Source organism: Indicator indicator, chromosome 9 (assembly GCF_027791375.1).
Source record: "Indicator indicator isolate 239-I01 chromosome 9, UM_Iind_1.1, whole genome shotgun sequence".
NCBI classification, from domain to species: Eukaryota; Metazoa; Chordata; class Aves; order Piciformes; family Indicatoridae; genus Indicator; species Indicator indicator.
Window position 1 is genome coordinate 19,714,981 of NC_072018.1, and position 144,179 is coordinate 19,859,159.

Below are 144,179 nucleotides of genomic sequence, written 5' to 3' on the forward strand. Positions count from 1 at the left end.
AGGCGGTGTCCCCGCAAAGGGCCGCGCTCCTTCAGCTGCTGCCGGTGTCTGGGGCCGCGCGGCCGGCCGGTGCGCAGGCGCCGTGTTTCACGCTCCGCTTCCCGGTCCTCCGCCTCGGCGGGTCACCTCCAGCGCTACTCGCGCCTTCGCCGGTGGCGGTTCCGGCAGGAGCGGGCCCTCACGGTGGGGTTGGGGAGGAACTGCGGCGGGGAAGGGGGCGAGGGCGGTGGATCACCCGGGCGGGGAGGTTGTGGCGTCTGGCGCTGCCCGAGCGCAGCCCGGCGCAGGGCCGCGGGACACCGTCTGTAGCGCCGGACGGGTGAGTTGCCGTCCCTTTCGGCTTTTAGGTGAGGCGGGGGGAAAGCGTTGATAAGGTTGCATGGAGTTGATGGTTCCACCCCGAAGCCCCGCAGTCCGTTTGCTGAGCGATCGGGCTCGGGACCTCCGGCGGTGCCTCGTCCCAGGGCCTGCGCTGCAGGTGCTGCGGCTCCAGGGGCTAGGTGACGGCACAGATTTGCTTCAAAGCGGCAGCCGGTCCTGGCCACTGCAGAAGTTTGTAGTCGTGACAAGGCGACATCTTGCTGTAAGCTTTGAGGGGCAGCGTAACTTATTTCTTCCTGAGATGAGCATCCAACGAGACAGCGGAGAGGTTCAGGAGCAGGCAGTCTTAATGCAGCCGATATTTTATAGTTGTCCATGACACAGATGCTTAGCTTCTTTGGAAGTTATTACGGTCTTAACGTCTCAGTGTGCTATGACGTCTGGTTTATTACCAGCCTTGATCGTTAAATAATGGTTGGACTCGATCTTTTCTAACTGAAACGTTCTATGAAAAACTCTGGTTTTGATTTTTAAAGGCCTGGCAACATTAAACGGGTGATTCTCGGCACCATTGATCATCTAATTTCTTCTTTCTGCCCCTGCCCGTTAAAGAGGCTTTGTGTTGCAAGCCTAGTATTAGGATATATATGCTGGTTTTAACAAACCTTTCTTCTAAAATTTGTACCTTCTGAAGACATTTTAAATATTGGTTGCAGGGGGTATTATATTTCATTATTTGAATTCCCCTCAATGTTAAAGGTTTACCTACCATTAAAGCTACTGAGACTTGAAAAATAATACACTGACAGTTTTAAAGAGTTTTGTGGAAACGGTTGAGGTAGGCCAGAAGATACTGTTGCAATTAAGAAGATACCTGCTGTTCCTCTTAGAATCACTTGTTTGTGTGAGATAAAGGAGAAATTAACTAGAGCAGGGTTCTTTCTGAGAAATACACCAATACTGCAGAAGTTTCTTCTAAAACGTGGAGCTTCACTTCCCCTTTCTTAAAGACTTCTAGAAAAATTCTGGACCTTTCTGAAAAAAATACTCTTCTCACACATTATAATAAGTTTAGGAAGAAGAAAAAAGCTTACAAGTCATATCTTGTATTCATAGTAGTCATGAATTTCTTAGTGAGAAATACATGCCTCATAGCTAAAGTCACTTTTTAAAATTTTTTTTAGAAAATTGCAATAGATAAAGAATAGGCTTAACTGCTGTTGTTGTAATTGTACAGCAACTTGGGAGGAAAACAAGTAGAAGATACTCCTGACAATTCCATGTATAGAGTAAGAGTAAATAGGAATATTGAAAGACTTAAAAGTCTGCCAGCATCTTAAGATGGTGGAAATTGTGGGAAAAGAAAGATCCAATAAAAAAACTAAATTACAACTACAGTAGAAAGCAAACTTCTGGTCTTAACAGTGGTACTTAAGCGGGATGTAGAGCTGCACAGGACTCCTGAACGTGGGGTCAGAATTGTTCAGGTTCTTGTGCTTGAACACAAGGAAAAATAATGATTCTCTGTCTTGGAATGTAGACTTGTAATAAGACACATAGAATGATGTAATAATTGCTTAAAAGAGAGAAAACTATTTAGTCGGGACTGAAAAAAAAGTCATTGTGAATTTGTTTTAATACATGAAAAGCTATGATAATATATGAGGAACTTAGGAAGTCAGTAGGGAAATGTAGACCAGTTATTTTGCAGTTAACATCTATAAGGAAGATCTACAGCTAGTTGAACTGGTTCATATACAATCATCTTCTGTTACATGCCTTTTTAATTTTTTCAGGTGCATCTGATTATCTGCTGGAAATACTTTGAAGCATCAACAATGAACTCAGTGTTAACATTACTGTTTTCTGGAATAGTTGCCTGTTGTACTCACTCTGCTGATGATTTGGTGTCCAGGTTACTTCTCGTGTCCTTTGATGGCTTCCGGGCTGACTACTTGGAAACCTATAAGCTTCCTCATCTTCAGGAGTTCATTGCAGATGGTGTGCTTGTAAAAGAAGTTACAAATGCTTTTATCACCAAGACTTTCCCAAACCATTATACCATAGTGACAGGTTTGTATGAGGAAAGCCATGGCATTGTGGCTAATGACATGTATGATGCAGAAGCCAAGAAAATGTTTTCACAGTTCAATGATTCAGATCCCTTCTGGTGGAATGAGGCAGTTCCAATTTGGGTAACAAATCAACAGCAGGGAAATGGAGCAAGTGCTGCTGCAATGTGGCCTGGTTCTGATGTAAAAATTAATGGCACGACCCCTCAGTTCTTTATGAAGTATAACTTTTCAGTAACCTTTGAGGAGAGAGTGGAGAAAATTGTTGAGTGGCTAAACAGCTCTAACCCAGTTGTCAGTTTTGCTGTCCTATACTGGGAAGAACCAGATGCGAGTGGGCACAAGTATGGACCAGATGACAACGAGAACATGCGCAAAGTATTAGAAGAAGTGGATAAACATGTTGGTTTCCTTATTAGTAAATTGAAGGCATTAAGTCTGTGGGACTCTGTTAATATCATAATAACAAGTGATCATGGGATGGCTTCCTGTTCTGCAGAGAAGATGATAATCCTGGATGATTGCATTGGTCGCAATAACTATACTCTGATAGACAAGAGTCCAGTTGCTGCAGTGCTACCAAAGCAGGGTATGTTTTGGATTTTTTTTGTTGTTTGTTTGGTTGTTTTTTTAAGTCATAGCTTGGAATTAAATCTTGTTTGTCATATTACTGAAAAGTACACACTGTAGTAGATGGTAACATCTTCAGCAAAACTGGTGTGGTTCATGTTGTAGAACTTTGATATAATACGATGAATAAGCTACAGAATGTTTGTTTATTTAGAAATTACTTTTTAGTAATCTGTGGGTGACTTGTCAAATTGCTGTGGGTGGTAAAGATGGTCCTGGTACAGCTTGATGAAAAAGTAGATAGGCATTTAGTATGCCTTGTTCTCATGTTGCTCACTTAGTCTACACAGTTGTAATTCACAGTGAGCACAAAATAAACCTTCATTTTTATTAAGAATACCAGGTTATTGTATAAATTTCCAAGTAAAAATCTAACCCAAACTTTGATCACTTTGCTTCTGTTTCTGTGAATTAAACTAGTTTTCATACTCTGAATTCCATTTTTGCATCTTGGAGTAGTTGTTAATAGGCGTGTCTTAAATTGTGACACTGCCGGTCTGTTTCCAGGACCGTGGCCAGACTGAAGCAATTCTAATGAACAAACTGATTTATACAGTAACAGAAGTTAATACTTATTGCTTTGGATAAAATACTGACTACTGTGGTGTGTGCTTATTTTATCTTGGTTTCTGTTCCTGAATTTTGCTGTGTTCCACTGCAAGCCCAGAGTGTGAGTTGAATTGTAGGTCCAAAATCACAGCTATAAGATGCCTGATTTAAAATGAGAGTGAATTGTGAAATCCACCCTAATATGTGTAGAATTTCATTAGGGACACCAAAGTAAAAAAAAATCCTTTTCTCTGTCCCTATTATAATTGTTTTGGAAAAAGGATCTTAGATTTAATGCCTGATGTTTGCAATAAACAGGACATGATTTCCAGCTATTTCACATGGTGCTGTTTTGGGCTTTTTTCTTGGCAGACAAAAGAGATGTGTATAACTTACTGAAAAATTGCAGCAGTCACATGAAGGTTTATCTCAAAGAAGACATTCCAGATAGATTCCATTATCGCAATAATAACAGAATTCAACCCATAATTCTGGTTGCAGATGAAGGCTGGACAATTGTACAGAACGAGTCACTTCCAAAGTGTAAGTGTGTTTATTTGTGCTCTGGGTGGCTTATGTTGCTAAACATCTGTGGTTGGGCCTAGTTGAGTGGGTGGAGTCCTGGTATTTTGCTTCTTTAGGACCATCTCAGCATTTCCTAGAATGTTCTCAGCCTGAGCCTGGAGTGATTTAACAGATTGGGGTATAGCTAAAACACTTGGTCACATTCAACTAAATAGTCTGAGATCCTCTTTTAAGAGTTATCTTAGTCAAGTTAGCTCGAGATTCCACTAAAGTATAGCTTAACTATTCTATCAAATATATAAAGGGGAGTATAAGTAGAAGAACACAAGACACAACATTTTATGTTACAGTACATATACTAGGAAACAACTGGAAGGGAATAAATAATAACTAAATAATAATAGAAACATGACATTAATGGGCAAAGAAGCCAGAGTTCTTCCTTTTAACAGCATCAAACAGCATGTTTTAAAGATAAAAAACAAACTAAAAGTTACTTCACACAGTGCATTCTTAAACTATGCACTTCCTTCCTGCTAGATGCTGTGAATGTCATATTATATACATATATATATGTATATATGTGCATAGTATTTATATTTCCAGGTGCTTCACATGCAGGTTTTTTTGGGTCAAAGAAGAGGCATATGTAATTTACTGAAGAAATGCAAAAGTCACATGAAAGTAGATCTCAAAGAAGAAATTCCATGGATTTCATTGTTCAGCCTGTAATTCTGGTTGCAGACAAAGGCTGTGTGTGATATAGATACATATATATGTATGTATGTATATGTATGTGCTCAGAAAATGATCAGACAAATTAAATACAAAGGCACCAACATCCAGGAAGCTCCTCAGCAGCCAACAGCTTGAGGCTGGTCTAGCCCTGTCGGGGTACTTCCTAGACTCCTTGTCATGACTGCTGTCAGAGACAGGATGCTGTGTGGTGTAAACCTTCCGGTTTCACTCACTCAGTTTGACTGTTCTTACTATCTGCCCTTTGCATATTTTTCACATTTTCTCTGTAATAGTACAAAAGTCTCCTTTTAATGTAAGATATATCTAAATTTTAATTTTCCCCACAGATTTGCCACAGTCATTGTATAACTGACACTACTTAGCACACGTGCTCTCTTACAGAGGTCTCTTTCTTGTTTATGATTGGATCCAGTTTCATCTACCTAAAAATAGTTCATGAGCGTATTTATAAGTAACAGCATTGTATCAGTTCAAATGGATCACTTTTCTGTTAGCCACAGCTTCCCAGAAGGAGGGAATGGATCTTAAAATCTTAAACCCATGAGGTTTTAGCCTTAACAGCTATTTAGGTGTTTATTGTATTTGTCTTTGTGGACTAAATATAGCAGCACAAAGATTGAAGTGAACCAAAAGGCACACTATTCCTAGCAGCATTGGCTGGCCCCTGCTGCTTCAGTGGTGAAAGATGGGAAACTTCACTGGGGAGGGGACATGGAACATCTCAGTTCAAAACAAGCAAGTAATAGAAGGAAAAAAAAAAGTAACTGAGAAACACCAGACTGCCTGAAAACAGACAAGATGTGGTAGTGTCTTTGTGGTAACAAACATAATGGGGGGAAAACATTAAAAATGAGTATTGGAAATTTACTGAAGTGGTGAGTGTGACCTAATCAATGTAGGAATCTTGGTATTTGACATCAGAAACTTGAACGAAGCCACCAAGGAGACTCCTTAAACTGTTACTAAGAAGCAAACTTGACACCTAAATGCAGTCACTCAAAATATCATGCTGCGTGTATTTTGATATTTTTTTTGGCACCTTGGATGGATTTTTCAGCACATTATTAGGAAATTTGACTGACTGCTTTTTAGGTGTTTGTATTTCACAAAAAATTGGAGTGTGTATTGATTAAAACCTACCAAATGTCTAGCTACTGGTGACCTTGTAGCTGCAAATGTTTTGTTATATACCTGTCACAGTACCTCATCAATCTTTGACTGTTTTTCATTTTTGCCTTTGTGTATCCCTTCATCTGAGGTACCTAATTTGATGAGCATGTTTTGAGGGTTACTTAGTATGCACAAATGAAAGTTGGGGGAGAAGTGCTTGGCTTTTCAGAGGTATTTAAAGTGTCTGCTTTGCAAGGAGGAGATGTCTTTCCAAAGTCTGAGAAGAATAAATTTGCATACCAGTTACTGACTCATTGTGGAATGGCAAGATCCTTTTCAGCTTTGATGTGAGGAGTGGGAAGGGGAAAACTGGAAATGTTGATGACCAAAATTGAGACAAGGGGCAGGTGGAGCCATGGCTGAAGACTAGAATGGAAAAAGACTTCTGGGGGTTGGGGAAGAGAGAAGGAACTCTGGGTTTCTTTGGTGTTTGATCCAACAGCTGCTTTTATGTTCTGTATTAGTAGCCTCTGGTTAAAATGTATGCATTTTGAGGGGGTAGAAGAGAGATAGGGAGGGAGATACTCAATGTGCAAACAAACTGTGATGTATTACTCTCTGCTTTTCTCCAGTAGGTGACCATGGCTATGACAACACTCTCCCAAGCATGCATCCTTTCCTGGCTGCTCATGGGCCTGCTTTTCGTCAAGGATACAAGCAGAGCATGATGAACAATGTTGACATTTACCCCATGATGTGCCACATACTGGGACTGACACCAGAGCCCCACAATGGCACTTACAGTAACTTCAGGTGCTTGCTTGCTGACCAGTGGTGCAAAAATCTTCCAGAAGTTATTGGGATAGTTATGGGGGCTTTTATGATACTGACAACTTTCACCTGCCTTATTATAATCTCAAAGAACAAAGTTGCTCCCCAGAGGCCATTTTCCCGCCTTCAGTTACAATATGATGATGAGAGTCTTTTAATTGGATAGCAGGCAGGGAGCTTCACCTCACCTGCTCTCCAGTGATTTCAGGAAAAGTCTGAACTTGCACTGGATGGCATTCTTTGATGCACTTTAACAACATCTGTATAAATTGCTGTACAGCCAGGTCTTGAATACTTGTATGTGCTACCTGATGAGTAGCCCTGTAAGAGTATTTTTCAGAAAAAAGGTGAGCAGGAGGTAGCTTTCTGCTGGAAGAAGTGCTTAAGAAGATAAAGATGCTTCAGTTTTTCATCCAAGGTTTTGAACACTTTCCAAATTAAATTCCAGCTAATTAACTAGCCAGGACAGCCCAAGTGAATTTTAACATTTGTAAATTATAAATATTTTTGTTTGTATTAAATTTAAATTAATGTTGACTTCTAGTGTTCTTATAACTGTATTGGAAAGATCTTATTATAAGAGCTAGCAGTTAGTGATGTTTGGACAGTATGTTCTGATTTGTTCATGAAGTTGGAGGTGGTGTAGAGAGGATCCAGTACTTCTATTTTGACTCTAGGCCAGCACAATGACAAGGAGCTGGTAGGAAGGAAAATGGAAGTCAGTAAGGAAAGCATTGAGCCATGTCACCTCTCTTTTGAGCAATAAAGCCTGTGGTTCTTCAGTTACAACATGGGGCAGAGAGCTCTGACACTTCTAGATCTGTCTGTGGATGAGATAGTTCCACAATACCTGCACTCTGAGTATGGTACTATTTGCTTATCTCAAGGATGCAAATTAAATCTGAGAATCCTTGGATTAGCCAGTTTTGTGGGCTGTAGTAGTAAAACTACTGCTTCTAAACCCTGTGAAAGGTTTTTAAGGTGTAAATTGCTAAAGATTTTTTTGTAATAAAGATGGTTCTGCCCTGTGTACCAGGTGATAATGTAGAAGGCTGTCATGTGCTAAAAAGCAACAACTGAAAGTTCTGACATGGGGTCACCAAGCAAGGATTCCAAACTGTTTGTTTAAACCCTGGAAATTTAAAGTGGAAAATAAAATTTATTTTTTGAGCTCTGTGATCTGATGTCTTAAGTTGTATAGATAAAGAGTTTCTTGTCAAAACCAGTGCTAATGTGGGGCTAGAGGGCTGAAGCACCACTCCTACAACCCCAGGCTCAAAGAGTTTCTGGGTTGTAAGCACACATTTCTGGCTGATAGAGCTTCTTCTCAACCAGCACTCCCCAGTCCTCCTTCCTCAGGACTGCTCTGTATCCATTCTCCACACAGGGATTGCCCAGACCCAGGTGCAGGGCCTTGCACTTGGTTTTGTTGAACTTCCTAAGGTTGTCATTATCCCACCTATCAAGGTCCCTCTGGATGACACCCTTTCCCTCCAGCATGTCAACCACAACACAGCTTGGTGTCATGGGTGAGCTTGCTGAGGGTGCCTTGATCCCACTTGTCCATGTTGCTGACAAAGATGTCAAAATGCACCTATCCCAGTACTGACCCCTGAGGAGCACCACTCACCCTTTGTCTCCCTTTAGACATCAAGCCCTTGCCCATCATTCTTAGAGTGTGCTTACCAAGCCAGTTTCCTTATACAGTCGCAACATGGGAAACAAGTTGTACTGTATCAGAACTTTGACCTAATCTTAAGCTCTATCACATTTGCCCTTGTTTTTATTAAAGGCACACACTATGCAGAGTACAACAAACAGCTGGGATGCCTATGAGGCCTTAAGACCTTTCTTCCAAAGCCATCCCCCCCCCCACTTCAAGGTTTTTCCCAGAAGTGCTTTTAAATGAAGCAAGCACTCAATGCCTGATGGCATTAGAGCAAAGATTTATTTCAACTGCAGCATGTCCAAACAGGAAGAAACAAAGAAAATGTTTGTCATCTCAATGTATGCTTCACACCTCAATAACAAAAGACAAAATCATGCAAGCTTCTCAGTTTCCAAGCATAATTTATATGTTGTATACAGTGTACTGAAATCCACATCCTAATGCTTGTTTGTACATCATATAAAGTACCAAATACACAGAAACCAAATCCCACATCCCCAGCCAAAAAAGTAGTCTGAAAAAAATTCACATCAGAGATCCAGTGGCATCATATGTGTTTTTGATTTCATGAAGCATAGAATCTAGAGTGGTTTGGGTTGAAGGAACCTTAAAGATCATCTAGCTCCACGCTCTGCCATGGGCAGGGACACCTTCCACTAGATCAGGTTACTCAAAGCTACATCCAACCCAGCTTTGGAAACTTCAAGGTGCAGAATCCAGAGCTTCTACAGGCAAGCTGTTCCAGTGTCCCACCACCCTTGTACTGAAGAAATTCCTACATCTAATCTAAATCTACCTCCCTTCAATTTAAAACCATTGTCCCTCGTTTATCACTATCTCCCTGATAAAGACTACCTCTCTGGCTTTTCTATAGGCCCTCTTCAAGTGCTGAAAGGCCACAATACGATCTCTCTCTAATCTTCTCCAGGTTGAACAACCCCAACTCCCTCAGCCTTTCTTCACTGGAGGTATTCCAGACCCTCTCTGATCATCTTTGTGGCCCTCCTCTGGACACAAACCAACAGCTCCATGTCTTTCTTCCACTGGGGCCCCAGAGCTGAATGCAGTACTCCAGGTGGCGTCTCAAAAAGACTGAAGGGAGAAAATCAGCTATGTCACCTGCACCCCTGGATTACTGAACAACACTGACCAACTATGACCCGTTCTTAAAATCAAGGCTCGCTTTGGCTGATGACAAAACTTCACCTGTCACAATTTAAAAAGTGGGAGTTTAATAAGCACCTCTGAGATTACAATCCAGTTTTTACATCTGCCATAAACACTCCAATGTAATTACTGCACTAATAACTTCTATTAAAGCAGCATGTTGCAAAGTGAGAAACTAACTAGAGCAGCTACGAGTAAGAAGCATAGCATCTTCAACTTCCCTTAACCAAGCTTGCAGATCTTTCTTCAAACACGAAGTTTGTGCTATGATTTAAGTTGCAAATAAGCAAAAAGTGTATTCACTGTATCAATTTGCCATCTGCCACCCACTTTTTGCTATCTGACTCCCCAAGCCCCACTAGAAACTACTGTGAACATCATTAGTGCATTCATCTTTCAGCCTGAAAAGCCCCTGCAGCATTCAGTTTTAGTTGGCATTAGCTGATTCCACTTAAGACATACCTTTAATTGCCAGCTCCACTAAGAACCAGCTTCACAGCATCAGGCACACCTAACCCAGATGTTTTCCTTCAGTGGTTTCTTAAGAAAATGTCAATGTAGGAAAACAAGGCAGTACATAGACCAGTAAGAGAAGAACTGCAGATGAGTCTGATGTAGTTTACACAGGATTTCATACGTATCCCCCAAATTAAGGGGCCAAACTCCAACAGATCTACTGGTTTCCTGCCTTCCTAAAGCAACTATTACTGATAGACTCTGGGCATATACCTTGACTTGACTATTTCATTACCTTCCCTCTCAAGCATTCACTGCACCTAGCTGTGGTCCCTGGAAACCTTCTACATCTGTTTGAAAGTCAAGAGACCAAAAAAATGTCCCTGCCATCAAGGAGGAATCCAACAGATTACTTCTGAGACAGCAAGCACCAGACAAGTGTGAAACATGGCACTGCCGAGTCATCACTGGGGCAGTGAGAAGCAACCTCACTTCTGAACTTGCCTTGAGTTTTGTGCTTCAGTTAGTCAGATCCCTGCTAGGTCTGCCAGGAACCCTCCCAACTGCAGCCTTAATTTGACAAAGCACAGCCATGGCCAGGATGATCCCTTCTTTGCCCTCTGCTGGGCACGGTGGATAAAGAAATAAATAGCATTTACAGAATGAGTACTTGTGTGGATTTTTGAAGAATTTCTTTCTCCTTCAGGCATTGTACTCAGAAACAAAGTGCAGAGGAATACTACCTTATACAGGGAGGGGGAAAACAATTAGCTTTAAAACAGGTCTGACAACTAGACAACTTTTCTCACTTCATAGCGTGTTTTTCATACAACCCCTTAGTCAGCAGCTTCTCAAATACCACTTAAGTGAACTCACCAAAAAAACTCACAACAGCAAAATGATATATTGCCCCCCACAAAAGAGTCAGAGTAATATATAGTTTTACTGACTCAGAATTAAAAATTTTCCCTGACAGAGACGGTCCTCTGGAAGAACAAACTCCAGTCTCATATGATTTTTTCAAATTATAGTGTGCTTTTTCAGATTTAAAAGTACATATGGCTTAAGATTTATAAAGCTGCTCCTTAAACTGCATGGCTAATCCTACTGATCAAATTCTAAGGTCCAGCCAGACATACCAGATAAAACAAGACAGCAAGCCAAAATCACGCTAGAGAAGCATCTCCAGTAATGGATCAGATATTACACTCAATGGCAAGCTTGACAGTCATATGAAATCACCTTGTACCTACATGTTCCTTAACTGATTCAGCTGCTATATTCTGAAAGAACCTTCTTATCAGGGAAATATAAAAGACTCAATTTGGATATACAAATGTCATGCTTATATGTGTCTTTAAGCTGACAGAAAATTCAGTTCAGTGTACAGGAAACACCAGAAAAAGTAAAGACCTGTATCTACCTAAATAAAGAAATAAAAATATATCAAGTAATTTAATACTGGTTGCTAAAAGCAATACCACCTGAAATCATGTTTTGGAGCTACATTTAACACAGAAGCTTAAGGTTATACAGGCCTATCCCTCAATTTAGACACTTAGCAGTGCATGACTTAGCTTAATAATAATGTTGGTTTCTGCAGGATTTAATCCACCAAGCTCTCTGTAGTGGTGATGCATGAAAAGCTTCCTTGGTCAGGAAGGAAAAAAAACTAATTACTTCAGTGACATGTTAGAATCTAAGAGACAAAAAACTTCTCATAACAACGACAAAGTAGGAAATTACATCACCATGTCATAGTTTGTGAAGTGAACCCCAGATGATGTTATTTCCCCTAAAAGTAGCTCAGAGTGAGGTATCCAAGGTCTATTGTCATTACATGTCTACATCTAGAATATTTTCAATCTCTGAAAGATTAAGTGATTGTAGGGTGGAACAAAAACATGCTCTTTCTCCACATACCTAGCATGTAAGAACTCCAGTGTACCAACAGATCAACATCTGCTTTATTATTACTCCACATATTGATGCTGATCAGTGCTGATTTTTTTTAAGCTTATTTTAAGCATGAAACAGGAAACAGTACCAAGTGTTATTAACCTCGAAGCAGTGGCTGGGTAGCTTCACTATGCTGCATTTGCATGGCAGGTGTTTGGGTGAGGATAACATGCTTTATAAAAACTAAAATAAAAACTACAACAAGAGAGATGCCCAGAAAGACTCCTGCAGCAGTAGCATAGTTGTCTACTCCGAAGGCATCAGGAACTTCTTCAGCAAGTATGTCTTTCACAGCGTTGAATGAACCATTGTTTGGTAGTGGGTTAATACCAAGTAGATAGCACAGTAAGGGGTACAAGTCTGTAGCATTCATGGCTTCTTTGGTGGCATTCTTTCTGAAAGCAGGCCCAAATGCCAAGAAAATTGGATGCATTTCTGGTATGATGTTGTCATATCCATGATTACCAGCTAGAAATAAAAGATAGATGAAGGTCAATATTTTGAAGCTGCAAAACAAGTATTAAACCTTTTTACTAAATTAGCATAATGCAGGAAAGGAACAGCTGTCATTTATTCTTGCAGAGGTTTAGAAGATTCATTTTGATCAACAGCACAAATGACAGTACTGTTCATGCCATGCTATGCTACACCCAAGTTTCCTTGATTTTCCTCAAGGAAAGACCCCCAACTTTCCAACTGGACCAGATCAGGAAAAAATAAAATAAAAAAAACAAAACAAAACAAAACAAAACAAACAAAAAAACAAGTAGAGACAGACTGTTTAATTGCTAGTAGCTAACAGGACTTAAGCTCTGACTGCTTTGATGCTTAGTCCAATTTTGTGCACTACTTACTCATCAACAAGGAAAAACTTTAGAGATCTCAGGAATGGGTCTCCAGTGCCCCTTCCTTACAAGAGTATTAAAATAGGCACAAAAAGCTTCGACAACTCAAAAACTTGTTCAGTCATTCAGGTAACACTTCTCAGCTTCATAACCAGCAGCAAAGTCAAAAAGGTTTTTAATTATGAAACATAGAAATCACCATATGACATCTGTGTTTTTCCTCCTAGCTAACTAAAAGTTAATTTACACTTTCCATTCTACTGATAATATATCTCAAAACCCCAACTAGTGGAACTTAAAAACAGTTGGGTTTTTCCCTCCAAATGTATCTTATCCTATAAGGCAGATGAAAATCACTGGTGTACAGGAAAACAGTAGTCAAGACTCTTTCTAGCAACAAAATAGAATTACTGTTAAGTGTAGGCATCCACAAGAGTCAAAGACTTTCAGAATGCATTTTTGTATTTCCAACCCAACCCTTCTCCAGCAAATAAATAGTACATGATAAAATGTTATTCATCCTTTACTCAAGTTCAGTTACAATTACTTTTTTTTTTTTTTACCACTCAGGAAGTGCTTGGCAGTTTGCTAGATCTTGCAAGAAGACCTCAAGGGTGTGGCCACTAAAACACATGAACAATCTTATCTCAGTAAGTTTAATTTTTAGAAATGGTAAGTCCAGTTCCCCATCCCCTAAAAACAGGGTGCTTCCCATCCATCAGGAAATAATGAAAAAAAAAGTTCTAGACTCGGGTCCAGAGTTTTCCCTCCTAGTTACTAAACAAAACAAACACCAAACAAACAAAACTAACACTGTTTGAGACTGGGAGAGAAAGCAAAAAGTGCAACATAAGTTCTCTGACCAGGAAAGCAGCAGAACATTCTAAAGGCAGAATACTTACATTGGAAACCGTCAGACTTATTATATACAATTTCCCATCCTTTATCAGCCACTGCTAAGATTGGCTGGATTCTACTGTTGTGCTTGTAATGGAATCTATCAGGAATCTGCTCCTTTTTATATACAGTCATGTTGGGATGAGCACTGACCAAAGCTTCATAGACTTCATCCAGTTTGCCTTCAAACAAACAAAAATCAAAACTTTAAACATACCACTATGTCTACTGAACTCATCAGTATTCTACATAGAACTGGAAGAAAAGGGCAAAATGCACTCCCTCCCCATAAAGCTGATTGTAGTAAGGGTAAACAGTGAATTACAGCACGAACAGGAGTTACTGAGCATCAGGCATAGTAAGATCATGCCTCAGAGAGATCATGCATCAGACTACAGAGACAATTCTCAAGCAGAAAGTGCCTTGCTCATTTTAGAAAAATCCTTTGTTTCATAGTTATCAGAATTTTCCACTCCCAATTCTTTATTTGCTTATTTCCAGTTTCTGAGCTTTTCTTTCCAGTTAAAGCCACTGAACAGACAGAAGTAAGCGGCCAAGCTCACCCACCCAGCACACAGAGAGGAGGAACCACGACACAGAGATAGTAACTCAAAAGCAAGTTCAAGAATCTACGTTTGAGTAAGTTTCTTCAATCTCTCCCTCCATTTAAGCACAGACTCCTATGGAAGGCCATGCAGTGCATTAACAGACTTCTGTAATATACCAAATAACTCAGCTCCATGACCTATGAAATACTTTGTGTCAGAGACCTGCAGAGGTCAGTTAAAGAGCTGAGTTCATAGCTGGTCTCAGCAAGCCAATTTCAGCACTACAAGGTCTGAAGCACAGCTGAAAGATGTTTACCTTTTCTTTGTGGCCCGCACTGCTGTTTTTATCAGATAAGCAGGATTTAAGCACATCCTGTCATTTTGACTTATTTTGCACTAGGTCTGCCTTCACAGATCACTGTACATCCTTAGTAAGTGTGCTGCAAGTGAGCTGTTTTCTGATTGTCTCTCACAAGAAATGATCACCTCAATGACCACAAGAAGTGCTTAGTTTGAGCTAAGACCTGAAGAAAACCAAGGGTAAAATCTAGTCTAGCACTTACAGCATCGGACTTCTGAATATATTTCAGGGTAAAAAATGTCGGGGCAGGGTGGGAGGGAAGTGCCCAATGTCTTTAATGAAACTGTCTTTATTTCCATCCCCCCTCAGTTTCTAGGACCTGGAATAGAAATTTTGGGGTAAAACTGGAAAAAGATCAATGCTGAGAGACCTGGGGCTTTTTAGTCTAGAGAAGACTGAGAGGGGATTTAATAAATGTTTATAGATATCTGAGGGCTGGGTGTCAAGAGGGAGGGGACAGGCTCTTCTCAGTTGCACCCTGTGAAAGGACAAGGGACAGTGGATATAAACTACAGCACAGGAGGCTCCACCTCAACATGACGAGGAACTTCTTCACTATGAGGGTCACAGAGCACTGGAACAGGCTCTCCAGGGAGGTTGTGGAGTCTCCTTCTCTAGAACTTTCAAGACCCATCTAGATGCATTCCTGTGCAACCTGCACTAGATTCTGCTCTGGCCAGGGGGTTGGACTCGATCTCCAGAGGTCCCTTCCAACCCCTAACATCCTGTTATCCCGTATAATGTTTCTTATCTCAAATTCATAGCTTTATGGAATGGTTTAAGTTGGAAGGGATCTTGTAGATCATCTAGTTCCAAATCCCCTGCCACTGGCAGGGACACCTTCCACTAGATCAGGTCACTCAAGGCCTCATTCAACTTGGACTTGAACACTTCCAGGGAGGTAGCATCCATGACCTGTTCCAGTGTCTCACCACCCTCACTGTAAAGAATTTCTTCCTAATACCCAGTCTATATCTGCCCTCCTCAAGCTTAAAGCCATTCCTTCTCACACTATCACTACAAGCCCTTGTAAAAAGTTCCTTCTTGGCTTCCTTGTAGGTCCCCTTCAGGTATTGAAGGCAGTGGCCTTCCCAGAGCCTTCTCTTCTCCAGGCTGAACAGCCCCAACTCTCTCAGCCTGTTCCCTCTGATTATCTTCATGGTCCTCCTCTGGACCCACTCCAGCAGTTCCATGTCCCTCTTATGCTGGAAGCACCAGAACTGGACCCAGTACTCCAATTGGGGTCTCATGAGAGCACAGTAGAGGGGCAGAATCACCTCCCTCATCCTGCTAGTCATACATCTTTTGATACAGCCCAGGACATGGTTGGCCTCCTGGGCTGCAAGGCTGCAAGCACACATTGCCGGCTCAAGTGGAGTTTTTCATTAACCAACATCCCCCGCTGCTCCTGAGCCACTTCTTGCCCAGCCTATATTTGTGCTTGAGGATTGGCCAGGTGCACCTTGCACTTGGCTTTGTTGAACTTCGTGAGTAATTGGCATAACAAAAAAAAGAATCACTAACCTAACACAGAGTAATGGTCAAGATGAGACAGCAGAGTCCAGACATGACAGAGGTATCAGCAACAAGAACAGACGCCAATCTAAAACTATATTAGTAACAAAACTAAATTTCATCATGCCACCTTTGTATGTGGGATAACAGGAAGAGGACCCCAAACCAGCAAACTATTTCACACTAAATTAATTATTTTAATTAATATATTTCTAGTAAATGCAAGTAACAGGCCAGCATATCGCCTTCTGCGTTACACATACCACCTTCATGAACATGTAATTCATTCTACACACATACTACTATACTAACATAGTAAAACAAAGGCTTTCATTATAAACTGGGTTTGGTTGGAAGCAACCTTTAAAGGCCACCTAGTTCAAAAATCCTGCAGTAATCGGGGTCATCTTTAACTAGATCAGGTTGCTCAGAGCCCCATACAATCTAATCCCGAATGCTTCCAGGGATGGGACATCTACCACCTCTTTCAGCAACCTGTGCCAGTGTTCCACCACCCACATAATAAAAAATTTCTTCCTTTAATCCATCTCTCAGGGAAGAAACATGCATCCAAGCAGTTAAAATAGAAATCACTGCATTTTTAAGTATTCACTTTTTTCTCAATGTCTTACTGAGTTTTATCATTCTTTTGGTTTAATCAAGACAAATGGCATAACTGTTTAAGAATCAGTCTTATGTACTTATGTGTATGTTATTTCATAGCCAAACTGAGAATGAAGCTCATTGTTTTCTAATGAAAATCAGAGCTGGTATCACAGAAAGGACTTCTAGTTGTTCTCAAAACTATTTCTTTTTATTGATAGTACAGTATCTGAACCTCTGGGCAAACCCAGATATTGTTTCTGAAATCCACTGAAATGTCTTTGTATTCTGTCAATGAATTGCTGCAGAGACACTATTTCTTGTCAGCATTTAGCAGACAGGAGAATCAGGTTATGCATCTTCAAGTTCTCACTTCCTGCATTATGGATGTTTCAGCACTAAATTTTCATAACTGCTTTAATTGGTAAAAAGAACATCCTGGTCAACTATGTTTGTCTCCATTAGGGTTGAGCTCCCAAACTTGGCTCTATCACCACAGAATAGAACAGCACCCAGCTACAAGTGCTTCAGTGTGCTCAGTCAGCAAGCAATCTCAGCTTGGACATACCAAAGTCTGGAGTATTCATTAAAAATTAGTAGAAACATTTGTTTACACATTTAAAGGTGCCTTAAGCGTGCAAAATGCCCCCTCTGTTGGGGCATTAAATATAGAGTGATGTCTACTAACGATACAAAATATCACAGAAATCTTCAAAAAAAGACCTTTCAGAAGACCACCTTAACACCTAATTTCCAAATTAGCATCCCCACCCACAAAAAAGGACAGTTTTCCAGATTAATACATTTGCACCAAATAATTACAGCTTTTGATCATCAAAACAAAGAGCAGCACCTCTATATTAGTGTCACTAGACATACACCTGACACTTAAGCAATCCACCAATAACAGCAACTCAATTTCAGATTTGATTCCAACAGTATCACAATACTTGCCCATCATTAGCACAATAAAAACAATATGAACATAACTATTTATTCAGTGTGATTAGAGGGAAAAAAATAAAGCAAACTACAGTAGCTGGCAGCTAATCAAATACCAAACACAGGCTTTCTTTTTATCAAAGTTCCTCATCTGGTTTCTGTTTACTGTTTGAGATAGAAATCTAATTCTTCCACTACGGCTTTAGCATATTGATGAAAGGCAAGATACAGAACACTCAGTTGTTATCTACCTAGAATGTCATTCAGCCTTGCTAACACCATTGCATTATCTCACTTCTCACAAGGACTAAAGGATAATTGGCAACATCAACCACAGATTTGCTAACTTTTCAGAAGGTTAATCCAAGCTTTTGACAGAGCCAGCAATAAGAACAAAGAAGTGATCTTGCAAGTACTCCTTGTTCAAGGCTTAAGTCCTACTGGCATCACTGCTGCTACCACCACTTCAGTTAAGGAATAAAGTCTATAAAGTTTCAATAGTCAAGTATTTTCTACAGAGAATTCTAATGCTACAGCTCCTACCTTCTTTTGGCAAAATGGCTACCACAGGAGAATGGTCAATGACTTCATAGAGCTCTCTATTCACATACTGATCAAGCTCAATGAGCCTTTTCAAGGACGACTGTGACATTCCGTGATCACTTGTGATTATGACATTCACCACATCCCACAGCTTTGCTTTGTTCAGTTCAGACATCAGGTAGCCCAGCTTTTTGTCAACATCACTAATTGCCAGTTTCATAAGTGGGTTTTCTGGACCCAGAAGGTGGCCCATCTCATCAGGCTGTTCCCAGTATAAGAGACCAAGGTTTATGGGTTCTTCTGATGTAAACCAGTCAATAAGCCTAGCAACTCTGTCTTCAAAGGAAACAGATTGATTGTAGGGCATATAATATGTAGGAAAGATTCTATGTATTTTCACATCTGTGCCAGGCCACATTGCTGCTCCAGTTTTATGTCCCGCTCTCTGGTTTGTTACCCATATTGGGCTGGCCTCTTCCCAGAACTTGGAGTTATGGATATTCATTTTGTTCAGTGAGAAAGTTTCATTCAGAATAGGATCATACATCTCATTAGCAACTACTCCGTGGCTTTCTGCATAGAGCCCAGTCACCATTGTATAATGGTTAGGATATGTTTTTGTTATAAAAACATTAGTGACCTGTTTGACATGAACCCCATTCTCCATGGCATAATGAAAATTGGGAGTTGAGACTTTATAGATGTAATCCCATCGGAATCCATCAAAAGATACTAGCAGTACTCTGGGTTGAGTTGGCTGAAGAGATGATGCACTTTGAAGAAGTATTATGAAAACTGCCAGGACTTTCCAATAACAGTTCATGGCTGTTCTGGAAGGTATTTGTCCCTTCTTCTGAGGCAACATGGCATCTGTTGAGCAGAGACAGAAGATTTGTTTTCATTAAGCTGTCTGTCAAAATCTTAACTAAGTTTTAAGAATGAGTAGCTAAAATATTCCTTCTTTATTTACACAGCTTGTCTTACTTATGCTGAGCACTCCCAACAGGAATGAGACCTTTTACCCATCAGTTATAATGATATCACAAATTCAGAGATGGGAATTGATACACTACAATTTGTTGAATGAAAGTCTGCAAAGCAATTTCTTTATTCAGCACCGCTGTCCAACCTCTTCCTTTTTTTATTCCTGCTTGCAGTATACAGGAACTCATGCTCTTGTAATTTGACAAATTTTCAAGTATTTTCTTTCCTCAAAGAAGCTGTCCTGTGAGAAAGCTTCTGCTTGATAAAGGTTGAGATGTAAAGAGGGACAGTTCTCACACTGGGAATTACAAGGTCCATCTCCACCAGAACTTTGTAACCCTCAGTAAAACCTCTGGAACATTACTTCTCTTCTGCACAAACATGGCACAGACAAACTAGCATCACAGGGCAGAACAGCAGGTGGCAGCAGGAAATTGGAACTGGAGGACTCTGTACCTGGACAGCTTCCATGAGGGAGCAGGGGACCAGCTAGAAACCACCACAGCTTCTCAGCCCCAACGCTTGGTATAGAATTATTAAAAGCACCAAATAAAATTTCTAGTGAAGAAACTAGGAAGTAAGGTTTGAATTTGAGATACAGCAGTGGCTCCATTAAAAGGCTTTTCTGCTTAAAAGGTGTCAGATCAAGTTAGACAAAGAACAGGAACATGTCTCCCAACATTTTATCACATCTCTAACCTGATCATAGCTTCCCTACATAACCAAGCTCTTAGTGATCAATTAATTTTGACACTAGCTACTAAAGGTCACTACTAGTTTACAGACAGTTTTACGAACAAGAATGTACACAAGTCACACAAGTCAGCATGCTGTTTAAGTTCTTCTAACTAACCATTTCTGTCTCCAAATGGATTGGAAAGAGGTGGTTGAAAGATTCAATGATACAGTTGTGACCCATTAGAAATACTACATCTTTCAAGCAAGCATCATCTGACCTTTCCAATCAAATACTGCTGCTACCCAAGTGCAAGCAGCATGAAGTATGCAAGACACATGAAACATAATGCAAATCCCGTCCATGAACTGCATGAGATGATGACCACTGCATACTGTACCCCAAGGCACTTGTTGCCTAGATAATTCAATGCTAATTCTGATCATATGACTCAGCCACATTGACTATTCCTAGCTATGACTGCCCCACTTTCCCAGCACCCTTTCCCAACACTTTCTTGCTCAAAACTCAAGTTACCTAGTTCAAAGCAGGACCCCTGCAAGAATCCTCACACAGGATTTTCCTGTTTGTAACTGATCTAAAATTTCATGCTGATGATCCATGCTTCTTGCTCAACAACATCATTTAACCCTAAGACCAGATACAGTTCAGTCCAGTCTTGAACATGGATTGTACTGATATTCCACACAGTTTCTTTTAGGTTCTCAATTTTCAGAAATCCTCTAGAACAAGCCACTGCTGAAATTCAGCTGGAAAACAGCCACTGCATATCAGTAAATCCATATTAATAACCAGAGTATACAAATATCCTCATTAATGTAAAAAATTGTCATGTAACAAGCACTTGTAGTGTAACACTCGCACAATTTGATGCTAGATCTCAACCTGTTTGAGAAAACCGTCAGGAAAGCCACAGCTGAGTTCAAGTGGCCACAACACACCTTCTTGCAAAACCTGAAGATCCTTCATGGTTTTTTCCTTAGGGACCAGTCAGCAATAAGAGTCTTGATATAATGAGAGGTGATGAATATTAAATTTTGAGATATAAATAGTCAAGGTTTAGGCTGAATAGTAGGAAGAGATTCTTTACAGTAAAGGTCATGAGACACTGGAACAGGTTGCCCAGGCAGGCTGCAGATGACCCTCTCTGGAGGTGTTCAAGGCCAGGCTGGATGAAGCCTTGAGCAACCTAGTGGATGGTGACTGGAACTAGATGACTTTGAAGGTCCCTTCCAACCCAAACCATTGTATTATTCTGTAAAGATCTGGATACCACTGCAGCAATGGAACAGGATTTGTCCTTTTGGTAGAGCACAAGATATCACCCATGGGAAGTGCTCCTACTTCAAATCCCCAGCTAAATCTCTTATATACTTACACAGAAAACAGCATAGGCAATGTAGGCAGGTTAGTTAAATTTTACACCAAACTTGCATGTCACCCAAAATTAAAATCCAGGCTTAGAGTCCTGCTAAGATGGAACTGATGCTTCAGAGGCTTAATTCCCTTTCCAGCAAACACCACAGATTCAAAGGCTGCAGGCTCACTTGGTTTCACTTGATGTGTGATTTTTTTCAGCTCAATCTGATGAGGAAAAGGGAACACATGTTGCTACGTCCACCTGAACCCTATCCCCTGGCTGAGTCTTAAATTCCCCTTTCTGGGGAATTACAAGAATCACTGAACAGTAGAGGTTGGAAGGGATCTCTGGCAACCATCTAGTCTCAACCTCCCTGCTAAAGGACGTCTTCGTTGATTAGGTTGTACAAGAACACGTCCAGGTGGGTTATAAAAGTCTCCAGAGAAGGAGACTGAACAATCTCCATGGTCAGCCTGCTCCAGTGCTCCATCAACCTCAAAGTAAGGAAGTTTCTCCCTATGCTTAAGTGTTACATCAAGCTTCTCATCAGCCGACACCATTAAGTCCTTCTCCACAGGGGTGCTCTTCAATCTATTTCCACACAGGCTGCGTTTATGCTTAGGATTGCCTTGACTCATGTGGAGTACCTTGCTCCTGGCCTTCACAAGGTTTGCAAAGGCCTACCCTCTCAAGCCTGACAAGGTCCACTAAAAAAGAGAACAGTGAACTTTAACGGATTATCAAATGGAATTCAGATACTAACACTGCTTAAATATTTTGAATAATTAGGTTATTGTGAAATAATGATTTTATTATTCAACATTTACATGAAAGACATTTTGCTTTGATTGAAAACTGTTATTTGTTCCATTTTTAACTACAGGTTGTATCACATGGGTTGCAAATATTTTGTAATTTCCTATACAGTAAATGGAATTAATGATAGAATCCTAAAAGTGGCACAGACCTCAACAGGCCAACTGGTTGACTTCCATGACCTGAATTAGGATCAATAAAAGTTATTTTATTTTTGAGATACTGTCTCAAATGACAGAAACTACAACGTCACCCGGCAATCTATTCACAACTTCCTTATTACTGAGTGCATTTTCCTGAAGCTGAATTTAAGCTCTTTCAAGTGAAACCAAGTCTTTACTTCTAAATTTTACAATTAATGATGTCAACATCATCTAATCCTTTAATTGCGTATTTCCAATAAATAATAAATGTGTTTTTTTTTTTTTTTCAGAGCCTTCCTATACTGGTCTTCACCAGCTACAACCTGAGCACACCTACTGACCCCTATCGCTCCAGAACCGCTGCACCACAAAGACAGCCTCTAGGTTCCTGAAAGGGCTTTGGTAGGACAAAGGCACCCGAGTGTCCAGTGCAGGGAGGTGCCAGACAGTCCGGAAAGGGCCCGGTTCAGCAGTTAATACTTCAGCACAGCCGAAAGGCAAGGGCAGGCCCCTGCTAAGGAGCCTTCAGCCACAGATGGCACCTCCGTGAGCGGCTTACTGCACCCCGAAAACTGACTACGTGAAGCCAAACCCGGACTCACGGAGGTGCCGCTCCCACACGCCAGAGACCACCTCGACACCGAGGCCCCACTCGGGCCTAACGAACCATCCACCCACAGGGCCCTGAGACCCTCTGCTGTCCCAGCTCTCGCAGACGGGTAGGCAGGAGGCGATGCCGCGGGGGCCTCCCCTGTCCCAGTGCCCATTAGGAGCCGCAACCCACCGTTACCTGCCGGCAGCCCCGGAACACAATCGAAGGAAAAGCACCGGGCTGCGGCCGCGGTACCCGCACGTACCGGCCCCGCCCCGTCCCGCCGGGAGTGGGCAGCGGTGCTGTCAGTCACCAGGCGCTGGGGAACGGTCGCCACACAGTGAAGTGGGGTGAGTGGAGGGCCAGCCGCAGGCACGTCGTTGTTACCGGTTGTACACAAGCTGTGCGCAGTAGCTAACGCTTCTCGGGTGCCCCCGGAAAGGGCCCGGGCGAGGAAGCAGCTCCGGGGGATACCAGGCCGCTTCTGCGCTCCAGGCGGCCCGGGCGAGCGGCACGGGGGGGAAAAACCGCCTCGGGGGTGGTTGGCGAGAGCAGGGTCTGGCCGGTAGGACAGGGTCTGAGGACAGGCACGTTGAAAAGGGGTCACTGCGTGACATCGAATCGCGTTAAATAGGCAAGAACTAGGGTGCGGGCTGGGCTAGCTGTGCTTTGACCTGTGGAGGAGCAGAATTCACTTTCTGGTTATCTGCCAGTGTTTCTTAAAAAATACTACTAATAAAAAGATTCAAGTGTTTTTCTGCCTCTGTTTTTTCCAAATTTTTCCCATCGTTTTTCGTAGAATCACAGGTAAGCTAGTACAAGCCCCTGCAAATGAGCAGGGACATCTCAAATAGATGAGGCTGCTCAGAGTCCAGTCCAAACTGACCTGGAATGTTTCCAGGAATAGGGCATCTACCACCTCTCTCAGCAACCTGTGCCAGTATTTCACTAGCCTTATCGTAAAACAATTCTTCCTTATCTCTAGTCTAAATCTGCCATCTTCTAGTTTATTGCCTTTAGACCTGTTGCAACAAGCCGTATTGAAAAGCCTGTACCTGTCTTTCTTACAGGCTCCCCTTGCAGTTACTGAAAGGTTGCTATAAGGTCTTCCCAGAGCCTTTACCAGCTCTCTCAGCCTTTCTTCACAGGAGAGGTGTTCCAGCCTTTTGATAATTTTTATGGCCTCCTCAGGGCCCACTCCAACAGGTCCATATCTTTCTTACGCTGAGGACTCCAGAACTGGACACAATACGACAGATGGAGTCTCACAAGAGCGGAGCAGAGGGACAGAATCACCTCCCTTTCCCATATTGTGATGTTCAAGGCCCATGGCCATGCCCTGTAATGAAAAGGAAAGTCAGTTTATCCCTCACCAGCTCACTAGAAATTGAAATGCTGAAGGGGGCAGAAACCGAAGCTGGTTCCCACCTTTACTAGTGGAGGATCTGTGCTACATAGAGATCCAAAGCCCCTGCCTTTTGTATGCACATAAACTTTACTCCACTTCATAAAGTAGCAGCATAGAAAACTGTTACACTGTTACTCGTGAATAGAAATATATTACTTATTAATCACTTTATATCTGGCACTGCCCAATTTACATGCCTTTCTGATGCAAACAAGCATTACAATGCAAAGAAAACAAAACTTGGGGTTGTTTGAGTTTGTTTTGTTGTGGTTTTAGTTTAGTTTTGTTTTGTTTTGTTTTCCTAAACTATACAGGGTAAAACTGCTTTCTTCCTGATGGCAACCTACTGGAGACTTCACATCTCTGACATAGTACATTATTCATAATTATGTAGCAAAAGGTTCATTCAAGTAAGATTCTATCTCATTTTCTTCCTTTTTTGTGTAAAGTAACACCTTGGCTTCATGTTGGAGGTCACTGAACTGCAAGGGTGTAGTAAGGGACTTGTTAAGCCTGGGAGAGTGGCAAAGTCTGGTCATCACAGTTTTTAAGCAAGGGTGATACCTTCTTCCTCCTCACCCCAGGTCTAAGAATTGTAGTAGGGGTCAAGAGTTTTTAAAATTATTTTCTTAGTATCTTCTTTTTCTGTTAAGAGATATGAGACTGAGACCAATACAAATACATATTGCTACTGTCATTGGTAGAAGCTGTGTGGCGTGGTTTTTGCCTACAGGAAACTGAACTAGACCACACCTCTAGCACAAAGTTCCATCTGATTCCTGTCAGTGACCTACACCAAAAGCTTTGGAGAAAGGGGTAAACCACTAAAATTTGTAGTTGGGTGCCTTCAGCAGCAATGCATTGTCTCATGCTAATAGTTACTGTCATTAGCTAGGGAAAATGATAGTCCCGTTTACTGTGGGTTTAATTCAAACTTTAATTTTGGTCTCTATGGCTCAGATCCGGAGGTCTGGGAAACTACAGCAGTGGCTGGAATTAGTCGCTAGAGGATGCAAGTGTATATGGATTTACAGTACTGTTCTAAATAGGGAACAATACTATATGCCAGTGGTGCAAGAAATGGCTTGGCTGCTTAAAACTGCTATAAAATTAAAACAGAACATGGACAAGGAGATTGCTAATTCCACCAAAATGTTTAATACCATAATAGATTTTCACTGAAGTACAGAGCTAATGTGAATATTTGTACAAAATATGTGGTTAAAAATAGTATTGATTTATAATATATACAGATATGTCACATCTGTGTCAGAAATGCAGACACTTGAATGAGAACGAGTCATGGTTTTAAATCTACAACAACATACATGAAGTATTTCTGCAGCTACAGTAGGTGAACTTGCCAAACTGACACTTAAGGATCCATCAGTCATTACAGATGGCATCTCTTTCAGAAGTTTCTGACAACAACTCTGCTCTAAAATGGATTCAAAACATTTATCTTCAGTAACTGAATAGCAAAGAGAACACATCTGTGTGACACTAATGTAGACACAACTTTCTCTTACTAGATAAATGATCATTTACAAGAATTTGTTAAAACAAGGCTGATTTTCTGGTGTGTAATAATAGAGAAGTTTAATCCTTCTTGCTGGACACTCTCACTCAGGTGAGTGAGGAAGCCCTTGACTCAGGGACAGCAAATGGGCCCTTCTTAATAGAGCTCTGAGTTACATGGATTTAAATTACATGGACTGAAGTCTGTCTTGTAATTCTGAGTATCTTCATTTTTCAGTAACTTTGAGGCTGCTCCCATTTAACTTTCCCAGCCTTACTCAAGCAACCATCTCACAACTGTCCCCATTTTTTGGCTATGCAGCTACTCCATCAACACACAATCCTGTACAAAAAGGATCCATGGATAACTCTCAGTGTAACGGCAGAATGCCTGTGTAGCAACTGAACAAATTGACTAAAGGGGAGAGACAAATTAAGGCTACTTAATGCTTTCTGAGCACCTCTGCAGTGGAGGCATTTGGGATTCTTGCCATTCCATTTTCAGGAGTGCTGCTGCTGTCTGCCTTTAACAGTGCAAGCTTCCCTCCAAGCGAAAGCAAATATACTTGACGCTTCTAATAGACGTGGGAAAGAGATTTTACAACAATTCCTCCCTTGTAATTCTACCCTGAATGTCACAGACTACATGTATTTAAAAAAACAGCACAGCTCACTTTAGGAAAAAAAAAATACCCTAATATATCCTCCTTTTAAGAGGAGCCCAGGATATTTGAAAGCTGCTGTAACCTTCCCCCCCCCCCCCCCCGCCCCCCCCCCCCCCGCCCCCCAATGATGTGGTAAACTACAAAAAGCAGGGTTTGGGTTTTAATTATTCAAGAGCATTGCATGAAGATGAGTATAGCTGAGAGTCAGTCTGGGACTTTAATCCATACCTGGTTTTGCTTTTTGGTAAAAGAGAACTAAATGTGATTTCTTAGACAGAGAGGAACCAGGGAAATGCAAAAGTTTAAATTCATACACCTATGTAAAAAAGTGTCTTAAGCGGCTCAATATTTAGTTCTAAAACGTTTACAGTTAAAGAAGGAACAAAGAAAAATTAGTGAAGGTTACAATCTGGAAGCACTGTAACTTTAATTAGCATATCCACAATCACATGCTTGAATACTCTTTGCCATAGAAAGCTTGTTCCAGCTCCCCAGGTCCATGACAGACACTGCTTTTCCTCCAAGCAAGCTGTTCTAGCAAGTCTGTAAGACCACCAAAGCACCTTCAGGCTTCATCATTGGGCAGTAAAATACTGAAGGACAATTCAACCCCTGTGAACTGCTGAATCCATTATAAGAAATTGGTCTGATCATCAGAGAGTGAGTTGGTAACTACAGACCCAACTGCAGAACTGGAGTCTGCTCTGCACTTGCCAACACGTCCTCCTAAAATTGCTGTTTCTCTTCTTTGATTGCAACTCTTGAGGACAAAAAAAAAAAAAAAAAAAAAAAGAGGCTGTACAAGGAACAGCAATAGCAAGACTGTCATAGAATCACAGAATTGTTTGGTTTGGAAAAGACCTTTAAGATCAAGTCCAACCATTATCTGACTCTGCCAAGTCTGATGATAAACCATGGCCCTCAGCACCACATATTTGTGTCTTTTAAACACCTCCAGGGATGGGGATTCATGCATCTCCCTGGGGAGCCTATCCCAGTGTTTGATAACTATTTCAGAAAAAAACCTGTCTTCTAACATCCTATCTAAATCTCCCCTGGTAGGCCATTTCCTTTCATAAGTTGTTACTAGGGAAAAGAGACCAACACCCATCTCACTACAGCCTCCTTTCAGTGAGTTGTAGAGAGTGGGAAGGTCTCCCCAGACTAAACAATCTCTGCACTTCCCTGGTCCTGCTTGTGAAAGAGGGCAGGATGCTATTGGCCTTCTTGGCCACCTGAGCACGCTGCTGGCTCATGTTCAGCTGGCTGTTGATCACAGCCCCAAGTCTCTCTCTACTGGGCAACTTTCCAGCAACATCATTAATGAAGTATAGAGAGCTTCAGCTGCAAGCAGTTGAGGCTTGAGCAATGGAAGCCTCAGGCTCCTGCTGCAGCTGGGAGAAATACTTTTAACTGCCGTTATTCAGCATCATGCAGGGTTAGGTTGCATGCACCAATGCTTAGTATAAATAAATATTGCCTATTTGTGTGGATAAATTAAGTGTGTCCTGAAGTTACATGCATATAGACACCCCTGTCCTCAGCCAAAGTCCAGTCTGAGATCCTCTGGGACATACAGCTCTCTACCACCCACAACTGGAGCCTTGTAGCTTATTTCCAGGTGCTGTGTTCCACACCGAGCAAGGTGGAAGAGCCACAGTCAGCACCTATGCCATGCAAAATTTCAGTCACGTCATTATCGTAATTGGGAAAGCTCATATGTTGCTTAACAGTGAAGAATAAATCAGGCCTCCTATAGTGCATTTTACTGCTAAAGTACTCTGTAAGAAAATTACTATTCCTATTTTTTCTAATCAAAATACAGAAATTAAGGCCTATCTTTTCAAAAAGAATCAGAGCTTACATTTCCAATCAGAATTCTTAAGGGGATATAATTTTTACAGTCATGATCATCCTTTGAGAAACTAAGTCTTTCATGCCAGTCATCTGGAAAAAAAAAAAAACAACCAAACTTCTTTTGCAAGTGCAGATCTGAGTGATCAAATACAAGAATTTCTCAAGACAGTTAATCACCAAGCTCATCTTCTGTTTTCTAATCCTTTGCAAGATCCAATACAAACTGGTGAAAGAAACTACAAACAAGGAGTTTCAATTTTTCTAATAACTAATGTTAACAGAAGTTCTTCACCAGCCTGGATGGTAACTGGATGCCATGTTCCTTACTCAAGCACTCGTGCCCACTGCATCTACCCATTATTATAAATGCACAGCAAGAACCACATCAATCATCAGGGATGTGCTTTTGCACACCAAGGATTGTGCTGTATTATTTTTTGAGGGCACACCTATCCAAATCCACAGCAACCGAGTGCAAGCTCACAGGACTTTGTGAAGCTGCAGCAGTTTAAAATGGAACATGGCATATCCTGCCAGTAGGAGGACTATTTGTTTCCCTTCATTTCTATTGAAACAGAGTTTGGCCTGTGTCCCACATTCGAGCATGTTCAGTTCTACCAGTAAAGAGAGCAGTGGTTATGTGCCACATTAGGCAGTTTGTTAATACAAGTTTAGCACTTTAAATGTTGCTTTTCCAAATGCCAGCACAAGCAGAACACAAAAATAATGTTTGCTGCATTCATTTTTTTAAACTAAGCTCTGAATTGTACACATGTAAAAGTGATTAATTAGCCAATAGCTTCTTTGTACTCCTATAAAATATGACTAAATAGAGTATTTCAAAAGTAGGTACAACAGAATGGAGACCCTAACATAACCTGTCACAGTGCTGAGACATACCACTGTAATAGAGCCCCTTGCTCTCTACAAAGAGCAGTCTCTTTTTGCAAAAAGCTTTTTTAGCTGTTGCTGAACAGGAGAGAAGGGGGCGAGGATACCAAAATAAAACCAACCCACTCCTCCCACCCAATTTAGGATCAAATAAATGTTAAACAATTTATCCGTGGAGGTGTTTTTAGCATATAAAACACACTACAATGGCTCTGTTTGTAGTTGTCCTGGTAGAGGAAGGGATGCTCTTGTCATGTTCTTTTGCTGAAAAGAGTGTACTTGAGTGTATATGTGTATGTTAGGATGAGTGGAATTTGTACTACCTTGTCTTAATTACAAAAATCAAGGCCACAGAAATTCTTTTATCTTTTGTTCCAAAAAAGCAGATTGCAAAATACCTTTTTTCCATGTGTTATAAATGTTTTCATGCTTTTATCTAGATTTAGGAAGTCATTAAAACTTTCTTGGTTTTGTTTTTTAAATTGAAACTTTCGTATCTGAAGAGGTCAGAAAGGAGAAGCAGACAATGGGCAACCAAAGCAGCAACTGTACTCCCCTGATTTCCTCCTTTAATTTCCAAGTAGCAGCAACAGCAACGTCCACCAAGCAGAGGGCATGAGCCATTGCCACAGGCTCCTGCTCTGGAAAGGAGATTAAAAGGACATTGTCTATGCCACTGCGCATCAGAAGCTGTAATGTAACACAAAGATTTCATTCTTATTTATACTGTTATGACATAAGGGGGTCTGCTTTAGCACTGTGGAAAGTGCAGTCAGAGGGACTGAACTCATAGATGCTACACAAAAGAAAATTCCCACGGAAGTAGGGGCTTTGCCTATGAGTTCCAGAGTTAAATGGGGCAGTTACTCTTCCACATAGTCAGCACCTTTTGAAGGAAGCCTTTCTTCCAGGCCAGCAAAGAACCAGCCTTTAGCAGAATAGCAGTTTCTCTTAAGAGTCACAAATAGAGTTACTTTTACAAGAGGGGCTTTATTTCATAATACCTGAAATGTTTTTCTATGACAACCATTATTTAATCATATAAAGGTGATATACAAGCTCTGACCATAGTTATAATGGGCTGCTTTTCAGTTTTCAGCTTTCTAATTGAGTTTCTATGTCTGTGTATTAAACAACTATCTATGTTCCGCTCTCTCCTGGGTAGTGCTATATAGTTTTTATAAAGACCAAGAGCAGTCATTGAATGGGGAAGGCTTTTAAATCTGTCTGAAAGTACACTTTGAGGAAAGAACATTTAAGGTCTGATTCTTCAGTTTGCAGATTTATGAAATTTGAAGCCAAAATCTGTAGTTCAGAACCAAATCTCTCAAAAGTTTGAGCACTTGGATTCAAGGACTAGATTTGGCTGCCAACAGTTTTGCATGTAAAAAAATCTAGAGTATCCACTTTGACAGGAGGTGATTTCTGGTTGTTTACATCAGTGGAGAACGTGGCCAGCAATTTCTTCTGTACAGCATATATCAGGAAAAAATCTTATGCATTTAAACCTTCCTGTTGACACTGGTCTAAACCCCATGGACATTGGCATTCTCTGTGTTCTCAAAAAAGACAGCGGTGTTACTACTGAAATGTTGTGGGTGGCCTGTGACTGTTTTCAACAGTAACATAAAGTTGTAGTCCTAGTAAGTGGCAATTTATTTATTTTAATCCATTCTAAATGCATCACTTGGGAAATAATTGAAGTGAAACCTCTGAGGAGTTACTTTAAGACAGCTTTGCACAGATCTCATTAGGATACTAAAGCCCCATTGTTTGTGCAGGCTCTGCTGTATTTAACGTGCTTCTATTAGTGTAACAGACACACACGACGATGTCCATAATGCAGTAAAGAGTATCACATTATAGATATATGCTAAATAAAGCACCACATCTTGATAGGAGTATTAGTAGGGGGCAGTGGTGGTCAGAGAATGAACTATAACGAGAATGGTTATGTCCTCATTCTCGGAATGTCCTCACCATGCATGTTGAGAATGGCATCTCCTGTCTTCACAAAGCAAAATGCTTTTCTCCTGGAAGTACTGTAGAGCAAATATTCCAGCAAAGGAGACTTGACTCTGCGGAATCTTGTAAGGGTGCTTCTAACTAAGGGTGGAATGCAACCCTCGCTCAGAAACCAGATCATTAGGTTTTATGACAAAAATCTTGATTACTGAACCTAACCTGACTTTTAGATCCTAGAATGAGCTTCCAAGATTCTACTTATTTTAATTTGTAAAGGATTTTAAACCATGAAATTTGGCTGTGCCATTTCACGGTCACTTTTGGAGTACAGCTGCAGCTAATTAGCTTCAAAATCCTGCCATGTCTTACACATACACTACCTTTTCTGTGGTATTAATTTCAGTGGAACTACTCATGTGCATAAATTAAGTGCATGCTTAAATATATGCAAAATCTGAGCTCAAAGGTCTAGAAAAGATGTTCTCAAAATGACAAGTACGCCTTAAAAAAAAAATCATCATGGCAGGTCTGCCAGACATGGAATCCTCTGTCTGTCTGCTGTCAGCCATGATGAGAGAGCACAGAAAAAATTTTGTAACCCAGTACACATTGCAAGTGAAAGAAACATGCAGGGCAGAGTGAAAAAAGGGGATTCAGTTGCATGCACTCTAATTTCAAGTGTGTAATTATGGTCCTGTTTTCTTTGGCCTAAAAAACGAGAGAAAAAAAAAACAACAAACCAACAACAAAAACCCACCAACTATCCAACCATCCTCTCCTCACCTCCACAAACCCAAACTGCATACAGCTCAAAAAGGGCTTTAAAGCACAGGAAGTAGAGAGGGAAAAGGTCTGAATATTAGAGATGTATGTTTAATTACTAACGGTTTCAGGGCTATTCAACACACCACTAGCAAAGAATTCAACCTGCATCATTGTTAGAACTTATAGCTATAACAGACAGCAATAAATCCCATCTAAAATGAGCAATCAGCTTCTCTTTTTTCCTCAAACTCAGAGAGAAGTACCACTCATACCTTTATGGAAGATAGAATGACAATCCCTATTGATATTCTGGCTCCTTCCTCTTTAGAGAGAAGGACTGAAACACATCAGACTCTCCAGCAAGCTGCTGCCTCTCCCCCTCAGTCCAGAGAGCTCTATTTCACATCTCTGCCACCATTAAGGACCAGGGTACTCTACAGCTGTTGGTGGTGGAAGAGGGCATTTTTCTGCTGTTTCTAAAAATGTTGCAAAGATAGCATTCCTCACAGAAAATTCCAGGGGGATGAAAAGGCCACCAAGCTGCTAGGAAATTATAAATGACACAGATACCCTCCTTAAAAACAAGCAAACAAAAAAAAAAAGGGAAAAAGGGAAAAGACAAAGGTCTGCTGTGGAACTGAGGAGGTCAGAGGAGCAGGCTGCTTTATGAAGGGCAGTAGTAAGTATTCTGGGAGTTTGAATATCAAACCTGCTATCAGACTAATTGCCTGCCCTGAATGATCTCTCTGGTAGTGGTGTTTCAGTATGCAAAGTACAGCTGTGAAAATATTCTCAGACTGAATCCTCTACTCCCTTGGTTTTTTTCAGCCCTGTTTTGTCCTTTCCAGAAAAAAAAATATTAGTTGGTGTGTGATATGGTTACATATATAAAGATCTTTTTCCTAGCCCTTTAATTACATAGGCTTGATTATTGTGAAGGGATTTCAATGAGTTTAATGTCCTGGTACTCAAAAGGCAATGGATGCCTTTCAACAAAACAAAGCAAACAAAAACCAAGAGCTGTGCTGGAGGAGAGAAGTGCTGCTTCTGCCAAGAGGCTCAGTTAGATACAGGAGGTGGCAGACCAGGGCGTCGAGTTTGAATGATTTTTGGCTTTGGAGAATTCTTTGGGTCCTCATCTTCTTCCATGTCACTGTCGCAGACATGCACTACCACACTGGGAGTGGATTCTGTTCCTGCATGCAGCTCATACTTCTCTCCTGTAAGCAGAGAAAAACAGATTAAAAGATGACAGTCTGAATAGCAGTGCAGACCATGACACGTTTGGACTGAAGAATTCTGCTGTGCCTGGGTAGGGTAGGTGCGTGCATGCTGCTCCTAAACACAGGTGAGGGTAAGCACAGCTCAACTGTAGGAGGTGTCACAACAGATTCTGGGGACCCTGTCCCCAGTGGCCATTGCTCTGTAAGGCGTGATAAAATACACCGGTGTCTGTAACAGCGTTTTGTACCAATGTAAGTGGCCAATAACATTGGGGAAAAAAAGTGCAAAGAGGAGAGAGAGAACACAGAAGTTCATGGTTAAGAAGAGGGACTGGAACACAAACTATCAAAAGTTTGGTCTGAAATCACATCACACCTCTTGGGTTGGGGCTATTCTTTTTTCTTGTTTTGTTTCTAGCATGGCTTCCATGCCATTTAAAGTTCACTAGATTCTGCAACTTGTCACCTCCAGACAGACATCAACATTGGTCCGATTGCTTCAGAAATAAAAAATATTTATATATATATATATATATATATACACACATTCCAGACAGAGCATATAGACCTCTTTAGCTTTTCTGTCTCTACAGATGAGATTCCAGAGTACAGTCTATAAATGCTTACTAGCAGGATAAACACTGAAAGAGTACACACAATTCTCTAACTGTATATTCCTTAGTTAGGTCTCCCCCCAGTACTCCTGTGAGAAAGATGAATATAGCTTAGGCCATACCTGCAAAAGTCTACAAACAAACAAAGGAAAATAAGGATCAGACATAGGACTTTCAGTCCTGCATTCAGTTTGTTGGCACAAGGTGTATTTTGGACTGTACTCAGGATGTCAGCATGTTATCCCAAAACTGGAGTCATTTATCTGGTGTGCAACAGCCAATAGAGCAGATTTGCACAAAGCCAGGAGCTAGGTGGTAGTTCCAAAAAGCTAGCACGCTGCTAGCTCAAACAACAGCAGTACAACAAGCATACAGTACAGCAAAGAAATTATGTATGACTGGTTATATGATTTTACATCACATCAGTCTTTGTAAGCATGCTATATCAATTACCTAAGTTATTATACTAAGGTAGCCCTACATTTACATATAAATTCTCCTCCTAGAGGGCTGGGTTTCAGTATTAAAATCACCAAGGTTATGTAGAGGACACCTCAATGGTTTGATCTCTATTTAAATCTGTCTCTGGTTTCTGTCAAGAAGCCATAATGAGGCATTATCTACAAAAGTTGACAGAATCTTACTGTATTTAGATACTGTTCTTAATTACTGTGTCATGTTCTGGTTATTTTAATCTTCAAGGTCACTCAGGCCTTTAGTCTTAAGGCCTTCCATTCTTCTTATCCTGGTTTCAGACCAGTTCGTAATAAGCTTATTCAGCCTAAAAGTTTTTAACTTTTAACTCTATTCTTCTGATGTCAAGTAGATATTGACTATAAAATTGCAAGGAATTAATTTAAGACTGTAAAGTCCCAACTGTGACATTTCTGGCAGGATGACTTGGTCTTTCAGAAGTGACAAACACCTATTCAAAGCACTAAAAACTAGAAACCATTCCAGACAATGCACTGTTCCTCTTTGGAGCACTTACCATTGCTCTAAAACCCACAAGACACAGTTAAATTACAATAGGCTTACAGTGACCATACTCACACCTGATAGCTCAGATTAATTTTTTTTTTGAGTGCTCCAGAACCACTGCATACTGCCTGCAAAATCTTTTGTGATAAGGAAAGTGAGGTCCCAGTAGACCTATCTGACCTGTACTTACAGTGCAGCAGCTCCTAAGTGCCTGCATCACAGGCAGAACCCAGCAGTGCTGTCTTGTACAATGGAAGTATGATGGCAATCCCTACCTTGAAGCATTTGTAGCTTGCTCATGTTACTAATTTGGAGTTTTATTTATTAGCATCTTTGTAGCAGAGTAATTCATGTGAGAAAGGGTTGCAGGTTTGGCCCTGCATTAGCATGGGTGGTTCTGAGACTGTGCTCACATGCTATTTGTGCTGAAAAATTCTTGGTCTAGAGAAGACTGGGTGGCTTGTGACTAGAGGACATGCTGCATTTTTGCCTAAAAAACAGGAGGCAACTAGTGAATAATAGCTGTAAGTCTGGCATCTTGCTGAGAGAAGTATTTTACTGCTGTGATACCATTAATGTTGACATTTAACTGCTCTATTTTTGGCAGCCTTTCCCATGAATCCAAATTGAGCAAAGCATTACAGGTCTTGCTGATAGGCTAATATATAAAAAGAGAAATAGCTTGGTTGTGCTGCATTGAGAAGTTATATGGTTGCTCTTTGCCTATTTCCCCTGCGGGCTTCAGCTAATTTCTCAGCTATGGGCTGACGTCAATGCTGCCAACCAGCACTGAAGGCTACATTGGTCACTGTCAGCTACAAGCAGCTCTGCAGTGTTGTGCACACACAACAGCAAGCTCTTTCCTCACACACCAGCACCATGAAGTACATCAGATTCGCTGCCCTCTTAAAAGGTAGTAATCACAGTTCAAATGCCACACTCTTTCACTGCTTGAATGCTTCCCAGAAGGACTCTCTCTGCTGAAAAAGAACAGTGGAAATAAGTATAGACACAAGGGGAAAATATTCAGATGCCTCTGGCACAAGTAACTGCAACAGCAATTAATGTCACTTTACAAATCAGAATTTGATGCACTCATACATCAGGTTTTTAAGGCACAGAGATGTTTCTTAGCATAAATGAGCTGCAGACTCAGTTCTGTACTCGTGATTATTCACGCCTGCAGAACTGTGGCTCAAACTCCAGAAAACCTGTTTAAGTCTGAGCTAGGAACAGGACAACAGTGATTATGGGACTTTCATACAGCTTTATCTTGTTCCTAAATGTAATTGTTTGTGGAAAATTCTAAGATAGTAAGTATAAAATAAAAATCCAGTAGATGCAGCCAGGTTACCTTCTGCTTTCTTTCTACATTTTTTCCCTTACTCTTAAACAACACCTCTAGCATAAAAACAACATTGAGCTAAACCTGCAGCACTTAAGCTTCTGGAGTAATGGTTGAATCACTACAGTCAAGTTATGTTTACAAGACACAGTTTGTCCCAAGCTAAGAGTAGCAAGTCAAGTCAGCACAGTTAAAGCTGATGAACTTCTGTAGTCAGTGTCACTCAAACACTTGTCCAGTAACCTCATGCTGCCATCCCTGATGCTGCCTGCTTTGCATTCTCAAGCCCTACATTGCTCCACTGCTCCTGCTTCTCCTACCTGCCTGAAGAACTCTTACAGGCTACGTAATCTTACAGGATTCCTGGAGGGAGGTGTCTTTTCTCCTTCAGCTGTCTTTGGGCTCTGGGTCTTGATAGCAAGTTGTTTAAATATCAGGTAAGCTTAGATGACACATAAACTTGCTTAGAAAAACATCACAAAATTTATCAAATATGCCTGAATGTCTAAACTCTGTTTTTAGGATGCAATGCAGGGAAAAATTAAGCTGTGGCACCTTCATCACATAGATTTGTCCAAAAAATGTTCCTAACAAGCCCCTGAAATAGCAGCAACATTCCTCTGGTTCTTTGCTTCACACAATAATAAAAAGATAGGAATTTGAAGTTTCACCAACAATGGGCCAAGCACCTTTGATGTCACTTGGCACCACCTTTTGTGACCACACTGACCACATGCAAATCCAGAGCCTCAGGTGGTGCCAGAAAGATGACCACAAGAACAGCACAAAAGCAACTTATGATATTTCTGAATTAAAAATAATAGTGTGTGATTTTTCTGTCCTTTCTGAATCACTACTATGACCTTTCCTTGATGGAGCATCTCTATGGAGCTATCCATGCCATGTTAAACATGTCATTAGCATCATTGCCTAAGAGTCCAGTGCAGAGCCACAAAGATGATTAAAGGAGTGGAACATCTTCCTTATGACGAAAGACTGAGGGAGCTGGAGCTGTTTAGCTTGGAGAGGAGGAGAGTGAGGGATGACCTCATTAATGTTTATAAATATGTAAAGGGTGAGTGAGTGCCAGGAGGATGGAGACAGACTCTTCTCGGTGATGCCCAATGACAGAGCAAGGGGCAATGGGTGGAAGTTGAGGCATAGGAAGTTCCATGTGAACATGAGGAAGAATTTTTTCACTGTGAGGGTGATGGAACACTGGAACAGGCTGCCCAGGGGCATTCTGGAGTCTCCCTCTCTGGAGATATTCAAGATCTGTCTAGATGCATTCCAGTGTGATTTGGCATAGGTGACCCTGCTGTGGCAGAGGCATAGGACTAGATGATCTTTTGAGGTCCTTTCAGCCCCTAACATTCTGTGATTCTGTGATCACAAACCCACCTTCAACTTAAAATCCTTTTATCCAAGAGCTTTACAAATAATATGGTGCAAATAGCAGGTGGTCCTTTGTAGGGGTGCATGTTTCTGCTGGAAGAGATCCAACCCATCCCATATAATACTTCTACTGGATGGATCTGACATAAACAAAATGGAAGAGCTGCTCTCTGGAAGTCCATTACTGATGTTGCAGGAGAAGGTCACCGCCCTCTCCTGGCCGACAGAGCAAAGCAGAAGGAAAGCTTTTGACAGTCAGCAGCGCTCCTGTACCCTGCCCCTGGTAAGGGGGAGGGAAGAGCAGAGGCAGTCACAGAACAGAGGGCCTGTTTTCCAGAGCTGGAAATGTTGTCTGCCACCCATCTGTCTGCCCCACTTTTAATCCTCTTTGGAAGTCATATGAAGTATTCTGAATTTCCTTAGAATCAGAAAAAACATGAGAGTTTGAAAACACCTGGGCACAAGAAAACTTGCTGTAGGAGACATGGTCTGAAATTCCTGTTTGTGGTGTGTACTGGGCAGGGCCCTGCTTGTCCTTGTTTTTTTCTTCCCGTGCAAGGATGAGCCAAATGCAGGGAGGAGCAGGGGCAAGAACTATGCATCCTCTTCAAGAAGCCCAGCCAGAGCATGGCAGGAACAGCTACATCTTAATTGCTCAGAAACAAAAATGAAACCCTGACCTAATCCCTCCTCTGACCACCAATCATTCGCAGACCAGTAGCCAAGTGGCACAGACTGCTGCAGGGTCTCCTTTGTGTCCCAAGAGAGTACCATGGTAGACCCAAGAAAAATGTATTCTACCTGACCTAGACTTGGCCTGAGGACAATTAGGAGGTGCGAAGCCTGCTGGAATGGGAAATGCAGAGAGAACTGAAAATGGTGTAAATTTGTCTGTATGGGCTGTTGGAGATAGTGCCCAGGCTGCCCTTGTTCTCAAATTGTTCCTGAAATTGTTGAGGTGAGTTCTAATTGATAGAGGGCAAAGACTGCACTGGGGAGCAGGGGAGTAGTTAAGTGCTTAGGACCCTGACCTACATTGTGCGTTATTGTATAGTCCAGAGCTCATTGGTGGAGCCATGGGAGAAAGGCAGTTTGGGTAGTCACTGTGTGGGCAGCAGGCAGGGATTGAGATTGGCAAGGGGTGACCAGGGTGGCACCAAAAATCCTGAGGAAAGGTGCTCTGCAGAGCACAGACTTAGCGAGTGAGAGAGTAGAGAGAGGTCTGTTGAGAAAAAAATTGAGATTAACAGGTTTGAAATAGGTAAGGAGGGAAGAAATATGCAGGTGGAGAGGTAGATAGGGTGGGAGTAGGGATGTCTTCCAGAAAATAAGGGTTTACCCTAATGCCAGGAAGATGGTGATTGTAAACTGCTGCAGAACAAACAGCAGAACACACGCAGCTGCTTTTTCTTCCAGAGGAGCAGCTCTGCTGTACATGCATGGCCTAGATCTGGAGAGTCCCACCCCTCTCCATTACAAACATTTCCCATGTAAAATTATTTCCTGTATTCTTCAATGAGATGAAACTCAGACCTTATAAAACATTATGGAAAAGACATGAGGGCCTAGACTAGAGAAAAGCTTGGTATGTTGCAAGCATTTCTGCAGGACAGAGCTCAGTTCAAGTTAGGCCAGGCAGAGACACAGCCTGGGCTCTGGTAGGCAAAGATCCAAGCCACCGCCCTAGTTCAGTGCAATGCCATTGCATCTTCATTAGTATTTTAAACTACTGGAAGTTCTCTTGGCAGTGAAAGTGGTTTTTGTTAGAGATTAATGATCACACTTCAGAAAATATTGTAGATGGTGGTCAGAACCAGACACAGTCACAACTGCTGGCTCTGACTGGTCTATGGCATTCTCTTCATGCCTCATTTAATGCTCAATTTCTGCATCTGCAGAAAGTGAGAATATACATCAATCAACCAGAAACTTAATTAAACATGTCATGGTCTTCCCTAAGAAGCAAATGCATCCTTACTGATCTCAATTTAATGTCAAAGGACCAAAAGACATCTTCCTTTTGTGCACAGCAAAAAGAAATTTTCTCCACTTGACTGGATGGTCACTGCTGCAGGCACAGGGCTGCAAAAAATACCAAAGCCCCACCTGTCCCAAAACTCACTTGGAAAAAGACAACTCACAGCAAATCTGTTAACTAGCTTCTGGCCTATTCATTTTACTCTAGAGCAAATCTCCCAGCCGTTGCACCCAGGGACAGTTTTAGTCTCTAATTTTGTGGCTATGATGATTATGGCAGCGTATGTGAAAAGAGGTGACCTGTATTCAGGGAATGGGTAAGTAGCATGGGTCTGTGTCCAGGTGGCGTATCTCAACATTCCCAGCGAAGTGGGTCAGTAAAACTCATCTTGTACTGAGAACATAAAAGAAACTGTTCACTATCTACATGCTCAAATGACTTTTCCCGCTCCTGTAATAGATATTAATCCTACTAAGTCAGTGTATTTATTACAGGCAAGATTCCTCACAAGTTAAAGACATAAAATTCTGTCAGTTCTGTAAACAACTGTGCCAGTGAGTATCTTTTGATAGATGATAAGCTACAGTTTCATTTTTAATTGTGTTTTTTGAATGAAAAAGATACCTTAACTTAACTGAGGCCAATAGCATTAGCTGATGCACAGCAGTACTAATGTGTACTGTTTTACTGATGTGATACTGAGAAATGAGTTTTGGTGGGATTTGTTTTTCAATGAAATTCTAAACATAGTAAATGCACAACTGAGGGCTGCAGTGCTATTTTAAAACCGCCACTGCAGTTAACTAAAATTGATCTCTCTAACAAGTGCTAAAAATAGAAAAAAGAGAGCACACAATGACTTTTCATAGTGCTCCCTGCAGGCTCCTTAAATACAGCTGAATATGACCTTCACGCAAAGCTGTCCCAGCGTGTGGGACAATGAGTGATATTTCACATTCCACTGCTCCAGAACAGGAATTGATTTATTACCCTGCTAGCTAGGGAATTCGTTTACATGTTTCCATTTATAACGCTGCTGCATCAAAAGGGAAGAAAGGAGTATTTTGGTTTTATTCTATTCAGCAGTTTAGAAGCAAAGCATGAATTCTGGAAATAATATGCAGTATAGTGCAAAGTGTTACACTTGACAGCCCTTTTCACTGGGTTTCCTGGTTGAAGAGACATAAACCAGAGGAATCTCCGATTATCTGCTGATATATATTTCCCTCCATACGAAAAAGACACAAAATGATCCTACAGACCTTGTGAATAATGAAACATCTCTTCCTGCACCTCACATGCTTCAGCTCTGGGTTACTCTCGTACAGCTACACAAAAGCCCCAGTGATGTCTACAATTGGAAGCTAACCTCAGAACAAGAAAGCAGTATTTCCAGTACGGCTGGGGAGAAAAAAAATTCTCTCATCCCACAAAATTTTAGAAAATAAACTCCGATAATTTTTTAGGAGTGCAACCTCCCAATTGTTATTAGATTGAATGTGAAGTACTTTATTTCTACAAAGGTGAATTACACTTAATTTCTAAATGGTACTACTTAGACCTGAAAATGGAACATTTTCCATTTTGAAAATTTTAAAAGAGAATGATTTAACAGCTTTGGAAGAATAGAAGAAAACTAATTGTAAAGATGACTTCAAAGAGCTATCCTGCTGGATTGGGGAATGGTAGTTGCCTCTCAACAAACTTGTTAGCATGAGAGTTTCTCTCCTCTGGTGGCTATGCAGTGATGCCTAAACTTTTGATGAGCTATTCTGCATCTTGGAAAGCAGTACAGAGCAGAGATGATTTAAAGCAAAAATTCCTCAAGTTCAAGGACAAGCATATATCCAGTCTCCGCGTAAACCATCAGTTGTCTCATCTAAACACAAACCTAAGCACGATAAATTGTGTAAACAAGCTTTGATCTGCTGTTCAATCAAATAGCATTCATGAGCTGCAGACAAGATATGTCTGTGTACATACAGTCAAACTCATTCTTACGCAAAAGAACAGTTGATGTGCATCAACTTAAACCCAAAGCTTTAATGCAACTTACAGGCCTCATACCAATTTCCTCTACAGCTATTCTATACACTGCATTTTCACATGAGGACCACAAGCTTACCTGGTCCTAGCTTTGAAACTGCATAAAGGAGGTCATAGTTGATGACAGGTGTTGCATCATCTATTGGTTGCCACCCTACAGGTGGGGAGGCTGGAGGCGAGATGAGAAACTGTTTTGCAGGCTGTGGTGGTGCCAAATGAAGCTTGTCTCCATCTGTCTCAGAGGTCTGAATCTTTAAAGCATAACAAACACATTGTTTAGTACAGGACGGGTAAATGGAATGTTTACTCAAATCATACACTTCTACCAAATGCCACCCAAGAGGATTTTCAGCATCAGGCTGAGCAGAGAAGGCCTAGAGATGGTGAGAGTCGGAGGAGTGAGGGGGTTGGGGTTGGGGGTACTGTTTTATGAGCACAGCTACAACATTTGTGCCTAACATATATGCTCTCTGAGGATATATACAAAGCTTTGGTATCCACAGCTGCTAGTTCAGAGATTTTTGAGGCTGAGAAGATACTGTTGTGATCTACTGGCCTAAACTCCTGAACCTCCCCCCCCAGACATTAATCAGTAAACCAGTAACTCCTGCACTAAGGCCTTATCAGTAACTTCAGAAAGGTTTCTTAAGGTTTGATTTCTTTAGCTGACGTGATAAAGGAATCTATCACATTCCTTAGTCATTTACAACTAACTGCTCTAATTTTATTTTCATTCAAAATTAACTAGTTTAATTCCTGCTTTTTTCTGGTATATTAAAGAAGTTTCAGTATCAATCATTTTATACTACAGCCATACCTGAGCAATAACTATCAGTCTGGGTCAGGCCCATATAAACATACACTGCTCTAGACACAGTGCTGCCTCCACATACTCATTCCCTGGACACTACTAATAAGCTCTTTTGAGAAAGCATGGAGAGCATAGTGCAGGCTTTGCAGATAATCAGCTTAGATGTGGAGACTGATCACAAGTATGCACATCTCCTTTTTTCTTGTGTTATCCCAAGTTTCCTGTTAACTTCTTTATTGTGCAGTTAGAGTGAAATGATTCTCAAATCTGCCTAGCAGCAGGTTTTGAAACCTTTCAGAAAAAAATTAGAGCAAGATCTAGGAGATTAGGACATATAAAATAGGACTGGAGTAGACTGTCAACACCTAAATCCATCTGTAACATCTTCTGAATTAATCTAAACCACTGGGCATACTGTTTTTTCCACAACTGTAGTTTCCTGAGGTTCTATTTCTGCCTAGGCTCAAAACAGCCCCTATTCTGCTTAGGCTGTAGAGGCTCAAAGTTTAACTGCCTCTTAGGTTTGACTGGTACCTTCAAAGGATCCTGCCCTTAACCTAAGGCCTCTGAAGGACCAATCTGGCAGCTCAAAGCACACTTATATTGCCTCTAAGCATTAGTGAGTATCCACTAAGCCACAGTGGCCACAGCAGCTTATTAAGGTACACTCAGAAGAGAGAGTGGTTGGGCTTTCTGTACCCTGGCTGGTGCCTATTACTTACCCAGGCTGTGAGACAACTGAGTTCTCTCACCCTTGGCCAAGAAGAATTGAAACCCCCATCTGACACTTCCAATAGATGGATATAATCTCCTATTCTTCTCCCTATATCGTCTCCCTTCCACTTGAGTTTACTGAACTTTTAGAAAATTCAAATGTATTCACTAAGAAAAAAGGAAAAGGCAGGAGGATGTCTGACTGTGATTCAGGGTTGTGGTCAAATAAGTAATTCAGCTCTGCTTTTTTAATTAATTCACAATACTTCACCACATTTTTTAAGGTTAGAGAGTTACCCACAGACAACAGCCAATGCTGTACATCAGTTCTAAGCTATGCAACTTCTATGTGTTGAATAAGCAACCTGGGTCTTGAGTGGTCCTTTATATTTACTGCAGACCCACCAGACAGATATAGCTCAGGTAACATAAGGAGGTCTGAGTAATCTCTTAGCAGAGAGATTGGGCACAGGGGAAACCTTTAGTGCTTTTATTCAGTGTTACTGTGCAATACTGCTGTAAAAGCTGCACACTAAGATAGAATTAGATATCGGATTTCATTACCTGTGCAAAATACAACTTTAACTTCTTCCCTCTGAACTGTGTTTCATGCAGCTCTATTCTGGCACGAGCAGCTGATTTGGGACTACTAAAATTTATCCTCACACGCCTGAAGCTTTTAAACAGCTGGAATGTCACGCAGTCGTCATAGGCACGGAACAAGCCTTCAAATTTTTCCTGCAAATGAAAAAGAAATAGTGCTGAAGATTAACTTGGTGCTCTGTCACATAAGTCTGTGTCAAAGGATAATCTGAAACTTGATGACAATTGTTTATCCAGGAGGTTTCAGCCTGTGGCCTTTAGGCATGGGTGTCCATAAGTCTAATAGAGACTCTGTGAAAAGAGTCTAAGGAAAGCACTGGTCTGGCAGTGCTGAACTCTGCACAATATCTGGGGGAAGGAGCCTTCAAATCGAGAACCCAGCTATTGAACTTCTTGTGGAAAAATTGCAACAGTGACTTCAGAAATGAAGCTGAAAAGGGCATATGACTGAAAATACCAGATAACTGTGGTCTCATATGACAAAAAGCAACATTGTGCTGAATACAAAGGAGCGGCAGACAGTCAGGCCTAATGTAACTGAGGGTTACATTCACATCAACACTGCAGAGTCATTTTGTATTGCCTGCTCTGTTTTTCTGGATGTTTTGTCATTCAAATGCTTAGCACAGATAGACACTCATTGCTTGAGAGTTCCTGCAGCAACAGGGGAAAAATTAGGTAACGGAAAACAGTGACCTGCCTTAAATTAGGGGCTTTAAAACATTTAGCTCCCATGTTCAAACTCCCATGTTCAAAAGCACATGACACAAATACAGATATTGTAACCCTGTGAAAGAAAGATCTGAAGTGTACCACATCTATGGACCTAGAGACCAACAGAAATTCAAGGTACATCAGCAGTCTTTGGAGGATCAGACTCTGTAAACTATGCACACACAGAGGACTAGATCCACATAAAATAAAACCGAAGTCCTTAAATCAATTCTGACACTTGCACAGGTCTTTTTACTCATATAAGCATAGATTCATAAAATATTAAGACTGAAAGGGAGCAGTTATAATTTAGTCTAGGTCTTTGTGTTTACTCAGATTTTTGACTGTCATCCAGTGAGTCTCACATAAAGTCCCAGCATTCTAACTACTGCAACCAACACCTCGTTAGAAGATGAAGAATCTTCTAACAAAGAAGCCAGAGCAAAGCCCCTTCTTTATCCTGAAAAAAAACCTCACCATCTGAGATGAGTTGCCACACCATTTCATATACTGAAGGCTATTATGTTAGGTGTTTGTATAATTACAATAACCTGATTTTTACATGTGTTAAAATATAACTTCTCTACTTCTCATCCAGCAAACATTTTCTTAGAGTGCATAACTCGTAGAGGATGCAGAACATGAAACAGAAAATGAACAATACTTCAGCTGTAATCTGTTGATTTTAGAAAAAAGACAAAGAATACAGAACTTCTTAGAAAAATATATCCTGGGGCACAGTGAAGCTGCATCAGGGAGCACAAATAGCACTGTGGCAGTGCTTACTGTCAGTGGTTAAAGAGTTAACCAGGAAAACAAGGAGCACAAAACACTAGTGCACATGTAGCAGATCTCCTTTCATTTGCTGCCAGCTCTGTGGTCTTCTTCCCCATAACTGATATTCCATCTCTGGCACCCTTTCAAAAGAACCTCCCTGTGGTCTATTAAGCTTTCATGATTTTCATTTCATTTTGCCTAGCCTCAGTCCCCTCTTCCTCTCACCGCAGGAGATACTTTGCAGAAGTGGGGGAAAAAAAAGAGACAAGAACTCTGTGGTTTGGTTGAGAGTGAATAAAGGCATTCAGTCATCCCACAAACAGCATGATGTTGATAGCTTTGTACAGATGGGTCTACTCATACCGCCTAACAGTCTCATTGCCAACATTTCACACCTGAATTATGTTGCTTTAACTGCTTTGATTACAAATTTGCAAAATTCTATTTTTCTAAGCAGGTGTCTACATCCAGTGACATTTGTATAAAGGTCAGCCAAAAGCAGCAGTCAGCTCAGTCCTGTCCTGCTTGGAATTTTGATGGTACAGCGACCTAGTCACAATGACCACGGAAAGAGATTTGGAGGAAAGGAGAGAAAGGGACAGGGGATGTGTAAAGTAGGACTTTGTGGCATTCAGAAATGTGCAATACTGTGTATAAGTTAAATAAAACCTAATAGTGACTACCTGATCAAAGCTTATGTCTTTAGGTTACCTGCATTATCTATTGAAGACTTCTTCAATATATATATAAAAAGAATCCCATTAGACAAACTTAAGTAGATATATATGACAGATATGAAGGTATTTATATACATATATATATATATGAGATGTGATTTTTATATACATATGTATATGTATATATATATGTGTGTGTGTGGAGATAGATATAGATAGATAGATAGATAGATAGATAGATAGATAGATAGATAGATAGATAGATAGATAGATAGATAGGATGATGATGAAAATACAACAGAAGTCACATAAGCTAAAAATAAGCAGCAAGATGAACATTTCCAAGTCCCCTGTGGGACCTCTAAGTTTTCCTGCAAGACAGCAATGAAATCCTTCATCATTTTAAAAAATATACTTCACCAACCATGGAAAAAACCATGCATAGACTTGTCTGGATGCTGGGAAGTAAGTATCTCTAATGACTGACTGAGGAAACAGATTCTTCCTGTCTGGACACAGCAGTAATTTCTTGCACAGGTCTGTCCTGTGTGCCTCCCTCTTTGTGCACAGCACACACAACAACCCAGAACCTAGATCCTGGTGAGGGACATAATGCAAAAGAAGAGACAACAAAATTTCAAATATGGGACCAAGAACAGCAAGCAGAAAGAATGTTCTGGATGCATTTCTGAAGATGCACTCTCATTAAGCACAGAAAGGGATGGGAGTTTCTTTAAATAAAGCTGATTAATACTGGACAGCAAATATAGTACTGAGAACATTAAAGTGCCATGGACTTTATTCTGCTTGCTTTTCAATTTGATACTGGTGCAGCTTTAGAGATCCAGCTTTGATTAATGCTCCTAAAAATGCCATGGGTGAGGAGGGAAATCGAGGCCTCTGTTTGAGTGCTATATTAACACAGGGCAGTCTAGCCACAGTGGGGACACATCTACTGCACTGACCAAAACAGAAACTCATTAAAAAGATTATATATCTGACTTTTTTCTACATTTTCAGCTGACAATAACGATGACCTCAGCAGAGGTCATTAATCATCAACTGCAGTTAATGGCCCTCAGCTGCATCTTGAGCCATACCAACTCCTCCAGCTTGATATTAATTCCCAGGAAAAGCCATATGCCATAATTGCTATTGCCTGTGACTTCTAATGTCTGCTTTATCTGGATAAAAGTCTTTCAGAGTCATTCTGATCTATAAGGGAATGTATCATATACGTTTTAAAGACGTAAGCAAATTCTCTCTTTCAAGTTTTGTGGATAAATTATTCAGGATTCATAATCCTCTCAATTCAGGACTTCTAAAATGCTTTTAGGATTCAGTATTTTTTAAAAAACTTTTAAAAAATAAGTATTTACATTTTCAGAATAGTTTGGAAACTCCTGAAAAAAACATAAAGGAACATCCAAAGTTAAACATCAGTTTTACTACTTTTACAAAGTCAAAATACAGAAAATCCTGAGTCTGGGTTTTCATGTGTCTTCATCCATCATATCTCTCTGAGACCCAATTAATGCTCTAGCAAGTGTGAGCAGCCTTGATTTGACCAATACTGCAGGAGTTCTCACTTCTCCCTTGTGGCTCCGTGCCCACTCCTCATCTCACTAAGAACTCATGGGCTCCATGCCCCCTCCCATGCAACACTGGGCATCTCTCCCAAGTCACCTTACATCAGCTCCCATCACCCATCATTCACCACCTCTAGCAGTTTCTAGAGTGTGTGGGGTTTTTGTTTGTTTGGCTTTTGGTTTTGTTTCACTTACAAAAGTAGCACAAAGTAAAAACATATTAATTAAGGCTGCTGATTACTCAAACTTGATGGTTATCGCTTACAACAGCCAATGAGGAGGGCAACCAGAGCACCACCCACAGAAGAAATGAGCACTGAAGTAACAGACACAAGCTAATAACCTTAGAGTGCAAGGGCAAAGCTATGCATCCCTGGACTAAAACCTGTTTTGCTATTCAGCAGGAGCTCATCTAGGAACCAAGATCTTCTCAGTCACACATTAAAAGTGACCAGTAAAATGCATCCATAAGGAGGCAAACAAAATGCTGGATGTATCTGGAAAAGTTTTAACGACATTATATAGAGCACTATTGTACCTCATTAAAAATGCAGAGTTTGCTTCCTGTATCCCAGACAGCTTAAGCAAAATGGGAATAAATTCATGGAATGAAGTGCTTGGCTTATTTAGCAAAACAATGAAAAATAAAAAGAGAAAAGAAGGCTGAGGGGAGACCTTCTCACTCTCTACAACCACCTGAAAGGAGGTTGTACTGAGGTGGGTGCTGGTCCCTTCTCTCTATTAACACGTAATAAGAGGAGAAGAAATGGCCTCGAGTTGCACCAGGGAAGGTTTAGATTGGAGATTACAAGAACCTTCTTCACTGAAAGGGTTCTCAACCACTGGAATAGGCTTCCCAGGGAGGTGGATGAATTCCCATCTTTGAAGATGTTTAAAAGACACAGAGATGTGGTGCTAAGGGACATGGTTTAACACAAGGTTTGTCAAAGTTAGATAATGGTTGGACTCTTAAAGATCTTTTCCAACTGAAACAATCCTATGAGTCTATGAAAGCGTGAGAGAAGATGCGATAATCACCAGCAATTTACCAGAAGTGTATAAAGTGTACTGTATAAAAATTAGAAGACTATGTTGGCATAAAGCAAGTGGAAACAATTGACACAAATAGGTTTATGTTATAAGTTAAAAAAGCTTTCAAACATCAGAGTGTTCAACTTCCAATTACAGGAGCAGTGGCAAATTATTTTTTTAAGATTGAATCTGGTTAGTTCATGTGAAGGACTATGACAAAGTATCAACACAACAAGCATTGTAAAACATGACTGCCTGCATTAGCAAGTGAATTGGGTTCTGACACAGTAAGTCCTTGTGATTTATCTCCAAACATTTCTTTGGCAAATACCAGCACTGGTATTGTGTTCATTCAGGACAAAAGCCAAGGCCTAATTCAGATCAATGGAAGTCTTTCCACAGACATCAGTGAGTTTTGGATTAGAGCCCTAGTACTCAGAACACAAACTACATTTTATTATTCCATGTGTTTACACTCATTATAACCCTTGTTACACATTTGATTTAGGGGATGGCTGTGTTTGAAATCGTTAGTCTAACCCTTTTTCTTAGTGTTTTGCAAGCAAATAAAGCACATATTTTTTCCATTCTAATTTTGCCTGTTCATTTATATAAAAAATAATCCAAGGAACTAACTGTGCACAATAGGGAAACTGAGACATAATTTACAATTATAGAAATTCAAGAAACTATTAAAGAAATAAACTTGTCTCAGAGTTGAATGCTTTCTCTTTCCACATTGCCACACTTGTTCCAACACTGCAGGTCTCTCAAGTGGCACAAGAAGAAAGATGGATTTGGTAGAACATATGGAGCAATGCACTGAGGACTCTAGAAACAGAAACATTCTACCAACAGATTCATCCCCCATTGAGGTAGAACAGAACTAATTTTACTTCTCAGCTTAGTCTCTTCTCAGTGACAGCACTTTCTGAAATTAATGGCATATTTTTGCAGACAATGTCCCCTTTCAGCAGTAGTAACACTCAATGTTTCTAGTTAGTACCAAGGATTGGTGTGCAGAAAGGCTCTTGCTTACACTTGGTCCTATGGAGACCAAAGTCACTGCTAAATCTTGTGTGCCATCCTGTGTGCTAAGGGATCGCCAGAGTCAAGCCTCTCCTTTAATGGCCAGCATCTGAGAAGGACATTTTTGCCTTCGATCCCAATCCATGAGTTCATGAATCCAGTTCCATCTGCTGCTGAGCCTGTTCTGAGACTTCCCTAGTGCCTGCCCACAGCTGTGACAGTGATGTCATTGCCATCAGAAGGGTGGTTTTGATTTTGGATTTTGTGTAAACAACCAACTTCTTTTTCTTTTTCCCATTAAAGTTATGAGGTTTTCTTTTCTGGTACCTAAGGCTCTCTCCGTTATTCCTTTTCTCTTCCTTTTTGGAAGGGAGAGAGATTGACAGAAAGCGTTTGTTATTCTTCTAGTGGCCAGACAAGCCCTAACCACAGACATGTCTTTAGAGCAAAGAGGATGGGCACACTGGTCAGTTCCAGGGACCTGAAGGACTCACTAAACCAACACACATTTGAGAAAAATGTAATAATACAGAAGCCTATAAAATATCATGTGGAAGTAATTTTAGGATGGGGTTATGTCACTGCTATCCGAAGGGTATGTTAATGACCTCGTCTAGATATTGTGTACAACTTTTCTCATCAGGATTACAGAAAATGGAGACAAAATGCAAGAGCAACAGGATACAATTTCAAGTATGATCAAAGAAGTGACAAGCCTTTCAAGGCAGGGTCAGCTCTGGGGGTGATGACTCTGTGTGAGTTGGCAGATTCCACCAGTCCTCCCTGACCGCAGAGAGCTGGCTGTGCAGAGTTGTCCTGTTCTCCATCACAGGAGGTACAGGGAGATGATCTCATCTTGGGAAATGGAAACTAAGGTACAATGTGTGTTCTTGCCACATTTAGGCAAATCAGTAAATGTTGTGAAGGGAATGGGATTAGCTGAATTAAAATAACCCACACTAGGTATTTTGTGAGGTACACAAGAATTCCAGCATACTCTGCTCATGACTTTCTGGTTACCACACTAAAAATCTGTTTCTCACCTTGGAACCCAGTGCAAAGTTCTGCTCATCTCTTCCTGAAGTAAAAGTATTGAGATGGGGTGAGAAGATTTGGGCTTTATTTACTGATACTAAACACAATATTAATTAGCCTCTTCTAAAATTGCACAATTGCCTCAATACAGGAACAAATCAGCCCAGGTTTGCTACCCCAGTTCATGCAGTTTATTTTTCAGTGCTTGGCTTTCTGTCATTTCTGAGGGGTGAGAGCCATTGTAAATTGTGACTTAATGATGAAATGAAACATTCTAAGCCAAAATAAATGTTAAGGTTGGACTTTGAGAGGGACAGGTGAAAAAAAAATGCATTAAATCTTGCTCTCTTTGGTTAAATCAAGATTAATTTGTTTGCATTGTTGAAACCCTGTTAACAGTAAAGGAGATCCTAATAACTTTAAGTTTTACTATGCAAAGAAAACAGATTTTGTATTCCAGATGTGATTCTAAGTGACCTTGTTGCTCTGCTCTGCAGTGAATCAACCCAAAACAGAACACACATAGACCACAAAGCACATCTGCTCACAGCCTTGCCACACATGCTGCCATGTTCCCTTACACACTAGGGCTGTTTTGGAGGCATCTGCATAGAACTTTTAGATTCTGAGGGTGGCATCCAGGTTTTGCCGTTGTTTTGTGCCAAAATCATTCTGACAGCAGAAATATTTGATGTAATGCTTCCTGCTTACAGATTCAGTGTCTTGTTCCAGAGAGATTTTGAGGAAGTGCAACAGACATCACACAATGTGGTACATCATCTCACAAAAAACTCGTGATGACAAAAATAGGCAGTAAACTGGAAGAAGCTTGATAGTTCACCTCACACCAGGACTGAGGCAGTAAGTGACATCCCTCACGACCAGTCTTCCTGCATAAGGATGGTCCACCAAGACACGATAGCACTGCAACGGCAATGCAAACCTCCTGGTGAGCAGAACAAGACAGATTTGCCTCTTGAAAAGTCAGCTGAACCGACAAAATTTATGTTCAGCTTCCATCTCACCAGCACAACAAAAGGTACAAAGATAGTATCTGGCCCAAAAGCTTAATGGAAATGGCATCCATATTTCAGAAGAGCCTGACAAATGTCAGGGGCACAGAATTTTGCTGCGTTGCCTTTTCTGTTTTTAACCAGCTCACATCCCTGTTTACCTCAATGTGACGCACATTCGTCCTGCTTAGCTCCACTGATCTGGAAACCAAAGGCTCCTTCAAGACAAAATAAATTGTTCCTGTGGCAATGCCAAGGAGATGGTTTAACATAGTTTGGAGACTTCTCAATTCAATTTCACACCCAACAACTGAGCTAAAAGAAAAATTCAGACTTTACATCTCTTCTTTATATGAGCACCGCTATTTTAGTGTACCATCACCACCAGCTTTTCTGAGCGTTACATATTTAAAGCACTCCAGTTCCAGATGCCACACTGTAACTCCCTGTAACACTGGGAATGCTCTTTCAATCCAGCTGGCTAAGTCCACATTATATGACTAGATCTATTTGTTTCATATTCAGTGCTAAGGAATGTTCTGTAGACACCATTCATGGTTGATTCTTGTGCTAGCTACAGTTTTGTGCAACATCATTCAATAGTTTATTTTTTGTTGTGTTTCTTTTTTTCTCTTTCTCTTTTGCATCATATTTGGAGTGAAGAAAAAAAAAAAGGCAAGAAGAGGTATGTGTAGGATTTAACAATGCAATTTCTGTTTTCCAAACAGCAGTCTTACATTTTAGCTTGAGAATGATAAAAATAATGCTAATAACAAAGATATGCAGAAAAGATTCAGACTGTCCTGAAAACAGACAAACAAACAAACAAAAAAACACCACTTTTTTGTTTTGTTTTTGTTTAAGAATTCAAGCAATAACTGAGTAGATAATGTAGGTAGTTACCTTCAGGGAGCTCAAATGAATTGAATTTAAGAATGTACATAGTACAACACCAGCTATCGATTTTGTCTTGTTGTTGCAAATGTTTAAGCCCAACAATTAATTGGTAGCACAACGAACAAATTAATGTTTATCCTGTTTCAATAATTCCTAAAGTTCCCATTATCTTAATTTAGCAAATAAAATTAAGGAAGAAAACCAACATTAATTAGTTTTTATCAATAGCTGCTATGTTTATATCAGTAAGTGTGTTCCAATAGATCTCTACATCAAAACGGTTGGTGGTGAAGACTTTCTGATGAGGTGCTGTGGACTGAATGCCCATTAGCAGTTGGAGCTTATTAGGCACATTACTGCAGCACATCTTCTGTATTAATTTAATCTGAAAGGTATCCAGTTCATGAACTGCTCTGTGATGTGCATGAAAAGCACAGTTAATAAAGATTAACAAGAAAGTTGCCTCACAAAAATCCCCAGCTCAGACTGCAGATGCCAATTAGACACAAGCCAGTATCTCTTGTAAGAACAGTTAGCTATCACTTCTGGGAAAAACAAGAAAGCCCCAAAACTGAAGCACTAGGGAGAGTGATATATAAAAGACTGGCAGTCAAACTTGTGAAGGGAACTAGGATTAAGGTTATACATGTGAAAAATACTTAGAGCCACTGCCTAAATTCAGGGACTGTAAGAAAATCTACCTAAACACCCACTTACAGCCACAGTGCCCACTTTTGGATCACCATGGGAGGAGAACCGGTGTTTGCATAACTCATTCAAGAAGCATCTTACTTCTATAAGCACGTATAACCCTGGTCTGAGCATCTAGAAAGCTGAGGTTCTTAGAAATCTATTACCAAGCCTGTTTATGTGTCAGAAGACAGCTCTTGCTGTCAGTGATGCAGAATCAGGACCATCCTGAACACCAGGATGGTAAATGCAAGAACTAATGTAAGAAAGAGAACACTAAAAGCTGAGAAACTCTGTTTGGGTTATACTCTTGGAGCTGTAATGCTGTGAAACAACTGTAAAAATACATCCTATTCATTCCCTGTCTCTGTCAAACCAGTTAAACTAGAAAAATAAACAGGAAAAGGCCATGGGACAGTTAAATAAAATGCTTGCCTTGCCCAAACCCAATTTACTATTTCACCTACAGTGATCAAGATTTTGAACAGTTCAGCTGTTTCTCACCATGGTCATGGGGAATGCGTTTCCCCTTCCTCTCACCCAGCAACTGCAAACTGCACTAACCTGTCTTGTCTGGATTTAGAAAGGACTCTGACAATTTTGGAAGTGAGTATTTAAAGACAAACAGTAGAAGAGTGGAAGATAATCTAATCTCGTGCTCCTCCATAAATGTCATTTAACAGTTGAAGAAAAGTAGAAAGGAAAACTACTGACCCTCCAATACATATCCTCAGAAGATAGTAAAAAAATCTCTGCTGAAATTTACCTTAAAGTACAAAAGGAAATGGTCTACCCAGAGACATAAATGTAGAAGTCAGTTTTCACTCAGGTTGATAAATCTTGCTTTGTACCTCTGCAGTAAAACAGAGAGCCTCTTACTATCCTCTCTTGCCTTTTTCCCTGCCATTGCAGCCCAAAATCAGTGGGCAGAATCAGCAGTACTGTGACCACTGTCTAACACTCTGGTTGTACTATTTTGACTGTTTCTTATCCTTGCCAGTATGTCTCAACCATCTGTCATTTGCTGTCTTACACCTCATTTGCAAATTACTCAAGCAGGTCTGTTGTCTGTATGTATTTGAACAGATCCTAGAAGCTATAGCCTCTAAGACTGGAGTCTCTGTCCAATAACAGTACATATAATCATAACTGCTTTATACTGGAAATGTCCTTTAAAGGTCATCTAGTCCAACTCCCCTGCAGAGAGGAAGCACATCCTCAACTAGATCAGCTGCTCAAAGCCCCATCCATAGATTTATTGAATATTTAAAGGGATGGGTCTTCTACCACCTCTCTGGGCAACCTGGGCCAGTGTTTCACCACCCTCATTGTGAAAATGTTTTCCTTGTATTTAGTCTAAATCTACCCTCTTTTAGTTTAAAATCATCACCCCTGTCCTGTCACAACAGGCTCTGCTAAAAAGACTTGTCTCCATCTTTCCAGTATGTGCCCATTAAGTACTGGAAGGCTGCTATAAGGTCCCCCTGCAGCCTTCTCTTCTCGAAACTGAACAACCCCAACTCCCTCAGCTTGCCCTTGTAGAAGTATTCTAACCCTTGGATCATTTTCGTGGCTCTCCTCTGGACTTGGTCCAACAGGTTCATTTCCTTCTTGTGCTGAGTGCTCCAGAGCTGGACACAGTAGTGCCGGTGAAGTTTCACCAAAGTGGAGCAAAGGACAGTAGTATGCTATCTCCAGTTGAGCAACTGAATGAAGTTTTTAGCAAACCTACATAGACTATGCTTCAAGCTTAATGGTATAAAAAAAAATCAGAAATAAGCACATAAGAAAGAGGTGAAGAGGAAACGAAGAAAAAATAATCCTTGGGCTGGAAAAGAGCAAAGGTGCATAGAGAGGAGGCTTCCTGCTTACAAATGTGACAAACATAGGAATATGGGAAACTCCAGGATCCATTTCAGGTATATTCTGACCTATTCTGTCTCTTGTACATCCAGCTCAGTGTAAGTGATGGAATAGGAACACAGTGGTCACACAACACCTCAGCATAAGTGAATGGATGACACATACAATTTGAACAAATTTTACCTGATGGACTATGTGAGGATTAGGAGGCCTAGAAGTCACATGAAATATGCTGACACCACAGCACAGCTTCCTGCTTTTTGTGCTTGGCTAATACAGCAAACCCCTCTGTGTCTTGCTGAAGAATACAGATCAAGAGAGTTTTCTTAAAACATAACCTGTTGTAGTTCCTAATTTCACCTTAAAATAGAGAAGTGTTCTAAGTGGGCGAAAAATGAATAATGGAAGAGGAAATTAAGAAGGTGACATAAACAACCTTAAAACATATTTCAAAGCCTTTTACATTGAGAGATCCAGATACAAAACATTGTGTTGTTGCAATCTCTTAAGCAAAATTCTTTCCAGAAAAGGCTTTGATGATTCATTAAAGTCTCCTTCTATAGTTTGCCAGTGAAAATCCATCCTCACCAGCAACTCTCTATGTATATTTTCTTTTTAATCTATTTTGCTCTTTCTAGTCCTTTCTAGTCCTTTCAGTATTGGCTGAGCTTGATGCATTTATTTGGGGGAAAAAAATATTACATAGGATATGTAGTTTCCTCACAACAGGAATTAATGGAAAATGGAACAGGAAATGGAAAAACACCAGTGTATGTCTCTGTGTGTGTATATATATTTTAAAAAATATTATAACTACAAGTAACAGTTTGTTCTTCCTAAATTCATATAGCAGAACTTTCATAAACTAAAATTCTTATATTTATACTTTGCACTGAAAGAGGCAACTATAAAAGACCACCAGTATCTCAATCTCCTACATTTATTGATTTGGTAACCTCAGAGGTGCTGGATATAAATTTATCATAATGTTGTTAACACTCTGAAAGGTTTAACTGTGAATTTGATTTTGCATATCATGGCAGGATATGGATGGAAAGCATCTGCATAAACAGAGATAAAATACTATTCCCTCCATGCTGCTTCTGTATTGTCACCGTAACATCCATTTCAGCACTGTCCTACAAAAAATTGAAGATGCTTTCCAGTTTGAATAAACTTCAGTGGAATAAAAATGTACTGGAAATACTTAGAGAGGCTGTTTTCTCCCTCTTCAGAGGTCACAGTCTTCACTATACTCCAGGATCCCAAGCTGCACAGATGCTGAAATACCAAAGAAATGCCAGACACTGGTCTACCTGCCTAATTAAAAAAAAAAAAAACAAACAGCATATTATCGCTTCCAACATATACAGCAGAACTTTAGGTTTTTACAGTACCTAATGAAGTCAAGAATTCAGCATATCACAAAACTGGGCTTGGGTAGGCCAGAAGAAAGGTTTTGGGTGGACTGTTTACATGGCTTCCCAGAATCCAGGAAGGGGTTCCTGAGATGACTCTGTATCAAGTACATAAGGACAGAAAAAGAAGCAATGATTTCTATCCGCATCAACAGCTGCTAGTACTGTCCACAACCAGACAGGACAGGGAGAAGGGAATTTCAGTCTCACTGTGATGTAATTGCTTTATTAGGCAGATGGAAGAAACCCCAGGGTGAAAAAGCAAATATTCCTGACCAAACTGTTCCCATGTCGCTTTTCAAACAACCTGATAGTTTCCAGTTGGCACGGATTTTGTTTAGAAACAAGAATTGGAAAGTAGACTAATCCTATCTTACAGCTAAAAACAGCACTGCCCTTCATCAAAACCATTTTCATCTCCTGATGTGAAAAATATATCAGTAACAGCATGGTACTAAAAAGATACTCGACTGGCATTATGAAACTGATGCCACTCTCTATAGAGCTGGTTGGTAAGAAGACAACAAGCCCAGTGACAGGCAAGAAGAGTAGATTTTATTCTTATGAACAAGGTTTTTTATAAATAAGTAGGACTGGATGGGTTTACACTTCACTAGGTAAAAAGCTGGCTGGCTGGCCATACCCACAGAGTGGTGGTGAATGGAGCTAAATTTAGTCAGTGTCCAGTCACAAGTGGTGTTTCGCAGGGCTTAGTATTTGGCCCAGTTCTCTTTAACCTTCACAAGTGATCTGGATGAGGGGATTAGGTGCACCCTTAGTAAATTTGCAGATGACACTAAAATGAGGGGATTGTTTATCTGCTAGAGGGTAGTAAGGCTCTAAATAGGGACCTGCACAGGTTGAATCAATGGGCTGAGGCCAATGTATGAGGTTCAGCAAGGCCAAGTGCTGGATCCTGCGGCTGGGTCACAACAACTCCATCCAACACTATTGGCTCAGAGCAGAGTGGCTGGAAAACCACCCAGTGGAGAAGGACCCAGGAGTGTTGACTGACATCTGGCTGAATGGAAGCCAGCAGTGTGGCCACAAAAGCAAACAGCATTCTGGCAGGTATGAGCAATAAATAGTGTGGCCAGCAGGACCAGGGAAGTAATTGCTCGTCTCTACTCAGCACTGGTGAGGCCACACCTTGACTACTGTGTTCAGTACAGGTCCTCTCAGTACAAGAAAGACATTGAGGTGATGGAGTGGCTACAGAGAAGAGTAACAAGCCCTGCACATGGTTGAAACTTGGTGATCTTTAAGGTGCCTTTCAAACCAAACCGTCCTATGATTCTATCAAGTTCATTCTACAAGTTCCTCAGCACAGTCCACAGATTCTCTCTAAGGGATACTTAAATTTAAGAAATGCAGTAGATCTCAACTTCCTACACATGAACCTCAAATCTGATGGAAAACATTGAGGAGGTAACGAGCCAGAAGAGACTGAAAGCCACTATAGATAAGTGGTCTCAAAACAGAGTAGTTCAATCTATACCAACCTGCAGCTATTATCAGACACATACTTCATTTCACACACAAGTGCATGCTCCTATTGTCATTTTACCATACTTATACCAGTTAATTAATTATTCCCCAAATAAATTCTCCTTCAAGACTTTTTCTTTAGAAATTTCTTAATGCCCACTGCTCTGCTTCTGCTTCACTATAAAACAATACAAACTGTATGTAATACAGTTAAAGGTTAAGCAAAAATTTTAGCACACACCAAGCCAATGATATTCACAAATACTCTGTGTTTGCTTACTGTGATACAGTATGCACTGAGTAACCATCTGGCTTGGGACTACTACTCTATGCAACGCAAACGCTTTTATTCTGCAGTACTTAGAGACTCCAAGCTCTTCGCTACCCTCAAAAATATCACTGCTATGGGGGTTAAAACAGTGGGCAGGTAGCTTAAATCACTACAGTTTTTCAACAGTTTCAGACAGGTTATCTGCCACAAAAGCAGTAAATAGGTATCTCAACATCTTTCTTCTTTATTCTTTTATTTAAAAATTTCAAATAAAAATGCATCAACTTCCCAAACCTCTAAAACATTCAAATATGCCAATAATTTACTTCTCTCTCACATAAGCAGCATACATACTACTGTTACAGCTCAGCATTTGGCTTTGCTCCCAGCCATCGTGATTAATAAGGATTTTTTTTTAGTTCAACGATTCTCAGATTATGGTTCAAGGACTAGCAGTTGCCTGCAGAAAGCTGGCTGGTCACACAGCCCTGGAATTCCTCTAATATAATCAGCTGTTTCTAAAGATAAAGGTATGACCTTTCACACTTCAGTAGTTTTCTTCTTAGAATCTGTAAACGTAATAGCAACGTCAAATGTAACTTTTAGACCAAAAAATGTGCATCTGAGAAGTCTAACCAGGCTGACAGGACAAACAGCACACCTGCAATATCAAATCTACTTAAACTGACCACATTAGCACAGAACCCAAACTAATAAATTGCCGCTCAACAGAATCAATGCACTCAAGAACACCACAGCAATAACCACAACTTTCAGCTTTCAGTCAGTTTGATGACAATCAGAAAGTATCTGCCTGTTGCAAAGCACTATCCAAGCACCAGGTGGGACTACACTTTTATTGCACAAACCAAGGGTCTGTAACAACTTCAGGAGGTGTAGTAATTCCCAAACTAAAAAACTAGTTATAACAGAAGAGTGTAAGTGGTGTAACAGCACCATCAAAATGGCTGCCACCCTGATCTCTGCAAAGCTCCTTATGTTCTTGCAGCTTTGCCATGTTCTCTCCAGTTGTCTGCACGCACAGCATCAACAAACTGCCTTCCATGCATCCAGAAATTACATGCAGGAAATTTCGTTTTGGACTGCATCCAAACCAGCATGGACAGCAGGTCAAGAGAGGTGATTCCACTCCTTTACTCCACCCTGGTGAGACCATATCTGGAGGACTGTGTCCAGCTCTGGAGTTGTCAGCACAAGAAAGGCATGGACCTGTTGGGAGTGGGTCCAGAGGAAGCCACAAAAGTGGTCACAGACCTGCAACACCTCTCCTATGAGACAAGGCTGAGAGAATTGGGGTTGTTCAACTTGAGAAAGGAAGGATCTAGGGAGACCTTGCTGTGGCCTTTCAAGTACTTTAAAAGGGGGGCTATAAGAGAGATGGGGACAGTCTTTTTAGCAGGGCCTGTAGTGACAGGACAAAGAAAGACAGTTTTAAACTGAAACACAGTAGATTTAGATTAAAGGAAGACTTTTTTTTCCAATGAGGGTGATGAGACACTGGAACAAATTGCCCAGAGACACTGGATGTCCCATCATTTTAAGTGTTCCAGGTCAGGCTAGATGGGCCTTTGAGCAACCTGATCTAGTGAAAGATGTCCTTGCACATGACAGGTAGGTTAATCACTAGATGATGTGGCCACATTCTTTTTAGTGGTGCCCACTGACAGGATGAGGGGCAGCAGACACAAGCTAGAACAAAGGAAGTTCCACCTAAATATAAGAAAAAACTTCTTTCCTGTGAGGGTGAACACTGTGAACACTGGAACAGGCTGCCCAGAGAGATTGTGGAGTCCTTTCCCTGGAGACTTTCAAAACCTGCCTGAATACATTCCTGTGCAAGTTGATCTAGGCTTTAGCAGGGAGGTTGGACCAGAAGAGCTCCAAAGGTCCTTTCTGTGATTCTGTGGTATTTGAAGGTCCCTTCCAACCCAACCCATTCTGTGATTTTCTACATTTGTTTTAATTACAGAAGTATGATACTTTCCACTACTACTCATAGCAATTCAACTAGAATTCAAGACACTTGCATCACACAGCTGTTTAAACATTAGTTTCTTTATACAGTTATGATTTTGATTTCAGCTGTATTCCTTTGTGCTGAATTTCATCCTGTTGCTTAATTAAAGGAAATTCAGCCCTGCCCCACCAGCACAGTGTCATCCACACATTTGCTTTTTTTTGAGGTTTTCCGCTGTGTCATTAATCTCAACCTGGTTCCAGGAAGAAACATGTGAGCTTATCTTCATAAATACCTTTACCATTTGAGAATGAACCACTTCTGGCTTAGGTGTTTTGAACAATTATGTACCCACTTTATAGAAATAATATTTAGACTGTAGATTACTTAAGAAATTACTTTAATCAAAGCATCTCCCTTCCACATCTCCTTTATCTCATTTACCCAGGTGCCATGTCAAACAATGAAGGCACGTTGATTTGACATGATTTGTTCTATACAACACAGGCCTAATTATATCCATAATACTTGTATCCTTATTTCCAAAATTCAAGTAAGATAAAAATATATCATTACCAGGGCTTTCTCCCCTTCCTCCTTTTAAACACAAATGCTATTTCTTTCCATCTCCTATCGTCAGTAGTCTCTCTGTAACTTCTGGTCAACAATAATTTCAAATAGTAGAAAGATTTTTCTAACTATATCCTAAAGCATTCTCTGGTAGATTTTATCAGGTCCTGCACATTTAAATAAGTGTCTTAACAGCTGTATTTTCAGCAGTTTTTCTCTGCTCTAGCCACTACTAGGGTTGGGATTTGTGTACTAATTTAGCTGATTATCTGCCAAGCACTTTACATAACCACATGAAATCAGTCACACCATAACCCTCCCCACACTCGTCATTACGTATGTGTCTTGCTGCTAAGAGATTTGCACGTTGTTCTTCCTCTTACTATTTACCCATCACAAGGCTTTCCCTGTTTGTACTTCAGTCCTCTGTTAATTGAAATTCATTTTGTGATTTTGTACATCTGGTTTTCATTTTATGTATAAATTCTTAAAACTGCTGTAAAGCAAAAGGAGTATCTGATCTAGCCCTTAATATACGTCCCATCTGTCCTTTGCATCAGGACAGATAATCTCCATTATGTATTCAAAAGTGCCTCCTTAACTGCTAATTCTCATGCACTTCTCCATCTCTCAGATAATCTTCTTAGAAGACACTACTTGCCAGGTCCATAACATTGCTGAAAATGGCTTTTTAAAACAATTTTTCTTGTTCACTTGATCTCACTTACTTCAAAATAATTTTCAACAAAAATACTTGCCATTATTAATTTCTTCCTTAACTGGTAAGATAAAAATCAAAAAGCATATACAAATTACCTGCCTCCACTTGATGAAAGAAGTATGTCCAGAACATTCTCATAATTCAATATATTATGTCTTGCTGTATCACTTACTGTTTGGATACTTTCAGCAATTTAGAAATTAACATTATTTATTTCTAGTATCATCTACCACGCTGGTAACAATGGAAAAAAACAAGAGAAAATACCCAGTTCCTTCTAGCATTCCAGATGGATGAAGCATAAAGGAAAGCAGAGAAGGCAGGAATAAGAGATATTAAAAGAGATTAAGTTGTTGGTTTAGAGTTTTTTTTGTAGGGTTTACAAATTTCTTTCTGCCCTGTGCAAAAAAACGTAGCTTAGTTGAGCCACATTCCATCATTTAATTCTTTATAAATCATTTAACAGCAAAAAGTTTCGAAGCAGGACTTGACAGAGGAGCAGCAGCTACCTACAAAGGGATTTTGTTACCTAGAAGAAGAACAGAAGCCTGTGGAAGATGCTTTCAGGAAAGCAGAAAGCTGTCAAGACTAATTTACCTAACGTTTCAATGATAGTTGTTCAATGAAAGTTAACACCGCTTGGTGAAAGCTTTTTTTGACCATCACTGTGTTTTTCTGCCATCTTGTGTCAACTTCTGTTCTCAAAGTCCTTAAGTCATTCCATTATACCATAAGAAGTCATCTGTCTGTTCTCAGCTTGGTCTTCCATTGATTATTCTTGTTTTCATCAATTTTCCCTTCATTGTAAGTTGTCTGTTGCTGTCACTCACTCCATCAGAAGGCCTGCCACAACCCACTTCCCTGCCCAGCCTCCACAAGAGTTTTCTCCAGTCTTGCACTGCAGAGACTCTTCTAATGAGGGAAAAAAGAAGTCCTATCATGATACTGACTTTCCTTCCTCTGAAGCCTTGTGCTCCCCTTTCCTCCTTTCAAACTCCTTTATGAACAGCCAACTGGTTTCCTCCTTAGGTTAAAAACCACAGCTCAGAGGGCTTCAACCAATTACCGGCTCCTTAAAGATACTTGCTTCTCTTATATAGATGTTCCTTCTCAAAGGAGGAAGGCTGTTTATGGGGTGGGGGTTTTGGCTTTGTTTTATTGTTTGTTTGTTTTTAATCAGCACTAGAAAATACAATAATACCCAAAAAACCCAAAAGAAACTAATCACTACCAAACCCCCCAAAACAACTAAAAAGGGTCCACATCAAACCAATAGCCACAGAGACATTCTGGATAACCCAATTTCCCCATACAGCTCCAATTTTTTGACAATGGACGTGTTTGTATTCTTATTGGCTTAGTTACATCAGGCAAGAGAATGCAGCAAAGGATGAAGCTGGCAAACTTGAAAGCAAGGCTATACATCAAATGAAACAATCTTCTTATCTCCTCCCCAAAAGGAATTTCATTTCTTGAGAGGATTAGCAGATATTTTACCACCATTTGTTCATCTGCCTGCACACCAGCCATGTGACCTAGAGAAATAAATGGGCAAATATGATTCCTGCAAGGTTACCGCTTCTCTAGCTATGGCTATAACACAGCAGAACTTATGTCGCATGATTCAGCTGTCTGAATGCTTCCAACTTTTATGGCCAAAGAATCAAGATTACTCACTGCAATATATGAAGCAGACAGATTCTTCCACAAGTCACAAATTGAGCTGAAGAAATTACTGCATACAGCTGCCTGCTGATAGCACTCTGAGCACAAGAGATTCATTGTGCTTTTCAGCACAATGACTGTTATCTCGCAGATAGGACTATCTGGTGCTGCAAAACTGGAGGCTCTTCCATGCTGCAATGCATTTCTCCTCCTAGATATGAAGCCATGCTGCAAATCTCTCTCTAGAGGCTTCACCTGGCCTACCCAGATGCTGCAGGAATCTCATGCAGATACTGAAAGTTTGGGCTAATTCCAAAAAACAAAACAAAACAAAACAAAACAAAACAAAACCCAACCCTGAAAACAGCCAGTAACTAAGCAAAGATCCTTGCTCTCTGGAAAACATCTAGAGCTCAAACAGCATGTGAGACTGAACATCTATAGCACCTTATTATGAAAAAGAAGGATTATTAATCAAACCAGATCTGGTACGGTCCAACCCAGTTTCCCAATCAGAAAACTTACTTCCTGATTCCTTAGTTCTCTATCTGCAAATGAGAATACTTGGAGCTTTTTATTTATAAGACCACTTCCAAGTGTTTCAGCAACTCCAGAAGAACAGAAAAGACTCCACTGCCCTGGAGCTGCTGCAGCACCCAGCTCAGCACAGGCCCATCCAGGTGATTTCCTATTGCAGTTTGCTGTGCAGACATCCTGCAAGGACAGTGGGGCCATGGATGGGGCTTTGAGCAACCTGATCTAATTGGAAGACTTTTTGCTCATCACAAGGGTGGTTAGACTAGGTGACCTTTAAAGGCCTCTTCCAACATAAAGCATTCTATGATTCCATGACTGTGAAACAGTCTCTTTCCACAAACGAAGTTCATTAGGCCAAGGAGAGAAATTTGAAAAAAGAAACCCTGAAATTCTCCCAACAAGTGATGATTTCTGCCACAGGGCTGCTGGCAGTATCCAGAGGAGCAGCAACACTGCTCTCTTTTTCTAGAGCTTTCTTCACTTGAGTCTAATCTTAGAACACTTAAACTTTAAACCTTGAAATGCCTCTGAATGTGCTGCAAAGTGGAGAGCAAAAACCACCAGAACCTAAGCATGCTTTTGCCTTCTAGACTCCAGAAGTTTAGATAGTATGTTAGACTGCTAAACTTCTCAAAGGCAACTGTAGGGCAATGCCTGATCTCCTAGCCATCCATCCCAAACAACCAGTATTAGCAGTCTGCTCACTGGTGCGTTTGAAATGAATAATGAGTTTACAGATTGACAGAGATCCTGTTCCAGTGGGGATTAATCCACCAAAGCAATATGGTCAAAACATTGAAACTATTTCTACTATTTCCCTTTGCTGCTTGGCTCATGTCCACATTGTTTTTTCCCAGCACTGAGATAATGTTCCTGTCTACATTATATTAACATTACTGTCTTCAGATACAAATCCAATCAGTCTGGATCATTAGTATTTCTTCTCTGCTACAGTAGTGCCTCATGGTCGCGATCATACCTTACTGCCTATCAAAACGGTTTGCGTGAACATAATTGAAGAGAGAATATGAAGAATTAATAATACAAGAATATCTTGTTTAGAGTATCTCTGAAACAGTCTCCACTGTGTCAGAGATATCTAGAATTTCTCTTTTAGCAATAAACAAGATATTCATTAATGAATCGCTTGTGTAACAAATATCATTACATAAAATTATCATCTGGAGACACCGGAAGAAGAATTTTAATTATCCAGGTGAACTTCAAAGTAGATGTGCACTTTGATATGGTTGTCTTCTCAAGTTTCTCAATTCCTGATATGCAGTACAGTTAGTAGCATCTTGATTATTTTGACCCAGTTTTTGGATTGTAAAAGAATTCAAAGCAGCAACTGATCAAAACGGAAAGGCATGATGGATGGGTTCATGGATGGTAAACCAACGGTGTCAGTGCTGTGGGCCAGATGCCAGTTTCAGAGCCGCTGTTTGTTGAAAGGATGAACCACTCCAAATGCTGAAACAAGCAAGCTTTGCCTTCAGTACTAAGCAATCACTCTCCTGTTCCAGAGGCCAAATGGAAAAAAAAGAGTATTTCGAAACCTGTCTGCCAGATGCTAAGAGCATAATGTCTACAGAATATAGTCACTTTCATAGGTGGAAAAGGAGCAGTAAGCTAAGCAGCTTACTCCACTCCAAGCCCTTTGCCTCCCTGTCAATGAAGCCAACCAACTTCAGGAGGTATCACTGATACCCTCTGTGAGAACTCCTGCTCTACAGCCCAAACACACACCAAGATCTTCCACTGCAAACCCGGGCAGCTACTGTCCACTCTTCAGCCTAGTGGCTGCAGGCAGCCTTCTAGTACATCCTTCTCCAAAGCCTCACCAGTTCTAACCCTAAATTAGAATAAAGTAAGCTATGCTACAAGCATATCCCAAATCCTAAAACAGGCTTGGGCACTGGAAGCAGCCTCCCACAACTGAGTCAGTTGACAAGTGAAAATTAGCCTGCAGTGAGCTGTGGGTCACTGAGGACAGACTGCTTCACTGCTTCTAGCACCTAAGCCAGACAACTTTGAACTAGACTTCCTGTTCCTAAGCTGCAGTGCAGTCTGCAGTGCGGTCTCCACTGTAAATATACTAAAGTCTTTGCACTCAACATTTTAATTCAGATATTAAAAAAAAAAAAAAATTAAAAGGCAGTTTTAACCAAAGTACAGAAAGTCCAAGTAACATGAAAGAGATCACAGTTCCTGGAATGTTCCTGTAGCCCTTTTGTGCTCTTTTATTCCATGTTTCTGAGCCACACTTTCCAGGTGCTGCAGCTTAAATCAGGCTAATCTAGGTTTTAGCAAAGTCAATGGAAAGCTTCCTGCTTGTTTTATGGAAGCCAACATTTTGGTTTTTCATTACTGCTGTCATATAAATAAGGACACAATAAAACCACTACGACTTTGATTTCTTGGCTAGTCTCATGCTGAACATGGACCAGATACTAAAAAGACAGTTGCTCCAGGTACAAACTCATATCAATGCAAGTGTAATACCTGAATTTAAAAAAAAAAAAAAAAGTTCTTAAGTTAAAAAAAATTAAAATAAAAAAAGGAATAAGCAGATAAACATTTTACTACAAAACACTACAGGAAACATGTCCCAGTGCAGGCAAGACTGCTCACCTGAACAATTCCTCTGAATTATTCACTATTTTATTGCTAATCCAATACAGAACTGCTTAAATTAGGAAGAATCTCCTGCAATATGAAAGCATCTGTACAAAGTACACATTGTATCACCTGGTAACAAACTAACAGGGAAATAAAAATCATAATAATCTCTTGCAAATGAGAGTGAGTTTATTTCCAGGTACTTCCATCAGCTTCAATGTTTGACTAAGAATCAAACAGAACAGGAGGTTGAAATTTGACCTACAGTTTGTAAATCCTTTTCTTTTTTCCTGTCCCATTCTTTCAATTCTAATCAGATTAGAAACTAATGTTTTCTGTCCTTGTCCTTTAAACAGACTGCTGAATATCACGGTGGTACACCCATGAGCTCATTCAGATGATCTGTGGAAAACATACTTAAAATTTCTTTCAAACTTAATTTGCAGTGATTTTCTTGCAGTAAGATGAGAATAAATGCAAAAGATAATTTATTTCAACCATAAGCAATTACACATAATGACAGCAGTTGTCTAATTAAAAGACTATAACCCCAGCATATCAAGACTTAGATTTAAGCACTGGTTTTCAGGTATTCATATGATATGCAAGATGCACTTTTTATGTTCTCTTGTGTTGCAGAGGCACCAAAATACTCACTACAAACTTCTAACCCTTCACAAAAAATTTACACTTGTATACACGACTTGGATCTGAAGAAAAGAAACAGCTACTGGTCAGAAAATATCTAGTATTATCAACATCAATAAATAACATTTACAGCATGGCTAATCTAAAAAGTGACACTGGGCTAAAAGTATCTCGAGAAAATTAACAATGAATGATTTGTTATGAATACGAAACATGCAGAGGCACGGATGTCAGTTATATAACCCATTTCTTGTATCACTGAAGAGTAAACAGCAGCCTATTCTTTCTGCTTATGAAAACACAGTAAAAAGCAGGCACATTTCTCTCCCATATTTCTCTCCCTTAATTAACAGATTTTTTACAACTGCAGAAAAATCTCATCTGCCTCCTTGTTCTGAACTGCTACATACAGATGCCTATTGCTCCCAAAGGCTTTTCTAAGATGCATCTGTAACAAAAGAATTGTAGGTGCATACCTTAACCTCTTGGTTGGCAAAAATCTCCACATCAACTCCACAGGCAACCAGAGTGGAGACATCACAGTCCATGCTACGAGCTGGCATCCCCCCCTTTTGTACACAGAGTTAGGCAACCTCAGAGTAACAGTCAGAAGGAGAAAAATAAAAAATAAATTAAAAAAAGAATCTTCAATTCAGTATTGCAATTGAACAGTCCAAAATTCTGTTTCAGTGCTGACAATAACTGCAAGCCTCTGACACAAGCTCTTTGCACTTAACTGAGTCGCTCCTTGCTTTTCCCTCGTACACCCACCAACTGAGCAGGCACAGCATAGTAACAGCGCTATTCCATCTCTCATGGCAATGACATCACCACAAAGACTGACATAAGCTAAATCTATTTTTTCAACCCTTTTATCTCTAGGCAGCACAGTGGATCAAATTGAACATGATTATGTGCTAAATCTGAACTCGGACTAAATCAATTCAAGCGGCGTTCGCTGGGAACTGAGTCATAGCTGTTGTTTCAGTTGAGTGCTTATGTTGGCAAAAAAAATCGCCTGACTCTGAAAGCTCTGTGCTGAGCGTAAATTAACCCAGCATTTAAAGCTACTCAGCTTAAGGTAATGTTTGGTACTTTATTGTATTTCAAAAATCTACAGCAGAGCACTAATGAAAACAAAACAAGCAAACAAAAAAAGCATTCTGCTTGTAATATCTCTATGTCTTCTTTTGTAGTAAAGCTCGCTAGAAAACCCCACATGCGAGATTAGAGAACATCAAGTTCTATCACCAGGAGTGATCAACATACAGCAAATTTGATCCCAGTACTTAGACATACAGGTTGGACTATGACTCATCTTTAGAAAGATCAGAGGCATGTCTGTGTGTGATGTGGAAGCCAATACCCCTTCAAAGAACAGAACATGAAAATTTCCCTTGAAATTAAAACTTCACATTGGCAGCCTTTATGCCATTTGTCCGTAGGGTTACTCCTTTGCAAACATAAGAGTATGCAGCTGAGTGAAATGGCTTTATGCAAAGTGATCACTTGCTGACTCAGTGGTCTGTTTATTATTTGCAAGTTTATTTTTTGATGATAGAAATAAAATATCTACAAAGTCGAGACTTCTAAAGTTCACAGAAGGGTAGGAACTGAAAGTGACCTCTGGAAAACATCTAGTCCAACCCTCCTGCTAAAGCACAGTAACCCAAAGCAGATCACATCCAGGCAGGTTTGGAATCTCTCCAGAGAAGGAGACTCCACAACCTCTTTGGGCAGCCTGTTCCAGTGCTCCAGCACTCCCAAAGTAAAGTTTCACCTCATGTTCAGATGAAAACTCTTGTGTTCTAGTTCATGCCAGTTGCCTCTTGTCCACCGAAAAGAGTCCAGCCCCAACAGTTTCCCCCCATCCTTTAGATACTGACAAGCACTGGTAAGATCTCCTCTCAGTCTGCTCTCCTCCAGGCTAAAGAACCTCAAGACCTGCAGCACGTATCACAGCATCACAGAATATTAGGGGTTGGAAGGGACCTCAAAAGATCATCTAACGCACCCTCCCACCAGAGTAGGATCACCTAAAGTAGGTCACATAGGAACGCATCCAGGTGGGTTTGGATGCCTCCAGAGAAGGAGATTCCACAACCTCACTGGGCAGCCCATTCTGGTGTTCTGTCACCCTCACAGTGAAAAAGTTTTTCCTTATACTTACATAAAACCTCCTATGCTCCATCTTGCACCCATTGTCCTGTGATTGGACATCACTGAGGAGAGCCTGGCTCTGTCCTCCTGACACTCACCCTTCACGTATTTACAAACATGAGGGAGGTCCCCCCTCAGTCTCCTCTTCTCCAAACTAAACAGCCCCAGCTCCCTCAGCCTTTCCTTATAAGGGAGATGTTCCACTGCCTTCATCATCTTTGTGGCTCTGCACTGGACTCTTTCAAGCAGTTTATCTTTATCCCAGACTTGCATTATTATTTTTCCTCTAACATTTCATTCTTTGATCCATAAACTACTTTTAACTGTTGCTGGCCTAGAGATGACATTTATGGGTAACTCAGATTAACAGGCAGAATTAAAATATTTAACTGTTGATACAAACCTAGCAGCAGCACATAGCTCAGCATAAGACAGTGTTCTGCTTAACTCCATCAAGAGATATTGCAGCTTCTACCATGCCCTGTGATGCCACGCACAGCTTGCTACTGGCATTTCAACCAGTTTGTCTAAATCTATCATGGCCACATATGCTGAACCACTGCCAGTCTGGGCTGCAACTACTATGCCCTTTGTGAAACGCAGAATGTGGAGAATATCTCATGTTCTTTGCACCAAAACTCTGCATTCAGACACCTAAAAGCAGAAGAAGCTTCAGATTAGACTCAGGCCGCTCAGTTTCCCATCTTATTCTTTCACCAACACCACAAATATGGTAAATGCAGGTGTTACCAGAAAACTAAGAAGTTAGTGAATAGTTGTCAAAGAGCTGGAAGGAAACACTGAAAGCAAAGATGAGTCATCTATAGCTGAGCCTTATGAAAGTTTTAGAAGTAATGGACCAATAGGATAAAAAAGCCCATAACAAACATTTGAAAAAAGTAAAGATCATGCTCATCACTAAGGTCTAGAAAGGCATCCAAAAAAGGAAAACAACGGGAAAAAGAGCTTCACTGGATAGCTCCGTAAGAATTTATTTTCTTTTAATATTTTTTTTATTTTTTAAAGTATCCCTTATCAATTCCAATAGCCCATCTCCTTAATCTTCTTATGGTAGGCACATGGCATGTGAACTGACCTGTTCCACTTCATGATTATTCTTGCATTTCTACTATTCACTTCCTTTCTAAACAGGATCACTGCAATTTTTCCATTCCATCTGAGTAAGGCAAGCTTACTGAGATCACAATTCCTTTTGTTTCTCATTTTGTCTTGCCTATTGCTAAGCATAACCTGTTTTTTTTCCTCTTAAAAACCACTCTAGCTGACTTGGGTATTTTAGTGAGCTCTTTACAGAAACAACCTAGTTGGTTTTGATTCACAAAGAAATATTGCCTAACAGAAGAACTGTACAGAGCATTTGAGTACTTCAAATTGCATCTTTCAATGTACGTCATATTCTATTTATTACTATTTGCTTCTCATTTGAAATCAAGACATAACCTTATGTGAGGTTTTGGGCTTTTTTTTTTCAGGGCACTGTACAACTTTTTATAGCCCCATCTAATGTAAAAAAAAAAAAACAACTCATATTATGGGATGATTTAAAATGGATTAATATTGACTGCTTTCTCCAGATTAGATTTGGTTTTCAATCAAATTTAAACTAGTGCAAAACCCTGACCTTCCTTTCGGAAGCAAACTACTACCAGTTTAAACCTTAGGAAGCTCTGCTGTGTCTGCACCTCACAGTAACATCATCCACGTTGTAATCAAAAACTTCAGCCAAATTGAGATGCAAGTGTCACGGTATTTTGCTCACTGGATGAAGCTTCTGTTCATTAACGCTAGTAACAGAGGGATTATTTCTGTAGCAGGTTTGTTTACAGCTGTAAATTGGTGCTGTACAAGTCTCGAACAATAGAAAGAAACCCTGCATCAGTGACCCTTTGATGCTTGAGTGAAACACCATAAACAGATTCATGTTATGTCTGACTCAAACGTTTTGAATTATCTGTATCCTTATTTGATCTCATCCAGCCTACATACAAGTCAAAAGTATTTAAATTGAGCTCCCTTATTTACCTTACGGACTTTTACAAATACAATCCTAATTTTAATCAGAATTATGAAAGATAAATATTTGTTAAACCCATAAAAACTTAGTAATGTAAGAGACAGCCCAGAAAAAGAGACCATTCTTTCATTTCTCTGTCTACAGCAGAAGACAAGAAAGGCCAACAAGATGCATTCTTCAGGAGCAAAATTAGCTCCTTCAAAGAGGTCTTTCACAAAGGTCTGAAAAGAAAGTGGAATACTGAACACCAAGCAGGGTTCAGTTCATCCACAGAATGACCATCCATCTCTTTTTTGTTTTGTTTTGTTTTTCATATGACACTGAGCATTGATTTGTCCAAAAGGATCGAAGAAACAGATAAATTCAGGCAGAGGAACACACCAGACCAGGAGAACATCGGCTGAGAACTGGGAAGAGAGGAGTTATCCTCATCTCTAGTTATACTGCCATTTACACCCTGCATATGTTGAAGGGAAAAAGGCTGGTATTTTCAGGACACATTTCAGAGAGATGTCTGAAGATAAGGGAGATGTGAAAGCAAATGCAATAAAATACATTACTTGATGCTGTGAGCTAGCATCAGGATGCTAGATGAATTCACTGTTACCCAGAAATAATATTCCCATTCTTAATTCCCAAAGAGAATGACCATCAAATGTTACTCTGTTAAATTATGCCCCTTTTAACAATGCTGTGAGGAATTTACCTGTTAATGTATACTCTTGTTAATAGATGAAAAAGCCTGTGATTCCATCAAGGTCCATTAGCAAAATCTCCAGGAAGGAAAAACAGCTGAAACGAATCTGTTAGGCCAGAGGAATTCTGTCTGAACCAACTTAGCCTTTCCTAGGTTGTAAATTGCTACCATCATAAATTTGCAGAGGTTATGGAACACAGCAACATCAAAAGTATGAAATAGAGCGTACAGAGGATCTTTAAACCCTCCAAAGATAATAGATTAAATACACAATAAAGTATCTTCTAGATGGAAAACGTAACTGCATTTACAATAAGTAAGAAAAACCGAACTATCTAGCAGCTACAAAACAACTCATTTTTCTAAGTTGAGTTTGACACCCAAGCTAAAGTTTCTACAAATTTTTAATTGGCAACAATTGTGGCAAAAAACGGTCTCAATTCACTCCTCTTAACAATTAACCCTTCCTACAGTCTGAAAATTTTTTAAAGCACAGAATTTTGTCCAGAATAAAAGAGAGAACAAAAGTTTAATTACACTTAGAATAACCCTAAATAATTAAGTTAATCAGACAAGCAGAAACTCTAGGGCTTGGAAAATCCCTGAACTATTCCTCAGATGGCCTTAGTTTTTGGAAAAGTAACTTTTCTGTAATAACTTTGTGTTAGTCACACTTGCAGATATCAGAATCTGATGGCTCAGGAGTCAGGAAACAAATCATAAACATTATGAATGATTTCTCCCTCCTTCAATAAGGATAATACCAAGCAACTCAAACACCCACAGATGATAATGTGAGACTACTTCAGTGACTGAATAAACGACTGTGTCATTTAGGCAACATCATTTTGCTGTCTCATTTAGCTATATGCAAGTTCTAACTCTGAGTCAGAATTGTTCAGTTACTTTTAACACAGCAGTATCATTCATGGTCCTCAGCTTCCAAGTACATGCAAGGAGGTGTGAGGGGGTGGAAATCAATGCACGTGTCTTCTGTCTACTGGAAATAGTTACAAATCCTTCTTTGTGCCAGGTCCATACAGCATAAGAACAGTTATGGTTCCTGCCTATAGAACCCTCTCTTGTAAAATGAGCTGCCATAGTTCAGAAGTCAGGACATCCTCGATTCAGGTGGCCAACAGATGACCACCTATAGAATATCTAACATGCACATGAATCCCTGATAACAGAAGAGGATCACAATCCTGCAGTGCTAGCTAAATTTATTTGGCAGTCTATCTACACAATATCATAGCTAAACTGCATAGGTTTCAGTTTTAAATTAAGAGACCTAAACATAGATTTACACATCCCAGTATATACATTGCCACTCTAGGTGACAGATTTGGGACTTGATTTCATTGTTTCAGCATGGACAGCTAGTGTAATGGGAGATGCCTTAGGATTTCCAAGACACATGCACAGGGTTGACAAATTTGATAAGGGACTTCTGGAAGACCCTTGTCTTCTGAACCATCTGCCAGAGGCCCTGAGAGATTCTTCAGGATATTTAAATTAGCACTAAAGCACCTGTATTTGGACAGCTGGATGCTTCTTGCTCAATTTGTGGGATTTTGCTGACCAGTCACTTAATCTGTAGTTTAGGAAGGGCTGAGTTGCTTCTCTTCTGCAGTCTAAGCAACCTCAACTCTCTCAGCCTGTCTTCACAGTAGAGATGTCCCAGCCCTTTTATCATTTTTGTGGCACTCCTCTGGCTGCATTCCAATAGACCTATGCCACACACAGAATGCTAGGTCGATGCTCTGAGAGCTCCAAGAAATTCTGAAATCTCAGGCACCTTCTCAGTTTGCACTGGGAAGACAGAGGCATTCATAGACTGGCAGGGGAGCGAAACACTAAAGAGAGAGATTTAGTCCTTGACAGAACTTTCTATGTGACCTTGGCCGAAAAAAAGTGCAGGAACACACATTCAGAAGGCCTCAGAGCCCTTTGTTTTGTTTGGATTTTAAGTTCAAATCAGACAGGACAGGTTCTCTCCTTTACTACACATCATTTAACAGATGATGCTGGTTGGGATAGGCCTGTAATACTCCTGCCTAAAAATGGGAGTTACAGCTATCCATGAACTCTCTTAACAGTATGTATTTTTAAATAATTTCCATTTATCCCTACTTGTCTCAGACTAGCAAGAGTATTTAACATACCTGTATAATTTCCTTGTCATTTGAGATGCTTCATCACAGCAAAATGCCCTTGAAAGAAGAGCCTGGAATATCAATGCTCACTGCTGTGAGAAACCAACCTTATCTCTCAACTGCAGCTCTTGCCCAGGACATGCAGGTGAGAGATTTAATGGCTGTGCTGAGAGAAGACAGTGCTTACTGGCAAACCAGCACAATCAGTCCAGTTCAAAGTGAAAAAAAATTGGAAAAAGAGAGTCTACTGTCAAACAGCATGCAGTCAGACAGCAAATAACCAAGCAATGAATAATAGATTTCTTTCATAATTGCTAGTTTATCCTGCTATTATAGGGTGGGTATTTATTTTACTGCAACACTTCAAATCAGATAGTCTCTTCTGTTAATCCCCTGATCCAATTGCAGACAAAAAAAAAAAAAAAGTGTTGATACTTAAAATTTACCACATACCAATAACCATTCTTCATTGCAGACAGTCTTTCATTTTGATAAATTCTCTAGGTTTATTTTTTATGTTCATAGAACAGACAATTAGATTAGATAATATGGGACCCAAAAGTCAGATATAAAACTTCTACAGTGGCTCTAAATTGAAATGTGAAATTTATTAAGGGAGTTGTGGGCTTTGCCCTACAGCATATATCTGATGACAGCAAAAAGAAATCTGAGTGATTCTAAAACATCAGTGAAGTTGTATTTATAAATAGATTTATTAGAGTCCCTCTCCACAAGGCTAATTTCATGAATAGGAGAAAGAGACCATGATGTTCCATTTCGTTCACCATCTTCACCAACGGATGAAGGGATGGGGTGTACTTTCAGCAGGTTTGCTGATGATACAAAACTGGGGGGAGTGGCTGACACACCAGAAGGCTGTGCTGCCATTCAGAGATCTAGACAGCCTGGACAGCTGGGAAGAACCTCATGAACTTCACTAAGGTGACTTCCCTAAGGTTAAGTGTAGGCTGCTGCACCTGGGGAGGAATAACCTCCTGCATCAGTATAGGTTATGGGTTGACCTGCTGGAAATCAGCTCTGCAGAGAAGGACATGGAAATTGTGATGGATGAGCTAACCATGAACCATCAATGTGCCCTTGAGGGCAAGGCTAACAGCATTCTGGGGTGCATTAAGAAGAGTGTCAAGGAAGGTTCTACTCCCCCTCCACTTTGCTCTAGTGAGGCCACATCTGGAGTACTGTGTCCGATTCTGGGCGTCCCAGTTTAAGAGAGACAAGAAAGCACTGAATAGAGTTCAATGGAGTCTACAAAGGGGACTGGAGCATCTCTCTTACAATATGAGACTGGGAGATCTGGGGCTGTTATACAGCTTAACAGCATCTAAACGGTTGAAAGGATGGGGCCAGACTCTTCTCAGCAATAGTCAATGATAGGACAAAATGCAACAGGTGCAAATTAGAGCACAGGAAGTTCCATAACGAAAGTTTACATCAAGGGTGATGGAACACTGGAGCAGGCTGCCCAAAGAGATTGTGGAGCCTCCTTCTCTGGAGAGATTCCAAACCCATCTGGACACAATCCTGTGCAACCTACTCTAGGTGAACCTGCTTTAGTAGGGGAGCTGGACTAGATGATCTCCAGAAGTCTCTTCCAATCCCTACAATACTTTGATTTAAGAGCCTGTATCTTAAGTCAAAATAGAAAAGGTCAGATTTAGTTTCCTCCTTTTCCTCTCCCTAAATATCCAGACTTTTTTTCCTAACTACATTTGAGAAATAGTCTTCCATTGACCCGGACCAGAACAAGTCTTTCATTGTTCTGTTTTGCACTCTCAGTTAGTTTAATATTTCAGTAGTTTGTATAAAGTGTAATACAGCTCTAAAGAGATATTAATGAAAATAAAGCAGGTCTAGTTCTCACACAGTCATCTCATGAATGAAGCATCAGCACAGTGATTTCAGAAGATGTGTGTTTAATGGAGTTCTAAACCATCTAGTCATTCTGTATGTTGGTTCGCTCTCTAATAAAAGGGCATTAACAACGCATTGTCAATATTAAATTGACAGTAATTAAATAGTAGGTATTTGAAAAACATACAAGTGAGTGACAGAAAATTGATCTTATTTCAAAGCAATTTATCTATATTTAAACAATCATCTTCTTTCTGAACAACAAACCCAATTGTGTGTCATTACAAAAACCAAAACATTGTCTAGTAGAAGAATATTTCCATACAAAAATTTTTAACAAAGCCTTGTTTTGATAGTGATAAACTGTGTGATAAATGTTAATACCCTGTTATAATGGAAAGCTGCAGATTGCATGGGGCTTTGAGGATTCTGGTCTAATGAAGGTACCCTTGCCTGTGACAGGGCAGCTGGAACTTCCAACCCAAACCATTCTTGATAATGCACAGGACCCAAACTGAGGTGAAAAAAAAAAAATCCATCACAGCTTGACATTATATCAGTTGGAGGCCACCATTTTACACAGCTTTCCTCTGTAAAGGAATCTTTTCTGTTTGCATAAAGCAAGCAGAACTTCCTGTTAAAAAGGCAATTGTTTCCTCCTTGTTGAAAAGACAAAGATTGCAAGTACTAATTTTTAATTTAATATGCAGCTTTAAAAAAATATGAACAAGCAAAATTCTACTTCACTTGAAATATCCCAAATTATATCAGAATTTCCTCAGGCCAGAGATAAAATTAGCCTCAAATATTACGAGATATCAGAGTACATTAGAGGTTGGAAGGGACCTCCAGAGATCATCGGGTCCAACGCTCCTGCCAAAGCAGGATCACCTAGGGTAGTGTGCACAGGAATGAATCCAGACAGGTCTTGAATATGTCCAGAGAAGGAGATTCCACGTTATGGGGGTACCACCTGCTCTCAAAAGAAGTACTTGGAACTACCTTGTTGTGTTTCATGGCACAATTTTCAGCAACTTAAACAAGAAAAAAATCATGCTTCAAAATGCAAGTAACAGAGGAAAATCACAACTCTTTAAATTAGTTCTTCAGAGACTGCTAAAAAGTATTCTAACATTGAGTGATATCAAAATGATAGCAACCACTTCTCACGGAAAGGCTATGCTCTGCAGCTAATCCAGACTTATTTCCACTCTAAATTACCAAGTGTATCTCAAGCATGTTTATGTTTCTATGACACAAGGAAGTAATTGAAGACAGTTAAAAGCCAAGAAACATTCCTTGAAGATAACTGAATTAGAACTTGAACAAAAAATAATTTCTTATCTTTTGGACAGAGCAACCAAAAGAGTTATATATTTCCTATTCCATCAATTTTCCTTCAGCATCTTAAAATATTATTGTAATGTCTGGTTGCTATTTACAAAATATTTTACATATGCCAAAGAACACAGCCAGATTTCTGAAGGGACATGTACCAGGCCAAATGCAGTAAGTAAATTTTAAAAAGAACAAATTCTCCAGTGAAACAATTCCTCTATCAGGTTGCAGACCGTTGCAGAGCAGAAGTGTGCCCCACATTAGACTGTCTTAAGAGAATGCAGTTGAAATCTTTAAGGCATCACTTTCATTGTAGTGCTAGCCATAGAATAAAAAAATTGCACGGATTAAAAAGATTGCAAAGATTAAATGAGCATCTTGCTAGCCACCAGAGGACACTCCCACCAGTCTGCTATCTAGCTATGAGCCAAGAAGCACAGTGGTCATGGAATAGGGGCAAGGTACAATCACACAGTCTTACAGTGATCCCACCTTAGCAACAGCATAAACCACCAAAGACTAAAAAACATTCACTCATAAAGATACCTATTCTGACATCCATAAAAATATTCCCAACCTGCTGGTAAGGCAGGGTTGTTATGAACTAAAAAGTCACACCACAAACAAAAAAACGTTTTAACGTTGACAGGTTTGGAGCTATGTGTGGTTTTTAAAAACATCAGTTTAAGGTCTGGAAAAATTATTTCAATTTCAATGGTCTGTATTTTTGACTTCTCCACAAATGCCTTCAAACCATTCCCCCGTTTTGACAACTTGCTCTATTGAAATTAGTAAATAAATTCTTCAGTTTATTAACACAAATAATTAGTTTTACTGATTTATTCCTATGCAAATTTCTGTAACTAAAGCATTTCTACAAGCTTCACATACAAAATCAAAAGTAATTCCTTTGCCCCTAAAATGTAAAAGGGAATACAGATTAAGGAATAATTTAGGGCTACTCCTGGAGCAAAAGCTGAGTAAAGAAATAGTACTTTTTAAAAGCAAAATTTAAAAAGGCAGAAAAAGAATTAGGTTTCTTTTCTACCATGTAAAAACCAGTATCCTCCAACAGTGATTTTGTAATCCTCAGTGAAGTCTCATGCTGCAAGTTAAGACAGAATCGTAATTCTTATAATTTGTATTTCTGATGATCATTTTTCATCTATAATGCTGATGGAGAATTCAGTTGGGCAGACATTGCTTTGTCTGGAATTGAACTATTATTTCCTTTGGTGAACAGGAAGCAGGAGTTTCTGTTATTGCCACCATGAATTTGTTAACTAAATGCCACAGAAGAGCATACATAAATAAAAGTCATGTGAAGTCCATGTAGTTTTGAATTCAAATGGAAGTAACAGAAACAGATCTCTGACAGAGATTTGAGTTTTCAAAGTGGTAGATAACAGAAGCAAACCCAACCCCCTTTCTGCTAATTCAGAATCTGCTGCAATCCAGGAAGCCACTGAAAATGGCTGCTCTGGGGAAAAAGACTCCTGTGAGCAACACAGGACCCCTACGTCCCGTTTGTGCAAAGTTGTCTAACCACTTCATCCTGTCTCTTATGCTACTTTGAAGATCTCATTCGTTGAGTGCTTTCTTGCCTTAGTTTATTACTTATAAATTCTAATTCAAAACATCTGAAATTTTCACCTCAAGCCTAAGGCAGGGGATCCTCCAATTTGATCAGTTTAGGGTTGTGTATCAAGCCATAAACCCACATGAATGGACAAGAATAAACACAGCTTTCTTAAATACAGGTAGAAGTGCAGTAGGCAAACACAAGCTTACACAACTTCAAGAAATTTTTGAAAGATGTTTTGAAAGAAATCATTGCAATCCATGCACTCAAATACTCAAAAAGGCAGCAGATGTTTAAAGTTAGCCTCTTTCCAAAAAAGAATCTGTCATAGATTTTTGCCTGGCATGGTTTATTTCAGATAAATAAATGGGGGATCATGTTTAATAAATCATCTTTCTGCACCACTCCTGGAAACATTCAGAGTTTGGGTAGAGGCTATAAGCAACCTGATCTAGTTGAAGATGTTCCTGCTTACTACAGGGGAATTGGACTAGATGACCTTTAAAGGTCCCTCTCAACCTAAAGCATTCTGTGATTCTATGATCTGATACAGTACTGGACAGCAAATTGTTTATTAGTGCAGAAGACAGGATTGGTATAGGAACCACAAGGTGCAGAAGAGGATACCTCCGCCTTTAGTGCCAACAGAGGAAGTAGCAGACCAGGGGAAGGCTATTAATACCAATTCTATTGAAATGGATTATTAGCAGTAATTTTATCTGGCATATTAATGAGAACCCACGCATGACTCATGACAACCCATGCAACAGACAGGCACTCACAAAACTGCCAAAGATCTTCAAAGCACAGGAAGATGAAGATTAGGACTGCAGGTTTGTCAGAGCAGCAACACAGGTAAAATAACAGAACAAGCATTTGGAAAAAGCTAACACAACCCCAGCTTTCAGCAGCAGAATATTTCCAGGTAAAGAAAGACAAAGTATTACATCACTTCAGAACACCTCAGCTAAGTATTTGGTACAGTTCACAGAAGAGTTAGATGAAAGATGATGCAAATGAATGCACACTTGTCCTTAAATATCAAGCTCCAAGATGTGTGGGAATGCTAAGTGGAGAGAATGATTGGCATTGCTGTTGGAAAGATAAAGGACAAGAGCAATTTGATTTTTAACTTGGGGGGATATGGAGAACAAAGGCAGTGACAAACTTGAAATGGAATGGTAAAACAAGCGTGAATGTGTAAGAGCGTCAGTGATGGAGTTAAAAAGAAGCCTGAGCACACTCACTCCGTTTTGCATCATTCATTACATCAGAATCACAGCCACAATGACTCATAAAGATGATGCTTAACAGCAATGTTGAATAAGGAAATAGCACAGCTGAAAATCTGCGAGTTATGAGACCCAAGCACGTGGTCAGCTCAGCCAAGAGATTATTACAGCAAATACATTCCTTTGGCTGCAGAAGTAGTGGGTAAGAATAGTTCCTAAAGGTGAAGTTTGCTGAGTATAGATAAAATTAGATGGATTGTCTGGGTCTGTCTCCTGGAATCAGGGCAAGACACTATGAGATATTCTACATAAAAGAACAAAAAAGACGTCAGAGAAGGAACAGGAGTTTGGTTTCACTCCTCCAAGCTTTTACATTGTCAGTAAAGTGCAAGCAAGTGTCCATTAAAACAGGCCAGATGGATTTAAGGAGCCAGATGAAAGAACTTGAAAGCTGAGTCAACTCCGACGTTTGTGCTGATGATTAAAATCTGGGGGTAAAAAAAAAAAAAAAAAAAAAAAAGGAACAATCTAAGGCAACTTAGAGATGGTTCCTACCAAAAGAGACAATGCAGCACAGAGCATGTCTCATCAGTAAATTGGGAATACAGCATCAAATTCAAGCCTAACAGGAGCTCATTAATAACCTAAGAACATACTGGAAGCTATTTTATTTCCACAGAGCCTGATTTTAATTTGGGTAAAAACTTCAAGAAGTGCCAGTTGAAGAAGTGCCCAAATTTGTGAAATAAAGTTATTTTAATGACTGGTAAATCAGCACAAGCAATAGATAATTTTAAATTAACTGGTCTACAGTGATTAATTTAAGCGTGGGCAAGCAAGAACCAGAAGTCTGATACCAGCATACTAACACTCCTGATTCTATCAAGAAAATTCTACTTCACACTGACCTTATAGGAATGCTTTAAAAGAACAGTCTTAAGTTGTGACTTTTTTTTTTTATAATAGGAGAAAGACAAGTAAGAATCAGAGAATAGCTGCAGCTGGAAGTCAAGTCTCAAGATCATTTAGTCTAAGTCCCTGCTCTGTGTGGAGGGCTACAGCAGATTACTTAGGGTAGTATCCAGCTTTTTCAACTCAAATTTAGATTATTTCCACAGACAAGAGACCACAGTCTCACCAGGCAAACTGTACTAGTCCTTGACCACCGTACAATAAAACCCCTTTTTTTCTGTTACCGTAAACATTTTTTCCAATACTTACATGAAATTTCCTCTTACAATTTGTGCCCACTGCTGGTTTTCATTCCACTGAACACCATGAAGAAGAGTCTGGTTTCATCTTCTTCACTCCCCTCACTTATACTGATAAAATCCCCTTGAGCCTTCTCTTCTCCAAGCTGAACTGTTAAAGCTCTCTCAGCATCTCCTCACACAATGTCACAGTACCTGGATGACCTTCATGGCCCTTTGCTGGACTCTCTCCAGCAAGTGACTCTATGGTACTGGGAAGCCCAGAACTCCCATCCTAGCACAGTAATTTACTTGCACATGGCCGTTCAGTAGCTCCATCACACAGATATGCACAGAGCAGAATATAATGGGACATTATGGCAATGGGACATTAACTTGTGTATCAAAAAATGTATTTTGGTTTTAAAATGTTTGAGAGACTTTACATGAGTAAGAATCATGCTAATGTGGCCTCAGGCATTCTTTATTATTCTTTTCAAGCAGGTGAAAAAACCAAATCTCTATTTCAATACATTTCACATAACACAATAGCATTTTATGGGTGCCTGAATATTTGCATTTAGTTCAGATCTGGATTGTGCTTTTGAAACAAGCCTCTTGACAAGTGCAACCTATCACACTTTGTTCTGCACCAGTGATCAGGCTGAGTGTGCAGATTGGGTTTCTTTGGACAAAATTGGAGCGGAAGAGGCATTCCAATAATCACAGAATGGTAGGGGTTGGAAGAGACCTCCAGGGATCATCTAGTCCAACAGCCCTGCTAAAGCAGGTTTGTATAGACCAGGTTGCCAAGGATCACGTCCAGGCAGGTTTTGAATCTCTCCAGAGAAGAAGGCTCCACAATCTGTCTGGGCAGCTTGTTCCTGTGCTCTGTCACTCTAATATTTAGATTGAACTTCCTGTGCCCATTGCCCTTTGTCCTGTCACTGGAAAAAGACTGATAATGAAAAATTTCAGTCCAGAGGACCTAAACAAGATTATAGAGAAGTCTGAAATACCACATCCAAACACACACACAATTGTTTTCATCTACAGATCCACCCCTGCTTTGCTACCCTGCTCTTTAATGCAGACACAGCCAATGAACCCCTTCAAGACCTCAGTCCCAAAACAGCTTCACTTTGCAGAGGCTGTCAGAAAGGAAGAACTTAAGCACATGGTATTCAGCCACTATCATGGGGGGGGGGGGGAACAAAATAATTATATTTTATCAATAATGCAAGAAATATTAGATTGGTGTTGGAATGATTCTAACCATGTTCCCCCTTCACAGTCACAAGAGAAGGAATGCAAAATCTGATCTATAATGACAATGCACAGAAGGGCCAGGAAGCAATCCCAATAAAAGCATGATTTTAAGAGGCCTGCACCCAACCATGCTCCATCTATAGCAGTTTATGTGCAAGGAAACTCTATATTTGCCATTTAGGTGACAAAAAAGCAGACACCAGGCATTTGTAGTGTCAGCAGTTTTGCCACAGTGTTCACACAAAGTTTGAAAGTTTTACAAAGCCAATGCTAACAGAACCAGAGCACACAGAAATGACTGACTTTGCTGAACGATCTTCAAAATTCAAAGAGCAGAAGAATACCCATGTATCTAAAGCCATGTTACTTTCCAGGATACAATGAAGTGCCATATAGATGTATGTTTTATAGGACAGTAGAATAATCTGCTTTGGAACGGGCCACTGAAGGTCACCTAGTATAACTGTCCACTCAAGGCAGAGAGAGTTTCTAAGTTAAATTAGATTGCTCAGGGCCTTGTTCAGTCAAGTTCCAAAACATCTTCAAGGGTGGAGGATCCTCAGCCTCCTTCAGCACTTTGATTCAGTGTTTACCAACCATGAACACTGGTTTTCCTCATATCCAGTCAGAATTTCCCACACCACAACTTACATTTGCTGCCTTCTGCCCTTTCCTTGTGCACATGCAAGAGTCTGACTATTTCTTTTCTACACCTCACTCTGTGGTAGAAGACAAATGAGGTTTACTCTTCTCTTCCTTAGGCTGAACAAACCCAGCCCCCATAGACAGTCTCTCCACATGTCAAATGCTCCTTCAGTGCTCCTCTCCAATTTGTCTACTGTTTTGTTTTTTCTCCATAGGGGAGCCCCAAAGAGGACACTATTCCAGATGTTGATTCACAAGTAAATAAATCACCTCCTTCAGCCTGCTGGCTCTGCTCTTGCTGACGTAGCACACTACACAGCTGTGACTGAAGAACAGAATTTAAATATTTTCAAATACAGAAGCATTACAGTGAGAAAATAAGAGTTGAAAGAAAATTTGCCCATCTACTGCATCCCATCACGGGGTTACCTGCTGGGCAGCTTTCTATCCAGCAATAAAGCTGCTTCCTATCCAGCAATAAAGCTGCTTCCTGCAGGAAATGCCAGACATTGCCAGTTTCCTGGGAAGTCCTTTCCAATATCCCTGTAAGGCTGTGTTTCTACTCCCAGCTCTTTCCAAAACTCCACTGTGCTGCAGGTTTCTTCCTCTATCTGGCATCTACCTCCCTCTCCTACCTTGCATTCTGGATGCCTGTCCTTCCTAGTGCTCTGTTGCCTCCAAGGAATAAATAACACCTCTGACTGTCCAGCAGCTCAGGTTTCAGGGTCTAGTAGCTCACAGGAGGCAAACTGAGCTTTCTCTGCAGGCAAGCCCCAGCCATTAAAAAAACCAGAACAAACCTACACAGACAACAAATAACACACTAATACTAAGCACACAAATATAACGCAAATATCATCTGTTTCATAAGCATTTTAAAGAGCTTTCAGCAAGACTGACTCATCAAAACCCTTACCCAATGATCTCATTTATAAGCTGAGGAAGTGTGGGCTGCATGAATACACTTAAAATTGGTCAAAAACTTGCTGAACTGACAGGCACAAATGCAAACAATCAAGTGCTTAACATTAATTTGGCAACAGGTAGCAAGCACTACTGGAAAGAAACTGTCACTCAGTATGGACACAGGGATCAAATTTAACTCCCAGTAGAGAGTTACACAAAAGCAAAAGAAAATTTTACATCTCAAGACCTTTAAGATCATCTAGTCCAACTGTCAACCTGACACTACCGTATCACTAAACCATGTCCCAAAGTGCCACATCTGCACATTTTTTTAACACCTTCAGGGATGGTAGCTTCACCATTTCCCTGAGCAACCTATTCCAATTCCTGATCACTCTTTCTGTAAAGAAATCTTCCCTAATACCCAACCTAAACCTCCCCTAGGGCAATTTGAGGCCATTTCCTCTCATTCTATCACTTGATAGTAGGAAGAGACCAATACCCATCTCATTACAACCGTTTCTCATGTAGTTCTACAGAATAAGGTCTCCCCTCAGCCATCTCTTCACCAGACTAAACAAACCCAGCACTGATGAGGTCATACCTTGCATACTGTGTTCAATTCTGGGACTCTCACTTCAAGAAAGACATTGAGGTACTGGAGTGGGTCCAGAAAAGGACAATAAAGCTCGTGAAGGGTCTGGAGAACAGATCTTATGAGAAGTGGCTGAGGGAACTTGAAAAAGGAGGCTCAGGGGAGACCTTATGAATCTCCACAACTACCAGAAAGAAGACTGGAGTGGGGTGGGAGTCTGATGTCTTCTGTCTAAGAACAAGTGATAAGATGAGACGAAATGGTCTCGAGTTGCACCAGGGAAGGTTTAGGTTGGGAATTAGAAGAAACTTCTTTATTGAAATGGTTATCAAACACTGGAATAGGCTCCCCAGAAATGTGGTTGAACCACCATGCTTGGAGATACATAAACAGTGCATAATGTGATGCTAAGGAATATGCTTTAGCACCAGACTTTGTACAGTTAGTTAATGGTTGGGCTCAATGATCTTAAAGGTCGTTTCCAACGGAAACAATTCTATGATTCTAAGTGGAGAATTTAAAATGCCAGTAAGAAATGTGAAGAAAAAGAATCACAGAAACATTCAGGTTGGAAAAGACCCTCAGGATCACCAAGTCCAACCAATAATCCTACTCTACAAGGTTCACCCCTAAACCATACCCCAAGCACCACATCCAAACAACCTTTAAACACATTCAGGATTGGTGACTCAATCACCTCCCTGGGCAGCACATTCCAATCCCTGACCCCTCTTTCTGTGAAAATTTTTTTCCTAATATCCAGTCTGAACCTATCCAGTCATAGCTTGAGGCCATTCCCTCTTGTTCTATCACTAATTACCTGTGAGAAGGTAATTAGTGAAAGAACAAGAAAAAGCTCCCACGTTTCCTTTCCTAGCTTTTAAAAAGGTCCTTATCCCTACCTTCTGGTAAGTCTATTTAGACATATGAGAGGTGAAAAGGAAAACACCCTACAAGCTTGAAAAATCTCAATGTGACAAACAGCTTCCCTCACAAAACCAAACAAAAAAACCCCAAACTCTACTTTTTTTTTTTTTTAAGCTGCACAGAACCTATCAGCACTGCAGAACACTTCAATTTCAATTGCATAAAATGTTCCATTCAAACCTTGTAGATAATTCCTACTCAGCTTCAGTTCAACTGAAATGTATGAGTTGGCATTTAATTCAGAGTTTGAATGACTGTATAAGCTATCTGAAATTTTACATAACTCAAGTGTCATGTATCCAAACACAGAGTAACACACACCAGCAATACAAACAAGCTTTTAAAAGAATAGATTCTCTTCTAGAAGTATGCTCTAGTTAGAGAAAGTAATTTGAAAATGAGAATATACATTGTGAAATGACAGAATATGCATGCAGCAGCACTCTCTGATTTAATAATCTGAAAGGAGTAAGACTGTGATCCAGGGGAAAGCACACAGTAAGAGGAAAAAAGCTAAAGCAAAGGAACTGGTTGAATTCCCTTTTTAAACGTCTTCTCTAATCATTCTGACAAGTGGCAGACATCTATCTCAAGTACTTAGAAAGAGGCCATTAAGAGAACTCCGTAGTGGGGTTTTTTTTTTATCCAATCAAAATTTCTTTATTGTGCTTGCTTGCGAAAAAATAGATTCTGTTGCCTTTGGAGACTATACCAGCAGCACTACGAGGTAAGGTGGCAGAAACAGCTGGCTAATACCTGACTGTGCACCAAAGCTGAGAAAAAAAGCAAACTGGAGGAGTACAGTTTAACTAGATCCTAAAGTAGTTTATAGCCTATTTATTAAACTGGTTTTAAAGATAAACTTCTGCTTTGTCATGCTGTCATGGTTTTCTTTAAAATCTAAATTGATGTATTGCTTTGGGTTCCTCATGAATGTCAGTATCTACTGAGAAGAAATTCAATCCTAATAAGCATGAAAGTTTAAGATCTAATGCAATATTGTAATCTTGGGGTTTGTTGCTTCTCTAAATCAAATTACATTTGGGGCCCTTACTACAAGAAAGGCACTGAGGTACTGGAGAGGATCCAGAGAAGGGCAATAAACCTGAAGAACAGTTCTTGTGAGGCATAGCTGAGAAAACTAAGGTTTAGTCTGTAGGAAACAAGAAAAAAAAAAAAAAGCTGAAGGGAGATATTCTCACTCTCTATAACCACTTGAAAGAAGGTTGCAGCAAGGTAGAGGTGGGTCTGTTCTCCCTAGTAACAAGTGAGAAGAGAAGAAGAAATGGCCTCAAGTTGTACCAGGGGAAGTTTAGGTTTAGGTATGAAACTTGACTGAAGGGGTTATCAAACAGTCTCTCCAGGTTGAATCGCCACTGATGGAGGTTTAGAATACGCAGAGATGTGGTGCTACGGGACATGGTTTAGCACCAGATCTAGTAGAGTTAGATAATAGTTAGATGATCTTAGTCTTTTCCAACTGAAACAATTCTATGATTCTGTAAGAGCACCAATAGTAATAACTACTGTGTAAAACTATTTTGCAGGTCTGAAATGAAACTCAAGTACACTTAGGGTGAGCACTGATGCTCATACTGCACAAAACCAGCCAGGCCTTAAAATTTTATTTTGTACTTAATATTCAAATGTCAGGGTATTTAAAACTACATTCCTTACCTATGTTATCTTTCCTTCTTCTCACAGCTGACAAGCTATGTGGTACATGAAGGAGTCAGCAGATGGCACCCATGGCACTCAATACAACCAAAGCACACACATTCTAATGTCTAGTTCACAAACAGTGGATTATTCACAGAAAGTGTGGGGTTTTCCTTTTAACAATGTAAATACTATAGTATGCAGTGTAACTAGTAGCTATAAATCATCTCCACTATCAAAGTGACTTGCTGCATGGCTATTAGGTGAAAGAAAAGATCAGAAAAGTGAAACAGGGCTTTTCACTTTCATAATTCTAGTCTCAAATTCCACAATATTGGTGGTTTTGTCTAGTTTTCAGAACCAATGCATCTGCGTGAGAATCCCTGTTTCAAATCCTCTCCTTCACCCCACCCTACCTGAAAAAACTCCAGTTTTATAGGTCTGGGGTTAATAGCAGTCCCTACACTACAAGAATATGGATAAAGGACAGCTGAAGGTCCCTCAAAGGGAGGTCACTAGCTGCTAATGCAGAAATAAAGATAAATTGAGGTAGGCACCAAATATTTTAAGGAGATCACCCTAGCCAGAAACACAAAACACACAAAATCCTAAACCAGACAGACAATTCTTCATAAGCTGAAAATCTTGTCAGAATCGGTATCTGTTAATGTTTGCACTCAGACTCCACCCCACTCCTCTTGACATATACTACCAAAGAGTAGTTGGTAGTCTGTTTTTCACATTGGAATAATTCTCATTCAAAGTGCAGATCTGTGCAAGACCTACTAACAGGAGAAGAAAAAAAAATGAGAGAGAGACAGAATGACCTTGAAAAAAAAACAGGACTGTACTTGGGAATGGTAGATAGGAGTTTCAGAAAAATCTTATTTTGCAGTGTATTCAGTTAATGTACTGATAAATGCATACACCTATCTCTTTCTGGTTTAAGACTGACAAATAGTAGATAAGGATTTAATTTTTAGACCTGAAGTAAACACATGAAATGCAGAGAAGCTGTATTTTAAACAGCTGTTTTCATTGTCATTATACAATCCCAATCTGATCATCCACAGTAGATAACAGAAAGACTATAGTGCAGTAGGGTTTGGAATAGGTAATCTAAAACATGTTTCAGTAAGTGACAGCTAGCTCCACAAATATTTCTCAGAATTTAAATACATACACAGGACACTCTGCACCTGCTATATGTAGGGCATAAATCAGCAGGGAGTCAGAAAAACTTCTGTTTCAAAACTGTAAGGATGACAGATTAAGACAATCAGTAATGAATAAAGAAATTTATTTGGGAAAGCCTTTTTATCGTTTAAATTATTTGAAACTGGACTAGGGAAAAGGAAGACATTCTCTTCCTTAGGAACATCCCTCTACCCTTTGTGCTCTGTGTTTCTCCCGCTAACTGCAAGACAAACAGGAACATTTAGAGTGCTCACAGAAGAAGCTGTATCAGAGCACATAGAAGGTATAACAGACACTACATTTCAAGAAATACCTGAAATGAACAGGTCATAGTCACAAGGAAAACTTGTAGTTACAGATACAAAAGATAAAGGGATTTACAGAAAGACACAGGAAGGAAGGACAGTGTAACACCATTCAGTGATATATTTCTGCAGTTTCTGTTGACAGCAGCAGACTTTTAAAGCAATTTGGAAACATCCATGACCAAAAGCTTTAAGTAAGATGGTGAGAAGCAGCCATCCACATTTAGTCAGAGGAAGAGGATCACTAGCAGATAACAACAGAATGGGTCTTGAAGTTACTCATTTAACTATGTATCATTACATAAATTGAATTTTCTTCTGCCTGTTAAATCGAGATTCTTGGAAAAATCCACCCAAAAGCTTTGCAAAAGCAAAAAAGTAGAAGTAATCAGGGCCAAAAGAGAGGAAACCTTGCTAACCTTATTCATAATGCACAGGAATCAGCTCCTGGATTAAGATCTGCTCTGTATTAGTGCTCAGTTTGTGTACAGTCCTGTCCTAAGACCCGAAGGAAAACCAAACTGGCAGAAGGTTGATCCAGACAGCCCTGTGGCTTGATGCAACACTGTCGAGGCCATGTGAGATTCCCATTGCCATCACTTCAACACCGGCAGTTATTTCAGCCTGCATTTTCAGTCAAGAACACTCTCAGATTCCAGCCATTAAGCTAAAAACCAAAACCCCAAACAATCAACCCACAAATATTTCTACAATGATCTTAAATAGATATACAACCACCATTCAGAACAGTCATGAAGAATAGAACCAGAAGAGACATGAATTGCTTGACTTTTATCATGGCTTTTAGAAGTCAGCCCCACGATGCGCATCCGTGTTACTGATGCCTTAAAACAGGAGCCATCTCCCTCAGTGAGGGGCTGTTACCTCATTTTCTCAGCATCGTTCAAAGTTTTCAGTTTCGTTCTTCCCTTGTAAGGCAGCCACACAAAGGAAACAGAAGTATGAAACTACCAGATTTCTCCTCAATACTAGTGCCAGTAATATTAAATGCAACATTTCTAAATGATTGCATGAAGCAACTTAGAATGTCTTTATGCTTCTTAGCTAACTGAAAAACACAATTAAAGACAACACATACTGATTTGAACCCACCCTGCTGCAGTGTAACAGTCTTCATTACTCTCTTGCCAGGGATACTGAAATTTCTTTTTTTCCCATCCCACTGTCATCTTAACTTCCAGCTCATTAGCCTTCATCACATGGAAAAGGTTTCTCTTATCTCTCTGAGACATACACATTACATCTACCATATTTGCAACGCCTCTGTTTCTGTATTAAGTTTCAAAGCCCAGTACAAAAGACACATAATTTAAGCAGCAGAAAGTCTCCATAAAATGCAATCAAATTAGAGCAAAAGAAGCTACAGTGAAAAACAATCACATTAAAGTAAGACAATAAAAGAAGTAGCAGATAATTTCTTTTTAAAACCGTTCACACACTCACACTACACAGGAGAGTAAGACTTTGAGCAATGTCCTCAACTGACAGAGTGCAACTTATCAGCAGATCTCTTGCCTTAGGACTGGGTCTGAGAGCACAACCGTAGAGAAACTGTTGTGCTATGGCAGCCAACACTAAAACTTCTATCAACCACAAAGACACAGCACATTTTCAAATGCACAGAAATAACTGGCAATTTGTTTCACCTTGTGTCAACTCTGAACATGATCTCTCATCTCTGTTCTCAAATCTACAGTGGAATTTTTCTCGACCAATGACACAATCTCAAACCTGTTGCTTCTCTCTTCTGCACTCTGTTACCTCAAATCACCTTCCAGTATCCCTCATTTTCTAAGACAATGTTCCTTTCTGAGTGTTGCTTTTTTACCTATGTCTTACTATGCTCTTACTATATTTTGTATGAAACACTGTAGAAGTTCCCCTAAACACCTAGCAATAAGAGTTGTAAATGTACTGTTTTGAACGTGATTAAGCCTGAATGTAGCTTCTCTAAATGTAACATCTTTACGCATGAAGGCTGACCTTCATTTAGAAACATTTTCCTTGAGCCAGAAAATTGATATCAAAACTTGTGGATGGATTAAGACCTCTGATGGTATTATAATAAGAAACAGCTGCTGCCTAGCCACATTAGAATGGCTCTACTGCACTTTTTGATTACTATCAGCTAGAAGGGAAATAAACAGTATTTTTGTTGACTTCAGAATGACAGCTTGCTGGAAGGATAAGGGCAAAGCTGTGTCTGATTATTAGCAGAAATTAGCTGATAAGAGCTACTTAGTGAAACAAACCAAAGACTTTATAATGAATGACACAAAGGCAGCTTTTGCCTTCAGAAGATGTAGCTCTTCCTTGTGCCAGCAGACACCAGAAGGCTTGACTTTTTGCTTTAATATGCCCTACGCCAACATTAAATTTCAACTAAATTCAAGGAAGTTCCTGTAGAAATCCTTGTTGTGGTTTATTCCAGGTGTGACCTGGTGTCTGTCTTCTTGATTTTATATTGGTTTACACACACACAAAAAAGGCTACACCTTAGATTGCCAGACAAGAGGGGGGGAAAAAAAGAAAAATACAAAAAACCCCAAATAAAAAACATGAACAAAAACAAAGTAAAACAGAAGTAACACTGGTTAAGAATAGCAAGTATCACCAGTTCCAATAAATCCAACCCTCTCGAACTTGGTAAATGTGAAATTGCATGGAGAGATTGCTGATAGGTTTCCTGCTTATCACCCCAGAAAGCTATATATTCTGCTATCATCCTGCTGGGAAAACAAGGCACAGTATTTCATGTGCACACAGTCAAACTCTCAAATATTTTTAAACAAGAAAACCAGCAGGAAAAAAATCAACAACAACAAAACTTCTCTGTCAGCAGAAGTCTGTGGCAGAACTCCACATTCCAGTTAACATTGGTTCAGAGCAAAGGCATACTAGCCACAGTGTTCCAGGCCAGATCTTAACTTCCTCAAAGATCAAAGGGCATTTGGGCCCAGGAATTTAGTTCAAGCTACTACAGGAGTCAGACAACTACAAAGTGGAATCTTAATCTAAATTTGTTCAGTGTTTGGGGATATCTAAATCAGACGAACCCACAGTAAATCCTACAATGCCCATTGTGCTAGAGAAAGGTGTAGCTAAGAGAACAATTCTTTACTGACTTACAGATAAGACTTTGCAATTCCCTCTGGTTTCTAGAGCCCATGTTTTCTCATACTACAACAGAAGGTCCTCATAAACCATGGCATAGATTTACCAACACCTTTGTCAAAATGTCTCATTAGTCAAAACTCTCTATATTTTAGTTGAGCTGATAAGAAAATGGTATTTCTGTAAAAAAACATCGGTCCTTTCCCAGAAGAGATTTCCCACCCACCCTGGTTTCTTGAGATAACATGTTCCCTCTAGACAGCAGAGTGGAACATGACCACAGAAAGCCAACCCTAGAAGTATTTTTCCATAGTTGCTCCTAAGGATAAAAGTACATTTCCAAATTTAAAAAGCAGACAGTAACTCCTGTCTTGTGTGTTCTGGAAAGAACATTAATCAGTTTATTTTTGTAATTTACAAACAAACAGTAAAGTTAAATGCTTTGAAGCTCTACTGCAAATTTCAGCTGCAACGAATACAGGCCTACCTTTAACCCAGTTGGTCTTTTGCCAGGCACGTTCTCCTATCGAAACAAGGGCATTTGTGCTACCAAGCACCATGTGCATGGATGGGAAAGTAACCGTATAAATTGTTAGACAGCATTCATATTACAGACAGTGGCTTTTCAGGCCCAGAAATACCTGTTACTTTTTTTTTTTTTTGGGTTGGTTGGTTGTTTTTTTGGGATCTGTTTTTTCGTTTGTTTAGTTTGGGGGGTTGTTTTAGTTTTTTTGATATATTGAGTGCTTTTGTTTTGGGTTTTTTTTTGGTTGGTTGGGATTTTTTTTAAGGCAACTGCTTCCTCCCCCCTCCCCAATAAAACAAAAAAAAACATAAAAAAATATTTTTGGAGCAGAAATTGAACACTGGTCAAATTAATGAATATTTGAAGCTTGGTAATTCCTGGATGCCAGCATGACAGTTGTTGCCAGGTATACCTTCTTTTATGGGATAAAGTGGGCATATGAACCAATTCAACTTCATCAGACTGTTACAACTACAGAATCTTGGTATGCCTTTCATGTTTCTTTGCAGGCTACTAAATAATAAAGCTTATGCATTTTACCAGAAATACAGCAGAAATGCTGAAGCCCTTCAGTAACAGTCAGAACAACTTAAAAGGGAGGACAGAAGGAATGCCTAAGCCAGAATGACTCTCTAGTTCCATTAGAAATTCTACAGATCACCTCAGAGAAAACCAGGGTCAGACCCTAATACAAGCATAAATACCTGTGCTGCTTTTAGCACCCTCAGCAGATCATCTTATTAGCAGCAACAAGAGCAACCTTAAATAAACTCCATATATAGGTATTGAAATTCTGAATATGCAAACCACACCAATCAAAACTAATTCATTTTCTTCCCCTGAAGCAGAATGAACTCAACAGATTCCTAATGTCAATGAGGGTTAACTTCACTACTGCCCTTTCTGCAGTAAAGCCTCAGCACCTTACTGTTACCATGGGTCTACAGTCCTGGGTGGTTCCAGACACTCATATGCTTTGTGGACCTTACTGTGTGCTAGTTTTGGCTGGAGCAGAATCAGTTTTCTTTATAGTAGCTGGCACGGGGCTATGTTTTGGACTTGTGCTGAAAACAGTGCTGATGAATCGGGCATATTTTTGCTCTGCCTCACACCATCCTGCCAGTGAGGATGCCCAACAAGCTGGGAGGCGACAGAGCTGGGACAGCTGACCCCAACTGTCCGAAGGGATATTTCATACCACATGACACCATGCTTAGCATGTAAGAGTGGGTGAAGAAGGAAGAAAGAGGGAGACATTTGTAGTGATGACATTCGTTTTCCCAAGTAACCATTACACACAATGGAGGCCTCCTTTCCTGGAGATGGTTGAACATCTGCCTTCTGATGGGAAGAGATGAACGAATTCCTTGTTTTGCTTTGCTCATGCACATGGCTTTTGCATTACCAATTAAACTTTCATCTCAATCCACAAGTTTCCTTACTTTTACTCTTCCAGTTCTTTCCCCCATCCCACTGTTGGGAGAGGAGAGGGGAAGCAAGTTAGTGGCTGTGGACTTATTTGCTAGCTGGGGTTACATGGCGACAGTGTCTGTTCATGATTAGATAGTTCATATGAACTGGTATGTCCAGCTTCATGAAGTGCCTGGTTTTGTTATCTGAGCTCCTCCGTGTAACTCACAACTGACCTGTGAATAAAGGACAGAAAAGACAGCAATAGAGAGGAACAGGTATGCCAGCATCCCCTTCCATGAGTCAGTAAATAGCTGACTAACAAGAACCAGCAGCTGTACCACAGAAATTAAACTAAGGTAGGTTTAAATGATGAACACTAAGAGCTCTTTTAGGTTGTAGAGAGGACTTACGTGTATAACCATAGAATGCTTTGGGTTGGAGGGGAACTTTAAAGGTCATCTAGTTCAACACTTCTATAGTGACCAGGAACATATGTTGTCTAGATCAGGTTGCTCAGAACCCAGTCCAACCGGACCTGGAATGTGCCAGTGTTTCACCACCCTCATCAAAAATTTCTTCCTTGTATCTAGTGTACATCTACCCTCTTTCAGTTTAAAGCCATGAACCCTTGCCCCATCACAACAGTATGGCTCAAAAAGTCAGGATTATAGGACAAGAAGCAATAGTCCGAAATTAGAGAAGAGTAGATTTAGATTGGGTGTTACAACAAGTTCTTCACCATGAAGGTGGTGGAACAGGTTGCCCAGGGAGGTAATCCCTGGAGATAGTCAAGGTCAGGCTTGCCAATGCTCTGAGCAATCTGATCCAGTGGAGGATGTCCCTGCTTACTGCAGGAGGGTTGGACTAGATGACCTTTGGAGGTCCCTTCCAAACCAAATGATCCTGCAATTCTATGAAAGTTCATGGATGTTTCGACCTGAAATACTGTATTGCAGTGATATGGCTCACCAGACAGTGTTTGAAATAAGCTATGGAATAAAGTCACAGAAAAAAATTTTTACTCTACACACTTCTCAGGGCAAGAATAGACTCCTGAGCTGCATTTTAGTGCCTCCATGGTCATCCAAAATGCAGATGCCTGCAAACCACCACCCAGGGAACAATGTAAGATAGGATTTCCAGAGGGCAGCTGTGATTCATGAAGTGCTGAAGGACACTGCTTCTGCAGCCTTTCTTTGCAAGCTCTCTACATCTAGTAAAGTAAAAATACATGGACAGTAAAGAAACACTTCAGTTTTTACAGGATGAAAGGGAATCACATTCATCTCATTTCCAAAGCAGAACAAACCAAAGTAGGTAGAGATTCCACAGCACAAGGCAGAGTCTGATTCAAGTGGCAGTTTCTGATAATGTTATCGCATCAGTGGACAACCACCTTAAAAGGTAGAAAAACTGAAAGTAAAACAAAGCAACAGCAAGTGTACCAGGAAGGCAGAATGATGCCTGCATTCCTTTCCAGCCTTGGAGCAGTGACTTCATCTCCGCTACAGTGACCTTCCACTGAGTCCAGGCTTGAATACTAATATTAGACTGAAAAAAAGCATGCCACCCTCTAAATATAATGATGACTCAACACCTAGAGGGTTCAGTGATGCAATATGACCAAAGAGGTTCTGACTTCACCATCTAGATTCTCAAAAGTGAAGTCAAAAGGAACAGATCTTCCCCTGCAGAAACAAAAGCTTGCCTCCTAGAGCATCCTCTTGAATTAGCCTGTCACAAAAGGGAACAAAGAAACATTTCACACATGGCAGCAGATACGCAAGGTCCGCTCAGATTTAAAGGAGCGTTGAACAGACATTTCAGTTACTCACTTCAGAGTTAAAGCATTAGTAGAAAGTTTCCCTTCCAGACTAACATATAAAAGTTCAAGACAATGCAGAAGACCAATGAACAGTCCAGTGTATTTTACTGCACCTTCAACATAAAAACAGCAGCAGGAAGATGTGCATTGCTAAGAAAGCTGAATGTAAGCGCAAAAGAAAAAAGCCTTGCCAAGTAAGAATACAGAGTTCTCTTAAAGCATTGTCCCTGGACAAATACTTGAGGTAACCTTAAATCTTCAAGGCTCAAGCTCAGTACAAATAAACAAAGACAAAAGGAAGTTTAATGTCCACCTCTGTAGTAAAAGTAACCATCCAATGTATGTAAATAAAGTTGTCATGTGAAAGAATCACTCATGAAAACAGTAACTGTTGTCATAAAGAAGTCCTTCCATTAGAGTAGGATCATCTTTTCCATTGGCTTGTTCCTCCTGAAGGGAGGTTGTAGCCAGGACGGGTTTGGTCTCTTCTCCCAGGCAACCAGCACCAGAACAAGAGGACACAGTCTCAAGCTGTGCCAGGGGAGGTTTAGGCTGGAGGTGAGGAGAAAGTTCTTCACAGAGAGAGTGGTTGGCCATTGGAATGGGCTGCCCAGGGAGGTGGTGGAGTCACCACCCCTGGAGGTGTTCAAGGGGGGACTGGACATGGCACTTGGTGCCATGGTTTAGGTAGTCATGAGGTGTAGGGTGACAGGTTGGACTTGATGATCTTTGAGGTCTTTTCCAACCTTCTTGATATTATGATTATATGATTTCCTTTCACATGCCTTCCCCACTCCATCCCCCATTCAGCTCACGGTTCAGGAAACACATCTCCTTGGCAGAATTATGATACACTTCAACTTAATGTCCACAGGATCACAGACTGGTGGAGGTTGGAAGAGACCTCTTTAGGTCTTGTCCAACTTGCCCCACTCAGACACACGAAGCCAGGATCATGTCCAAACAACTTCTGGATATCCCCAGGCAGTGAGTGTGCATCACCTCCCTGTGTAACCTGCACTATTTCTTAGTCACTGGCAATAGGAATGTGTTTCCTGATGTTTATACATAGCCTCCTGTGTTTTCAATGTGTGCCCACTGCCTCTGGTCACCACTGAAGAGTCTGGCTCAAGTCTTCTTTGCACCCTCTCTTTATGTGTGCATGCACACACTGATAAGATCTCCTTGAGCCTTCTTGTCTCCAGGCTGAACAGTCCAAGCTTTTACTTAGAGAGAGATATTCCAGTCCTTTCATAATCTTAGAGGCCTTTCCCTAAACTTGGGAAGAGCTGGGAAGGTTTGGTCACTGTATTTTCTCATACAGACATAATATCTTAATATCTCCTATTCATTTGAATTATATTGGCAAGAGAAAGTACTTAATGATCAGAAACTGATTAATCATTCTTTATCTGAAATATAACTATCAAGTTTAATAGGTGTTCCTACCAATTTAAGTAGCAGAAAAAAGAGGAGCACGCAGGCTCTAAACAGCTAGAGGAAACACATCCTTCCCTCATGTAAGTATATTCTAATAGTGACAGTTTTGTACAAGCATCCCCTGAGGCATTACAGCATCTGAAGAAACGATCTTAAGAGACAAGAATGCTTCACTTTGACAGTGTGCTTACCAGTTTCAGCCTGAAGGAAATTACACAGTCACTTTACAGAAAGGTTGGGTTTACAAAACAGGGATATACACACAACAAAAGCACCACAAAGGAGTTACTATCTGGAAAGCCCGAGGGCTACGTGTAGCAATTAACTGCTGAAACACACACATCCACCATTAGGAGTAATCAGAGTCATGCCCTTTGTGGCTCGCCACCACAATCTGGTTTATCAGAAAGGATAAAAGGAGCAGCACCTCTCATTCAGTCACACCATCAGCCAAAAATTACAATCTCAGTTCTGCCATATCTTGCTCACATAAGTAGTCACATCATTTTTTTCCAAGAAACAAGTCACAAATCCCAGAGTTTAGGAGTAATTTTATTTTTAGCTTTTTTAGAATAAGACTTCTATAACGAAACCAAGTCAGTGCTGCACACTCCAAAAATAAATTAAAAAAAAAACCCAACACTGCTCCTAACATTAACAGATTATATGCCAAAACTAATGCTCGAGAAACATGACAACCATAAGGACATCACTGAATGTGATCCCAGCTTTGCAACAGGCCTCCTGGATAATCTACTTATGCACACCTTTGTTTCTCCTTAAAACCAGAAAAAACCCTCAGTATTTCTGAGTACTAAGCATTTCACAGTAAACAAGGTGCAATTTCATTTTCTGTATGAAGGAACAGGCTGCCCATGATAGAAATGGAAGTAAAACCACCTCCCCCTTCAGCTGTAGCAAGCAGTTAGTGAATTGAAGTTGCTAAAATATCTTCTGTCACTCTTTAAGTGTCCATATTATCAAACCCAGCTATCCAGGGTATTCTCCTGGCCCAAGTAGAGATCCCTTTCCAAGAACACAGGTGTGAAAGGTAGGCAAATTTTTTAAAACAGGTGCTCTGTTACTGTAGCAAAATTAGACACATGTAGCCACTATTAATCTATACTCTTCTCTTAAGATCAGGCACTCACTCCTGAGCAGCTTCCTTTCTGTCAGAATCTCACACTTGTCTTCAAACGCCACGGCGACTCTTCAGACTCACTCTGTGTTCAGATCATAGGGTACCAGCCAGGAGAAGCCTCACCCGGCATTACACAGCTTCTTTGTCTGTAAAGAACATGGTCTTCAGCTGCAGGAATTCATCATCTTCAGAAATGAAGGTCCAAACTCAAGCTCCCTACAAATGCCATCATGACTCTTGGCAGAAAATGCAGAATCCTTTCTAAGAAGCTCTGCACAGCCCCATGCTCTGGGTGAAAGCGTGTATCTGACACCAAACACAGGAAGAACAGACAAAGCGAATCAGCTTCTCCACAGTGCAGGTGCTTGGGCAGCTATGGATTCTCTCTGGCTTCCTGCACAAGCAGACTGGAATTTACCCTCTGTCTTATACAAAGCAGGCTTCAAATTAAAACAAAAACATTGAAGGCATTTTCTTCCAAAACCTACCTGCAATGAATATAGTGCCTAGATATTCGTGTGGTAACTTGACAGTTCAGACTTAAGACGCTTCAGGTAATACAATTTTAAATCTGTCAGTGCAAATTCTTTACCAATGTCACAAGCCAGATCCACTCAGAAGTTCACACAACAAAGCAAAATAACCATTTACAATGGCAGGTTGCTTTGTCTTTCCTTACTAGCTAACTTGGAACTTCTGAATCAGTCATACCTCTATTTTCCTCCTAAAGTATAGGCCAGGAATAAAAGTCAAAGATACATTGCAAAAACACTTTATTTTTTTTTTTTTGTAGAATGGAAAATACAATGAAGCTACTGTAGATGAAACCACTACTGCAAAAGGTCTAGCATACCACCATATAAACATATCTTCAATTATATATTGATCCAATGTATGTTAGCAGCATTTAGTAATCATGATCGTGTGATAATTTAATCTTAGTAACCTGACAACACTTTATATTGAAATCGTGTGCCCTTACCCTGCAGTAACAGTTAATAATACAAAGGATTACGGGTGTTAATCAGCTGGGAACACAAGTACATGTTCTACGGGAATAATAAAAATCATAATCAGCTCCCCAGGTTCTTGGATTTAACAAGAAATGTGAAGCTAATCCCATCTAGTTAAACACAGGAGTAACTACTTACCTGCAAACAGAGCTGTTCAATCCATGTCATTGACAGACAGCTGACAGACAAGCACATGGAACAGGATAGCCACCTCCACACCCCATCTGCTATTCTTAAGACACATCCTTAAGTCCTGCAAGTCTTTGGGGATTGCTATTCCACATACTTACATAATCATCCATTCCATTTTCAAACTAAGCCATCAGCTAAACCCTAGAATACAACTCTCAAAACAAAATGCTCAGGAGCAAGTGCAGATAGAATCTCTGCAGGATGAAGAGAAATCCTCTACTTCTAGGCAAGCTTCTGTTTTCTTCCTTTTAAAACTGAGATTTCAGAGTCCTTCAATTTTAGTGAAGTTCATTGCCGGGTGGTTATAAAATTCCACAAAATGGCAAAACAAATGGAAGATGCTTGTTAGCAAAACAACATAAATACAACGAAATGGTGCTTCCCAAGACTGCACTCTAGAGTGTAGGAGTTTATACATAAACATGACAATTTTATTTAGTGCTGTGATATGAACTTTTATTTTTTTAAATCTGTATTTCTCAAGACATACACAAGACATCATTATGGAAGATGTCTAGAAAATTAAACCCAAAATTCTACTTGTGCAGTCTCAACAGACACCATTTTAAGTACCCCTAACAGGATCCCTGTATGCTTAGAAATCTTGGTTTATTTACCTTTCATGGGGTAATTTCCCATTAAAGACCCTTTGTCCATCCTGGCCAGCTTCAGTCCCAGTGAATCTGTAGTTTTATCTGGATAGATCATCAGCCAGTTCCAGACAAAACCCACCTTACCACTGCCAGCTTGTTCCTAAACTGGAAATTCTGAACACAACACTCAAGTAGCCTCAGATATGCCTATAATGCCTTGCCTAGACTAATTTAATCAGACAATGCCCCAAGCTACTAGTTTTATATACTTGACATCTCCATCAGGAATAAAACCAGACTAAGAAATAGGAACTGAACGCTTCCTACAAAAGTTCTTTTTTTTTTTTTTTAATTTTAAGAGAATATTGTTTTCAATATTCTGGGTTAGACCAATTGCACGGTTAAAAATATTCTCATGCAGTTCCTCTTTTCTTTGTTCTCTCAATTATTTTAGACTTCATGGATAAAATAGTACTTTGGATAACTTCAAACATTTGAGACCTTATTGATCTCTACAACAAAGAAGTTGTAGTGAGGTGGAGGTCGACCTCTTCTCCCAAGTTATATTGGATAGGACAAATGGAGAAACAGCCTCATGTTGTGCCAGTAGAGGTTTAGGTTGGATATTTGGAAAAATGTCTTCCCCAAAATGGTTTCCAAGTATTGGAAGAGGCTGTCCAGGGAAGTGGTGGAGTCCTGAAGGTATTTAAAATGTGTAGATGTGGCACTTAAGGACATGGTTTAGTGGCAGACTTGGCAGCATTAATAACTGCACTCTAACTTAAAGGTCTCTTCCGATATAAATGATTCTACGAGTCTGAGACAATACAAGAAAAGCAGCCTTCCACCACAGTAGCACACGATCAGTACTTGGGAGAAACTGTCATATTTTAACTTTTGCACCTCCATCATGACTGCAACTGTGGTTGCTGGGAAGACATCTACCTGCAATTCAATGTTCTGCAAATATGAACAATAGAAAGCCATTTTCATTCACGATAGTTGACAGAATAACTTGTAAGATTGTGAAATAAACATCATAGCAGAATGGTTTTGTGATCTAAGAAAGAAGTCATATCTGCAATACAATGTCTTTGCACAAAACAGATCAGACTGTTTCACTGAAACTGCAATAAACACAAACAAAAGGTATCTGTTTCTCTTAAGTCTAAAATATGGAAACTGACACTGTACCTTACTGTCCTCATCTTCAAACACAGACTGGTGAACATTACAAGCAAAGAGAGAATTCGGGAGATCATTGAAGTCAATTATTTCATTAAAATCTTCCTCTGCAAAACATCTCTTCAAACTGTTGTCTCCATTTAGAGAGTAGAGTAAGAACTGTCCTCCATCCTCTGGGATGCAGCCATAGTGACCAAGGCCTCTCATTCCAAAGAAGTACAAGTCTCCCCTCATCCCTGGAGGCAAGGAGAAGAGACACAGTTACACTAGGCTTGAAAAGACATCACATACACACAGCAACTCAAATTCTTAGTTTGGGGGCTTATCTCATGGAAAGTGTATTTCACACTACTTTAAAAGGCAACAATTGACCTCTGAAACCAAGACTAGTTTCAGCAAGGTTCAAAGAGAGACTCTGCCTTAGTTCCATTTATTAGCACAGAAGACGACCCAGCCGTATCAACACAAGCCGCTGAACACAACCAGAAGCAGGACGTTAAGTGGCCCTTGCCCTCAAACTCAAATGCAATATATTTCCTTTAAGAGTCATACTTGTTACTAGGAAGTCACACTGGTCCTTCTGGGCTTACAGATGGCTTTGAGAAAAAGTGCAATGCACCAGATAAGAAAATGGGAATTACTTCGAAAATTATACCAGGCATCATCTAAAAGGGGGTGGGGGGGCATGAAAAAGAGAGAAAGGACCTTGTTATGAAGCAGCATGAACACAATCACTAGTACAACTAAGATACATCATTATAAGGAAAGAATAAAGTCAATTTTCCTGCAGTTTAAGGATAGAATGTACCCTGTTTTCCATCCCCATCAGCAATTTCTTTGTTTGTATTTTAATCATATTAGGAAATAAATAAAAATGCTAAAGAGTGAACTTAAGGAAAGTTCTGCTGACTTTGGAGATTTTACCCCAAAATCCAGAATGAAAGATAATTTTAAGACCCACAGAATTAACAAGCCCATATATCAAACAGTAGCCCTGCTACTGATACCAGAGCAAACTTCCTACCAGCCAAGGGGAGTAAGTAAAGGTCCAACTAATTATCTTTATAAATTCAGGTGTTTATCAGTCCAGGTATCTTAGGCATCAACCTATAACCTCTGCAGAGCTTCAGTAAGCCAACTGGAAGCTATACAGAGGAATAATTAGTTCCCTTATATTTTTGGTTTTTCAGCAGCAATAAGCAATCATTGGCTGCTTTTTCTCCTTATAACATAAGGAGTTAGAGAGTTACATAAACACAGTGTGCTCATCTGTTTCAGATTTTCCCTTGCTCTATTGCGCACTTCCTATTCTCTATAAATAGTTGTAAATATTAGTCCAAATACACTATTTAGGACTAGTGTCCAAAATTAAACCCTATGGTTTATTTGGTTATATTACACTTAATCTCAGTAAAGCAAAACTTTATTACAGAGCTAATTTGCCATGCCTGTGCCTTTCATATAACCTCAGTCCTGCTGCTGCTCTGAAATGACATTTGGCTGATGACAGAGCACATTGTTCCATAACCTTATGTTACAGAAATGTCAGTAATTGTTACTGCTCAAGCCTCAGAGTTAACAACAGAAGTCCACAAATACATGCTAAAGTCATGCTCAAATTGTCAGTTTGGAGTGCTGAGTCCATGCTTACCACACTCTGAAATTACTGATAGAGACATTTATTAGCCAGTATCACTCAGAACAATTAAGGTTGGAAGGGGCCTGTAGAGGTCATCTAGTATGAACCTCCAAGCCAGACCAGGACAGTTCAGAACATTGTCCAGGGGTAAATGTTGTACAGCAATACCACTCACACTGCATATAATGATCTGCAGAGAGGTGGCATGTCACAGGATCTTAGCTGTCCTCCTTTTCCAGGTACTAAAATATGTTACACAGCTAAAACCAGAATAGTTTCCTAGTCCTGTATTCTATGCATGGCATTTAGGAGAGAAGGGTTTCAAACAAACAAGGATGCAATGCTGTAAAGAAGCAGGTATAGTAAGAAACCCTCAGGCCACTGAACTCTTTTCATTGTGTCACCCTGAGGACAGGCTTTTAGACTATCAAATACACTAGGATTTTCACCAGCTCAGTCTGATATTCACACAACTATCCCCAACTAACAGCAGTTTAAGAATTTCATTCTAATAGGAAAAAAAATGCCTGAAAGAATGACAGAGGAGATGACTACAATTTCATCAGTACACATTGGCACAGTAGGACTCAATATTACAGCAATATTGCCTTTGGTCTTTGAACTAAGTCACTTACCCCTATTATTATTACACACTTCAGTGTAAACATATCCAGGTAAGTACTATAAAGAAATCCTCACAGCAGCTGAGGAACAAGCTTAAATTCAGAATGTCTCACTGCTCTGGCAGAAGATACTAATAAATCATCTGCTTCAAATACAGTCATCTCCATATTTGTCATCATGTCAAGCCTATGTCAAAATGAGACTTAATGCTTTTAGGTTTATGAAAATAAACTTCAAGCTCTGCACATTACAAGAATGTAATTTACATGGCAGAGCAGACTTTTGCCAGTGAGCATGAAGCATTTCATTCACAACAGGCAAACTACTTGCCATCAGTGAAGGTACTGCCTTTTTTGGGTACCCTGAGTAAACAAAAAAACCTTTTTCTCCCACAGGCATTAAGCTGGAAAGGATGTTTCAAAGCCAGCTTTGCACAACAGACTCAAGAGGATAAAGATGACACAAGCTGATACTCAAAAGGTGGAGGAATTTAATTATGAATATAATGCTCAATAAGCATTCTAGTGGAAAGGCAGATTAACTGGAACTTGGAGTAGTGAAGTTTAAGATCCCCGAGAATGTCCTAGGATATAACAAAACAGGAATCTGCTGGCTAAATGGAACTTAGAGGCAATATAGTACCTTGATTTGTTTTCCATACATATCTTTATTTGCATTGGCTGACTTCTTAAGCTGTACTTTTTAGTCTAATAAATAAGCTTCACTCTCACTGTACAGTATGACAGCAATGTTAAAGATAACTTCATAACATCTAACAAATGTCATACATCCTGTTCTTCAATACATAACAAAGCTATTAGAGTGTGCAGAGAAGAATCTCAATATAAATCAACAGAAGTCAGAAATGTTTGTTTTCTTTACCAAACTGTTGGCAGGGTGGTGGGGTTGTTGGATTGTGGGGGTGTTTTGTTTTGGTTGGGTTTTGTTTGTTTGGGGCTTTTCTCCCAAGGGAGGCATACTATAAGGTAACAGGAAAGGAAATTTAAAATAATCAAGCAAAATCACTGTGAAAAGCAACAAAAACCAGGTAAAATTGTGAAGTTCATGTTTTCAACCATCTTGGATAGCAATAAGGAAATGAGCATATGCTATCTGCAATATATAGGCATCTGAGATTAGAAATAAACATTCTTTCATTACGTGGCAGTAATTTTACTCTGTCAGAGCTCTTCAACAAGAAAAGTTTGCTCCTTTTTTCAGTCAATTCTTGAGATAGATTTGCTCAATGATATCTGGGTATTGGCCAAGTCGCTGTCTGGCATGTTATTTGACCATCTCTTTCAAGACTTGTAGGTAGAGGTGTATATATGTACATGTCTCTTTCGTACTTAAGATAAAAAAGCAAAGCCTTCAGCCCAGTCTGGCGCCACATCCTGGTCTCCAAACTGGTGACACATGGGTTTGATGGGTGGACCACCTACATGGATAAAGAACTGGCTTGGTGGCCACACCCAAAGAGTGGCTGTCAATGGCTCCATGTCCCAGTGGAGGCCAATGACAAGCGGAGTCCCTCAGGGATCAGTCCTTGGACCAATCTTGTTCAGCATCTTTGTTGGTGACATGGACAGTGGCAACTGAGTGCACCCTCAGCAAGTCTGCTGATGACACCAAGCTGTGTGGTACAGCAGACATGCTGGAGGGAAGGGATGGCATCCAGAGGGATCTTGACAGGCTGGAGAAGTGGGCACAAGCCAACCTCATGAGGTTCAACAAGACCAAGTGCAAGGTCCTGCATCTGCGTCGAGGCAATCCCAAGCACAAATACAGGCTGGGCAGGGACTGGCTGGAAAGCAGCCCTGAGGAGAGGGACTTGGGAGTGCTGGTGGAGGAGAAGCTCAACGTGAGCTGTCAATGTGCACTTGCAGCCCAGAAAGCCAACCAGAGCCTGGGCTGCATCTGGAGAAGTGTGGCCAGCAGGTCAAGGGAGGTGATTCTCCCCCTCTACTCAGCTCTGGTTAGACCCCACCTGGAATTCTGCGTCCAGTTCTGGAGCCCCTATTACAAGAGGGATATGGACATGCTGGAACGTGTCCAGAGGAGGGCCAACAGGATGATCAGAGGGCTGGAGCACCTTTCCTATGAGGACAGACTGAAAGAGTTGGGGCTGTTCAGTCTGGAGAAAAGAAGGCTCCGCTGTGACCTTATTGTGGCCTTCCAGTATCTGAAGGGGGCCTACAAGAAAGCTGGGGAGGGACTTTTTAGGATATCAGGTAGTGACAGGACTAGGGGGAATGGAATAAAGCTGGAAGTGGGGAGATTCAGGCTGGACGTGAGGAAGAAGTTCTTCCCCATGAGAGTGGTGAGAGCCTGGAATGGGTTGTCCAGGGAGGTGGTTGAGGCCCCATCCCTGGCGGTGTTTAAGGCCAGGCTGGATGAGGCTCTGGCCAGCCTGATCTAGTGTGAGGTATCCCTGCCCACGGCAGGGGGGGTTGAAACTAGATGATCCTTGTGGTCCCTTCCAACCCTGACTGATTCTATGATATGGCCAGAATTCTGATTAGTGTTCCTTACATTGGGAAGTCAACTTAGAATACCCCAATTGTTAAATCCTCTGCCCAATTAAGAAAATCCATATGGAATAAAAAGTTTCACAAGTTTTAGTTTGTTATACAAGGGCCATGTACTGCACAGTATTAAGCACAGCACAATTAAAATAGAAATCTCACTAATAAAAGTCATACGTATTCCCCAAGAGAACAAAACCTGCCTGTTAGCCCAAGGCTCAATAATAAGAGGGGACAAACTTACTTGAATCTACATTTGTTAGCACACTTCAAACTCTTAGGCTGCAAGTTCAGACTCTGACTGGGCAAGCTAGCACTTCTGTCAAGAGATGCAACATAATTTGTCACACACCTTAGGCTTCTCACTTCCCTACTCTGAGAAAGGTCCCACACGACCTTCTGTAGCGGAGAAAGCCTCTCCTGCTCTGATCTACAGTACAACTGCACAACCTGACTCAGTTAAGGCAAGACCAGGCCTATGGAAAAAAAGGTTGGGCTGGGTTTAACTCCATTAGGTAAATGAACCAATTCACTTCATGGCTGCATAAATATTTCATAGCAACCAGAAGACAAAGAGGGCCAAGTTTGGGAACAGGCAGAAGATGGTAAAGGTTAGGACTGTACTTTTCAGCAACCAACAAAGCATTTAGGAATTTATCATCTGAGTTTTTACAGCTCTGCATGAATTTCATAAGTTACCATATCAGAAGTTATATTCAGCCAGTCACAGGCTGGAAATCTTCCCTTTTACTGCATTATAAATAAAGTCACGCATATATATGAAACAAATCATAACTATGTATCCTTTATTATGTCTGTCAAACATCTTAAGGTTCAGGTGTTCTGTTGTTGGCAGTATTTTGTGGCTTCTTTGCATTTACTTCAGCACTTGAAGTCCTCTATCAAAAAAACATTCTCTTTCAAATTATTTCACTGATTTAGAACAGAAGAATTTACATTTTAAACCCCTCAAAACTATTAACTCTAAATCAGGTATAATCCATGAGCTGGATCGCCATACAAAATAAACAGTATCACAGTATATCAGAGGTTGGAAGGGACCTCAAGAGATCATCAGGTCCAACCCCCCTGCCAAAGCAGGATCACCTAGGATAGTCCACACAGGAACGCATCCAGGTGAGTTTTGAAAGTCTCCAGAGAAGGAGACTCCACAACCCCCCTGGGCAGCTTTTTCCAGGGCTCCATCACCCTCACTGTAAAGAAGTTTCTCCTCATGTTGAGGTGAAATCTTCTATGTTCCAGTTTGAACCCATTGTGTTCCATTGTGAACCACCAAAAAGAGCCTGGCCCCATTCACTTGACACCCACCTCTCACATATTTATAGACATTGATCAGATCCTCTCTCAGTTTTCTCAAGACTAAACACCCCAGGGATCTCAGTCTCTCTTCATAGGGGAGATCCTCAAGTCCCCTAATCATCCTCGTGGCTCTCCATTGGATTCTCTCCAGCAGGTCTCTGTCTCTCTTGAACTGGGGAACCCAAAACTGGACACAGTATTCCAGGTTTGGTCTCACCAGCGCAGAGTAGAGTGGTAGAAGAACTTCCTTGGACCTGCTGGAACACACCTTTCTTGATACATCCCAGGATCCCATTGGCTCTCTTGGCCACAAGACCAAATTGTTGTTCCATGGAGAACTTGCTGTCCATCAGCACTCCAAGGTCTTTCTCTGTGGATCTGCTTTCCAGCAGGGCAGCCCCTGACCTGTACTGGTGCCTGTTATTTCTCCCCAGATGTAGGACCTTGTACTTGTCCTTATTAAACTTCATGAGGTTTGCATGCACCCAACTCTCCAGCCTGTCCAGGTCACGTTGGATGGATGCACAACCTGACAGGGTGTCAGACCAAGAACCCAAAAGTCATCTGTTTTATCACTGCAATACAATCACTTGATCACATTCTGATCTATAGCTAAGCTCTTTGACACAGCTTTTGAAAAAATGAGTTAATTTCGCCCCCAATAGTCTCTTATATTATCAAAGGAACCCAAAGAAATCCACACAAGCAAAAACTGTACTCATCTTACTTCTGCATTGTGATGGGTTCAAAATGAGCTGTGCTTGTTTATCCCTACCCAAATCAAAAAATGTTTCAATACTGAAAATGTCAAAAGCTGTCATACAAAATTTCAAAAGAAGTGGAAAAGCATTTAAAAAAAAAATTAAAAATACAGTAAAAATGACGTATCATCCAGCACCAATATTGATGTAAAATTCTTAGTTGGGATCACACTAATAAACTCCATAGCAGTACTGTTCCCTTTAGAAGGCTGAGATACTGAGCCCTAAACGAACCTGAGCCTAAGCTGATGTAACTCCCAGCTAATGCTGATTGTTTACAACATCCATTTACCCCCTTTAAAGTTAGAATCATAGAGTCATTTTGGTTGGAGAAGGCCTTTAAGATCATGGAATCCAACCATTATCTAACTCAATCAAGTTTCATACTAAACCATGCCCCTTAGCACCACATCTCCATCTTTTAAACACCCTAGGGGAGACTATTGCAGTGGCAGAGAACCCTTTCAGTGAAGAAAGTTTTTCTATACTCAAATCTAAACCTCCCCTGATGCAGATTGAGGCTATTTCCTCTCCTCCCATTCACCCATATGTAATCTGTGTTCCTCTGCTACTTCTGAATTTGGTGTAGGGTTTTCCACCCTATACTTTCAAGTCATAAAATATATTACACAGAGTAAAGTACACCAAGAGTGAAGTGCTATTAACCCTTGGAAAACCTCAGTGGCCACTACCCTTCCACGCCCTACGTGGAATCTCCTTGTTACTTCTTTTGTACAGCTTACATTGAAATAAGTGATTTCAAATTCTTCCTCCTGTGGTCAAGGGGTGCAGAGCTTGTGACTTGTGGTAATTCAAAAGATGAAGCAAACACTTTTCCCACTGGAGAGGATTAGGTGGTGTCAGTGTTCAACCCTGCAGATATTGCAGCCAAAAGCTCTGTAAAGATTCTGGGTGGGAGCTAAGGATTCACTGTTTCCTCAGTGTTCTTAGAGATGGTACACCTCTAATTAAAATTAACAGAGGCTAGCAGAAAGTTATACTCATTGGCAAATAGCAGTAACTTACTGAAGTTTGTTTGAATAATTATCAGAAAAGTATTTCTTTGTTATAATGAGAAGTGGAAAGAGTGATTATGAACATCTTGTTATGAAGTTAGACCCCCACAGAGCAAAGAACTCCAGCTGAAATTTTGCTGATAAATACAACTTGAGCACACGGGGTGCGTCAATGGACCAATGCCTTATATATCACCATGTATGTATGGATTTATGCATTGGTCTATGTAAACTAATAAGCTATTTCCTTGGTGAGCATTTTCCTGCCTTAAGAGTTTTTAAACAGAATGCCTGATGAACATCAAGAAACAGGCACATCTCTCTTAAAATCCCCAGGAAACTTCACTTTTTTTATTAAACACTGCTTGCCATGACAAACAACATGACTAAAAATAGAATAAAGCAAACAATGTCACAAATAGAAGCTTCAAATATAATCACTATAAACTAAAAGTATTATTGAGTTCTGAGTGCAAACCTGGAAACCATGATCTACAAGAATTAAGAAAACTTTGGGGGAAAGAAAACAACAAAACAATGAAAGCCAAGCTTGTTTTTTCTAGTAGGGTGCAAAAGAAGTGTTGAGATTCTACCTCTGGTCCTGATGAAAGAGGGAAAAAAAAAAAACTACAAAATAAAAACAAACAAAAAAACCACCCCACACCAACAAAACCCCACCACCACCCAAACCAACCAAAACACAATGCATACACACCAGAAATCCAAACAGCAAGTTTTACTGTAATTTACTGGACAAACTCACTGAGTAGGATTTTCACTTAAAATGTTCACTGACTTTATGAAAGTAGAGTCACCAATTTCTGTATTGTTAGCTTAAGGATGCAACTCCTGCTGAGGTCAACTGGACCCGCATTGAAGACTTTGGTAGAATGCAGGAGTATAACAGGAAGTTCAGATAGCAGTAACCCACTGAAATTTCATTCCATCCTGCAAAATGAATGCTGGGGATTAGTATTGTTTTTACACAGTGCTAATTCTTTGCTATGGAAAGCTCCCATGGACTTAAATTGAGACATTTTAATTAGAACGAGCAGAACAGGACCTCATGTGACAGGATTAATGAACTGTTGCATTCTCAAACCCAATATAGGCTATAGGAACCTCATCCCTCAGCCTTCACCTTTGCATCTCCCACCTGGGCAACGACAATTAACCTTACAGTCATAACAGTTACTGGTACAGTGAAGTCCATTCATATTTTAATACAAATTTGGTTAGCACCACAGAAAACCAGTGTCTACAATTCCTGTTACAGAAGTGGCAGATAAGGAAGAGGATTTTATTTTTTAAATGCTAACTGGTGCAAATTCCAAATGTTCTAATCCTTTCCATTGGCATTCTAGCTGTATTAAATTTAGCTGAGACTTTGTAACTATTTTTGGAAGCTTTTAACATCCAAAGGGACTATTCACTTTTGTTCATCTGAAGCAGGGCTGGGCAGCTCAAGCCAATTTCAAGATCTGCCTATTGCTCTGAAAGCTCAGTTGTGCTTCCCATGCCAAGGATATATCTCATGTCTAGTAAAAGAACCCAACTGTCATCAGCTAGTTAAGCAATTGGTACCTCTAGCCCTGAAGAAAACAATCCAGCAGACACTGGTGCTCCACCCTACTAAAGCAAGGCTCCAGCCCTATTCCACAGTAAAAGATAATACTTTGAGCAGTCAGTTCCAGGCATGAAGATTTTATGTGCTATTCTTAAGGTCAAGAAGCTGGACTTACAATTAATCAACCACTAAAGTTACCATGGTAACATTAAAGTATTCAAAAACCAAAACCCCCTCCCCAAAACCAAAGAAATCAGAACAAGCTTTTTGATTACCTTCACTTGGCCTCTATGATATTCTATTTAAAGCAAGCAGTTTTATAAGGGGCACACAGCATTAGCATGTTGCTGGCCTTCTGCCAGACCTGTCACCTCACACAGGGGTCAGTGGAGCACTCATTTAACAGCCCTCTTGCTTGTAACAGAATTCGTAACTATACCCCAGTTCTAACCAAGATCTGCTTTCCACTTCTGTATTGGGAGGGGGGAAAACAAAAAAACAAAAAAACAAAAAAAACAAAAAAAAAAAAAAAACAAAAAAAAAAAAAAAAGGAAGAAATCACATAGGTCAAAATTACATGTAACAGGAGCTGTTCAAGCATTTATCACCTAGAACATACTTGACATCAGGATGACTTGGAATAAAATTTCAAGGTTTCCTTGAAAAGGATTTTCTGCTGGTACACACAAGGAATGCACAACTTTAAAACCATTAAAGACACCAATACAATGTCAAACATTTTCAGTGTAAACAAAGACAAACCAGTGAATCTGAATTCACACTACAGTATTTGGAAGATAGACACAGACAAACTAGATTAGACAGCTGACACCAACTCCTCACGTTTTGTAAGACAGGGACAGTTCTGCTGCTACAAAAGAAAGGTACCAGTTAACAAAGCTGATAACCTTCTTCTGTCCTTGTTTACTGTGATGCATTTGTAGTTTTTCTAGTTGTTTTATATTGTCACAGTATTCAGACTCCCCCCCGCCAGCTGCTGAGGGATGACATGTAATCAGATAATTTCATTTTACTGCAAGAATAAACACCGCAGAGTTCCTTTTTCTTTGAAAATACACAATTCCTGTAAAAAGTTTTCCTTTTCTACAGAGCAACCATTCTAACGAGGTAAACACAGAGCAAATCAATTTGTAAGTACAGAACCTGAAAACCTAACACAGGAGTTCATGTAAAGCATAACCCCCAAACTACAATTCCCATTTGCATGATTTCGTTCCACTGTATAAGCCAATCATACACTTCATCTTTTAGGAAACTAGATTAAAGTCCAAATTTGAGGATCCAAAATATTTTAAACAGATACAAAATAACCTAGAAGGGTTGCAGGGGAGGGGGGAAAAAAAAAAGAAAAAACAACCAACCAAACAAAAACTTTGGAGAGCTACCTGCTACACAAGCATCAAACAACATCCGTGTGGGATGCTCCATCTAACTTTAAAGCAGCCCCAGAGGAGTGTCCCTCAGGGATACGGGGCTTCACTGCATTCCTGCACGCTGGAAGTTCTACAAGCAGCCGGGACGAGTTTGCACCGTTGCAAGCGTCCACCTGCTCCGAGCTGAGATTCAGCGCCTGTCGCACGGCTGCAAACCCCGCATCTCGCCACCCCCTTGCCTCCGCCTGCCCACATGCAGGGGTGACACGGCTGAGTGGGCACCGGACAGTGCCGAATTGACGGCTGAGGTCTCTTCCAATCTGAGCCACATTATGGTTCTATCCCGCCAAGCTCCTCTCCACCGCCAGCGGACGGACCACCTGCCCCGGAGGACGAGCCCCACCGCTCGCCTCCACCTCTGCCCACTGGACATTTCCCACTGCCTCCATGGGACTGCGTAGCGGGCACCGACGCCCATCGGGAGGGCACCGAACCCCACCGGAGAGGTGCCTGGGGGACGCCCGCGGGGGAAACCCCGGGCTCGCCTCACAGCCCGACCCGCATGCCCCCGCACCGTAAATGCTGCCCGTGAAAGGAACCCCGAGGTAAGAGCGGAGCCCGGAAAGGGGGCAGTACCGCAGGCAGTTACATAACCCCCTCACGGCGGGCGCACGGCGCCAGGTCGGCGGGGCAGGACAGGGCTGCAAGCGGGCGGCCCCACGGGGAAAGGAGCCCCTCGCAGCTGCAGCCCTGCCCTTACCTGCTGCGGCTCGCTCGTCCTTCGCCTCCCCGCCCTCCTCCCCTGTCAGTGCCGCCGAGCCCTGAGGACCGTGCAACCAGCTCCTCAACAAGAGCCCCACACCTCTCTACCCGCGCCGCTGAGGCGAAGGTGGAGGACGAGGTGGGAGGGGCGAGACGACGCCACAAGCCAATCAACAGCCCATCTGCTCAAACGAGCATGCTATACCCACCAATAAGAATGCAAGGAGCGAAATAGCCCCGCCTCCTCATCCATCTGGCCACGCCCCTCACCTCTGCTGCTGCGCGCCGGGGCTCGTTTGTGGGAGTGGGCAGCGGCGGTGGGCGGACAGGGGGCAGGGGCAGCGGTGTTGCTCGCTCCCTGTGGAGATAGGTGAGCCGAGATGGGGGTCTCACGTCGCCTGCGGCACTCGTGGGGCGGTAGGAACGAAGCAGCAGTTTGTGTCCTTGTTACTAGTGCGTGGCAAATTTTCCCTCCCTCAGGGCATTGGCCCCGTTGCCCTGAGGTGAGGAAGAGTGGGGTAAGGAGAGGAGAGGTCTGATGGTGTGGGATGAAGAGAGGGTAGGGAAATGTGGGATGGGGTCGAGGTGAGGAAGAGTGGGATATGGTGAAATCGGGTGGGATGCAGGGAGAAGAGCTGAGATGGACATCCACGCAGTGCCAGCACACCCTGACATAGTTTAGTGACAAACCTCATAATGCCCTCCCCCCTTCCCTCTGGTGACTTTGTAGAGCCTAAATGCCTCTAGGGGATGGAGTTCCAGGTGACCATTGCCACTTCTGACCACTGGCTCTTGAAGTGAGCACCATCTGGAAGGGATTCATCTGGTCTTTATCTCTTTTTCAGATTAACAGGTGAACAAAGTGTATCTCCCCATAATAGATAGGGCCAGAAGGTGTATTTGAAGGACTTAAGTAATGTTAGGGTTACAGTGGGAAAAAGCTGGTAGTGGTCATGATTTTAAAGAGAAGAGAAAGTATTCAGATGCCCCTAAGGCTTGCTTTATTGAAGGAAAGGCTATTTTCTCTCTTCCAGATGTACATCCAAGACTGCTAAACATTAGAGGCTAATGCTGGTTTTCTGTGGTCTCCTCACTCTGGAGTGCAATACAGAAGGATTTAATCAATAGGGTGTTACAGAAATGTAAATAGGTTTCTATAAAGATGGCTTTGAAAATCTATAGAATGTAACAGAGAACTGGAAGATTCCCATATACTTATTAAACATCCTATAAAAAAAACGGTGGAAGGAATAATTATCCATTAGTTAAAAATATGTAAAAAATATGTATGCCTGATATAGCAGCACTTTCCGACAGTAGCAGGAAAAACTATTGTAACAAATGAGATCAATAGTGTATCCCACCTCATCTCAGCAAACACCAAAGAGCAATGCATTGTAGATTGTTGTACCTGCAACAGAAGAGTTTCTTCCTGGCCCCATTGACCTGGCTTATGCTTTGATGCTTGTCTGGTTTAGATGCCTTCCAGGCTTTCTTCTTTGATTGTATATTTTTTTTTAATATATAATAGGTCAGTGACATAAATTATTATTTTTTGTTGATTTATCCTTGGGCCTAAAATAGGGATCCCTGACCATGAGCATACTGCTTTAGGCACTATGCAGAAGAGAAAGCAAGCTACAGAACCAAAGATGTCATAATCTAAATTAATCAGGTTTAAAATCAAATTATATGCTTGTTATTTGGGGTTTTGTTTTGAGAGTCAAACCTGCTAGAGTATCTTCCTTTGTCTCCATTTATATGTGTTGCCTTTGCATGATATCTTATTTTAATATTCTAAGAGGAAGAGCATCCACTGCGCTTTTTCTGCCCAACATTTGGTGTTACACAATTTCTTTGTGTCTTCTTACTCTATACCTCTTAACTGCATCTTGTCAACTGTAGACAGTCTCCAGTTTTATTTGTTTTCATATTTTCATCATGATGAAGTTGCCTCAGCAAATGCCTTCCTTGTAGTTAAATGAGAATCTCTACAGTTATGAAAACAAGCTCATCCATGTTCAGGAAAAATCAGTAATACCTAAGTCAGTACTTTGGCATTTTTATGTATCCAGACATTATTGCTAAGATGGGGTTGGGGGAAGGGCCAAATTCCACTGTTTGCCATGAAATGTCCTTCAAATTAGATAAAAATGAGAATGACAACAATTTTAGCATCTTATTGCAAGCATTAAATACTTCTATTTGGCTAGGTCACAAAATAATCTCTTATTTAGACATGGAAAAGTGGCCCTGCAAAAAGAAGAGAGTAAGTGTGACTGAGAGAATATCCTTGGAGTTGCACTGTTTACCCACATAGGTCCCAGTGATATTCAGGCCATGCAGTCTGAGTAGGCACTGTGTGCTTCCTCAATGCTGTGGGCATCTTCCCACAACCTGAGTAGCTGTAGAGTGCCAAAATCTGGAGGAAGCTGAAATCCTGTAAAGGATACCAAAGGAGGTGATGAAACAGCTCTACTTGTAAGATTTGCAAGCTGTGCTCTAGTCCTGCTCCCACAGAACCGAGTGGGAGTTTTGTTACTGATACCTCTGAGCAGGTTTAGACCATCTTGTCCCGGACCTGGGCTGCTCATTATCTTCAGTCTGCACCTGCTTCTGATCTATGGATTTAATCTGTAAGCAAAAGTGGCCTCTCAAATATACTGAAGCAACCACAGTGAATTTCGGCACAAATAAAGCATTGTAACCAAATGGCATTGGGCCCTGATGTTATGCTGATTTCTGATCAGGAAAATGCAAATACTGACTCACTCCTGCAGCCTTTGCAGGAGCTTTGGTGACAAGGTTTTCTCTTTTCAGAAGAAATGAGTAAGTAATGTCTCAAAGTATGTAGATTCTGAAGAAATGAATGCTGCTGCTTTTACATTTCTGCTCACTGGGATAATCCCATATTCTCTGGTCATATATGGATTATGATTTCTTGCAACTGTCTGAGTCTGGAGATTAGAGTGGATAAAGCAAGTGAAATTAATGTTGACTCTCAGCATTAGCATACCCGTGATTATTTCTGTTACTTTTTTAGAATATAAAACCACAGTTGGATCCATCTAGCTCTGTACCTTGTCTCAAACAGACAAGACTGAATGCTTAGTTAAACAGTGTAAAAATAGACCACGTATTTTTCTCCTATTTACCTTATAATTTTCTGGCAACTAGTGAGCTAAGGACTTCTGGAACTGAGGGTTGTATCCAAGCTACTATGCTTAGTAACTACCAGTGGCCTTGTTCTGTAGGAGTGTGTCTTAACCCTTTTTAAGCCTATTTATGGGTTTGCCTTCCACAATGTGCTGTACCATGATAATTCTTCACTGTACAAAAACAATGTCAAGTCTTCTTTCTATTTGCTTCATTAAGTGTTCCTTTGTTATAGTGTTACAATGAAGTTTCTATTTTGACTTTCTCACCATCATTATTTTCCAGATTTTAATTGGATTTCCCTTCAACTACACCTTTTCAAGCTCTATTTCCGGTGTGAAACTTTATTACCATTCTCTTTGTCCTTTCTAATTTTGCTAGAAAACACTACTTTCTTTAAAACTTTGATTCTGCTAAAAGGACTATTGAATTTTGCCAGATCCAGGGGACACGCAAGAGCTATATGGCCAAGCATCTTTAGAAAAACTCTAAGCATATGAGTGATAGAGTCCTGTGATTTTACGGGTCATCACATAAGGGGAGAACTACTAACTCTCAACATTCAAGTCCCTGTTTTGACCACTTCCTAGCCTCACACAAAGCTTTCCACTTCATCCTCCAGCTCTCCTGCAGCAAAAGTGATAGCTCAAACCAGTGTCTGTCTATGTGTCATCAGGGTTATTTTTGCCCATGTACATTACTTTGCACTTATCACTGCTGAATTTTAGTTGCTAATTTATCACCCAGTCACTCAGTACCATGACACAGCATTGCCTTGACACCTCTCCAATTCCATCTTGTATATGTATAGCAACTGCAAAGCAGTTTAGATACAACATACTGCAGATGTTTTGATAAAAATGTGCAAAGGAAAGACCACATCATTTTTTTTCCTCTATCATTTATCTACAGAGTATTTTGCACAGTTCTGGGTACAAGATTAATAAATGCAATGAAAAGTTGCTGCAGTCCTTCACTTGATGTAAAATTTCAGTGCCTGTAATGTTGTTGCACATGATACTTCATGGGCAGGTTGATCATGGAGCAGGGCCCTCCCCTTCTCTGGGGATTTGGAGCAGCAGAGAAGCACATGCTTCAGCTGTGCACAGGGATGCCACTTCTCAGCAGATCTCATGTGGTGGTCAGGAAAGTGGGGAAAACCTGTGGCAATGCTCTGGGAACCCCTGAGCTCCCAGTTTTGCAGTGGGAGAGCCCCTGTGTTTGTCTCTGTTACTCCGGAGCTAAGCCCTCTGTCTAGTATATCCATGTTGTTTCTGCATATCTTCAGGGTCAGATAGCAGACAGGAGGCTTGTATCTTGTAAGGCAATGAGAACAGGAACAAAGAGTCTTTGCTTTTCCCATCCACTTCTGAGAGTGAGAGTTGCCTGAAAAAAAGGTCTTTTTGATTTGACATTGCAAAAATTCCGTATCTAACATAAAGTGTCATGAAACACAACCTCATTACCTTACACCTAATGCTCAGTTTTGAAGACAACAAAATGCCATGTCCCAGTTTCTAGTTAAGGAATATTTTTAACCAAGAGATGGGGTTTTTTGGTGTTTTGGGGTTTTTTTTAATGCTAGATGCATCATAGATCAAGGGGAAAAGCAGTTTTCATTGACCTTTGAAATATTCTCTATTTCCAGAAAGACCGCAAAAGCCTTTTGTTCTGTAACAGATAACATCCTTAAAGTGCAATTCTCTCAAATCTGAAATACTATGGCCAAATTTAAATTCACCCATTAGAGGGAGTATGCAGAAAGATGAGGAGGTTTTAATTTTGTTGAATGCATGAGGTATATAGGATGACTGCATGAGGTATATAGGATGACTGTTTTCATCAATCGCCTTCCTGTTTTCTTCTCAGCTATCATCCCTACACAAAATTAAAGCTCTGCTGTGTGAAGTGCTGATGGTGTGTGTACCTGCTACTGAAGATACCAGCATGTCCTGTTGTGAAGTAGAGCAATGACAAACTGCAGAGATAGGATGTTCCAAACACAAACATTTCCCAACACAAGAACATCAGACTGTTAGAGCAGGTCCAGAGAAGGGCCATGAAGATGACCAAAGGGCTAGAGCACCTCTCCTATGAAGACAGGCTGAGAAAGTTAGCGTTGTTCAGCTTGAAGAAAGGGCTCTGGGAACACCTTATAGCAACCTTCTAGTATTTGAAGAGGGCCTGCAGGATAGTTGGAGATGGACTTATTACAAAGGCATGTAGTGGTAGGACAAAGGGTAATGGCTTCAAACTGGAAGAAGCTAGATTGAGATTGGACATTAGGAAGAAAATCTTCACTGTGAGGTTGGTGAGGCTCTGGAACAGGTTGTGCAGAGGAGTTTTTGAGGCTCCGAGCCTGGAAGTGTTCAAAACCAGGTTGGACAGGGCCTTGAGCAGCTTGTTCTGATAGGAGGTGTCCCTGTCCGTGGCAGGGGGGTGGAACTAGATGATCTTTAAAATTCTTTCCAGCCCAAAGCATTCTATGATTGTGATGTTGAAGAAACCAGTTTCCTTGCTTCTTCAAAAGATTGCCTTTTCTTCTTGATATCCTTTCCCCGGTGATCTCTGCAGTCTTAGACTGTTTATTTCATAATCACATCGTTAAGGTCAAGGCCTGTGTGAGCTGCCGTGCAAATTCAAAAGCAGTCTCAGAGGTATCATCACAGTTCAACAGCAGGACTCGTAAGGTCATCTTAAATACTTCGAGAATAAACTGTGGTTTGCTGCCACATGTTAACAAGTAGAAGAAATTGGTACCTAGGATTTATCCAATCAAAATACAGGAAATTAAAATGTTTGCCTTTTCAAAATGATCATAAAGTTTTAGAAGGAATGACAAAGAATCCAGGAAATGACCCCACAGTTTAACCAGAACATAAATTCAGTCTCTAAACACAGAGTCTTACCTATCTGATGTGCTGATTTCTATCCTTTTAAGATTGAAATTCTCCAGGAAGGAAACTTTATGTATTTGAGGAAGTGCTAAGCATCATGATGGTATTTAGTAAGTAGTTCTTACCACCTCTCCTGCTATTTCTTAGATTTGTGATGAGAACTATTAGAAGTGACTTGGCCATTGTGACCCAAATGGAAATTAAAAAAAAAAAAAATATGCAATGAGCCATAGCTATGTAACCTCAAGCGAAAGGCTTCAAACTCATGTACCTAAATATAGACACCTAAATAAATGGCCTGGTTTTCAGAAGCACTGAGCAACTCAGAGTTGTAGGTGCTCTGAAAAATCAAAATGCACTCTTAGGTATCTAAATACAGACTGAGCTTCTGAATATATTATTTAGTCTGCTTCAGAATGTAAACAACTAAGAAAACAAAGGTACTACACACACTATTTTTACATGTGCTAATTAGAAGGCCACAGAGTATAATCAACTGCAAGACATCATTTACTTCTATAAAGTGAATAGTGTGGTAATTGTTGTTTATTAATTGCTGAGAAGTAGAATTTAGGAGCCCTGGTTCTGAAGCAGTGCTAGACAGGTTTGATGGAGAAGTACAGATTTCATTGTCTTTTTTTAATGTCTATCCATAATTATAAAGATTGACACAGAAAGACTTTCAAAAACGTCAGATTAAGGAGTTTTGCTATATTGAGAGGTCATTAAAAAATAGTTAACTTTGATTCTCTTACTGTGTGACCCACAGTCTGAAGACTTTTTGTGTTTTTCTTTTCTTTCTGAAATCTTCATTCATTATTCTGATATTTTTAGGTGACTGTTGAAGGTGTAATTTGAGTATCATTGGCAACAGAGGATTGTGAATGATGAGTTATTAATCACCACATGACACTACAATGCACATTCAGTTAACAGCAAATAAGTACCTCAAGCAGGTAACGACTGAGACTAGATTTTTGTGCCTGAATTGTACGTAGAAGTAAAGACTTGTAAACACCTTTTCAGCACTTTCACTAAGACAACCTTTGTTTGGACACATTACTGTATACCTCTCTATTTAATTATTTTTTCATATATTATGGCATAGATCTTCTAGAAATTCATCAGTGATTGGCAGTTGGCCCCTAGATGGTGCCAGTGCCTATGTACTACTAGCCTTTGTGCAACATGACCATTGGAGATGACTAAATTTAAATGATCTTTATGACACAGATATTCTTGGGCTGTCATAGCTTCCATCTCATGAGTCATTGCAACAGAGCAACCTCGGAAGAGCGTCTCCCAAAAGAGACAACCAGCCTATCCAGGCATTATATCCTACCATGGCACTCATCTGCCAATCTTAGCCTTGCACTCCAACAGTAAGATTTTTAGATATTTAGCAGCCTGGATATCTGAAAATCCTGAAGGAAAGAGCAAGCTGGGCTTACAACTGAGCTGGCAAGGGAGGAAAAGGGCACTATTGATATTCCTGGTGAAGATAGGATCAGTAGAGGGAAGTTAGGAGGGAAAGGAGAGAAGAAACAGGGTCTCTAGTCTAGATTCTGCTCTTGGGCTACTCTAATGCCACCTCTGCAAGAAGCCTGTTGTGCTGTGAATTCATTATGTAAATTTCTTGCAGAAAAAGCCTGTGCTAAAGATGTCTTGTTCAGACAACCAACCCATCAAGACATCCAGTGGCACACCATGCTCCTTGGTTGTGAGATGCTCAGAGTCCAGGAGATGGAACAGCCCCAGCTCATACCCTTTGTCCAGCTTCCACCTTCAACCTCTGTACAAAGATACCAACATCGGAATGTCTCTGTGTAGAGACATAAATGTTTCTTGTCATGTGCAGATCAGTGCTGGCAGGTGTGGTGGCTCAAGGCAGATGCTTTAGTGATTGCAGCTTTTGCTATGTTCTGTCACTTGGATTTGTGCTGGCTTGTGGGTATGTAGAGAACTCATTACCCAATTTGTTCCTACAAACCCATATGCCTACATGTGCAATCTGGGCATGTCCACAAAACCTCTGATCCAGACTGCAAGGCTAGAGTCTGACAGAAAAATTTTGCAAGGCCAAATACATTGGTTCATACCTAAAGGACAGAATGTAACTATCTCCTGCTGACTTGAGTCTTTTTGTTAAAGGAACAACCAGATCATTGTGATGAGCCTGGCTTTGAACGAAGTGGTGTTTGGTTTCAGTTCATGTTAAGCAAAGACCAGTTGCCAGTTTCTCAGATACTAAAACACTCTTTGGTTTATTTTTTCAGAAAAAGGAACTTCAAGCCTCAGTTTTAATGCCTAAAAACACCCTTGTAATCATGCCTTTTTATCTGAGTATTGTTGCAGTTCTATAAACAAGCTTAAAATAGTAATTGGTAATACCAGGATTTGGGCAATATAAGAATGTCAAAGGCAGTGCCTTGAGCTGTAATGAAATACTCAAGGAGCTGAATTCTCAAAGTAAATTTCTCTGTTCATCTATTCATTTTAACTTGGGATTCACACTTGGGAAACCTTTGAACAATTCTGGAAAGCACTTGATTTTTATTAGGTTGGGGTTTTGGGTTTTTTTTGGGGGGTTGTTTTTTTGGTTTTTTTTTTTTTTTTTTTTGTATCATGCAAACGGAAGGACATACTTAATGTTCTTCTGAGAAATATTCTTCTTAGCATAAAGGCCAGAGCTTTGAAATTGCCTCTGGATCTGTGTCAGCAGTAACTTTTGTGTTTGATAATAAAAAAAAGTTGTCTAATTATAATTGAGACTTTTGACATGAGTTAGGTAATAGTTGGACTTTGAAGATCTTGAAGGTATTTTCCAACCATAGTGATTCTGTGTGATTATGAGAAAGAGTGGCAGAGCCTTATCTTCAACTTGGAACACACTTTAGCAGTGCAAGACCCCATAGCTAGAGGACTCTGGAAATGCAGTGCTGAAGGAGCTTTACTTGGCTCTTATTTGGGTCAGATGTTCACAGAAAACATTAGTAATTGTTTCTGAGCAAGTACCAAGGGAAAAGTGAATACCAAATTTCATCATTCCCTAATTACACTTTATAAAGAACATGATCCTCCTTAGCTTCAGACTTTTCTGGCCAGCTGTGACTGGCTAATCTGATGTCTGCCTTGTGTGGAGTATTACACCCTCAGAAAAGACATTTTCTGCCATTGCAGACTACCTAACAGTTGCTTTATGGAAGTGGAATGCCTGTACAGAGAATTCAGGTCCTCAGATTTTCCTGATTTATGTTTTGCAGATTCCTGAAAAGCTATCAGGTTGCCTTTCTCTCTTCTCTTAATCCCAAGGATGAACACACCAGATACAAAGCTTCTATTACAGAAAAAAAAATGTGAAACTTTGTATACAGAACTATTAATATAGAACTGTAGTTTCAGGCCTTGGTAAAGCAATTCCATTTCCTGGTCTACCTTTTCAATCTCATTTCAGGTGCAAATCTGCTCATTTTGACTTGAGTCCACTGCAAAAAGGTACAGCAAACTCCTAAGACCCACCCATTATTGAACTTTGGTGTTCTCTGCCTGTGCTCAAGTCATGTCTGAGCATTCCCTTTCTTAAGCTAACCAGACTGACCAGCCTTTTGGGATCACAGCCAGGGTGGTTACAGTGCTGTCAATCAGAGATGTAATATCTATCTCCAGCATGGAAGTTCTTATTTTCTTAGCCAAAATCCATGTTATTCACTTCAGCCAGAGTATTCCACTGGAGCTCAGGCCAGCTGTTTGTTCATTTGCCATGACTGTTTCCTGACTTGTCCTTTTCAGAGCTGCAAAGATTTAACAGCAATAGTTCCACTGTACTTGCACATTAAGCTCCTTCGATGCTTGTTACTCCAGTATCCTGCTTGGCATTTGGGAAAGATGATGTATCAAATTTATAATGCAGTCAAAGCAGTACTTGAGTGAAAAAGCCTGACATGACTAATGAAAGAGTATAGATGGAGTTCCTATCTCACGAGGACCTGCTAGACAACCTTCTAAGCAGTGACTGGTTTTATGAAAGGATATTGTAGTTTTACTCAACATGAAACTCGTCTTTATTCTATAAATGTCAGGCTTTGCAAGAAAACCAAAATATTTCCAGAGAGTCATCAGCATCTTAAAAAGTGTGAACTAAGATATTTAAAATATTTCTTCTGAGTATTTTGACTGTAACTCTACAAGGAATATAATTTACCAGAAACACAGAATCATAGAATCATTTTTGTTGAAAAAAACCTTTAAGATCATTGAGTCCAACCACTGTCTAACTCTACCAAGTCTGATGCTAAGCCATGTCCCTGAGCACCACGAGTCTTTTAAATACCTTCAGGGATGGTGATTCAACCACCTCCCTGGGGAATCTATTCCAGTGTTTGATAACTCCTTCAATGAAGATGTTTTTTCTACTGCAACTTGAGGCCATTTCCACTCCTCCTGTCACTTGTCACTAGAGAGAAAAGACCAACACCCAAGTCTCTGCAATCTCTTTTCAGGGAGTTGTAGAGAGCAATAAGGTCTGCGTTCAGCTACCTTTTCTCCAGACTAAACAAACCCAGTTCCCTCAGCTGCTCCTTGTAAGATATGTTCTCCAGGAACAAAACAGGACAGTTCCAGTTCAGGAAAGCACCTATCCAAAGTCTTTCAGATGTCCATCACTATCAGTTAGCAAGACTTGAGTTCTCTGCTAAGTGTGAGCAACTCTTGCAACTTTTAATCCATATAGTCTTTGCAGCAGTGAGTAATTACTATTATTACCCCAATGTATAGATGAGGAAACTGAGTCACCAAGGGATGAAGTGAGTCACTCAATGAGCACAGTGAACCAGTAGGAGAGCTGGGAACAGAGCGCAGAATTCCCTGCGTTATCTGTTGGAGTTCTCAGATAATATAATTTTATAAATGCTCTATCTTTGTAAAGACTTCAGTGCTATAATTATCTTCCCAGGACTCTCATGGAAACAAGATATTTATAACTCCATTAAGCCTTTCCTAGTAATTTTATGATCAACGTGAAAAAAACTAATAGTGCTGTGCCAATCTGTCCCATGTCCAATGTCATTCAGAATGGCCACACGATGAAAGCTTCTCCTTGGTTGTCTCAGTTAAACACTTGCTATCTTTTGAATGCCTTTCTTGTGTCTAATTCCCCTTCCCCTGCATACCAGCAGAGAGGAAATAATTTTTTTGCCATGTGATGAGCCATGCATTTAGAATGTACCAAATAACTGGGAAAGATGATGACTGCCAGTAAAGCCTCTTGGTTCATGCTATAAATGGGACCTTTTAAAAAAACGATATTTTTCCTAAAAGCCTGTAACATTTGCCAGTTTCAACTAAAATGAGCAAAGCTACTTCAGTATTTCCACTGACCCTTCTATAGCTTTACAATGACAACACAGAGGCCAAGACTATCTGTAAACAATGGATCAGTAACTGAGGCATTTGAACCCTGGTTCAGCAAAGCACTTAAGCTGTGCTTAAAGTGAAATCCATTCTTATTCTGCAAATCCATTGTAAGTGTTTGCTTAAAGCAGAACACATGCTTTTAAGTCGAGTTTTGCTTGGCACAGTGCTAAGGCACAGCACAGAGCTAGGACCTTATTTTCAGGAGGTTTGCAGCTAAGCTGAAACTTCGGGTTTCTGTGACATTCAGTGGCACAGAAAGATAGGGAATACCAGCAGTAAAGAGAAAGACACTTGAAATACTTGACTGCTAAGTGCAGATGAGAGGGGCTTCCAGTGAGGCTCGTTAGAGGGAAGTCGCGATTATTCTGGGAGGTGCCGGCTGCTGACACGAGGGGTTATCTTCACCCTGCTGACTGGTGAAGCAGCACTTGCAGTAGGACAACAATTTTTACTCAGAATGCTTTGATACATTTTCTGTCAAATATTATCTTTCCCCTGGATATTTATGATTGGAGGGAAAATATTTGTATTTTCTTCAAAGTATCAAAAAGGGTTTGGCAGCAATGTGTTAAGTTTCCCTGAAACTCTTCTTTAATATAAAATAAAATATATAAAAGGAAATGTGCTTATTTCTCAGAATTCTAGATTTCCTCTCTTGTACTAAGAAAACTACCATTTGTTTTACTGGCTCAAACATGAGAGTTACCTATCCCAGTATAAATGAATGCCAACACACACAGTCCAGGCCAGCCCAGAACTGTGGGTTTTCGAATCACTGAATGATATTGGTTGGAAGAGATCTTTGAGATCATCAAGTCCAACTGTTAACCCAGCACTGCCAGGGCACCACTAAACTGTGTCCCTCAGCAGAACACCTACACAACTTTTCAACACCTCCAGGGATGGTGACTCCACTCTTTTCCAGGGCAGCCCGTTGCAGTGCTTGACAACCCTTTCAGTGAATTTTTTTTTCTAATATCCAACCTAAACCATCCCTTGTGCAAGCTGAGGCTATTTCCTCTTGTCCTGTCACTTTTCAAGGGAGTTTTGCTCAGACAGATCTTACAGCATGCGCAGAGGAGGAACAATTGCATTTCCTAAGATGATTTTGGAGGGATGCCCCACTGCATTTTCCTGTAACATCCATACTTCATACATAAGGTACAAATAAAAAAATAAGTCAAAATAAATTACTTCCCTCTCCCCCTCCCCCGCCCCCCTATCTCTATGGGCTTAAAAATCTGCTTCATACACCCTTGTGGTAGTGATATGAATGAAACCTCATTCTGACTCCTGCTACTAATATGTAGGAAAGCTTTCTTACAGTGGAGAGTCAGGTAAAAGGACAAATCCACCATGGAAATTCAGCGCTGCTGTATTTAAAAGTAGATTGGAGAAACACTTTACAAAGAATAGTTTAGATACTGTTAATCCACTCCTGAGAAGGGTATCATGATGACCTTTCAATACCCTTTTAAGCATGTCCCAATGGGAAAGTGCTGTCTTTCCCTCCCCCAGAAGCTTCTGAATTATTTCAACTTAATTCTGTTACTTGAACACCACGTTGCTCTACTGATCCCTTGGTTTGTTTTTTTCCTCCTAGGAAAGTACAGCAAGGGCATGCAGATGTCATCCTCTACAGGAAAGTACAGCAAGGGCATGCAGATGTCATCCTCTACAGGGCAGTGACACAGCGATGGGATCCTAGAGTCAAGCCTGCTTTTCTTTGTCTGCTTGTCTGGCTGTCAAGAACAGGTAGTTCTTTCCTGCTAAATGCCTACACTTTAATAAAAATATGTCCTGCCTTTCAAGACAAATATTTTCATGACCAATTATAGCTTGCTAAGGAGTTGCCAAATCCAGCAGACCAACAGAGGCAAGGCTGCTACAGCTCCAGGCCTCTGGGTCCAGCCTGCAGCAAGGATTTGCATGAAGGCCCGGGAGGCACATACACAAATGCACACGTACATGTATGCACCAATGGCCCTACTGGACAACACAGACAGAAACACCCTGCACTCACACAAGCAGCACCAACAGCCTCATCCTCCCCCTGCTCTGGCAGATGAGGGTGAAGGTCTGTGAGCATGAAGTTTATCTACAAATACACCTGGACAATATGGATCTCTGCAGCAGCTGGTTCTTAACTCTCACTCACCCCATTTGCCTCCTGCCCAGAGACACACACGCACACACGACCAGCTTTCGGTCACCCCCCAGATGCGACAGGCTCTTCAATACCTGGTCTGAATTCCTTCTTCCCTCCTGCACCAGGTCCTTCAGGTTACTCACCCTGGGAGACAAACACTTCACCTACTTGCCAGCTATCCCATTTTTGCAGGATGTGGAAGGAGGCAGGCTGTAGTTCTCAGCAGACACAAGATCACACCAAGTCTGAAATACTCAGCAATACGCAGAAAGTACACCACATTTGTGCTCAAGTTTAGGACAGATCAGAAGCCAAGTATAGCAGGGTGTTATTAAATATTTACCATTCTAGGCAGCTTCAAGCGTCTTTTATTCATTCTAATCAAACTGATGCTGACCTTCATGTTGCACTTTCCTTCAGGGATCATTTTAGTTTAAAGTCAACTTTGCCATTACAATATTTTGCTTTTTTGAGTTACTTCTCTTGGGAAAAAAAATCCAAACCAAACAAAACCACATATACACAGGAAAAAAAAACAACCAACCAACCAAATCCAAACAGACAAATAAAAATAAATACATGCTGGGGAAAAAATATCTTCACAAAACTACAAGGTACCCAAATTAATATTGTGGACTCTAGGATAGTGACTACAAATGACAACTAAGGGAAGAGTTTTCAGTTATGAAAGATATTCTGAAGCACCAGTTGGAGTGCAGCTCTTGCAGAGTTAACCATTATGAGCTGCATTAGAAGTTGGATGAATCATTTCCCAGCCATATAAATCAATAAAGTTTGTTGAATTGTTGTATCCGTAACTGAGGTAAGCCAACCATTTAATGAATTATACAATGTGATATTTTCCTCTGGAGATTATTCCCACAATTTTTCATTGTTGTTGAAAGTCCATTTGTGGGTTTTTTGCAAATACTTCTAAAATGATGACTAATCTTCACTTAAAAGACTAAAAATACATGCCAGCTATTATTGCGTAAGAAATCTGACAGCACTTGGAGTGTTGGTGTCTGAACTTACGTGACAGTTTCTTTGAACAACTGTATTCTTTATAGGATTAAATATTCTTGGATTTGTGTAACTTGCTCTATAAGTAAGTCATGTTAAAGGGAAAGCAAAAATACTCTAGATACTGGAAAACCAGTCTAATGAACAGCAATAGCTTGTCTTGCAGTGACTTTCATTAGAAACCAAACATCACCATCAAACTTCCATTGCACATTCATAGAAGGATCAATTCTAAATCCTGTGGAGCAAATTGTGGGAAAGACCTTTAAGATCATTGAGTCCAACCATTATCTACCTACCAAGTCTGGTGCTAAACCATGTCCCTTTAGCACCACACTTCTGTACCTTTTAAACACGTCCAGGGATGGGGATTCAAGCATCTCCCCAGGGAGAGTCTACTCCAGTGTTTGATAACCCTTTCAGTGAAGAAAGTTCTTCTAGTTTCCCATCTAACCCTCCCCTGGTGCAACTTGAGGCCATTTCTTTTTGTCCTAGCACTCACCTCCACTTTGCTACAACGTCTTTTCAGGGAGTTGTAGAGAGAAATAAGCTCACCCCTGAGCCTCCTTTTCTCCAGACTAAACAACCCCAATTCCCTCAGCTGCTCTCAGGACCCACTCCAGCACCTTAATGTCTTCCTCCTAGTGAGGGCCCCAAAACCAAACAGAGTACTTAAGGTGTGACCTCACCAGTGATGAACAGAGGGAGACAATCACTTCTTTGGTCCTGCTTGTCACACTTCCTGATACAAGCCAGGATGTTGTTGTCTTCTTGGCCACCTGGGCGCACTGCTGGCTCATATTCAGCTGAATTCTCATACAGTTAGCTTCCACCCATTGACCCAGCCTGTCCAGGTTCCTCTGCCAAGCCTTCCTACTCTCAAGCAGATCAACACTCTCTCCCAGTTTAGTGTCACCTGCAGACTTAATGAGGATGCACTCAATCCCCTCATCCAGATCACTGATAAAGATATTAAAGATATTATTGAATTAAGCTCAGTAGAAATTTCAGGGGATACAGTGGAACAAGACCCCAGTGTTTCCATTATAAACACATTTGCACAGAGTTTGCACCAATTGTAGGCAGAGCAGGCCAGATCTTCACTTCTTTACACAGGCAGTGACACCTAAGTCATGCTAGTTTATGGTGGCTGTGGATCTGATCTGGAATTCTCTGCTCAGCACTGTTCTGAATTTTGTGCACACCAGCAAAAGCAAGACGTATGGAATTACCTGTCTGATTTCTTAGCGTGAGACACCACTTTAGCCTTGGTTCAAAGGGACCTGCAGGAAACAGTGACCTGGTCCAAAGGACCCACTTCTCTGCTGGTAATAGCACAATTTCCATATAGGATTTCCAAATGTAGTTGCTTTTTCTCCTAAATGTCTGGCAAGTGACTTTAGTACATTGGATTTACTGCCCCAGAAATCATGAATGCAGCGGGAGAGCTTGACTGTTTAAATACTGGGAGGTAGGCGATCCAGTGAGGAGCACAGCTACAGCTATACTGGTTTGGGATACCACAGTGCTGAAGATAGCATTTAAAATTGAAATTAAGAACTGTTAAGTCAGAAAACCTATCTGAACATGTAGGATAGGGAAGCATATCAGTGGTCCATCCATCCAGGGATGGCTGGCAAAGGAAGGTAAGCTAGTGCTGGACAGCTTTCATTCCCGGCACTTATACTGGACCCGGAACGGTGCCATGGGTTGCTGTGTCCCCACCAAATGTAAAGGGCTCTGCAAAAAGAAGAAAATCAGTAGAAGCATGTAAGTTAGTTCAGTTAATGGAATTATGATTTTGCTTTCGAACATTGGTTTTAGAGAACCAAGACCAAAGACCAAATACTGAGAGTGTTTCTTAGCTTTGCTGAAGCCAATGAGTAGAGCCTTCATGATTACTTTTTATTCTGCTTAATTTGACACAGAACAACACATGAAATTTTAAGAAACTAATGGTGTCTAACATCTTCACCAGCACAATTGCCTGTGGGGGAGACCCAAGTTACAATCAACCCCAGTGAGAGCAACACACCATCAGTCAGGAAGAGGCAACCTTTCCCAATATTCTGGGTAGACTTTCTGCCACAAGTTGAAACGAACATCTCACATTCTTCAAGGAAAGCTGAGGAATTAAGTTCTCTGAGCTTTCAACTTCCAGCCTAAAGGGCAATCATATAAAGCCCATGCCACTCTAAACTTGTCTTTCTTCTTCTTGGCATTTTGGCTATAGGGCCAAGGGTCATGTAAGTTGTGACAGGTAGACACACTCGTTTAACAGCAGTCCATATTTGTGAGAAACAATGATTTTGAGAAATGGAAATAACACAGTGTAAATAAAGAAGGAAATTACTGCTGAGAGCAGAGACTTCACCACTCTCCCTTAATGGTAAAACCTTTCACAGCTGCTCCTTCAGTCTTATGCTAATCTTCCACTACTGAATATGCAGTGGAAGAGCACTGTGAGTGATGCATTTGACTTCATATCCTTAAAGTATGAATAATCCAGTTCCATATTCATTGTTTTTGTGAGTGGCAGAAAGTGATTATAAAATCTTTCACAATGTTTAGGCAGTGATAAGACAAAATACTCTATCCTTGTATAGACAGTGCAGCCCCACTAACAGTTGTTGGAGTTGTTCTGGGGTTTCTGAGTTACAAAGAAGACCAAGTTTTTAATTACATTTTATTAGTACTCCTCTCAAAATTTTGCTTCATTCTACACAACCACAGTTGAGCACAGTCATTCATCTGAGTGAAGGATATAAAGATGTGGAATGCTATATAAATGCATCAATCTTTTACCTCCTTTGGTACTGCATCCAAAAGCACAAATTCATATTTGTACAGCAACAGCACAACGAACAACTGGATTTCCATGATAGCAAACCACCTGCAAGAAAAGGGAGGAAAACATTGGCTGGGCAGGCTGATCATCACATGTGTGTTATCATCAGATAAGAAACAGGCTGTCCTTGACACATTTTACATTCCATGCTTCAGTTGTTCCTGAAAGTTTATCTTCAGTAGGAAAATATGTTGTGGCTTGGTTCAGCTTCATTACTCGGTGAAGAACACGATCATAGCAGCTGCCCCTTCTTTCTGGTGAAATGTTAGACCTCTGACACCCTCTTTTAAAACAGTTCCTTATCATGATGGTTTTTTCCACTCTGTAAACATTTATGTTCTTCTAATGCTTCTGACTTGAAATAACTTCATAGGAGTGAGAATACAGTCAAATATAGAAAAGACTATATGACTAATGGTGCTATATAAAGTTACATAATGCAGCTGGGAGCCTGATGACATCAGAGTAGCTGTGACAGTGGGAGTTATTATTTAATATGTCAGCATTAGAATGCAGAATGAGACCCAAGGGCATGGGTTTTTTTCTGTAACACTCTCAAGAAAGGTTTTTCTTAGCCAACTTGGAAAAAACTTCAGGTGAACTCTTCTAGACTATTATTTTTTAATGCTAATATGTACAAGAATTTCCTGCATTTGGGCGCCAGTATGCATTTATGCTGGTCATGGGATTGCTCACTTGCAGAATTTGGACATAAGTCTTAAACACCTAGTTAAAATAGTAATAGTACCTTGCGCTTCTGCATAGTTTATTTTCCATTATCCAAAACATGCTGGAAAACTTGGATAGAACAGCTATTGGGGAATTCACTGGGGAGAAGGCCACGTGACTGCCCATGGTATCAGCCTGGATTTGGCCTGGCAGGTGTGAAGAGGAAGCTAATAAGCCCCACAATACCCAAGCTTACTCCTGCAGAGCCATCCAGATCTGCAGATTGAGCCGCCTGTGCTGCGAAGTGGGAGGATGCTTGTTTGTTTTGGTGTAGCTTCAGACCCAAATTATCTCTGTGATTTCGCATTGGAACTACCTTGAGATACGGAGCCTTTTGGTGACCTTGAGCTAGGGGGAATGCAGCACAGAGATAATTTGATTAAAATTAGCTCAGGTCAGGCAAGACTTGCTTACTCAGACTCCATGCTGGCAGCACTATACAAAGGTGGGCTCCTTTCAGTCACTGCACTGTTGGCGTGGTGTGATCCTGGACCCTTGGTGCTTGGTCCTGCCTCTGAGCCATCCTCACTGATCTGGCATACAGAATCACAGAATCACACAGAAATAACCAGGTTGGAAGAGACCTCCAAGATCATCAAGTGCAACCAATCACCTAAACCTAATTAATCAACTAGACCACGTATCGTGAAGGCATCACATGCCCAGAATTATGCCCCAGATACCGCTAACTTGTCCCAACATTTACTGGGAAGTTCCCCTTCCACCCTCCTTTCAGGAGGTTAAGACAAAAGACTCAGGCGCCAGCCTGTCTCCTAAGGGGCAAAACAACTGCAGGCACCCATCTCAATGAGATGCCTATGCTCTGTCCATCTAAGGGCATAATTCTAGCTTCACCTTTCTATAGATGGAAGCAGGTTGTTGGCAAGTGTGCCCATTGGCTAGTTTCCAGCCTCGAGTGTCTATAAGTATTGTCTCATTTTGGTGCCACGTTGCTCTCTCCTTTGCTTTCACCCATCATGCAACTCCCGATTGTGTAAGCTATAAGCCTTCCCATGCAAGCGTACTCGGAAGCCTCTGCGAACATGGAAGCCAGCCCACGGAGTGTGCATCAAGGACCTGCAAAGGGTGACCCCGTCACCAGAAGCGACGTAGACCCAGTCGAAAAGGACTGAGGGAAGCCCCAAAGAGGGTAAGCTGTAACCCAAAGGGGAAGGACTAGCCCAAGCCTGGCTGTCCAGAAACGCTGCAAGCTAATTAAGCAGCCAAATAAGCAGAAACGCATCTTCCGTGGCCCCCGCAGACCACGGGAGTGAAAGGAGCCACCCCCTGTAGCTGCTCCGCAGCCCATATCAGGGCGAAACACCCAGGATTTTCCCCGAGGGAAAAGAGAGAGCAAAGATTAGCCTCTCCATTGAAGTCAAGGCAATGACTGTACCATTATAATTTAAACGGAAGCAGTCGCCCAGAGAAGCAGCAGTCAGTTCACCTCGAGCCAAGCCGAGGGGAGGAAGCATCACGTCACCGCACCCCCCACCGGAGACCTGCCTACGGGAAAACCGTCCTTGATCGTAGGGCCGAGCACTGAAAAGACCTGGCCCTCCTGAGCCGTCCTCCGGTCAGGGAGCCGCACCCCTCCCCGCAGACCGCGGGAGGACAAAGAAGCGAACTGCCCTTCCCGCAGACCACGGGAAAGAGAAAGCCAACCTTGCCCCTCCCCACAGAGCCAGGAGGGAGAAAGAAAGCGCCGCCCGAACGGGGTCAACCTCGGGCAGAAGCAGATACCCAGCGAGCCCGTGTGATCCGGCAATTTGTCTTGCTGCATGTATCTTTCATGTGTGTAACATTTAGTAACGTTCTATTCAAAGCGCCCGCGCATAGCCGCGTGATATTTCCAGCTTAACCTGCCTCGTGATAACATTATAAATATCTCTTACATAGCTAGTAGCCGCAAGCGCTTTGTCGAGTCTCCATCTAGTGGACAAGCGGCGGAACTGTACCCTTTCGTTCCCTTAATTAGAAATTGACTGTAAATATTATAATTGGGTATAATTGTAAATACTAAATCAGTTATGGTCTATATTATTACAACCGTGCATCTGAATCAATATATATAAAGTAATTAATTGAATATTAATAATAATAATAATAAATGATAATTTCATAACTCATATTTTCATAATTCATAATTAATAATCACCATCCTCCATCCCTATTCCCCTTCTCCATGACACCACAGCACTAAGTGCCTCTTCCAGTCCTGAACACCTCCATGGACGTCAACCGCACCACCTCCCCGGGCAACCTATTCCAATGGGCAATCACTCTTTCTGTGAAGAACTGATGCAATCAAATGATGAAATGCCTTTAGGTTGCCCTGAAAATGGAAGCACTGAATTTACAGAGGGCTGTCCTTCAAACACAGGCATGGCTGGATGTGGGCTGACCAGCTGTGACACGTCTGTACCAGCAGCAGGGTTCATGTGCAATCTGTCGGTGTTGGTGTCGGTGTCGGACAATGGATATAAACAATTAGTGACTGAAGCACTTCCCACCACTAATATGAAAGTGCTTTTCCCAGCAGCCTGGTGTTATTCTGCTCTGCAGACATGCTGAGACACAAGGGTGATATCCAACACACATGGCCAAAGGTGGCCGGAGGGATAAGTCTAGGAGTGAAAGGCATGACTGCTGAGCTTCAGTGTGTCCTTCTCTCCATGGCACATTGTACTGAGAAGAAACTGTGAGCTCTCTTGCAGCTAAATGCCCTTAATTCCCACCTGTCTTTCATATTCATGACTGAGTCCTATAACAGTTTTCCTGTAAAAACTGTGAGTCACTGATGCCTTCCCGATTTATTTAGTGACAAGGGAGGTTGACAAATACATGCTTTCTGAAATCTTGACCCCAGTACCTGCTACATAGAATCACAGACCAGAATGCATATTTGTATTGTTCTGGAACCCAGGAGCCCAGGTGTGGGTTGAGGTCCTACAGTAAATGGAGTCTGATAACGAAATCACAGCCATTGTGCAAAAGGGTTTACAGTGCCAGCATATGGTAGGAGACAACAGAAAGAGCCATGCAAGATAAGCATAATCACACAGGCAATAGTCACCTGTTAGACAAATGTACCCAAATTGTTTCTTTAGGTAAAAGAGACAGCATGGAAATGGCTTTGTGGGAGCTCTTCCCATGTCAATTTGCTAAAATGTTTGATTAGTAAGCTATTTTCTAGCTTTCAGTTTAATTAACTTAGCTTTTCATTTCCAGGAGAGATTAAATGTTTAATACATTGAGATTATAAATCGCAGTACTGAATTAAATCAAAATGTATCTTAAACTTGAAATATCAGCTTCATTCCATCATGGCAAGGAAATCTGAAACCTGGGATCTAGATACCTCCCTCAATTTAATTTCCTTTCCTCCAAGACCACCACATTATTCTTTTAAAATTATTGCTGAAAAGTATGAAGGCATGTGTTACCATGTGGACTGACAAAGGGTTTGAAAGGACGTTTAGTCTGTCAGCAAGAAAAAATTTCCCACCTTTGTCTATGTAGAAATATTAGAATTTTCTTTCTAGACACAAACTTATTCTAAAGATATTATCAGAGTCTAGAGAACGGCCTCGACAAAGAAATAGGTTGGTATATATAAACAAGCAGCTTTCAGAAACATTGCTTTGCAGCTCGTCCTGTACCTGTAGGAGCCTCTTGTGAATTCTGCTGTCATCCTTGCTGGGAATGAGGCTGTGCTCGTATTTTGCTCAGAAATATGGTACAAGTCATGGAGGTAGAGCACTGAGTGAGCACTTTCCTCTGGCATGCCAAAATGGGGAGTGCAATTTTGTTTGTATCTTTAGTTCCTTCATGGTTTATCTAACACTCATGTGCAGCCTGCTATGTGGACTCAAGAAAGCAGATCCTCTGCAACACTTTCTAGAACTCTTGAGTTAAATTGACTAGATTTAAGGATTCTTGGTCACTTGCTTCGTAGAGAAGACCAGGTTTTGAAGGCGGGGAATTGAGCACAGAGATGTTTGAACACAGAAATGAGGAGCAGCTGGCTCCCTGGGACTTGTTCCAGGAAGAAGGAGAGCATTGAAAAGAGCAGAAGGAATGCAGGAAGCATGGAGGCTGGCATTGCTGGAGGAGTGAAGAGAGACAGGATCTGCAATTTAAGCCATCATGCAATTGCGTAGGCCTTAACGCAAAGAAAAGATTCAAACAGAGAGGAGCTGTTTGAAGATTAGCAAAGATCTCAGTGGCATCATAGAGAATGGAAAGAGCATCTCAGAGCAGAGAAATGTTCTTTAAGTTCGTTTAGAACTGGTTTACGGCAACCTAAATGCCCGTGTCTGTAAACAGGCATGTTTGTAAGCAGAACAATTCTCCCTTGGTGGCTCAGAAGTAGGGTAGCTAGGTTGACTTTCTTCCCTGGGGAATATCCCTTGATACTCTCCGACTCTGCTTTTACATTGTGACTTAACCTATCTTTTCCAGGAATAAAACCACTTTCAAAGCAATTTAAACAAGGTCCAGATAATACTGAATGTTAGGAGACTGACAAAGAGCAAAGCAATGAAAACACTTTATCTCCAAGTGTAAGAGGAGCCCAGTTCAAGAGAGCTGTTCTCTGCAGGGTTTGCGAATAAATAAACCCCAGCTGTTTCACTGACCTTCCTGGACACTGATGCTTCCCTCCTCCGAATGCCACAAAGCTGTCCAAGAAAGCATTCTTCTCTAAATTTGCCTCTGTCCAACGATCCTGTGGGAAGAAACATTTTTTTCCAAATCAGCCTTATATAAATAAAGCTTAACTTTATTTCTTCAGGCTAAAAATGACCTTGGACAGCTAATCCTCAATACAAAGTTGCACTAATGCGTTTTGTTGGGGTTTTTTGGGTTGGTTTTTTTTTTGCATTCAACCTGTTACTGCTAAAGTCTGGATTCAACACCACCTCAAGGAAAGAAACGTGAGTCCCATTTGAAATGTACTTAGGTTCCTCAAAGTGCTGGAGAGGTTTTCAAAGTCACCCCTAAAGCATTCCTTCTATACCTTCCCATTTTTCTAAATCCTGCATCTTGAGCTATTGAAATGTGACCACCTTGTTTTAAATATATGCACATTCAAAGCAAATGTTCAACCAATACCTTCCCTCACCCACAAAATTCTATCACAGCATGGAAATGGCTCATGGACATCTTGCACATAAACCATTGCTAAGATGCTGTGCACAGGCAAAATCCAAAGTACATCAGCTAGCACACAAGAGAAAGGCAAGGATTGAACAGCCCCATTCTCAGGTCCAAGCCAGTGTGTAAGAAGATGAAGTACTCTCAACAAAAACAGCCTGTCCATACTCAGAGGGCTCCTTGCTTTATCCTGAGTTGCTTTAAAAGGAACAAGACAAGCAATCGTAGAATGGTTTGAATTGGAAGGGACCTTAAAGATCAAGTTCCGATCCCCTGCCATGGGCAAGGACACTTCCTAGACCAGGCTGGAACAAGACAATATGGACTAATTTTGGATGGGTGACAATGGACAGAAGTAAATTTCTTGAATGCTGGGTGACATTGCCTCCAGATACTCAGTACAACTCTACCAAAGGCCTTCTAGTAATACCTTGTGAAATTTATGGTGGACAGCTTCTCTGATGAAGCTGTCTTGTGTTTATTTTGGTATTTTTTCAGCTAAGATTGTTTACAGCTTTCTGAAAAGGAAGCCTGTTAGCATCAAAATTTGATAAAAGCAAGAAAAAACATCTTGTCAGCAATGAAGCAAGGTCACACATTTGGAATGCCAATTCCTAATGGAAAATGGGTGAGTTTCTAAAAAACAAGCTAGCTTGCTTTTTAGGAATAAAGTTACTAAAGAAATAAGCTGCATAAAGGTTTCTGCTCAGTATTTCAAACAGGCAGGAATTGTTATGAGACATTTCAAACTGGTGAAGAGTTGGCTAGAAGGGAAGTTTTGTTTAAATTACTCAATATAATTCTATAAAAAAGACAAACCATTCCATAGAGAATGGTGCTAAAAAGAGCAGTTACATGCCTGCCCACAGAGCCACCTGGAGTGGAATAATAATCAAGAAACTCTAGATGAGCTACTGAATTAGCAGAGCTAATACCTACCAGAAATCATCTGACTGGAAAGACCAGTGAGCCTGGGTAAATATGTGGAGATGAGCTACATAAACAAATGACAGGGAGAGGAGAGTACTTGGATTCAACAGTGAAATCAGGCAGGCCTTTCTATGGTGGGCTTTGAATCAAGATCAAAGTGACAGAAAGTAGTGCCATATTATCTGGAACATATATATAACTTAACTTTGAAGTCTTGCTTACTACTACAGGCTCCTCCTTTTTGTGCACATCTTCTATGTATTAAAGGCCATCCTCCAGACAGAGGGGAATACCACACTTCAAGCTAGCTTGTCAGTAGAAGTTTTTAGTGAAATATGTGAAGAGGAGAAAAGACAGCAAAACACACACACACTAAGAGTGAAAACTTACAGGTTTGAACATTTCTGGATCAGGAAAATATTTTGGATTCCTGTGTAACCAATATGGCGACAACATCAGCATGTCACCTGCAGGGATGATGAAATTCTGAAAAGGGGAAAAATCTCTAAGAAAAGAGATAACCACAGGTTCAGCTCATAAAACAGGCCTTAGTATTTTTTTCATCAGCAGAAGATCCTACCAGTGGGCAAGTGAGGGTGGTGAAGTGAGGGTGCATGTATTACATATTTGAATCTTCCTGCTGTTGCCCTTTTTCCCGTAAGACCTAAACAGTGGACGATGTAGAAGGACTTGTTTTTGTTCTAATTTGTTTTTTTTCAGGTATAGAAAGAATAGAAACATTATTTCTGTCTTTCCTGCTTCTTGATGTAATGTGTGAACTAGTTTTGTGGGTTTTTTTTCTGAATCTTTTGCTAAGCACTTCCTTCAAAATGCAGGGAAATTCACAGAAAGACACATATGCCAGTAGACCTTTATGGGACTTTAATAACTAGGCATGAGTGCCAATTTCTTAAGAGAATGTTTTCCTCCCAAATATTTGCTTTCTGATATTCCTGAACACTGGCACTTCCCTTATGAATGGCAGTGAAGAAGACAAACATAAAAGGAGTTTTATTAGTTGCTAAATTGTTGTCCCTCTACTGTATTTATTGTCTCTGATTATTATTTCATGTACTGTCAGCACAGTATCTCCAGCTCAATTAATTTCAATCTAAAATAAATTCAAATGTGAGGGTAAGACTGTAAGCAAGAATATCAAAAGTACTCTTAAATTAATGACGATGAATAAAGCTGTTAAACCTAAACAAAAAATACGCATTTGTGAGATTGTGGAGTATCTCTACTATTTACATTTTATCCAGATCTTTTAGGAGCCCCCTTTCCAGACAAATCATACAGCAGCATCCTGTTGAGGAAAAAAACCAAAACCAAAACAAAAAAAAACAACAAAGCCCACCTGAATTTTTATTGGATTTATTACTTTCTTGGTGATTGCACCTGGAGACCTCAGCCGTATGGCTTCCAAAGTGCACCATTTAATAAAAGGGAGCTTCTTAAGGCCCTCTTCAGAGACTTCTATTTTATCTTTACCTGTTGTGACATGAGGAAAAAGACTGTGTGAAAACTGGATTTCATACTTGCTTTGATACATGCTGACATGTCTTGCTTTAGACTTAGAATAGATCAAGACTTTAAGACCTTATTTGCATCCAGAAATGTTCTGTTTCAGATTAAATAAATAGAGCAAATTCAATACAATTTAAGTAAAGTCACTGAAAAAAAAATAACTCTAAGGTTGGTGTAGATATGGTGTTGGCCAGAAGAAGCCAAACAAAGGTCATCTTGGAAGTTAAAAGAACCTGGATATTTTCAATCCTTTGGTAGGACACTGCACAGAAATCTTGGGGACTGTAGGCACCAAGACAAGAATCCATGGCTGAGCTCTCAGGTTGTGCTAACATTAGAAATTAAAACAGGGCCAGGAGAGAGGCTTAAGCTCTGGTTGGTGTTATCCTTACTGATTAATTTCTGACATGTTCCTTGGTGTGGTTTTGACCCATGGCAACTAAGAGTCTTCCATGAAAGTGCTTCCATGAGAGCACATGTGAATGACTGCTCCCAATATGTCACTATTTTTTGAGGGAAAGAGATTAGCCATGTGGGGGTGAATCAGGCTGGACAAACTGGCCTCAAATGGGAGAAAAAAAGAACAGTTCCTGACCTGTTTTCCCAGAAAATAGCTACAACTCTGATGAACATGAGTTCATCAGCCTCTGATGATGCTGAACTGAAAGACCTTATCTGACCCTATCAAGGTGCAATAAAAAAGCACAAGTGGTCAGTACAAATCTAGATCTAAATGTTAAGTATGGAATGAAGAGACAAATTTATATAGTTCTTTTTCTACCTTGTTTTGCTAATATCCAAAGTGGTTTTGCTTAAAAATAAATCTTGAGCATACACCGAGTAAAGAACTCAGAGCTGGACTTCATGTTCTCAGTCGTACACTTAGCAGCAGCATTCATTATTCCCAACCATTTCCCACAAGCGTGCTGTGTACTGGGCCAGTGCAGAATAAATCAGAATAAATCATCTCTAAATCTCAGAAGGCCAGGATTGGATTTATTACCTGCTTTGCCAAAAACAGAAGCCAGGTCTTCCATGATTTTCTCGTAAATGGAAGGATAAGAGAGTATGAAAGCGAGGGTCCAAAATGCAATCTAAACAGAGATGGAAGTTCTTTAACTAGGGGATATGGAATACAGGTACAATATCTTTGTAGCAAACCACAGAGGCAGGTGAAAACATTTGCTCCTTTTTTTGTATGTGCCTGTTGTAGCTGGGAGCAAAGCATGGGGAGATGTGCTTCCTGGGTAAATCTACATCTAAGGGCTCAGATCCTGGGAGATTACATCTAGTCATCTGCTGTGTGCTTATCTTGAGTGAACACATAGCTTTGGCTTTGAGCTTTGAAATACAGAATCCTTTCTTTAATTTCAAATAACTAGGTGTTAAAATCAATTACTAATTCAGTGTGGATGGTTAGATTTATCATGAACGGGAAAAATATAATAGTAAACTCTTACTAATATTACTAAAAGAGGTTACACAATTTTCAGGGTATTGTCACAGTGAAAATGGGCAGTAAAAGTTTTAATTAATAGCAAAACAAGCCGTAATATATCGCCTTTAGAAATAATTTGCTAACTGATTATGCAATGAAGTTGAAAATCAAGAAATTTAGGAAAGGAGAAAATCCTCTTAAGTAGGATGAAAACAGAAGGACTCGCAGCACTGCCAGGAGTCCCTCTTCTCTTGCAGAGCTAGCAGGAGATGCAGTCTGCACACAGATCTGGTCACAGGCCATCTGTGCTGGTGAGGGATGAGAACTCTTACTGTTATTTCCCAAATAGCCCCACATGGATGCAGCCCTCCTTCTGCAAAACAAATCTGGGAGCTTAGTTTTCTTGTACAGCACTTGGATGCTGTGGCTTCACTCCATGGGCTAAGAAAGGATAACTGAATTGTTTCAGATAAAAAGGGTTTAACGTGCTTGTAAAAAAAAAAATCCCATTGGACAGTGAGAAGCCTTTTTTTGTCATCATTCTAGTCACCAGAACAGTGGTTGTGACTGTTCTGAGAAACAATTAAATACCTGTATGTCTATTTACAGATGAATATTACAGAAGTAAATGATGATAGTGTTGTGGAAGGAATGTCAGTCATTCTGATAACAGACAGTAGGCTATGCCTCTCACATATCAGCATGTGAATCCACAAAAATCTCACTGAAATGGATGAAATTCCTTTAGGGTAAATCGTAATAATATCCAGTCTACAAAAACCACAGATGTATTCATTAGGAGTACACATAAAAATAGCTATCTTTTTTTTTCTAGATCACATCTGTAACAGTCATAACTGTGCTGGAAAGAGCTTAGTAGTCATGGTAAATAAAGGATGTTTTTGCTGCTATGTATTTTTCATCTGCGAAATTCCTATAAATGTCTTTGGTCAGCCTGAGCTCTGTTAGACATATTGGGCATACTTATATATGTATCATTATTCTGCCAAATCCCTTTCTAACAATAGACAAAACTTAAGCTGCAGAATCATACTGCTTTTCTCCCCCTGGAGCAACACTGGCATTTGTACAGCAGATCTCCCAAAGCAAAAGAGACAAATTCACTCAAGGATTTACACACAGATGAAGCTACTCTATATTGTGGTTTTGATACTCCTTACAGTTGGTAACATCAGGCTATTTGAAATACAGTCTCTGCTATAATACAGCCACAATGCTTCAAAACAGAGTTAAATGCTCTTCACAGCTAAAGAGTGTATTCTTAATAGCTATGAGACATATGTTCCTGAAATGTTATGACAGAGAACATCAAAATTTAAGAAAAATACAAGAAGAGCTTTTCTTATCATTGCTTCTGTGACACTGCAGCCTGGGTGTATTTGTAGTGATGCATGTGGGCGTGATAATCCTTTCTTTGGAATACATGCAGTGTGTGTGACCTCTGGCTCTAAGTCTTTGCTTCCCAGATACAGGCTGTCGAACAGGATAGAGAGAAGGTGAAGCTCTAACTGAAGTACTTACAGGGACAGCATTTGCTTGGGAAGCCCAGAGCATTAGGAGACCATAATTAGGAGCTAAATGTTTTCCTTGCAAGTTATCCAGGAGATGCTGCAGTAGTGTCTGTTAGAGAGAAAAAATAATCATATGCATTTAAAAAACATATTAAAATCTAGTTTAGGGCAGGGCTTACTAGAATTCAAGGATATAATGTAAGACTAGTTTATCAAAGAGAAGCAATGTTAGTTAGGGTGGTTTTGCAGTCACAAAGTAGAGATGACAGCTGGTAAGAAAAAGTGAGACTCACTCATAGGCAGAGGGCTAGAAGTCAATGCACCACATTAATCGTCTCTGGAATATTTGCATTACCCTCCATTGTCTTCAGGTTTTCAGGGGATTTGGCTCCCTCACTCCCTATTGTTTCTCGTATGTGGAAGAAAGAAAGAAGAAATCTCTACTCTTTTCTAATTCCTCCTCTACTTACCTACTTTAAAAAAACTGAAAATGGGACTAAACGAGTTGAATGAATGTAAATGAAGAAAATATTCTCTCCACTCCTGCCAGAAAAGTGCTTGTTATGAAGAGATGGTCTGACATATCAGCAGACTCCTTAGTTCCAAGTACAAGTAACTTCAATAGCTTGATATTCTTTGAAACTATTGCAACTGTGTAATGTTCTAAGATCAACTTTTGTTTATAGTATTGCCTTAAATAGAGAGCAACCATGAATTTAAGGGAAAGCTTCCTGTCCACTTTTCAGAGAGGAAAAGGCTGACCTTGAAAAAAACCTGGCCACTCTTTTTGCCAAACTCCCACCCAATCTAAGACATTGAGTTTGTGCCTCCTACTTCCTGCATCTTCTTACCTCCCACCATTCTTTCCAGCCCTCTCCTTCTTTCCATTATTCTAGCTTGTTTTATGAAAGAAATAGTGGTATGTAAAGCTTTTAATGTCTAAACATAAGCTAGTTTGTTTAATGATCTGTTTTGTAATAATTTGGTAGATCAAAATTCCCTGGATGGTGTTTGTCAGCTGTGTGGACAAAATTCCTGCCATAGCTAAGGAGAATAACCAGGGAGACAACTTATCACAGCTTTGACACAATCGATATTTAGGGTACTTGGCATCCAATCCAGTAATCTGCTATTTTCTACTGGTCTGGCTGCTGGAGGACCTACTCACTCCACAGCAGGCTTTAAAAAATAGGACATGTAGGGTTTTGAAATTTTTCAGTGCAGTGCCCTCAGAGAAACAACTGAAGGGGTCTTTCAGCTCTTGCAACTGCTCACTGCAGCTGCAATACCAGAGGCTAGTGGTGGTTACAACTCCGAACTCTTGGCTCATAATTCCCCAGAGGAAGACAACAGTTCTCAGAAATGTGGCAAATAAACTGAGGAGCAGGACTCAAAAGTAGGGATCTATCCCAATGTAGGTGTCAGTACAGCTATCATTTTGGTGCCAAGTAACAGGACAAGAACAATTCTTTAAGGGTGACAGAGCACTGGAGCAGACTCTTTAGGCAGGTGCTTGAGTCTCCTTCTCTGGAGACTTTCAAACCTGCCTGGATGCATTCCTGTGTGACCTGCTCTAGGTGAACTGCTTTAGCAGAGGGCCTGGACCAGATGATCACCAGAGGTCTCTTCTAACCCTCAGCAGTCTGTGATTCTGTGAAAGCTGATATGTTTGGTGTATTTCTTTCATTAATGAAATAATTCCTGACCTCCATTCCTCCTGTCAGAATATACAATGCAGTGATCTTATTTCACAGTCTTGGATGTTTACCTTGGATGCAGTCTCTGGAGGGTTGGTCCTTTCAGCATCTGACACTACTTTCTCAAATAATTTTAGAAGCCATTTTTTGGATTTAGACCAGTTCCTGTAAAGAAAGAAACAAACAAGAAGCACTTAACTGAGGCAGCATAAACCAACATTTCTTTTTCCATGAGAAGGCCTCCTTGGTTTCTTTCCAAAAGCCCTGGACAGCAGTCACTTGATGAATAGTCAAGTGCCAGTCTGACTGACAGCAGTATTGACTGACAGGAGGAATATCACATCTGAGACCTTCACCTTGGCCAGACCTCATCTTGTTGGCAGGACCTGTTACTGCAAGACTCCTCTAGGTTTTCATATCTGTTTCACAAAAGGTTTTCATTGTTGCTTTGGACAGATTGTTTAGACCAATTCTGCCAAGAATGATTCTCTCTAAGAAAATCAAAGCCACATTTTTAGAGCATCCTCAATTATTTCTGAAGGGTATTTTGAGGTGCTATCATGGCCCTGAGAGCACTGACAGGCTCTGCAAGCACTTTCCTCTCTTTCTCAGGGTTTGGTTGCCTCTGCCCAAGGTCAGTTCTGGCACAGTGCAGCCAGGTAACCTGGGATCAGTCTGTGGGAAAACAGCTAAGGTGTGGGAAAGAGCAGAGATGCCTTGTTAGGAAAATGTATGAGGCAAGGTCAGAACTTTTTTGAAGCACCTAGCTAAAAGCCTGCCTGACCCAAGGGTGCACCATTGATGAAGACAGTGCATCACCTACTTGGGGATATGTCTCTCACAGCTGATATTCCAGTAAGCAAAGTGCCTGTAATGGGTACAACACGTGCATCATCTCCTCTCCAGTACCTCAGGAAGCACTCAGGTATCTGAGAAGCATA

The 144,179-nt window shown here is 40.6% G+C and overlaps 4 protein-coding genes across 5 annotated transcripts in view; 1 reads left to right on the forward strand and 3 right to left on the reverse strand.

The window, feature by feature from the left end:
• Window positions 1–2,159: 2,159 nt before the first annotated feature.
• Window positions 2,160–6,963, forward strand: ENPP4 (ectonucleotide pyrophosphatase/phosphodiesterase 4). The gene is made up of 3 exons (XM_054383603.1): window positions 2,160–2,982; window positions 3,945–4,115; window positions 6,599–6,963. Exons 1-3 carry the CDS (start codon window positions 2,160–2,162, stop codon window positions 6,961–6,963), a joined length of 1,359 nt encoding a protein of 452 aa, XP_054239578.1.
• A 5,182-nt stretch (window positions 6,964–12,145) lies between these two features.
• On the reverse strand, window positions 12,146–19,125 carry ENPP5 (ectonucleotide pyrophosphatase/phosphodiesterase family member 5). Its single transcript, XM_054383781.1, has 3 exons — window positions 18,303–19,125; window positions 13,805–13,972; window positions 12,146–12,516 (listed from the first exon to the last, which is right to left on the reverse strand). The coding sequence occupies exons 1-3, from the start codon at window positions 19,123–19,125 to the stop codon at window positions 12,146–12,148; spliced, it is 1,362 nt and encodes a 453-aa protein (XP_054239756.1).
• Window positions 19,126–32,777: 13,652 nt separating this feature from the next.
• RCAN2 (regulator of calcineurin 2) lies at window positions 32,778–101,369 on the reverse strand. 2 transcript variants are annotated; one of them, XM_054383845.1, is made up of 4 exons: window positions 101,145–101,369; window positions 43,635–43,808; window positions 41,625–41,796; window positions 32,778–33,183 (listed from the first exon to the last, which is right to left on the reverse strand). In XM_054383845.1, exons 1-4 carry the CDS (start codon window positions 101,367–101,369, stop codon window positions 33,023–33,025), a joined length of 732 nt encoding a protein of 243 aa, XP_054239820.1. In that variant the 3' UTR covers window positions 32,778–33,022. The 2 variants fall into 2 exon arrangements, with proteins under 2 accessions (XP_054239820.1, XP_054239821.1); XM_054383846.1 differs by lacking the exon at window positions 101,145–101,369 and adding an exon at window positions 67,384–67,470.
• Window positions 101,370–129,048: 27,679 nt separating this feature from the next.
• LOC128969032 (24-hydroxycholesterol 7-alpha-hydroxylase) overlaps window positions 129,049–144,179 on the reverse strand; it is a 22,256-nt gene continuing 7,125 nt past the window's right edge. The window contains exons 4-12 of the mRNA XM_054383714.1: window positions 144,148–144,179; window positions 143,310–143,403; window positions 141,552–141,650; window positions 139,575–139,665; window positions 138,402–138,535; window positions 137,435–137,530; window positions 135,598–135,686; window positions 130,186–130,273; window positions 129,049–129,120 (exon numbers count right to left, since the gene is read on the reverse strand). The exon at window positions 144,148–144,179 is cut by the window's right edge and continues 118 nt beyond it. Of these exons, the coding sequence (XP_054239689.1) occupies window positions 129,049–129,120; window positions 130,186–130,273; window positions 135,598–135,686; window positions 137,435–137,530; window positions 138,402–138,535; window positions 139,575–139,665; window positions 141,552–141,650; window positions 143,310–143,403; window positions 144,148–144,179 (795 nt within the window). The remainder of the gene's footprint in view (window positions 129,121–130,185; window positions 130,274–135,597; window positions 135,687–137,434; window positions 137,531–138,401; window positions 138,536–139,574; window positions 139,666–141,551; window positions 141,651–143,309; window positions 143,404–144,147) is intronic.

Bases quoted from the DNA above. Each gene is read 5' to 3' on its own strand.
- ENPP5 (XM_054383781.1), bottom strand. From the start codon at position 19,125: ATGAACTGTTATTGGAAAGTCCTGGCAGTTTTCATAATACTTCTTCAA. The intron at 13,973-18,302 runs GTAGGAGCTGTA...GTTTGTTTGAAG, and splicing joins AGCCATTTTGCCAAAAGAAG to GCAAACTGGATGAAGTCTAT. The intron at 12,517-13,804 runs GTTTCCAATGTA...TTTTATTTCTAG, and splicing joins TGTATATAATAAGTCTGACG to CTGGTAATCATGGATATGAC.
- RCAN2 (XM_054383845.1), bottom strand. From the start codon at position 101,369: ATGAGGGGAGACTTGTACTTCTTTGGAATGAGAGGCCTTGGTCACTAT. The intron at 43,809-101,144 runs GTACAGTGTCAG...TTTCATTTGCAG, and splicing joins TTGAAGATGAGGACAGTAAG to GAAAAATTTGAAGGCTTGTT. The intron at 33,184-41,624 runs GTAAGCTTGTGG...CTCTGCTTACAG, and splicing joins AGTTTCAAAGCTAGGACCAG to GAGAGAAGTATGAGCTGCAT.
- ENPP4 (XM_054383603.1), top strand. From the start codon at position 2,160: ATGAACTCAGTGTTAACATTACTGTTTTCTGGAATAGTTGCCTGTTGT. The intron at 2,983-3,944 runs GTATGTTTTGGA...TTTTCTTGGCAG, and splicing joins TGCAGTGCTACCAAAGCAGG to ACAAAAGAGATGTGTATAAC. The intron at 4,116-6,598 runs GTAAGTGTGTTT...GCTTTTCTCCAG, and splicing joins GAACGAGTCACTTCCAAAGT to TAGGTGACCATGGCTATGAC.